The 133,654-nt window shown below is 38.3% G+C and overlaps 3 protein-coding genes across 6 annotated transcripts in view; 1 reads left to right on the top strand and 2 right to left on the bottom strand.

The window, feature by feature from the left end:
- psip1a (PC4 and SFRS1 interacting protein 1a) overlaps positions 1 to 16,223 on the top strand; it is a 261,185-nt gene extending 244,962 nt beyond the window's left edge. For 2 of the 3 annotated variants that reach the window (XM_089132282.1, XM_039694613.2), the window contains 6 exons: positions 5,009 to 5,058; positions 5,196 to 5,266; positions 5,432 to 5,533; positions 5,668 to 5,866; positions 13,385 to 13,481; positions 13,565 to 16,223. In XM_089132282.1, coding sequence (XP_088988408.1) covers positions 5,009 to 5,058; positions 5,196 to 5,266; positions 5,432 to 5,533; positions 5,668 to 5,866; positions 13,385 to 13,481; positions 13,565 to 13,595 — 550 coding nt within the window. In that variant the 3' untranslated portion in view covers positions 13,596 to 16,223. The remainder of the gene's footprint in view (positions 1 to 5,008; positions 5,059 to 5,195; positions 5,267 to 5,431; positions 5,534 to 5,667; positions 5,867 to 13,384; positions 13,482 to 13,564) is intronic. The other variant, XM_039694627.2, reaches the window with a different exon arrangement.
- A 2,046-nt stretch (positions 16,224 to 18,269) lies between these two features.
- Positions 18,270 to 48,417, bottom strand: snapc3 (small nuclear RNA activating complex, polypeptide 3). Its single transcript, XM_039694639.2, has 9 exons — positions 48,029 to 48,417; positions 47,882 to 47,953; positions 43,808 to 43,889; positions 34,542 to 34,646; positions 34,287 to 34,436; positions 34,088 to 34,170; positions 25,236 to 25,394; positions 22,705 to 22,812; positions 18,270 to 18,579 (listed from the first exon to the last, which is right to left on the bottom strand). The coding sequence occupies exons 1-9, from the start codon at positions 48,274 to 48,276 to the stop codon at positions 18,432 to 18,434; spliced, it is 1,155 nt and encodes a 384-aa protein (XP_039550573.1). The 5' UTR covers positions 48,277 to 48,417; the 3' UTR covers positions 18,270 to 18,431.
- Positions 48,418 to 60,348: 11,931 nt separating this feature from the next.
- sugt1 (SGT1 homolog, MIS12 kinetochore complex assembly cochaperone) lies at positions 60,349 to 133,319 on the bottom strand. Of its 2 annotated transcripts, none has more exons than XM_039694657.2 (13): positions 133,178 to 133,319; positions 133,043 to 133,091; positions 128,379 to 128,469; positions 107,779 to 107,848; positions 85,795 to 85,865; positions 73,012 to 73,065; positions 72,852 to 72,880; positions 72,570 to 72,595; positions 72,334 to 72,430; positions 63,740 to 63,847; positions 62,191 to 62,281; positions 61,892 to 62,064; positions 60,349 to 61,025 (listed from the first exon to the last, which is right to left on the bottom strand). In XM_039694657.2, exons 1-13 carry the CDS (start codon positions 133,189 to 133,191, stop codon positions 60,924 to 60,926), a joined length of 975 nt encoding a protein of 324 aa, XP_039550591.2. In that variant the 5' UTR covers positions 133,192 to 133,319; the 3' UTR covers positions 60,349 to 60,923. The 2 variants fall into 2 exon arrangements, with proteins under 2 accessions (XP_039550591.2, XP_088988407.1); XM_089132281.1 differs by having other exon boundaries at positions 72,570 to 72,592.
- Positions 133,320 to 133,654: the final 335 nt, after the last annotated feature.

Raw genomic sequence — 133,654 nt, 5'->3', positions numbered from 1 at the left:
CTGAGATAGTGCATTAATATCCCCAAGGGACCTCCCTGGTTGTTCAGGGAATACCATAGATCGCAAGGAGTTGTCTCTGTAGTCGCAAACAGATTGATCCTCGCCATTCCGAACTGATTCCAAATGATCCTCATCACTTCGGGATGGAGACGACACTCTCCCGGGAGAGGTCCAGTTCGAGACAGCAGGTCTGCTGCTGTGTTTGCTACTCCTGGTATGTATACTGCTCTGAGTGACGAGAGCTTCAGAAATGCCCAAGAAAGTAGTTCCTTTGTCAACTGGAGACATCGCACCGATCTGGTACCGCCTTGGTGATTGATGTGGTACACCGCAGACATTTTGTCTGTTCTCACCAAAACATGTTTGTTCTGCAACAACGGGAGAAAAGCCCTCAAGGAGAGAAGGACTGCCTTGAGTTCCAGCACATTGATGTGCTCCGAGGTTCAAGGGGATTCCCAGTCCCCAAACTGCTCCCCACCCCGTTAGAGAAGCATCTGTCGTTATCACAGATCGCCTTGCCGGGATGTTGCCTAGAGGAACCCCTTTGTGATGACGACGTCCTCGTATTCCAGGGACGTAACATTTGGATACATCTTCGTGTAACCCTTATCTTCACATGCCTTTGTAATTTGCGGTGCAGGTGGAAGTTGTTCAACGTTGAAGTGGACGGGCTCTGAGAAGGCCGAGTGGGACCACAGTCACTGCCGCATCAATCATGCCCAATAATCACTGAAATTGAATTAACTTCATTCTCTTGTTCAGACGAAATGACTGAGCTAGACTGACCAACTGTTCCACCCTCTGGGGTGACAAAGATGCAGTCATCAGTTGGGAATCCAGCGAAATTCCCACAAACACTGTCCGTTGTCTGGGACTTAGATTTTCACAGTTCACCTTGAAACCCAGTGACTGTACATATTGAAGGACCATTTCTGTGTTCTTCAGTACTTGGCTGCGAGAAGGAGCACAAATTATCCAGTCGTCCAGGTATGACAGAATTTTCAAACCTGCACATTAAAGAGGACGAAGGGCTGCAGAAACCACTCTGGTGAAGACCCTTGGAGACAGAGACGGGCCAAATGGAAGGACCCTGAACTGGTAGACCCGATTTTGAAACACAAAGCGAAGAAACGGACAATGATCTTGACAGATGGGTATGTGGAAATATGCATCCTTTAAGTCTATGGATGTGAACCATTCTCCTGGTTCTATGGATTCCAGAATTTGAACTGTAGTCAGCATTTTGAAGGGCAATACTTTTATGAATCGGTTCAGCTGTCTTAAGTCCAGAATGGGTCGAAGTCCCCCGTCTTTCTTTGGTACTAGGAAATACTTCGAATAGAACCCAGTGAGCTGTTTGCTGGTACTTATCTGTACAATTGCTTTTTTCTGTACCAAGACTTTGATTTCGTTGGTCAAAATTTGTGCCTGGACTGGGTCTCTGACTATGGTCATTTGGACCCCTAAAAAAGTAGGAGGGCGCCGCCGGAATTGTATCCTGTCTTGATCGTATCTAGAACCTAAGGATCTGATGTTACTTTCTCCCAACTGTCCGGGGTTTGAAACCCCTGGTAGCACGTCTTTTAAATGACCCTCCCCTGACTGGAGTATGAGACTGGTCAGTCTGGGGGGCCTGGTAAAATGGTCTGGTGCCTCGATCATGGAATTGGTAACACCTCGTTCGCTTTCTGTCATACCCCCAAGTTTCTGAACAAGGAAAGTGTGGGGGCTGAAAGGAATGGGCTGCTCTATGGCCATATTTGGTTGGTCCACCAAATGTCTGCTGAACTGATTCCCTTCTGCGTCTTGCTTGATCAGCAGTGTCCAGCAGAGACTGTGAATCAGTGTGAAATATCCGACCTGGAACCACTGGCATATTAGTCAGGTCCTTCCTAATAGCTTCAGGCAAAGATGTCTGTGCCAACCAGATTTGTCTTCTGGCTAAGATAGCTGAAGACCTAGATGCTCCAATATCCCTAGTAAGCTGTGAGTGTGTGATGAGTGCTGTGTCAATTAAACTCATCATATCATGCTATTCTTTATTAACAACCTTCCTCAAAGCAGCCAGAACTATTGCTAAAGCATTTCCTGATCGAGCTGCTCGGGTAGCTGCATTATACGCTTGGCTCATTAACCGATCAGTCTTTTGGCACTCTTTACCAGGACAACGAGGGTTATCTGTAACCTTATCAGGTCCCAAAGTATTTAAGGCTGCAATCTCGCTCCACTGATGGTATGTTCCCCATACCACTCTCAGGGGGATAATCTAATTTAAAAAACCGCCTGCAACCTGCATTAAACTCGGGTGCAGCCTTTGGATTATTCCAGGCTTTCCTCAGCATCTGGGAATAATCGTCAGCCACAGGAATGGACACAGTGGGCTGTGCAGGGGAAATACTCGTCCATACACCTTGTGTGGGGGTTGGAGCAGTAGCTTCTTCCTGAGCATCAAGGCCCAGGATCCTTGCTGCACTTAAAATGCGTGAAAGAATGTCAGAATGCAGGTTTCCTTCTGAAACTTCGGACCTGGATTCATCGTCCTCATTTTCGCCAATATCCTCCTCACTACCATAAAGGGAATTATTTGCATGCAGTGACACGGCATCCATAGAATCATCCCTCTCTTCCTGATGTGATGTTAACTCATCTCCAGAAGAGGGTGCAATAGGGGCAGTATTTTAGCATGTTTTTTTCAGTACTCTTTAGACCTACAGTGAGGAAAATAAGTATTTGAACACCCTGCTATTTTAAACACCCTCCTACGTTATCCCACTTAGAAATCATGGAAGGGTCTGAAATTGTCATCGTAGGTACATGTCCGCTGTGAGAGGCATACACCTAAAAAGAAAAATCCAGAAATCACTATATGATTTGTTTGTATGATACAAATACTGTAAGTATTTGAACACCTTTCTATCAGCTAGAATTCTGTCCCTCAAAGACCTGTTGTCTTCCTTTAAAATCTCCACCTCCACTCCATTTATTATCCTAAATTAGATGCACCTGTTTGAGGTTGTTAGCTGCATAAAGACTCCTGTCCACCCCATACAATCAGTAAGAATCCAACTACTAACATGGCCAAGACCAAAGAGCTGTCCAAAGACACTAGATACAAAATTGTACACCTCCACAAGGCTGGAAAGGGCTATGGAGAAATTGCCAAGCAGCTTGGTGAAAAAAGGTCCACTGTTGGAGCAATCATTAGAAAATAAAAGAAGCCCTCGGACTGGGGTTCCATGTAAGATCTCACCTCGTGGGGTCTCAATGATCCTAAGAAAGGTGAGAAATTAGCCCAGAACTACATGGGAGGAGCTGGTCAATAACCTGAAAAGAGCTGGGACCACCGTTTCCAAGGTTACTGTTGGTAATACACTAAAACGTTATGGTTTGAAATCATGCATGGCATGAAAGGTTCCCCTGCTTAAACCAGCACATGTCAAGGCCTGTCTGAAGTTTGCCAATGACCATTTGGATGATCCAGAGGCATACTTGTCAACATTTGGTTTTCAAAATTGGTTGGCGAATACAAATAAGGTGTTGCCCCTTTAAGAGCTGTGCGCTCCTTGTTGAACTGTCGGCAGTATTGTATTGTATGTGCCGTGTGTTTCGAACACCCCTTTTTACTGTCTATGCGGACACCCCATGTATGCGGGTATATCATGTTTGATGCTCATTTTTATCTTATTTTGTTTATTGAGTAACGAGTACACTAGATTGATGTTTATTAGTAGTTAGATTTGGGAATAAAGTGCGAGTTGTGAGATGCCTATTCACTTCCGTGAGTCTATCTGGCCCCTCTGCATGCAATAACTTCAGTTGTGTGCTATGCTCTGTGGATTGTGTGAATATAATACATTCAATCAAATATATAGGATATCCCTTCGAGCTGTCCTGGATGAACGTGAATTATTTTTTCCATTCAGTTTGGAATTTGCAGGCATATTTTCTCTTTTCATTCGCCATGGTCTCTTCTTTCTTCCTTTTCCCCTATTATTGTTCAGTCTGAAATGGCGCCCAGTGACGGATGGTTGTTGTCTGGGTGGAAATCGGGAGAAAGGTCGGTCCGGGAGATTTTTGGGAGGGCCTTTGAAATTCGGGAGAAAGTCATGTGGTCAGATGAGACCAAAATAGAACTTTTTGGTCATAATTCCACTAACCGTGTTTGGAGGAAGAAGAATGATGAGTACCATCCCAAGAACACCATCCCTACTGTGAAGCATGGGGGTGGTAGCATCATGCTTTGGGGGAGTTTTTCTGCACATGGGACAGGGCGACTGCACTGTATTAAGGAGAGGATGACCGGGGCCATGTATTGCGAGATTTTGGGGAACAACCTCCTTCCCTCAGTTAGAGAACTGAAGATGGGTCGAGGCTGGGTCTTCCAACATGACAATGACCCGCAGCACACAGCCAGGATAACCAAGGAGTGGCTCAGTAAGAAGCATATCAAGGTTCTGGCGTGGCCTAGCCAGTCTCCAGACCTAAACCCAATAGAGAATCTTTGGAGGGAGCTCAAACTCTGTGTTTCTCAGCGACAGCCAGAAACCTGACTGAGAAGATCTGTGTGGAGGAGTGTGCAAAAATCCCTCCTGCAATATGTTCAAACCTGGTGAAAAACTACAGGAAACGTTTGACCTCTGTAATTGCAAACAAAGGCTGCTGTACCAAATATTAACATTGATTTTATCAGGTGTTCAAAAACTTATTTGCAGCTGTATTATACAAATAAATAGTTAAAAAAAAACATACATTGTGATTTCTGGATTTTTCTTTTTAGATTATGTCTCTCACAGTGGACATGCACCTACGATGACAATTTTCGACCCCTCCATGATCTCTAAGTGGGAGAACTTGCAAAATAGCAAGGTGTTCAAACTTAATTTCCTCACTATATATAATATAACATTTTAACAATTTTTTTTCATGAATTTTAAATACCGAAGCAAAACTGCTCTAGATCTTTATTTAAAAATCATCAGATGGTTGACTGTCTGATTTTTTTCTGCAGGTTAGGAAAAGATGGAAAGAGAGATGATAGAAAAGGAGACAAGAGAAAAGGTAAGACAATAAATGGTGAAATGCTATGCAGTCCTTAAATATACATAATCACCTATTATCTAATATCACCTATTATCTAATATTAATGATACTGTTTAGTACATTTGTATTTTACTTTTTCAATTCTTCAACTAAAGGCGTGTCTGCAGAGTCCAGACTGCATAAGTTGCATGGGGAGATTAAATCATCTTTAAAGATTGATAACCTTGTAAGTACAGACTACAGTTAAGATTTTCATTCTTACATATAGCTTTTAAACCATATTTGTTTAATGACATAAGTTGACATTTGTAGTTCTCACATTTCAAAGAACAATAGCTCATAATCTATTTGAACCTAATGTTTTGTAAATGCACACTCTCTCTTTTCTTAGGATGTGAGGAAATGTGTAGTTGCATTGGATGAGTTGAGTTCACTGCATATTACTACTCAACATCTTCAGAGACACTGTGAACTCATAACTACTCTTAAAAAGGTATGATTAATTTTGTTTTGGTCAGCATTGGACAGTTGTCATGTTTATTAATTACTATTGTACACCACTTGAAACAAAAACTACAAACTTAAAGGTTAACTAAAATGAATCATACCTTTATATTTTCTTTAAAGGTCCGCAGATTCAAAGCCAGCCAGGATGTGATGGACAAAGCCACAATGCTGTATAATAAGTTTAAAAGCATGTTTTTAATGGGAGAAGGCGAGTCAGTGCTCAGTCAAGTGCTCAATAAAAGTCTGACTGAACAGAGACAGTTTGAAGAGGCCAAGAGGGGAGTGCTAAAACACACAGAACAGACCAAAGAGCAGAAAGGTAAATAACTGACTGCTACATGCTTGATTTACAGCTTTCGTTTACATTTCATTAGACTTGATGCAATTGTAATGTAATTGATTTACATCAATTACATTCCATACCAAACTATTACATCAATAATGAAAACAACAACAAAAAGCACAAGTACTAGACTGCATATTAAGGAAAATTCTAATGTAAAGCAGCATTCTGTGGAAATTTGTGCTGTGAAAACAGGGAAAAATACATTTACACTATTAAATAACCAATAATCATTTGTGTGTGTATATATATATATATATATTTGGGGTGTAACGGTTCACAAAATTCAACGTTCGGTTCGATATGATACACTTGTCACGGTTCGGTACGTTTTCGATACAGCAAAAAGAAAGAAATGCCAGAAAAATTTCCTTGATTTAAATTTTTTTATTATTATTAAAACTAACATCATAAAGTATGATTTTTTTTTTTTTTTATTGATTTTTTTTTTACTTTGAGCAATGATGAAGCTATACTTGACTTTTCTTAGGAGCATATAAAACAAAACAGCTCCTTGGACAAAATGAAATGTTATATTGTAATACTTATAAACAATGATTTTTTTATTTCAGATTAACATTTGAGGGAATAAACTGTATCCATAATGTCGAAATAAAACCGACGTAATGTTACTTGAAAGCATTGTAGCCCACTATTCCTGCCAAACTTCCATGGTTAGAGATAGTAGCCGAGTGTTAATAGAGTAAATCCATGGTAAATGTTGCTGATCTGTGGACACTGAATAGTTCATTGATGGCGCAATGTTTCTTCCTGGGTCCATGTCAGCACTGTTTGATCCGTTAATAACAGAGAAATGTGAATGTTTCTCACTAGATCTTGCAGCAATGTTATTACTTCAGTGGCGAATTCATTTTTTTTTTCTCTACTAGATTTCGCTGTGTAGTAACAGTGCAGCTTGATTAAAATCGGCTTGCGTTGCATTTGCCATTGATTGCAATGTTGTGGTCACGTCTCTTATATTATGAGCGTGCTTGCCACACGCAAAGCATCTACATTTGAATTGACGAAATTTTGGTCGGCGGATAGATTAAATAGCATTTGATAGGGCACCTATTATGGAAAATTCACTTTTACATGGTGTTTGAACATAAATGTGTGTTGGCAGTGTGTGAGCAAAACCACCCTAGAATGATAAAAATCCACCCAGTGTTTTTTTTTTTTACAATCTCAATAAATCATAACCACTGTCTCAAAACGAGCTGTTCTAAGATTCAGCGCTTTGTGACGTAGAATTGAGCAAGGGGTTTGATTGACAGTGTGGTTGTGGCATAGACCCCGCCCTCGGTGTTCTGTACACCATCTTCCATTGTTTCAACGACAGCCGGTAATGTCTCTTGGAAACATAATTGTTCTGTTGTGGGATGGGATGTAATAATGACATACATATGCTGCGTTCAAGTCATCTCGTATAGATCGTAATTACGAGTTGAACGCACTTGAATGCCACCACAATGTCATAAATACCAGTGGGGAGCTCGGGATTTTCTGTAAGCCCCGATCTGTACAAGTTGGGGGCGTGTCAGTGAGAAATGTTCATTCAACGTCTGTTGACGGTAAATTTTAATTGAATTTCAATGTTTACTCATTGACATTGTAAGGCTGTTTCATTTATAAAGCAAACTCTCTGCACAAAATTTTATATCTTTGTAATATAAAAATTATACCTAATGATAGAGTTTACATTGGCTTCATAAGCTAATAAAAACATAAAAAGAAAAACACACCTGATGCACATTCTTTGTTCTTCATTTTTTTTATTAGCAGAGTTAACAAACCTTGCTGTATTTTCGTGTTATTTCTTATTTCTGACATCATAGCCACTGAAAACACAGTGGATGTATTGTATTTTGGAAGTTTAAGTGGCACCTTTCCTTGGTATATAAGTTTATGTTTGAGCGAATCATTTTCTGACTGACTGTTTTGTGAACGAGGGTCAATTGAAAGCAGGTCTTGCTTCAAAGTTAATCCTCAAGTGTGGATCGTCGTCTACTGTTTGCGATCCACCGTCAGCTCCAGTAAGTGTATTTAATGATTTTTGAGCAAATAGTCATTTCAGTCGATGTCAGCCAATTCAACAACAAATGTGTCTAAAGTTGTTGTCGTCGTCGTAGGATGTCTGTGTATATAATTTAAACCTTGTTTGTATAGTGTGTAACCACACGTTTATAAATATATATATATATATATATATATATATATATATATATATATATATATATATATATATATATTTTTAAAGATATAGACCTTATTCAGAGCAGCGCCATGACAGGTATGAAAGTGAGGCTGTGAGGGATAGACTTACCATGTTTCCAATGGCATCCGCTGTAAAAAGCAGCTAGATTACTTACAATTTTTTACAGCTTACATTGTCGGGAGTTTTTTTGTCAACTGACATTTCTTTGAAGGATATTTTTCCAGTGTTTCATGAGCAGAACAATCCGAAAACACATTAAATAACAGTACAGCCCATTGAAGAGATGCAAGTCTATCCCTCACAGCCTCGCTTTCATTCAAAGATGGCGCTGGCGTGAATAAGGCGTATTGTATTAAAAACTGCATATATGTTCTTGTTCTGTAAGTGAGCCATCTTCTCACATTTGCCACAGAAGCACCTGTATGACAAGTAAATACGACGCAACAGGTCCCTCGCATAAATGTAATTTCGCTTGTACGTAGCAAACTTTATCACTTTATAGTATGTGTATGTAGTTTAAAAAAATTGCGCCAACGTTAGTGTTTGTGTGTGTCTGTGTGTTGCACATCCATAATTTCAAAGGGGACGCGATTACAACTCTAAGTACATAAATGATAAATGTATCAAATAACCATACCGAGACGTACTGGTCCATTCTCATTTCTGTTTATTCTGTCGTCATCTGGGTCTGATCAGAGACTATTTATATATTCTGATTCAAACATGTGCTGAATGACATACAAAACAGTGTCTCTCTCAGCCATTCTGCTTAGACCAACTGCCATAGATATGCAAGTGCCTCATCCAAAGGCAGGGTGGGGATATGCAGCTCAGAGCCGGCCCGAGGCATAAGCGAACTAAGCGGGGTTATTTTTTATTAGTATTTTTTTTAGATTACTTAAACAAGTGACATAAATCAATGAATGAATGAATATGACTGAATGAATCATTCAAGACAACAAAACTCTGAGCTAATGATCAATATACCTGCCTACAAGTTACAACTGCTGCTGTGTCTGCCAGCGTTTAAGTCATGCGCATAATCCTCTAGACACCTCGCTCGTGCATAGACAATTTGTGCGCAACTGCGCCTAGTCACGGTATCTGTATCAGAGAAAACAGCCGGCAGGGGAACTTAACCTTCAAGGTGTAAGGGTAGCAGTTTAAATAAATAATAAACATAGCAGTTTTTGAACTCTTCTCCACTTTATTATACCACACATCAGACCTCCAAAAACTCACGACACTCCAGCAGCCTACTAAGTGCGCAGTCTGCGCACGACCCATCTACGGCAAGCCCCGAGGGGAAAAATACATTGCATACACACATACAACGAGCGCCAGAACATCATTACCGGTATTATAGTAACAGACTTTGTTGGATTATGTCATGTAATATCTAACAAAGTCTGTTACGATAATAATAATAATAAAGCTTTTGAGGACACTGTATTGAGACAGTTGAGAAATAGTAGGCCAAATATTTTTAGTTTTCAACAATAGGCTTGTTGAAGCCTTGCTCTTATGTTTCTCAGTTTTGTCATAATTTTAGCAAATAATTTCTTTTATATGTTTTGAGACAGTTTTAAGACTGTTAACTTTTTTTATTTAAGTAGGCATCTATTTTTTTTTATTAAGTATTAATTTTGTTGTAGCCTAATACATAACCTAAGTGTATTCATTTATAATGTATCATTATTGCGTGACATTTGTGTCAATAATCGTCAAACACGTGACTCCGCGTAATGGGATGGGCCCCCAAATCAAATTCTGCTTAGGGCCCCCAAAAGGCTCGGGCCGGCTCTGATGCAGCTCATCAGCATTTAAGGTCGTATAGACCAAAACAGCTAATTGTTTGTTTGTTTGTTTGTTTTTTGTTTGTTTGTTTGTTTGTTTTACCTTTATTGTCTGTTCAGATTAACTGGACAGAAATTCATCTTTGATACTGGCTTCAACAACATTCTACAACCACATTAAACACAAACACATTTTTAAATTTTTAAACAGGCCCCAAAAATGTCATTTTCAAATGGTTATAATAAATGAACTGTGGGGTATTTTGAGCTGAAACTTCACAAATACATACTGGGGACACCCAAGACCAATATTAAATCTTGTAAAAAGGGGCATAATAGGTGCCCTTTAATTAGAATTCATCTTTAATTTACATTGTGTACATAATTATTAGGCACGTTGATTTTCTGATCATTTTTTTCCAGGTACATTTTACCAATTCCAAACCACATTTACAGTATATTCAGGTGTGCATCATTTTTAGGCATGTTTTCTTTTAAAATAAGCCAAAAAAATGAGATTTAACCCAGACTGAAAAGTAAAAATGTATTAAATGCCCATGAGAAGGATGCAATACTAATGCAATACTAGAAATTGCAGTAGAAGGCATGACCATTGGACATTGTCTAAAATGCTCATTGGGTCAACAGGGTCATTCAAAATCAAGTGGAGAAGAAAAGTTAACTGCAACCTATGATCATTTGAACCGTTGCACCTCTAATATATATATATATATATATATATATATATATATATATATATGTGTGTGTGTACAGTACATATATGTTGTTTACATTAAAAAAAAAACTTTTGCTCAAAGCAAGCCGATCCATTTTTCCATGTTGATAAGATTTAAAATGGGAAAAAATAATGTGACAAAAAGAAATTAAGGGACATTTAAAATAGATAAAAATGTGTGATGAATCGCGAGTTAACTTTGACATTGTCATTAATTGCAATTAAATAATTTAATCATTTGACATCACTAATAAATATAGTACACACAAATACAGTCATGTAAAAAAGATAGGATACCCCATGAAAACCTTTGTCTTTTTCAACATATGGACATTATATCTTAATTTTAACAATATTGAGAGAACATCGTTAGAGATGATTGTGGAGGAAGCCTGTCTTATTTAAACCTCAGTTTGGTTTGCTCTTGATTGTGGAAGTGAGTGAAATCACCATGGTGAGATCAAAAGAGCTCTCTGAGGCCTTCAGTAAGAAGGTTTTTGATGCATATGAGTCTGGGAAGGATTTTTAAAAAATCTCTTAAATATTCAAAATCAGCCATTCCATTGTCCGTAATTTTTTTTTTACAATTGGAGAACATTTTAACCCTCTGGGCTTCTTCGTCCGAAAATGACCGAAAACGTTTACGTTTCGTATTGTTAAATTTTTTTTTTGCTTCATTGGATGGGGGTGAAACTTGGTGACTTTTGTTGTATTACCTATATGAACACACAAAAATATCAAGGAGATGATTTTGATTTGTTATAGAGCTGTAAAAAAAAAAAAAAAAAGTTACACTTAGCATCCTCCCGGTCAAAAACGGACGACATAGGAAATGAATGGGAAATACGAAAAAAACAGGAAAACTCAGAGAAACCTTTGGTGGTATAAGGCAAGCTACAGATCAGCAACTGTGCAGAAAAAAGTGTACAGCAATGAAGGGGTCACACTCTCTAAAACATCAAGAGTGCAAATAAGACCCCCACACACACACACACACGCACACACATACACACCGATAAACTGGCAAGACTGCAACAGCAAATTTGTAGAATATGCTAAATAAAATCAACACAGAGAGATTCACTGGTAAGACTGCAACAGCAAATTTGAAGAATATGCAAAAATAAATCAATAAAAATACAAAAGAGACTCTCGTTAAAATGCAACGCACACACACAGAGAGAGAAAATTAACTTAATTAGCATTATTTTATCTTTATTTCTGTTTGATCATAATTGCTGATAAAAAAAACAATTTATTGCAAAATGTCTGTATAAAGTGTTTTGAATTATCACTAACCATCCCTTATTTTGTTCAATTTATTGAATTATCAAATACTAAGTAACAAAAATGTATGCACTGTGTTCCCTTTCTAACCAAATGCTATAGTTTGATTGTAATCATAATGCAAAACCTGATACTAATCTAAAAATATTTGTTAAAAAACTAAAGTAGTTGTCTTTTAGAATATATAAATGTATATCTAAATTAAAAAAAAAAAACAAATAAGATAGAGAAATCATGTCTCAAACAACAAAAAGAATAAAAAAAAGCCTTTCTATGTATTTATATAGGAAGCTATAGGCAGCCTACAGGCTGGTACAGGACATTGCACACATCTAACTATTTTTTAAAGCCACTAGATGGTGCTCTTCTTCTTGAACATTTTTTTTTTATTACTGTAAGCTGGCACTCTATATTGATGTGAAATGTTGCATTTATTGGAAAAAAAAATTCACAAAGATATATTGATAATCCATAATATTAAAATCACTTTTTTTTTTATTTGCTTGTGCCTCCCATGTTAGCGATCTCCCTATCAAAAGCATAAATGGTTTGGTAATGTAGTCCAGCGGTTAAATTCAGTTTGTGGCAGGGAAAGGAGCCTCGCACTACAAAAAAAAAAACCCCAAAAAACAATAAGCCTAAATCGGGTATCAAAAAAGAAAAGAGTGAAAAGAAGACTGCAGGAGTATGTGATCCATCCATGACTATTATCATGGATGAATGCACTTTGATGGACTTAAAAAAAAGGGAAAAGTGCTCCAAAAGGCTCTGGGGGGTTAATAAAGTATAAAGTACTATTTAAAATGCTTAAGCTTAAAAAATGGTTAAAATGCTTAACTGCACTTCCGCATTCGTCATTACGTTGTGCGTCAAGGGTTACTCTTTCTTCGTAATTGATGCATAAGGCCATCTGCTGGAAGCTAGTTATTTTAGTCCATAAAGTTTTAATTATGGATATTTTTCTTACACAAACACATCGCTTCTCTTCAGAAGGCCTTTATTTACTTTATATATATATATATACAGTGTATATATATATATATATATATATATATATTTTTTTTTTTTTTTTTTTAACTTGCAAATGGGCGGATTGCATTATTCCTCCATTTAGAAGGGATAATGTGAAATAATGATGACAATTAGTTGTTGTTATAAAATAATGTTTTGACATAATTTGAAAACATACTGTAATATTTGACCGTCATAATGATACAAGGCCTGGAGACTTAACTAACACTATGTGAACGGTACAAAAATATATATGTATTTTAAGTAGACAATTTTTAGACGAAACCACCCACCACCAATCAATCACAACATATTTCTTTGAAGGTTTCTTTGGCTAAAAATGTATACATTTATGCTGCAAAATGTAATTCCAAACATAAATCAAAGTGTGTATATGCAAATTACTTGTTTAGTAAAAAAACACAAATTTGTTTGCATGTGTACAGATATCAAGATGTTGAATGAAGACTTCAACCCTGAAGAAGATGCTGAGACAAAGAGGGAGAAATTTGGAGAGAATATCTTGTCTGTTGTGAAAAACAAGTAACAATATCTTTTCAGATTTTCATTAAGTCCTAAATTATTTGCTTCTAGCAGTCTGACAAAAAAAAAAAATCTTTTTGTAGTGTGACTAATTCTATGGAGGAGTCTGTCTGAAGATGTTTGTTCACTGAAGAGCCACCAGTTGCCAAGTGGAAGATCATGTTCCGTGGGCAAGCCCCCTACAGATCATTATTTTACTTTATTTTTTCAACACTCTGTAAAGACAAAGATGCTTTCCCAGATGGCAGTGATTCTGTTATAACTGTTTTCAGCTAAATGTAATGTATTCTAGAGAGCTCTGTTAGAATTACGGTTAACCAATGCAACTATATGCCATTAAAAAAGAAAAAAGTTACACACAGTATCAAAAGTGCCATTTTATAATAGTAGATGGATACATTAGTGTCAAAATAGATATACATTTCTGTATATACATGTCTATAGTGGATTTGAACTCGGGTCTCCCACACCAAAGGCATGTGTCTAATCCACTATGCCATCACCACCCCACCACAATATATTTGTGATTTTTTTTTTTTTTTTTACATTTAAGTTTTATTGTAGCTTTGTTATGCTGTTGCATCTCTAAAATCATTTATTTTAATACAGGAAAATTAAGTACTCCTACATTTAGACTGCTGTCATAAAAAAAAAATCAGTTTTAGTCTTAATAAAGTAGTTCACTTCAGAAACTCTTCTTTTGACCATTTGATACTGTTTGGTCATTAGCAACCAAAATCTGTTTTTCATAAGCAACTTGGTTAATTTTGTGGCATTTGCTATCTGAATTTCAACAGAGTATCTGTGATTTTTACACATCTGCACCTCAGGTCCATGCTCTGTGACCCCACTACTATGAGTCGTTTGTGCTGTTCCTAAAAGCTTACGATTTTAAATAATATCACTTAAAGTTGACAGTGGCAGGGATATCTAGCAGGGATAACATTTCAGAAACATACTTGTTGTAAAATACTTGTCCTATCACATTACCACGCTCAAAGTCACTTAGCTCTTCAAAACGTCCTATTTTTTCCGCAAATTTTTGTAAATACATGATGCCTTCTGACTGGGGATGTCTCTTTTGCAGAGACCACTCGAAATTATCAAGAGTGCAAAATAACTGTAGAAGGACTTCCATCTCCTCCTTTGTGGGCACATGTGCTTCATTCAATAATCATCACAGAGACCACTTTAAAATTTGTTTATTAGCATATTAACTTGATTCTATTTGAGTATTCACTGGTCTTACAGCAGTTCTGATTATTCTATGTAAAAGTAATATTCTGAATCTGCTTTTAATAGGTACCAGTCCAGCCCTACTGTACATCTTTTTTATGGTTTGTACTTTTATGGTCAATTTTCTTATTTGCAAAACAAATGTATCAACAATCCTCAAAATCAAAAACATACATGAAACAAATCAGTTAAATTTGTAAATGGTAACAATTTAAATACTAAGTAAATAAATAAATAATATGAAAGTAAAGCCATATAAAGCCAGTAAAGTCATATATACTATGACCATTTTTTTTTTTTTTTGTCTCACCACATAGTAACCATATTACTATGGTTTACAGGAATGTACAATGCAATTGTTTTCCCCATTTATCAAAATAGGTCTTCCAGAAGATTTCCAGCATCATTGTGGATACAGAAATGCATCATGCTGGGTAGATGTTTAATTGTAACATCTACCCAGATGTTTAACTGGGTAGATGTTTAATTGTTTAATTGCTACCCAGCAAGATGCATTTCTGTATCCACAATGATTCAGGTTTTTTTGTAACATGATTTAGAGGTAGAGAGTTACCAATAATGTATACACTAGGACAGAACTCATACATCTAAAATATAATCATGCACATCTTTCCAGAAAATAGTGGACTATTGCCATAAGTAAAATAGGTTGTCTCTCTGTTGCATCTGCAACATTCAGGATCATAAAACCTGCTCTAAACAGCCTTGTGTGTTCAGGAGAATCTGTAATTTGTTTTAATTGCACAAGACGTTTTCTAATATCTCTAGAACAGTGGCGGATGTAGAAAGTGGATAATGGGTGGGCAGTAGTGTTCTCATAAATGTTGTGTCACTTTTCTATGATTTATGATGTGATTAATGACCACATGTTGGTACAGGATTGTGTGCCTGGCTGTCACCCCATGACTGATATGTGTCAGTCACGACTGTCGTAGTGTTCTTGTATCAAGTAAACAGTGTTGACAGGCGCCTGTGGCCATTTCTCAATACCAAGTACTTCGGACTTGCGTCCTTGGTAGTTCGGACTTGCCAAGTTCGACTCAGGAGAACGAACTCCCGAGGACACGCGAGGACTCATGTCCGGTTCTTCTGCAAATGGAACAGAGCGTTCTTGATCGCGTCACTCAGCACGCTCAAGCTACTCCAGTTAAATCTTTAATATATACTATAGGCAACATTAAAACGAAATATGTTACAACCCTGCCTCTTTTCATCAACAATAAAATGAAATGTTATAAACACCACTCTGCCTCTTTTCATTTAAAAAAATCTCAAACTTATTAGCCTAATGGCCATGTGCTTCAGGCAACGTGTTGATTATCTTCACTGCATATATTTATAACAAAATGAACATGATGTTTTTGTTTTCATTATAAAAATATGAAACATTATTGATTTTTATTGGTATTTTATTGTACATACAGTGACGACAATGTTAAATATATATATTTACATAAGTATATAAAATAAAATGACACAACCCTTTCTCTTTTTCTTAAATGTCAGTTTTAATGATCAATAATATCTTGCCTAAAAGGTATAGAAGCTACAATGAGAAATAAGGCAATCCGTCTGTAGTACATCAGGATTCACGGGACGTGTTCCCGGTTCCGGCTGATCTAAACTATGCAGCCTAATTTTGAATTAAGGAAGTCTATAGTGTGTTATGTGTATGCTACGCCAAAGAGATGTCTTTTTAGTCTAGATTTGAACTGATAGCGTGTGTCTGTTTCCCGGACAATGTTAGGAAGATTGCTCGAGAGTTTTGGTGTTAAATATAAAAAGGATCTACCGCCAGCAGTCGATTTAGATATTCTAGGTATTATCAACTTTTTCCAGCTAAAATTAGTTTTGATTGATTTTCTTCCGTCGAAATGATCATTTGGTATTAAATTAGGGGCTGCTAAGACCACACCGTTCTCTCTAACAGATTTTAAAGGAGCTGTATGTAAGATTATGGCCAAAACTGGTACTGCAATCACTTTCAAATTAATGTAGAGGGGTGTATCCCCTCCCCCTCCTCCATGACTTAAGGTTGCCAGATAGGCTGCAGGATCCAGCAGGAACGTGACGAGCTGCGGTAACTAGAGTAGAGCTGGTAACCTGGATGCCGCAACACTACTGACTTTGTGATTGGTAGATAGGTGGAGGGTTGAGCATCAGACCAAAAAACAACATGACAACATCAGTTGAGGGCTGCAACTGCACTTTTTAAATGACAATATACTGGCTGGACTACTGTTGTCAGTGATGTAAGTATTTGAAACGAACATGATTTCTTTATGTCTAGTGACATATCAGGGCCATTTTATGATTAATAATTGAAATACATTTCTTACATACAGCTCCTTTAAATGCAAACCTGTGATAAATGCTGATAGCGTTAATATGCGCATTAAGAATTGATTCTATAGTTACATGCATTTAAATATATGTACGCAGGTTTGTAATTCCCTACAAACGATGCCTAAACAATCTACTCGTCTTGCCTGTAAATTTTGATACAGAATTTTATTTTATATTAATCACTTTCACATTAAAATTCACATGTGAAAGAAACTTCACAATGCTTTATCTATAAGGATCCTCCATAGGGAGAGGCTAGTTGGCACTTCAGCACTGCGTTGTCATCGGGTGCAGGCGAAGGTCCTTCGTCAGATCTGGAAAAGGCCTGGGTCCGGTAGGCTGCGGGAAAACCTCGGGACACTAAAATTAGCATATATGCCATTCTTCTTGTGATGTAACGAGTACATCAGGATTTAAGGGAAGTGTTCCCAGTTCCGGCTGACCTAATCTATGCAGCCCAACATTGAATTATAGAACTCGATAATGTATTGTGTTTTTAGCCTAGCTTTGAACTGACAGAGTGTGTCTGCTTCCCAGACAATGGTAGACTGTTCCAAAGTTCCGGTGCTAAATAGGAAAAGCAACAGTCAATTTTGATATTCTAGGTATTATCAACTGGCCGGAATTTTGAGATCGCAATAGACATGAAGGACTATAATGCACTAAGAGTTTGCTCAAGTACTGCAGAACTAAACCATTTAGTGCTTTGTAAGTAATCAGCTATATTTATACAACGTTTAATAGGCAGCCAATGCAGTGTTGATACAACGGGGCTATTATGGTTATAGTTCATGGTTCTGGTAAGAACTCGAGCTGCTGCATTTCGAACCAGCAGTAGTTTGTTTATTAAGCGTGCAGGGCAACCTCCCAGTAGAGCATTACAATAATCTAGCCTTGATGTCATGAACGCATTAACCAATTGTTCCGCATTTTCTGAAATGTTTGGCTACATTTATTTCAGAAGAATTTTGTCTGTAGTGACCAGTGTTTTTGTCAGTAGCTTTCCATTCACATGTGTAGGGTGCTTTGTGTGTGGAAGACCATTTTTGTCCGCCACCACCAAAGACCTTTTTTGACCCAGAAAAAAAACCCTCTAAATGTTAACAAATTTGGCCTGGAAAAAATAAAAAATGCATGTTTCAGTTAAAATGCATTGTGGTAGCTAATGATTTGCAGCATACAAAATTCTTTTTGAAATCAGATTTTATTTTTATTTAGAAAAAAATGTGAAAATACAGAAAATGTCAATACGTTAACAAACAATATAATTTGGCATAATACCACTTAAACAAAACTATTACTGTATAGTCTAAACACTGTATAGTAGAACATACTTTTGGTTTGGGATCAATTAAACGTGCCTGGATCAACATAGGCATAGGCCAGGAAATCTCCTAGTTTGTTCCCTTTATCGTCATAGTGAAACATTCGAAAGCACTGGTCACAAAACAGACAGGGGTCCGTAGGGGCAAGAGCATCACTGGTTGTTATCCACCTGCCAAAGATAAAACAACTTCCTTTCAGTATAAAAAATAAATAAATTAAGATTAATACATTATAGAACTGTTCAGTTTTGAATACTCAAACTCAGAAACCTAGTTTCAACTACCCCCCCAGTCCCAGCTTTATGCAGTTATTAATACAGTTATTAGAGAGAGGAAGAAAGAGAGAGAGAGGAAGAAAGAGAGAGAGAGAGAGAGACGTTGAAATAATGAGACAGAAAAGCATGTGCGTCAATATTATTATTTATTTATTTATTTACTTCGTTTTAATTAATTCGTTCATTATTGTTTTCTATAATTGACAGTAGATAAGCCAATAAATGAAAATAATTATTTATTTGTTATATTATCTGAATAATTACGAAAATCCGTGCAGCAGGACTATTAATTTATTTATATAGCCTATTCAGTTTAGTTTTCTATTTAGCCTATTATAGATAGGACTATACTTTATCTATTAAAACTAAACTGTGTCAATTGATTGTGAAGTTAGACTCGAAAATTGCAGATCAAGCGCATGGGGCTGCATGTCTTCTCTTGTTATGAATTGTATCCTATTTTCCATTAACTACACGCAGAGATATGGAACTCTGTAATTATGCGGTTCAAACTTGCCTGAAACTACTTTAGCCATGCGTTTCCCTGAAAATAATTGCACAACTTTAGAATGTTCTCAACCAATCAGAATCAAGCATTCAACAGCCCTGTAGTATAATGCAATATAGATGACACTGAAACTGTTGTCATATTGACAGAGTATTCAAAGCGCTTGCAAAATGATGACAATGCAGCAACCGCCATTTCAACAATATACAGGTCCTTCTCAAAAAATTAGAATATTGTGATAAAAATCATTATTTTCTGTAATGTACCGATAAACATTAGACTTTCATATATTTTAGATTCATTACACACAACTGAAGTAGTTCAAGCCTTTTATTGTTTTAATATTGATGATTTTGGCAAAAAAGTAAAGAAAAAACTAAAAATCCAAAAAATTAGCATATTTCATCCGACCAATAAAAGAAGTGTTTTTAATACAAAACAAGTCAACCTTCAAATAATTATGTTCAGTTATGCACTCAATATTTGGTCGGGAATCCTTTTGCAGAAATGACCGCTTCAATGTCGTGTGGCATGGAGGCAATCAGCCTGTGGCACTGCTGAGGTGTTTTGGAGGCCCAGGATGCTTCGATAGCGGCTTTAAGCTCATCCAGAGTGTTGGGTCTTGCTTCTCTCAACTTTCTCTTCACAATATCCCACAGATTCTCTATGGGGTTCAGGTCAGGAGAGTTGGCAGGCCAATTGAGCACAGTAATACCATGGTCAGTAAACCATTTACCAGTGGTTTTGGCACTGTGAGCAGGTGCCAGGTCATGCTGAAAAATTAAATCTTCATCTCCATAAAGCTTTTCAGCAGATGGAAGCATGAAGTGCTCCAAAATCTCCTGATAGCTAGCTGCATTAACCCTGCCCTTGATAAAACACAGTGGACCAACACCAGCACCCCAGACCATCACTGACTGTGGGTACTTGACACTGGACTTCAGGCATTTTGGCATTTCCTTCTCCCCAGTCTTCCTCCAGACTCTGGTACCTTGATTTCCGAATGACATGCAACCACTGAGCAACAGTCCAGTGCTGCTTCTCTGTAGCCCAGGTCAGGTGCTTCTGCCGCTGTTTCTGGTTCAAAAGTGGCTTGACCTGGGGAATGCCGGACCTGTAGCCCATTTCCTGCACACGCCTGTGCACGGTGGCTCTGCATGTTTCTACTCCAGACTCAGTCCACTGCTTCCGCAGGTCCCCCAAGGTCTGGAATCGGTCCTTCTCCACAATCCTCCTCAGGGTCCGGTCACCTCTTCTCGTTTTGCAGCGTTTTTTGCCACACTTTTTCCTTCCCACAGACTTCCCACTGAGGTGCCTTGATACAGCACTCTGGGAACAGTTTGAATTTTGGGTTTTCATGAGCTCTATGCCAAAATCATCAGTATTAATACAATAAAAGACCTGAAATATTTCAGTTGGTGTGCAATGAATCTAAAATAGAAACTAGTTTAAAAAGAATCTAATATACAGGGGTTGGACAATGAAACTGAAACACCTGGTTTTACAACACAATAATTTGTTAGACTGGTGAGGGCCTCATTTTGCATCCAAATACAGCACCAATTGACAGATAGAAGTCCTTCACAGTGACCAGAGGGATTATGAGCCGTTCCTCTTCCAGAACAGTGTCCAGGTCACTATATGATGCTGGTGGACTCCAAAACACCTCAATAATATTCAGATCTGGTGACTGTGCAGACCATGGGAGATGTTCAACATCACTTTCATCTTCATCAAACCCTTCTGTCACAAGTCTTGCTGTGTGTGTTGGTGCATGATCATGCTGATACACTGTTTGAGCATCAGGTGCTCATGATCCTCCAGAAGGGTTTGGTAGTCCTCGGCAGTGTCGTGTCCATCAAATACAATCAGAATTGTCATGACATTGGAGCTCAAACCATCACTGATCCACCCATGCCTCACTCTGAAGATTGGCCGCCAGGCATATAGATGTGAAACCTCCAACATTGGCCAGTGTTTCAGTTTCATTGTCCAACCCCTGTATATATATATATATATATATATATAAGGGGTGTAACGGTACATGTATTCGTATTGAACCGTTTCGGTTTGAGGCTTCCGGTTCGGTACGCATACAAACCGAACGATTGCTTGGACCATTTTTCCTGTCGGCAAAATTCGTGCTGACGCGGCCAACACAACGTTGCACAACATCAAATGGCAAGCGTAATGAAAGCAGAACGAAACCGCGCTCCTCGTTATGTGCTTCACGGATCGTTTATCAGTTCGGACCAGCAACATCTGTGCAGCGCGAGCCAATCTCGATCAAGCAACACTGTTACTACACAGCGCTAAGAGATCCAGTAAAGAAAACATTTGAATTCGCCACTGAGGTAATAACATCGCTGCAAGATCTAGTGAGATGCATTCCCATTTCTCCGTTATTAACCGTAGATCTCTATTAGATCAAACAGCGCTGACGTGGAAACCAGGAGAAACATTGTGCCGTGAATGAACTAGTAATACTTTACGTCCACAGACCAGCAACATTCACCATGGATTTAATATAGTAACACAAACTGGAACCAGTTTGGCTGGAATGGTGAAATGCTTTCAAGTACTTCACACATCTTTTTCCAGCACTTCAAAATTCAAATATTATATAAATAAATATATATTTAAATGTTATTTTTAATGTGATGACCAAAACATTATTTGTTCATCCTTCAAAGATGACCCCCATTTATAAACCTGAAAGTTTCAAGATCTAGGAAAACTCACACTTATTGGTAACACTTTACAATAAGGTTCATTAGTTAACATGTACTAAGAATGAACAATACTTCTTCAGCATTTTTTAATCTTAGTTAATATTAATTCCAAAATGTACTAATACGTTATTAAAATCAAAGGTTGTATTAGTTAACATTAGTTAATGCACTGTGAACTAACATGAACACACAATGAACAGCTCTATTTGTATTAACTAACATTAACAAAGATTAATAAACAATGTCACTAATGCATTGCTCATCGTTAGTTCATGTTAGTTAATGCATTTACTAATGTTAACGAATGAACCTTATTGTAAAGTGTTACCCACTTATTTAAAAATATTTTTTCTTTAAAACAAATAGGAAATTTCTCTGGCATTTCTTTCTTTTTGCTGTATCGAAAACGTACAGAACCGTGACTTTAAAACCGAGGTACGTACCGAACCGTGATTGTGTACCGTTACACCCCTAATATATATATATATATATATATATATATATATGTTGTCCAATTTTGAATGAAAGCCTAATTATTATGCGGATCTTTGTCTCTTTCAGGTGAGAATCACCTAATTATACATGATGAGGGCTGGCCTGTTCACGTCCATTTGCATATTGCCTTGGCAAATAATTTTTTTTCACAATATAACCCAATTCACAGTTTTATTAGAATGATTAGACAGGATGATTTTCAGATCATTGTGAAGAAAAAACTCTAGGCCACAACACCCATTAGTCTTTCTGGATGGCCTATAAATTGCGGCAGTTACGGTTTACCTGCTGATATAGAGATGACACACAGAACACTTCCGAGTCACGACTCTATGCTTGTGAGTGATGAGCGGGTAGAGCTTTACGTCTAAACAGTCATCCTGATGGACCAGTCTATCACCATATAAAAGACAGAAACAAATAAAATTAACCACCATTCACACACTATTAAATCCTTGACTATGACTTTCAAAAATCTGTTAACTTTTTACACTTGTAGCAACTCATAATGTAACTAGATGAAAAAAAAAAAGTTTTTCAAGACAAACTTTGATGTTAGCTTGAGAATGCCTGACTAGAAAGTTTGAAGAAGTTTTAAAAGCTCTAAGATTGAAGGTTTTGAGGGCAATACAATCTATCAGAAAAACAGATAGACCAGGGGTATTCAATTAAAGTTCCATTCAATTAAAGAGGTCCAGTATCTATATTTCCTTCCTAGTGGAGGTCCGGACAAAAACGTCAAAATTCCGGTTCACATGGACACACGGAAGCGATCATTTTTTTCTTTATTATGAATTAAGGCCAGACAATATTTTTGTTGAGGTCAATTTGTAGAGAAAGACTAAATGCCTGTGCACGTATATATCCAACTACGCATCACATCCCTACTGCGCATCAAAAGTGCGGCCTCTTTTTGTTCCCTCTAATATGGACGATTAAATTGAAACTCACTTACAACTTGTTGTCTTGAATGCATAAATTAGTTGGGCCATAGAGGGTTTTTTTTTTTTAATTGCTTTGCTGCTCTTGTAGCGCAAATGACGTGAATGGCGCATTTTGTTTGTTTCAACCTTTTTGTTTAAAAAGGTTTCAGATCGTTAAAAAAAAAATCATGAAAAATATGTGAATCTTTTCGATCTGATAACATGCCTTCAATGCAGTTGACTGTTAAATGTTCCGTGTTCCGTGAACGAACAGCGTTGTCGTTCATTGATGAGGTAGAGCTGTCCATTGTGCTGATTTTGTTCGAGAGGTTTTTTATAGACGTCAGGTGTCGTCGTCGTCGGTAGCTTTGGCACCGATTACATGTTAAAGGGATAGTTCACTTCAAATTCAAATTCTGTCATCATATAGGTCTAGGCCTACTCAAGCTCAAGTTGTTTCAAACCTGTATGAATTTCTTTCTTCTGCTGAACACAAAGGAATATATTTTGAAGAATGTCAGTAACCAAACCGTTAACTGGAACCATTGACTTCCATAGTATTTTTTAGTAACTCAATGGGACCAGTTTACTGTTTGGTTACTGACATTCTTCAAAATATATTCCATTGGGTTCAGCAGAAGAAAGACATTCATACATGTTTGAAAGAACTTGAAGGTGAGTATATGATGACAGAAGCTGTCCTTTCGGCTGTCCTTACCTACTCTAAGGGGAGGCTCACATTCACCCAATTTGAAAACCCCTGCTCTAGACTAAACACGTACTACGCAAGTACGCATGTGCACGCCATCTGCGTTCTCACATATTTACGTTTTGGAATTTTCTGCAGAGATGATTTTTTTTTGTAAAAAAAAAAAAAAAAAATTATATATATATATATATATATATATATATATATATATAAATGTATTGTTTTTTCAAGGTTTGCGTTCTCAAGCCACCAGGCACTGATGTTGTGCAAATGAGCACATTGAGGGTTTTCTGTTAGAACAGATCTGTGTAAGCGGCCACTAATTTACAAACTAATCATCTTTGCAAACGAAGTGAATCAATCAAAACTAACTTTAGCTGGACAATAACTTTATTCTAGGGCTGCTGTGAAGTCAAAACAATCTCTTACTATAATTTCCTATTTATCACTGTAAAGCTGCTTTGAACCAATTTATATTGTTAAAAGCGCTATATAAATGAAGGAGACTTGAATTAAGATTTTAAAGTCCCCGTGAAATCAAAATTGAACCTATTTACTTTGTTAGCGCATATTACTAGTCTTGTGGTGAACAATTAATCCGTGCAAGTAAATATATATTTAAAAAATGTTTTACCTTAGTAATCTTTAATCAAAATCTGAAAAGTTACTTCCGGTCTGGAACGGTTTCTTTTTCTGATGACGTAGGTTCCACAGTTTGGGTGGGGAAACGCTTAACCACTCCCCTCAAACCGTTAGTTTACTATGAGCGAGAGATGGAGAGGAGGAGCGCTAGAGTAAAACCCTGCCCTCTGTTCAATATTCCGTTTCACTTGGAAATACGTCACAGCACTGGAGAAAAATCGTTTGCAACTTCCGGTTCACGGGGACTTTAAACATACTGTAAGGGAATACATTTTTTTTTTAATATGACAATGCTTTTGGTGACTTTATAAATGTAATACATGTATTCATAATACATTTAAAACATATATTATTATTAGCTCAATATATTATTGTTTTGAGAAATTGATTATGTGCAGTTACTAAGCTTTGTAATTACATTATGGGTTGCTACAACACCAATTTGCAATTATTTTATAAGTAGAACAAAATCTTTTTGAAACTTTGGAAATAAATGTGTATTAAGTCTTGGAAAAATTAGCATGAAATGAAAATGGGCTGACCTGACATCAGTGAGGATAACAACATGCTCACAATCACCCTGGTGAGTGTATAAATATGGAAACCCAACTTTCATCTTCAGGTCATAGAAAGATGTGTCCTCCATCTTAGCAGTCTTGAAATCTGGAAAGTCTCTGGTTCTGGCCCATTCTTGTGTGGTCCTTCAACAAATACAGACATTTTAAATCTGAATAATCCACAATTAGCTAGATTTTTTTCTTCTTTTTAAAAAAAAATCCATTTAATTGCTATTGACAAAGAGACAGAAAATAACTGGTTATTCGATTAAATAAGACAGGGAAAAAATGAAGTGGTGACTACTACGTATAAAAACAAAATATAGCTGCGAGCAGCGATTACGGGCCCAGGCCAGTTGCACCGCAACCCCGGTGCCTTTAGGTAACGCTGCCTTTGGCCCTTCATCGCTTTATGTTAGGGCTGAACGATTAATTGCATTTACGATAATACGGGATATGATGAAACGCGATTTTGTAATCGCAAGAGCTGCGATTACGCTGGTCACGTGACACGCGAGGGAAAAGCAGTCTGCAAGATCAAGCATCAACTTGCCACACTACGCGGTCTGGCGTTCAGAAAAGAACAGTTTATTTTTAATGTATGTGATATTGTGTTATTTATTCTCTCCCCAACAATCCTGGATCGATTCAGAGCATTTCAGAATCGAGGCTGAGCTTAGTTTTTAAACACAGATGCGTGATGTCGCTGCATGTGCTTTAGAAACGAACCGTATTCTGCTTGCTTCTATTTTCTCGCTCTCTCTCTCGCTCTCTTACTCACTCACACACACACACGACACCGCTCGAACCTTCAGAAACATAGTAACATTATTTCATAAAGTTCGGGGTTGAACCGAATTACAAGGACATTCGCGGGTTTCAGTGAACAGGTTTTGCCGCTTTGCTTGATGTTATAACTTTACTCTTGCAGTGCGCGTTGTCTCCCGCGGGAATTTTCCTTACAAATTCTTCATAGAGGCATTATTTATGTCTTTTGGAATGCAGCTGGCTTAAATATTAAAACTATGAAAATCACTGAGAAGGCTGCTTTCATTTTAAAATACTAACGCGCGCTTTGTGAAGAGCGCTCGTGCATGCAGCTGTGAGCGACTCATTGGTTAAATGTACTTGCATGTCAAAATTCTTTTATGACGTGAAATTAATGTAAACACGGTCAGTTCTTAAACCAACAGGACAAACCACATTTACAATTTCAAAAGAGATATGTGCATTAGTGTGAATGCAGCTTATCATATCTAAACTGAGGGGGAAATCATTCCAGCTCTTGAATGATAAACATTCAGACAGCCTACTTTTAAATACTGAGACCACTCTTTGGTGATTGCTTGTAATTTTTTTGTTTCTCTTTATTTACTAGCTTTTATATTTTGAAGCTATATAATTTTATATTATTTAAAGCCTATTTAAAATTCTTAACATGTAATTGGTTTAATTAAATGTTATTTTTTAAAGTATGTGTTTTACACACATAATTAAAGACATATTTTAAGTGTTATTAAGATTAATTAATAAGAAAAAAAGTAGATCAGATCATGAGCTGCCTAAAGATTCCCATCCCTACTGTACAATGATTTATTGCTCGTCTTTGTCGAGTAATACAGAAGATAAAGAACTTTTTTTTTAAATTGCATATTAAATCGCAATATTGGTTTTTGGAAAAAAAAAAAAATATCGCAATTAGATTATTTTCCATAATCGTTCAGCCCTACTTTATATGTATGTATATATATATATATATATATATATATATATATATATATATATATATATATATGTGTGTGTGTGTGTATAACGATACACGTATTCGTATTGAACCATTCGGTACGAGGCTTTCGGTAAGCATTTTTGAACCGAACGGTTTGTTGGACTATTTTTCCTGCAGACCAAAATTTAGTCATTTCAAATGTAGGCGCGTCACGCGTGGCAGGCGCACTCATAATATAAGAGACACTGGCGTGACCACAACATTGCCCAACATCAAATGGCAAATGTAATGCAAGTAGAATGGAACTGAGCTACTCGTTATTATGTGGTTGACAGACCGTTTATCAGTTTGGATCAATGCAGCGCGAGACGATCTTGATCATCAGCACTGTTACTACACAGTAGGGGTGTAACGGTACACAAAAATCACGGTTCGGTACGTACCTCGGTTTTAAAGTCACGGTTCGCTACGTTTTCGATACAGCAAAAAGAAAGAAATAGCAGAGAAATTTCCTATTTGTTTAAAGAAAAAATATTTTTAAATAAGTGTGAGTTTTCCTAGATCTTGAAACTTTCAGGTTTATAAATGGGGGTCATCTTTGAAGGATGAACAAAGAATGTTTTGGTCATCACATTAAAAATAACATTTAAATATATATTTATTTATATAATATTTGAATTTTGAAGTGCTGGAAAAAGATGTGTGAAGTACTTGAAAGCACCGAACTGATAAACGATCCATGAAGCACATAACGAGTAGCGCAGTTTCGTTCTGCTTTCATTACGCTTGCCATTTGATGTTGCGCAACGTTGTGTTGGCCGCGTCAGCACGAATTTTCCCGGCAGGAAAAATGGTCCAAGCAAGCAAGCGTTCAGTTTGTATGTGTACCGAACCGGAAACCTCGAACCGAAACGGTTCAATACGAATACATGTACTGTTACACCCCTACTACACAGCCAAATCCAGTAAAGAAAACATTTGAATTCGCCACTGAAGTAATAACATCGCTGCGAGATCTAGTCAGAAACATTCACATTTCTCTGTTATTAATGGATCAAACAGCGTTGACGTAGAAAACAGGAAGAAACATTGTGCCATGAAAGAACTATCCAGGTAGGCTACTATAATGCTTTCAAGTAAAATCACGTCGGTTTTATTTTGATATTATGAATACAATTGCTGCCCTCAAATGTTGGTCTGAACTAAAATAAACCTTTGTTTATAAGTACTACAATATTACATTTCATTTTGTCCAAGGACCTGTTTTGTTTTATACTCCTAAGAAAATTCAAGTAACGTTATAGCTCCATCGTTTTAAGAAAAATATAATTAAAAAAATTAAATAAAGGAAATTTCTCTCCCATTTCTTTGTTTTTGCTGTATTGGAAACGTACCGAACCGTATCGAATCGAACCGTGCATTTTGTGAACCGTTACACCTAATATATATATGTATGTAAATGTATATGTATATAAAAAAATTTGCTATGTGGATAAGATTATACAGAGAATTAAAATTAATTTATACAGCTAGACACATAAATTGTACACATAAGTTAACACATAAGTTGCTGTTTTTTTTTTTTAAGTTACAAACCTGTTCACCCGGAGAAAAACTCGATGAAGTGTTACTACAAGACATCCTGTCATAGCATTTTTGGTACATAACGGCAACCGTAGATGCAATACGCACTTGAAAAAGCGAGGCGCTGGAGAGCAAAATTCGTTTGAATGCAAAATACTATTTAACCACTAGATGGGGGTAATTCCTACACAGAGTCCCTTTAAAGTAAGCTCTGTTGGGCTCACATTACTCTCTCATTCGAATCAAACTGTTTTAACATTACCAATGTATTTGAATGCTAAACTATTCTTTATTATAGGCTTTGTACTTCACTCACGTTCCAATATCGACAGAAAAAACATCCACATTCAGACCAAAATAGACAACTTCCTGCTGGGCTGGCTTAAAACTTATAGCATAAAAATTGTTTGGCCCGATGAGGTGTATGTGTGTACCGAGTTTCATATTACATGCAAGTGTGTTTGATTTAAGGACCAAATATTCAGACCAAGTTTATGGACCAAGTTAATTTAATTAACAAACTAATCATAGAAACTGGTTAAATGCCTTTATTTACTAAAACTTATTTTTAAAAAAATTCCTAGACTTAAGGCCAAACCACACAGCAGTGAAATGTTTAATCTAGCCCCCCTCCCCCTACACACACACACAAAGACAGGGACAGACACAGAGATACGGCAAGCCATTTTATCATAACTAACCTGCTCTGTCTAGTCTGTCGTGTCCTCTTTGCTTTGCGATTTTTCTGTGCGTGACAAAATTGATGTGTGATTCTCTAATCTCTATCATTGAGTCTCTAATCTCTAAAAATCTCCAAATGCTCCATGTGAAACTGCTGTCTTTCAACTTTTTAATATTGTGTCTATTGATTTGATTAATATGCGCAAGGGAGATAGAGACAGACAGCGCTCGTGTTGTTTGAAGACGTGAGAGTGCACGTGGGCGGCCGGGGCGCTCTCTCTCTGCTCGTTATGTGCCCTGTCAAGCGCAGCTGTCATTCTATTATTCATCAGTCACCGATAAAAATAGTTTTTGGCGGGACAAAAATTTGCTTTGCTGGCCACCAAAAAGCGGACGATCTGACGGTTTTAGAAGATTAACAACCGAAACAGACCCGGCCTCTATTTGAGACCGGCAAAAAGACGACGACATGCCAACATGTGTCAGACCAACTGCAGCAAGGAGCAACTGAAACATTTCAAGACAAATTTAGGCAAAATGGTGTAAATTATTTATACAGTAACTTATAAAATGATTTAATGGTTTATCACTTTTGACCAATAGGTGGAGTAGTTATGAAATCGATACATTGTGATCAGAGTGAGGAGACAATGAAACATACAAAGTTTGGTGTCAAAACGTGAAGGCATTGTAGAGATAAAGCCTAAATAGTCATTTTGGCAGCATGCCTCAAATTTGATGCTGCGGTATACGAAAACGGTTTCGTCTACCGTCACAAAACCCACAACTTTTAGTCGGCATGGTCTGGAGATGATAAGATTCGATTTTGGTGAAAATCGGACCAACAGTCTAGGAGAAGTTTGAAAAAAAAATTTTTGGAAAAAAGATGGTGGACAGGAAGTTTGACTGATTAAGGCAAACTGGCATCTGTTTTCGGCATAACCCAAGGAATCTATTAAGATCAGTGTCATTACAATAGGCAAGTGTATTCAAAAGTTATTGCATTTTCGCAAATTATAACTTGTGCGAAACCAAAAGGTGAGTAACTTCAGGGCATGCTGCTTATGGCACACACTGAGTTTCACAATGTTACACCAATGCATTTGTTAAGTATAGCATTATATCACAAAATGTATTGAATTCAATGGAAATTTCACGTTTTATGCTATTATAGAGCCACCAAGAGGCTCAGTCCCACCATTTTTTAACGTGTCCTCGGAGTGAGCCAATACATCCATGTACCAAATTTGGTGAAAATATCTCAATTCACTTCATTATAGACATTTATATGATGTTATAGACATTTATATGAAAAAAAAACACATAAAAAATTACTGGCATGTGACTTTGATTGAATTTTACAACCCCTTAATAGCAATTTTTTTGCACTTAGATACAGTACTACCATACAGCCAGCGACCTATGTTTCCAAACTTCCGACGGTGGTTTCGTCTCGATCGGACTAGCAGTTTTGAAGATATCGGCAAATGTTTTTTAAGCGCTAAATTACTGTGCTGCACAAACCATATAAACCGTAAGACGAAACCTAGCATGTTTGGTATTGTTGGACTCGGCAATGATTCAGGAACCTAACGAGATGACTACCGTTAAAATAAGTCAACTACAGTTAGAGTTATAAGTGTTTGAAAATGTAATTTTACCACTAGGTGGCGCTATTTTGAAACCTCTCAGGCTCCTTCAGGGCATTGTACTGATGACCCATACTGAGTTTCGTAACAATTTGATCATGCGTTCAAAAAATACAGCATTTTAACACATAATTCAAAATGGGCGACTGCCAAAATGGCCGATCAGGGAAAATTTGATATCAGTTGACTCGGCATGACGCCCTGAATATAACAAGACCAGTTTTATGATTTTTGGACAAACCGTTCAGAAGTTATGTTCAAAAATAGCCAGCGACCTATGTTTTCAAACTTCCGACAGTGGTTTCGTCTCCATCAGACTAGCAGTTTCGAAGATATCTGCAAATGTTTTTTTAAGCACTAAATCACAACGCTACAGAAACCGTAAGACGAAACCTAGCATGTTTGGTATTGTTGGACTCGGCAAGGATTCAGGAATCCAACGAGATGACTCCTGTGAAAATAAGTCAACCACAGCCAGAGTTATCAGCATTTGACATTTTAATTTTACCACTAGGGGATACTGTTTCGAAACTTCTCAGGCTCCTTCAGGGCATCGTACTGATGACCCATACCGAGTTTCGTAACAATTCGTTCATGCATTAAAAAATACAGCATTTTAGCACATAATTCAAAATGGCCAACAGCCAAAATTGCCTATCTGGGAAAATTGGATATCAGTCGACTTGGCATGACGCCCTGAGTCTAACGAGACCACTTTTATGATTTTTGGACAAACCGCTCAGAAGTTATGAGCAAAAATATCCATTATTCATTTCTCCGGACCAGTAGGTGGTGCTGCATGTAGCCTCAGGTCATGCTTGTGATGACATGTACCAAGTTTGGTCTGAATATAATTAAGCGTTGCGGAGATACAGCCTTACGTCTGTTTTCTCAAGCGTTACGTAAATCCATATGTAAATCTTGACTTTTTGTCAGCATAACTTTTTGTTAGCACTGCCTGGAGATGATCTGGGGCAATTTAGGTGAAAATCAGACAAACTGTCTAGGACAAGTTCGTAAAAGTAAGTTTTTTGGACAATTCAATATAGGGGTCGACCGATGTGTGATTTTCAGGGCCGATGCCGAAACCGATTATTACAGATCAAATAGGCCGATAACCGATATTTTGAACCGATATATATATATCTATATATATATATATATGCGCATGTACTAACTGTAGACGCGGTTTAGTTTCGGTTACATTGGTTACTGAAAATGTCCTCGTTTTTGTCCACATCGTAAACTTTATTTATATAGCAACAAATACATAGGCCTATAAATTAAATAAATAAATAAATGGCGGTAATACCGCATATCGCGCTATTGAGCCACTCAACATTACCGCAAGGGAAATTCCATAACCGTGACAGCCCTATATATATATATTATATTTTAGCCTATGTCTGGTGTAAAACTGTAAATTAATGTCAAAATTAAGTTGACAAATATTTTCTTTAAATGATTTTAAACATATCTTTGAATATGAGAACTGTTATTATTAATAATAATAATAACAAAGTGCAGGGAGCACCCAGCAGCATTCTGTAAACATTTTGTAAAACTTAAAGACTCTATTTTAATGTTTAAATAAAATTTTAGTAATCAAAAAGCATTTCTAATTCATTAAAATCATTAAACGTATTCAATTTATTTACAGTTTAACAAAAATTACATTTTTAGGGCTTTGTGAAAAACCGAACTTTTATTTTGACGGGTAGCCGTGGAGATCTTTGAGTTTCCGTTTGTCTATGATGTGATGATAACTTTTCTCAGTTGAAGCATTAAAAAGCTCATGAAGTGACTAAGCGAGCAACTCTGGAGATGTTGTTTATGCAATCATGTCCTCATATAATTATCCGGATGAGGCTGAAAACAGCGCAAGCGTCACGCGTGCTCCAGTGTGTGTTGTGTGTGTGTGGTAAATGAAATCACGCGTCAGCGCCATTCATTTAGAGACACGCAGGATTAATATTTAAATAGTCTTTTTGCGTTTTGATTTGTACTGACCTGCTTTTTATTAATTCATCAAAGTTGGCAAATTCCGTGATATTCCGCTTTATACAGTAAATTCTGTTTTTATGACTGGAGTCCGCGATTCCGTCTGTTTACTGCATCGCGGAAATCACAGGGCTGTATTATATTGAGGTATTTTGCAACTTCAGTGTATTGCAATGCTTCTTCAGCAAAATCTGCTGCTGCTGCCTTAACTTTGAGAGACAACTGATGCCTTTGAGAGACAACTGATGCGTGATCCGTGAAGCAGCTCCAGTCAGCGAGTGCTCTCGGTCTCGGTGTGAGTGCAAAACTTCAGCTTGCCGCGCTGATTGGCCAGACTCGGGACTATCAACAAATCAGATGTGCGGGGACATAAGTCTAGTCTACAGAGTGGTGAGTTACGACAGAGGTGGCTGCGTTAGAGCCAAAAATAGCGCATTTCAAAATAAAATTATTTTATCGGCAAATCGGATTTGAAAATGGCCGATACCGATAACCATAAAAATGCTTAAAATCGGCGCCGATAATCGGCCAGGCCGATAATCGGCCGACCCCTAATTCAAAATGGCGGCCATTTTAATGACGTCATAGGGTGCAATCTGGATAATTTCAGTAAGTGCATTTTTGGGAGGAAAAAGCTCAGTATGATAATAAGCAAAAAAAGACACCACATATAAAAAAGAAATATAGCCTAAAACAAAAACATTTCAAAAAATGTAAAATGGTAGGTTATATAAAAATAAAACAATAATACATTATTTTGATTAACATATTACTGTCTTAAGTTAACTCAATTATAGTTATAAACGCAAATAATAATTGTCATTATTATTAGCATACATTTTGGCTAGAAGACACTTATCCAAAAAAGGAACAAAAAAATTTGTCAAATGTCATTCATAATACAGGACTGACAATTATAATACAGGGCTAAGATTATAAGTATTTGTTCAAGAATAAAATACAATCCGATATTTATATCGGATTGATATTGGTATTGGCAAATAGCCAGTACTAGGGACATCCCTAGTTTCTGTCTTCCATATCTAGAGCATTTCTCTACAGTCTTTAGTAACTTGTCTTATAAAACTCTTGGATTTAGTGCAATATCAGAATAAAAATCTCCAAATGCTGCATTATATATTAGTATAGTAGGATTAAACAGTATTTAATATAGTATTAACCTACACAGTTCTTACATGCTGATGTCTTGACATTCTGGGAACCGTGTGTCATTGAAGAATGTTCCATTGAAGAAAAAGAAAGCAGACTTGTAGTGATCCTAAGAAAAATAAACATTCACTTTTTAGCTGTATGTTTGTTTTCTTTGCCAATGTCAATTTGGCCCTGTTCAAATGTGGTTTATATTGAGTGACATCTTGTGTGTTTGTTTCTAACCTTGCTGATGAACTGTGGTACCATGTCTGGAGTGTTGCTGAACTCTCCAAACACCTGCAGGTCACTGACGCAGCAAATCGCATCTCTAAGATCACTCAGCCTCTGAGAGCCCAACACATGCAGAGTCTGATATGCCCTCACATACTTAAACTGGAACAAAAATAAACATTCATTCAATGGAGAAGCTTACTGATACTAATTTATATTGTTAAATGAAATTAAACTTATATTTGTGTTTATGTGTTACATGCATACCCGCTGAAACAGAATGGGATACATAATATTAAAGGTCAATATGATTTCTCCTTCAGGAATCAGGTCTCTGGGGTCATCAGGCTTCTTACCCACAGATATCATCTCCTGCATGAAAAAAACATGGATTAAAGTCTGGGACACACCAAGCCGATGGGTCAACCATCGGGCAATGCGGGGCAGTTTTTGATCATTGGTCAGCTTAGTTTTTTCAGTGTGTTCCACACTGTTGGCTCTAGTTAGACGCTGTGGGCTATTTTTTGGCCAATTCTGCATGTCGAATCGGTGGCGGAGCCTGTCCGTAAGAGAGAGGTCACTTCAGTTGGCTGGCCAGACTTAATCATCGCTTTTGTCCAATTCCATTGACTTGACTTGGACAAAACTAAGATAAAACCTGTTTGAAAGCATCTTTTACAGCGATTTTTGTGTGAGCATATCAGTGAACAACCCAGATCACTCGGTGAGTTTCATGTATTTGTAAACTAAAGGTTAATGCGTTTTATGAAGGATTGTTCTAGTGCACCTATGCAACCATTGTGGAGGTGGGGGGAGCCACCACAGAAACCGAAAATTCTCGGGCCAGTAGCATGTGTCCAAATTTCAATCTTAACCGTTCTATTTAATCAAAAACGATCTTAAAACAGGGCTTTAAGTGTAAAACACCGAATTTGTCCTTTAATGTATAACCCTCTGGGGTCGACAAAGGTGCCGGAGCGGTTTAATTGATTTTTCACATCGCAGCAAAATAGACTTGCTCCATTTATGGTCATACAGACTTAAGAAATAAACTGTCTACTATTTTATGGGTCCACTTACAATCGAAACAAAACGTGCTGTTGTAAAATAAAGAAAATAAACAGGGTATGCTTTCTGCCTCTCCATTTCTGTGAACTTTTTTTCTGGAGTACTCTTAAGTCTCTAAGCTTACAACTCAGCAAATACTATTCACCCAGGCATGAACCATACATCTTTATAATCATTTAAGCATGTACTTTTAAAGGTGCAGTGTGTGATTTTAGCGACATCTAGCAGTTCGGTTGTGAGTTTGCACCAAGGGCTCAGCTGTACAAATCACAAACGTAACCAGAACATTTCTCCCCACATAGCAATAACCATAATACAGTGAGGGAGAAGAACCACATGAAACTCACGTCTAGAAGATTTATGCGTGTGTCTTTGTGCGCACGTGTGTGTGTGTGTGTGTGTAGGCTACTCATCTCAGACAGCGCGCAAATAATTGAGGTCTCTTTCAAGTCTTGCACTTGAATGGCCAAATTCACACAAAAAGTATGTCAACATGTCCGCCTTGATCCCGTCTTGATAGTATCCTAGCAGACATAGTCTGTTATGCCTTAAGTGAAGTTATATGCTCAAGATACACTCACAGTATCATGTAAACCTACTATATCAGCTCTGAATTGAATAATTAGATTTTATATACACTGTTAAATGTTTCTGTTAATGTACAACTCGTTTCTGTTATTTAACAGCAAAATCGAAAAATCAAGCAATGTCGGATAGAGTAAGATGGTCTGGTAACCTATGTTTGGAGATAAATGCCGATATGCAATTTAATTCTCATTATATATAAAAAAGTTATTTATCTGTAGAGAAGATAGCAATTTAATTTAGTTTTTTTTTAGGTTGTTCTTTCTGGACATGATGTAAATATCTTTCTTGTACTGTCTATGGTAAATATCCGTATGCCAGGCAGCAGCCTGGCAGGCACTATTATGTGTATATGCGCCACTATTTGAAATAACATGTTCATACAGTATTTTTTGGAGAGAGCGTAGAAGAAGGCATTTGAACCTGCAATGAACACGGAGATCCATGTCTGTCGGAAAATCGCGGTGGTTACATCGACCAAAATAACAATAATCCAGTGAGTGAGTTGCTCGATATTGCTCTGTGCAGCGCCGGTTCAAGTTAGTAAACCAGCCAGTAAAAGTGGAGTATGGAGCGCTACAGGTCACGGCACGTGGAGAAATGGCAAGTGGGACAGATGAGGGATGAGGGAGGGAGGGATGAGGGAGGATGCGCCAGCGTCGTATAAGTCTATGCAGACTGATCTCGTCAAGTAGCGTGTGTATGACACGCCAATTCGTATTTCCATTTTTGGCGTGCTATCAAGACGCATAATCGCTTTTCAGCGTGTTTATGAATGCCGTTGACTTAATGTTATATAAATATATGACTTACCTCAACCCCGTCCCTAAACCTAACCGTCACTGGGGTTAATGGCATTTACTTACCATCCTAGGGAAAAAAAAAAAGATCGCTCCCCAGATGTAGATCTACATTTTGCTTCGTTTCGCATGGACATTTGACGGCGTGTACAGACACGCGGAATCACTCGGACGTTAATGGCGTAGACATACACGCGGATAGCTCAAAATGCGTAGAGATAACACGCCACTTAACTCGAAAGTGGCGTGTATGTTTACGCAAAAGTCATGATGTTATGTTGGTCTATGGTTTGGTATAAGTCCAGTGTGTGGGAACATTTTGGATTTCATGTTATGATATTTTAATATAATGCTACAGTGCACTTTATGTTTAGATAAGAGCTTCAGTCATATGTTTCTAAATCGTGCACTTTAATTTCAAGTGAAAAAAAGTACCCTCACTCTCTGGGAATAGAAGCATTGTTGATACTGTTTTTGTGTTGAGGAGGTTGAATGTATGTTTCACTTTGTTTATGGCCTTTGCTATTGCTATAGCCTAATTATAGGCAATGAGGTTTCATGTATATTGACTTAGGCTATTCATAAAAGAGAGTGTTTTAAGAGTTCCTCTCTTTTTCTTTTAAAAGATAGAATTTGGCAGTTGATAAATGCAAGTTAAAGTCCCTGTAAAGGCAATTCTACAAAAAAGTTCTAAACGCATTATAAATGTTACATATGTATTGCTAAAACATATTACAAAGACTGTGAACTGTGAAGTACTGAAATGTGGAGTTAGACCGTTAAACAGTTTTTCACCATTGCAATTTTACGGATTTTTTTGGGCGGGGCTAAAACAGGGCTCGATGACGCACTGGAGCCCATGAGCTCCTGGACAAGCCCCTATTTGATGACGCATTTTGCTGATCTCATCTCTCCCCTAACAATAGAGCACATTCGCCACTCAATCGCGAGTGACTGTCAGTCCTATTAGTTACTACAACCTACAGTTTTCTAGCTAGCTATTTGACACAGAAATGCATAGGCTATTAACTGTTACCTGGATGCGATCATGTACAAAACAGATTAAATTCCCTAAAAACGATCACATCAAGAAGAGGTTTTTAGAGAGCCAACCTTGTTGAAGAGCTGAGGATCACCGCCAACACCCGCCTCTGTAGTGATCGTTTTACACTGGATCGTTTTATGAACTTTCCTCAGAGACAACTGGGATTCACTGATTATTCACTGATAATCCGCTGTTACTGGTGAACGGGGCCGAAACGGCTATCTCTCGCCTCCAAAAGCTAATTAGCTAATATCACCGTCGACAGCTTTCCCATGAGTGGGCGTGGTTTCCACGCAGCCAGCGAACACGCCCCCAAGCGTTTGAGAGCAGAGATAACTGCTCATTTTTTCATGATTTTGATAGCTTATTTTATGTACTTGCCGGCTTTTTTTATCATTCAAATTTGGCTGGATGGCTAATAACACATTTTTCTGTGGTGTCACAAACTCAGAACACATACTTAATTTTGACTTTACAGGGACTTTAATTTCTTTGTGTAAATAAGATTTGTGTGATAAAAATGCACAAGTTCTTATAGAGATAGTGATACACATTCTCCTTTATTTGCCAAATAAACGAAAAGCATGTCAATGTCTTCTCTTTTGCTGTATCAAAATCTCACCTAGTTTTCCTCTGAGATAGTCCCAAAATGTGCTTAAACTCAAGTCAAATTCAGTTTGTGCATTTTTTTTAATACTGTATCCTAAAGTGTGGATAATTAATCTATATATCACATGCTGAAGTATATTTCTGGAGTGTTAAAGATTAAAAGAAAAAAATAATAAGAACCGTACAGAACCGAAAACCGTGACCCTAAAACCGTGATACAAACCGAACCGTCGGTTTTGTGAACCTTGCCACCCCTAATATATATATATATATATGGGTATTGACACAAATTTCACAATTCGATTCACAAGCTTGCAATTCGATTCGATTTCGATTCTGATTCGATTCAATATTGATTATTTTGGATATCAGTTACAATAAAAGGTAAATTTTCTCAAGGAAATCAAATCTCTTACCTAATGCTGTAAACTAATGAGAGTCTAGTTGTAGCCTACTAGACTTCGTTAGCCTAATATGAAGGTAATAATTAACTGTTTTGTAGCTATACAAACACTTAAATTACACTTTTATTTATTTTTATAATAAGAAGATTATATGAAATATAAACATTTAAATGGTGGATGTCATAAAAACTTGCCATTTATTTAAATACGCATTAAATATTGAAGAACATTAAGATTATAATGCATAGGGCGAAAATTGAATACAGCTCTTCAGTGTCCGCCGCATTAAAGTTAAAAGCACCAAGACTGTGTATTATACAGTATCTATGAAATAGTTTGTTAAGCCTTTTCTTTTAACAGTTTTAAATTTCAGTTAAGCTACTGAAGAACAATGAAGAACAATTATAGTGCGCCGACTCTAATGTTGTGAGCTAACAGACACTCAGTAGAAAGTGATTAAGTTACAGCAATAAAAGTCTAGCAAGATAGAAACCATCATAGACCTTTAACTACGGATCAATTATAATAATAACATTGAATCATCTTGGAAAGAGTTTCACGATAGTATACACGATAACGTAGGTCACCTATTTTGGTTTCAGAACGGCGAATTTGCCGAAAGGTGAATGATTTTCGTGTATGCTGCATATTGATAGCGGTTTCCTGATGCCCGCAAATTAGTTCAAACTCACGGAATCAAGAGTGCGCATGCGAGACAGAAGATAATGTGCTCCAAACCGTCCGTGTTGCGCGCGCGAGGCATGGTAGAGCGGCGAGGGAGAGAGACAGCGTGTGTGCCTCATCAAGCGAATGTAAGAAGCGCATGTAGCATGTAAACAATCCCTGTGACGTAATCAGACCAACTAATCGATAATGACATTCGTTGACAACGATTTTCATAATCGATTATAATTGATTTTATCGATTAGTTGTTGCAGCCCTAATGGAGACCATTTCATTATACTTCTTTAAAATTTCTTTCTGGTTTAAGCCAGCGGTGAATCTGTTTACGTACCAACATGACATCATGACTTTTGCGTGAACATACACGTCACTTGACTCAAAATTATCTCTACGCATTTTGAGCTGTCCGCGTGTATGTCTACGCCATTACCGTCCGCGTCATTCCGCGTGTCTGTACAAGACGTCAAATCTCCAGTCATAAATGCCATTAACCCCAGTGATGGTTAAGTTTAGGGATGGGGTTGAGGTAAGTCATATCTTTTTCTTTCCTAGGATGGTAAGGGAACAGTCATAAATGCCATTAACCCCAGTGACGGTTAGGTTTAGGGACGGGGTTGAGGTAAGTCATATATTTATATAACGTTAAGTCAACGGCATTCATAAACATGCTGAAAAGCGATTATGCGTCTTGATAGCACGCCAAAAAAGGAAATACGAATTGGCGTGTCATACACACGCTACTTCATGAGATCAGTCTGTACGTACTCTCCTCACGCAGCGAGCGACTCATTTCATTTCATTTCATTCATTGACTCATTCTTTAACTATATTAAATGATAAAAAACCGACTAAATCACAGTGAAAACATTAAAATCTAAATGCACAGCGCACCCGGACTAGTCTAATCTACAAGACTAACGTTACATCACGTAGTAGTGTATGTGTACACTCTGTGTGTTTGTGTGTGGAGATATACTGTATTAAATACTTTTTTGCAACCTCCTTTTCCAAGATAACAGATCTGAGTCTTTCCCTATAATGCCTGATGAGTTTGGAGAACACCTGACAAGAGATCAGAGACCATTTCGCCATACAGAATCTCTCCAGATCCTTTAGATTCACAAGTTCAGGTTGGTGCTTCTTCTCTTCAGTTCAGACCACTTATCAGGTCAGGACACTGGGACGGTCAAGGCAGAAGCTTCATTTTGTGCTCAGTTACCCATTTTTGTGTTGATTTTGATGTTTGTTTTCGACCGTTGTCCTGATGGAAGATCCAACCACGGCCCATTATGAGATTTCTAGCAGAAGGCCTCTGGTTTAGATTTTTTTATCCTTTTGTATTTGATAGAATCCATAATACCATGTATCTGAACAAGATGTCCAGGACCTCCAGCAAATAAATAGGCCCACAACATATAAGATCCAGCAGTATATTTAACCGTAGGCATGGGGTACTCTTCTTCCCTGTTTGCACCAAACACATCTGCTGGGTTTGCTGTGTTACGGTTTGTTTTGGATTTGTTCTGCGGAACGTAACAGCTGCCAAAAAGCCTTTTTTTTCCCCGTTTTATCTGACCATAGAATCCGGTCCCTTTTGAAGATCCAGTCGTGTCTGACCACTGAATATGCTAGAGTTTGTTTTTGGAGGTGCGAGGAGGATTTTTCTTGAAACCCTCCCAAACAACATGTGGGGATGTAGGGGTTGTTTGATCATTTTATTTTTAGGTTTTCTGACTTCCAAGACTCAACTAATCTCTGCAATTCTCCATCTGTGATCCTTGAAGAGTCTTTGGCTACTCAAACTTTCACCCTCACCGTCCATTAAGGCAATATAGACACACGTCCTCTTCCTGGCAGATTCGTAACATCTTTAGTTGATTATAACTTCTTAATTGTTGCCCTGATGGTCAAAATGGGGATTTTCAGTTCTTTAGCTATTTTCTTACAGCCACTTTGTAATTTGTGAAGCTCAACAATCTTTTGCTGCACATCTTATACGGTAGGGAGCGGTAAAACTCCTAAGCGGTTAGCAGCCGGTAACAAGAAGTAGACGAATGAGAACGTCCTTGTCTCAGTTCTCGCGCATGCGCCCATAAGGAAGTAATGGAATAGTGGAATAAAGTCGTTATTTATGTTTTTTTTTCGCACAAAAAGTAGTCTCGTCGCTTGATAAACTTATAATTAAGCCGCTGTAGGCACATGGAATATTTAAACCTTTTCTTTAATGACTTTATGGGCCGTCAAGAGCCAGTCCCTTAGGCAGTCTATGTAGGACTGATCGAGCTCTCAGATTCAATCAAAAATATCTTTATTTGTGTTCCGAAGATGAACGAATGGGGGTGAGTAATTAATACATTTTTGGGTGAACTAACCCTTTAAAGCCTAGTTTATTAACATTTTTTTGTGGATGGATGGGATGGATTGTATTGTGTAGAATTGGTTTAAAGTTAGAGTTGGAAACATCTCGAAAAGAAAATTCTTTTTCCATATAAAGTATTATTTTTAAAGTAGGCATTTGCATTTTATCATACATATTTCAAAGTTAAGGATTCATTATTTTGATATGTGCATTGCATTAGCTTGCATTGTATAACAGTTGATTAGTTTATTTTTGACAAAACATACTATATATTTAACATATGAGCAGAAACTGGCTTACTAAAGCTTATTTGATGTCTATTTTATAGTAAAAACTTCATAATTTATTTCATCTGTAACAGTAGGCTATGCATCTGTGCGTTCGTTCGTTCACACAACCAGACACCTGATTCATATTTAAACAGTCTTTTTGATTTTACAGATCCGTATAGAACAAATCTCATTAGTCTATATAGTCTTACTAATGTAGGAGCGAGAGTGAATGAACGCACAGCGTGTCTGTGCGCGCATTTAATATTTAAACAGTCTGTGTGCAGTTTACAGACACTATTCAATAACGTGATTAGAACAAAGCACTATTGAAAAAAATGACTTACTACATCAGCTGAATCCGTGAATTGAAACAAGTAACTGAGGTAACTTTTCCAGGCTTATTATGACAGTATTATTATTCCTCACATCGCAAACGGCAAGACGAGGAAAAGGTTAGATTTGTGATAAACTGGATGTTTTATCGAGCTAATGTGGGCGTTTTCATGGCTTGCCTCAACATTAGCGTTTGAATATCGCGCGTTCTCAGGGGGCATGGTCACATTACGCCATCCGCTATAATTAGGTGAAAGGAAAAAGACTGACATCTCTCTCTTTTCATACAGATTTCACCAACTGAGAATACTTGAAGAGTTCAGATGCAAAAGCCTCTAAGTGCCATTTGAAATTTTCTTCTAATATGATCATTTTTATCAAGCTTGTATATTTAAGTTCAGTAATTTCACTTAAATGGCAATGAAGATTACCTATTAATTGTCATTTAAGTGAAATTAAATATACAACTTAAATATACAAGCTTGATAAAAATGGTCATTTTAGAAGAAAATTTCAAATGGCATTTAGAGGCTTTTGCATCTGAACTCTTCACTTGCTTTTTTAGATAAATTACTTCATTTAAAAGAAGAGAATTTCAGCTTCATAAAGAGAAATCTTTCGTGTCTCTGTGACAACTGAGTTACAGTTCATTTTTCGGATGCGTTTCAGAAAGATTTTTGTGGAGACAGAGGTAAACAGGTGAAAACACACGAAAAAGCACCCTGTTTATTTTATTTATTTTACAAAACCACAAGGTTTTGATGTTAACAGGAGTGTACACAAAAAAGAAGACCCCCTACAGTTTATAATCATGTATTGATTTTATTTATATGACCATTAATGATTATTTTAAGCCTATGTTGCAGCTAATGTATGTGAAAAAAAACCCCCAGCATAACGCAGCGGCGCGTTACTTGACCTCAGGGGGTTAACTTGTGTGTGTGTTCAGGAAGTTGCAGTGACGGAACCGACTGTCGGGTGCGGATATCTAAATTAGAGAAAATCATAGTTTGGGTAGGTGGATGATTTATTTTTAACAGCAGATTCGGGTGAAGTGTCCACACATCTCTTATCCACAGTTCTAGCCCTTCCCTTCTTTAAATGCAGAATAAATAATACTGCCACCTGCTGGTATGGGAAGGTTATGTCTTCTCACGCAGGAGTCAAGCGTACATGCTAATTGGCCATCGATGTAGTCTGTGAGGTTGTGTTCAAGCACAACTTTTTAGCCCTGACACAAGCAATCCGAGTCAACGCCACTGTCGGCTTTTATCCACACTAGTACTTTTATCGGTTTGGTGTGTCCCTAACTTAAAAGAGTGCAAATGTCATATTCAGATGGTGTTTGTAAAGGATTACTCACACTGAACATACCATTTCATTGGCATAGACTTCATGTCGGTCAACAGAGTCTCTGGTCAGTGTTTCTTTATAATCTTGTCTTCTCTTGCGTAATCTGAAGAAACAGCACAGTAGATATTTCCAAAAAGTTTAATAAAATCAAATAAAATTCAGCAGTAGACAGTTTGAACTTCAGATTTATTTGGGCTATAAATCTGCAGTGCGCTTTTGTAAACATGCAAATAATATATGTCATTCTTCATGATCTTTATTCCGCCGGGAAAATAGCAACAGCGCCGGGACCCGCCCACAAAGTTACTTGCGGCATGCGCTTTGACACTTGCGTTTCAGATCGTTAAAATAGGGCCCGATAAATGTATACATTTAAAAGAAAAAAAAGTTACAGCTTTTGTAGCAAGTGCACTGTCTGAAAATGACTCGTTTTGGAATGTGCCGATTTATGACATCACAGAAAGAACGCCTCTGCAGAAGACGACTACTTCATCGTGACTTTTGCCATGCCCACTGGAGAGGTGAGATGAGTGATAAAGGATCACTGGACTAAAACTCTAAAACTACTGGACTCTGGCCAGTTGATAAGACCTAGAATATCAAAATTGACTGCTGGGGGTAGATCCTTTTCCAATTTAGCACAAAAACACTGGAACAGTCTTCCTAACATTGTTCGGGAAGAAGACACACTCTGTCAGTTAAAATCTAGACTAAAAACACATCTCTTTAACCAGGCATACTCATAGAAAATTATACGTTCCTATTATTCAAATCAGTTAAATCAGGGGTCGGCTCGCGAGCCATATATGGCTCTTTTTAAATTTTATATGGCTCCAGGGCTGGACTGAAAGAAAAAAAAAAAAAACGGCCCAGGCATTTTGGCCCAGACTGGCCCACTACATATGAACATAAACACAACTGAACTGTGTACGCCCTTGAATACGTATACCAACTAGAGGTCGACCGATTCATCGGATTTGCCGATTAATCGGCACCGATAGTTGATTGGTGGAACTATCGTTATCGGCAAAAATCCGCACCGATAGTTATTTCCTGGTTTCGTCCGTTGCTGGGGCGGCTGAGAAGTGCGCGCTGTCATTCATTACACAGTACGAGAGAGCTGAGAAGGGTCTGCTGGCATCATGCAGTACAAGAGCGGCCTCTAGAGGTGTCATTAAAACTATCAACTGATGCCTCATGTTGTTTATTTCGACACGTGACACTGCGCGCTGCACTAAGAGCGCGCATTGTGTGGAGAGTGGAGATCGCTGACATCTGATGCGCGTGCTAAAGCACGGACAGCGAAAAGGTACAGGGAATTTTGTCATATCATTATAAACGGATGAATTTGTTGACTAAATGCTGCATTAGTAGAGAAAGAACCGCACAACAGTATGTTTGTTTGCCTTCGAGAGTGGCTGAGAGGACGCACATTAGTAGTACCTCAAGCGGTTAAAACACTGACACAAAAATACACCTAAGTCCGACCCGAATGTTTAATGTCACAAATTGTTACCATCTATTTGCATTAGTTTATATCCAGCTGGTCACTTTGATGCATTCATTATGCAGCGACGTTGCATATAAGCTAGAGACGTATGGTAGCAAACTGATATGTTCATACAGCCGACAAAAACAAACGAATCAGAGAAGCATTCGATTTCGGTTCTTTTTTCACCATCACTTTAATACATATTTATTTTTATTAAATATTCTTTAAGTTCTATAAAATACAGGGCTCCAGACTGCGACCAAATAGTCGCATTTTGCGACCAAAATTTGAGAGTGTGCGACTGAATTTTACATCCAGTCGCACATGTGCGACCAGTAAATTTGCCACACGTTAAACGCATGGTAAGCGTGGAAGGGAAGCGTCAATGAATCCGTGACAAGAATAGCGCGATTAAACGTCTGTGGGAACATGCGAGAGACGGAGTGAGACGGAGACAAATATCACAACCTGATGTGCGTCTGAGCAATAAGCGATCTATCGACACGTTACCTAGCAGCGAATACAAACAAAGTGAAAGTGAAACTAAAATACGCAACTCATATAGGCTATGCTTCACGGACCGTTGGCGTTTTTATTAGGTTGGACCGATAATAGACAGAGCAGAGCATAGTGGAGCCCCCCGAACCACCGACAGTAATAAAGCCCTGAACTTGCCAGTCGCTGGTTAACACATTAATAACATTAACTAAGGTTAATAACTGCTGTTCATTGTTTGTTTATTAACATACTACATTTTTAAATTAAGGTTTTATTTGTTAACCATACTTAAAACTCTATGAACTAACGTGAATGATCAAGGTGAAATTGTATTGCTCAAATATTAATGCTGTAAACATTTATATTGCATAATGCACATAGTTCATGTAAACTAGCTAATAAATCTTTGTTAACAAATTGGACTTGCAACATGTTATAGCTAAAGAAACACACATTTAACATATTTTAATGTTTAAATTATTTTCAGATGGCAAATTTTGTTATTATTTGAAACGTCTTTTTTATTCATTAGGTTGGCTTGAAAAAGAACAGTTAAACAGTTACATTTGGAATTTGTTATTTAGAGTATTATTTTTTGTTTGTTTGAAAGAATGCCTTTTATGCCAGTTTTTTGTATTTTTATAATAAAGTTTAGCACTGTTTTACTTGGAGTGTTATGTTTGTTTTTATCCAGTATCAATTTTAAAAACTATCGGTTGATTAATCGGTTATCGGCAAGTACAGCCCAGCCTAGCTATCGTTATCGGTAAAATCCAATATCGGTCGACCTCTAATACCAACAACTCCTATTAAAACCACCAACGGCATCTAATGAGTGAGATGAAATAACTACTAAGTTTAAAATAGAATTCTCCAATTGCATTGGCAATACCAGTCTTTCTCACAAGATGTTTATATAGTATTGGTCAGCGCACCTTTGTCCCTCTAGGGGCGTTCGGGGGCATGTTCCCCCGCAAGAAAATTTTGTAAAGAAATTAATTAAGTAAAGTAAAATTAATTAAGTAAAATTAAGTAAAGAAACAAAATTATCTTACCAGCGCTGTTGCCACTCTCTTATTGATGTCTTTGATTTGGAAATTAGCTGATGATCAACTAAATGCAGCTCATATCTGTTGCTTTTGGTGGCGTGCAATCCATTAAATCTGCATATAACGCGGGAGTTTAAGATCGGATTTATATCCGTTTTGCAAAAACACATTTATGTGGCCAGGTGTAAATGGAATCAGTACTTATTATCCGGATAACTTATCTGGATACAGATCGCATTTTAATACCAGGTGTAAATTGGTTTCAACAACCAGATTGCGTTTACACCTAGTAAAGATCCGAACACAATGCAAGCCAGACTACCTCCAGATGTGGTCAGGCAGATCCGATCACAATCCGATCACAACGCATTTACACCTTGCATTAACATGCGTTTTTTATTATCCGGATAACTTATCTGGATACAGATCGCATTTTAATACCAGGTGTAAATGGGGTCTTAGTTACTTAAAATATATACATAGAGCTAGCCTGACTTAGGCAATAGTCCAACATTTTTCTGGCGTTTTTATAAAATAAGCTATCACAAGTAACTTAGCAGGCACGTAATTTACTACTGTTTTGTAATTTCATGGTTTACTAATTTACGTTGCATAAGTTAGTAGGTTTTTTTTTTTTTTTTTTTTGTAAATTGTTTATTTTCAATGCTTATGTCTACATACAAACGTAGCCAAGGCTACGTTCTTTCTTTAAAATAAAAACCCGTGGCGTCATTATGTTTACACTATTGGTTCACGCGTGTCACACTGGCTTGTACGTTCGCTTCGTGACAGTGTACAGTCAAAATCGTTTATTGCTGTTTCTGTGTCAGTAAACTAAACGGTCAACTTCACGTTGTTTCTCTTAGTAGGATAAAAACTAAAATTAAGAGTCATTATGAAAAAAAAAATCGGATCGGAGGTCCGCGTCAACTGAAGAATGATTTTGTGAAATAATTTGCATATGACAGCGCACTGCTTTTCTATTGCCATAAGTTATGTTATTTTAAACAAACAACTAATATTTACTACGGTCTGAGACCGGATACTTTCACTTACTTCAGAGTGGATAGATGAGGATCTGATGGCACATTGTCAGCGTCTTCATGTCCACTTCGCAGGGAATCAACACTGAGAAGACAGTAAGTTACCGTTATGTCATAAAATAAATACAACTGAAATAAATACTAATCCCTCTATTATTACCTGCAGATGATTTTGAGTTCCTCCAATGTCTTGGGCTCAATGCCCATCTCTTCAATGAACTCCACATCCTCAATCTCTGGGGCTGAGTTACAGTATGAATAAACCTCCGGATTTAACACATCCAGCCATAAATCTCTAAACGTGCCAATATGAAACTCGTTTGAGTTTACGTTAATGAATTCATAAGCAGGCACGTTTTCAAGTAGCTTTTCTTCGCGCATCAAACTAACGTTACTTCTGTCCGCCATAACAAGCTATTTATCGACATCGCAAAGAACCATGCAATGAACCTTCGTCTGTGGATCTGTTTGTAGTGTAGATCTGACTGCGGCTGCGGCAGTTGCTTCTTCTTCATGGAATTTTCTGCTTCTTCTTCTTCTTCTTCTTCTTCTTCTAATAGCTTTTTATGGCAGTTGGCAAACCAACTTTCGGTGCATTACCGCCACCAACTGGACTGGAGTGTGGAGCACTGATAAGCGAGTGTAATTTAACATAAAAAAAAAAATTATAATAACTTTAACTCAATTGACTCAAATTCTCCCGTCTATTCCTATTGCTTTTACAAATTTTATAATAGCACTAAATATCTTATCTTGATCTTTATGTACTTTCAAAATGCTTTCCATATTAAAATATTCAAGACCCAATTTCCTTACTTTCTTCATAAATTCTAACCTTTCTGTTAAATATTTTTCACATTTAATTAAAACATGTTCAATTGTTTCATCCTGATCACAATAATTACATTTACCCGTTTTATGTTTTCTTATTTTAAACAAAGAATGATTTAATCTAGTGTGTCCTATTCGAATGCGAGAAATAATAGTATCTTCTCTTCTATTCCTAAACACTCTTCTTCCATTTCTTACTTCATTCTGTATTCTATATATGTCTTCCCTTGTTACCACTGTTCCATGCTTCTTGCCATTTATTGTTAATAAATTCTTTACTTTTACCTTTAACCTCTTTTTTACTCAAATTCAATTTAATATTTATATCAATGAATTTTACAGCTTGCTTAGCTAATGGGCTCTATGCACGGCGTTATTTCCGGTGAAGGATTAAGGATGCCCGATAACTTCCGCCGATAGAGTCCAATGCAATACCGAGAATTTATATTGAATTGTATACTCCATGGTTATACTAATGAAACGTTAGTCACAAAAACAGATAAAACAGACACCCCTCGTTGTGTTTATGCTTCTTTTTAAAATTATATTAAATAAACATAACTATATATAAAATTACATCTAAACGTATGTACGTTTCGTTTCAAAGACGGGAGGACAGTAAATATTGAAGACTCTGCCATAATCCCGTTTTCTCCGGTTTTCCTCCGCTTTAATCGACACAACCGGAAATGGACGAGCATCCTTACGTCAAATGCGGAACTTATGCGTGCATTTAGCCCATTTATCCGAACAACAAAGATATCTTGTACAAAAAAAGTCAATCTTTAATCAGACATGGTACGACAATGGAATTCTTAATGTTAATCAGTTGCTTAATGAACAAGGTTTACTTTTAACATATCCTGAATTTCTCAATAAATTCATGATTCCTGTGAGGCCAAAAGAATATGCTATTGTTTTAGATGCAATCCCTGGCAGAGTAATTTCACTTTTACGAAATCCTGGATTATGCCCTATAGATCGTCAAATCAGTTCTTGTTTTGACACAATATTTATTGGGGATATTAATATAGTAATAGATAAATGCAGTAACAAATATATTAGAAATACTTTAAAAACAAACTTTTTGCCTTGCTCAACAGGTTTTTGGTCATCTAAATTTGAAAATATTAATTGGAAAAGAGTTTGGTCTATAACTAGTAAGTTTTGTATTAATAATAAAATTAGAGAGGTTTCATATAAAATTGTACACAGAATTTACCCTGTCAAGGAATTACTTTCTGAACGTTTCCATTTGAATATTGAAAACTTGTGCGAATTTTGTGGCAATGCCAATGAATCTGTAACTCATCTTTTTTTTAATTGTATTTATTCAAAAATGTTTTGGTTGGATGTTTCAAATTTCATTTCTAAGTTGTTTGAAACATGTCTACGAATTGAGCTTTTTGATGTTGTATTTTTTTTTTTTGTACAGGACAATATTGACTCCAAAAGTAATGTAGTGTAATGTAATGTAAATAAGTAATGTATAAATAAAATAAATAATGTAAAAGTAATGTAAAAGTAAAGTAAAAAATGGGCTAAAGCTAAGCCAAGCTTTGTACACTTTATGAAAGAGATTAAACTATATGGTAATTCATTAGATAAAATTAAGAACAAAAAAGCAAGAAAGACCTATGAAGTATTTTGTAACTTTAAATTATTGTAACTTTACCCCTGGCATGATTTTTTCTCCTTTTTTTTATTTTTTTATTTTCTATTTGTTGTGAGCTGTATTGTCATGTAAATCTCTTTGTATATTCTATGTTGCAATAAAAAAAAAAAAAAAAAAAAATAGCCCATTTATCCACCACTTCATTAGCCTCCACTCCCGCATGTGCCCATAGATATCATTCCAGTGGACGCAAGTTGCAACTAAAACAGTAGGAGGCAATACAGGGAGGCAAGGAAGAAACTGTGGCCGCAGATTGAACAGGCTCGCCGGGATGGAAAGCGTGCTTATTTCCGCGGGCCGCACGGATTCATTGAGGGTCGACAAATTGGTTAAGCAAAGGAAGGTTTGATCTACTTGCACTAAATGTAGATGGAGTGTGTTAAACGGTCAAGGGACTTTTTTGTATTACAAACCAGCGTTAATAAGCTTGAAGTAAGTTCTTACTGTTTTGTTTAAGCTTTGAAGCAAGTTCTTACTTTTTTTTCTGTTTACAGTTTTTAGTTATTCTCAGTATCTTGAGCAATGTTCAATTGTTCAGTTTCATTTGCTTCACTAAACGTGAGGGGTCTAAAGGATTTGGTCAAACGAAAGGCACTATTTTTATTTTGTAAAGGGAGAAAACCACAATGTCTATTACTACAAGAAACTCATTCTTCCCAAGAAGATGTGAAGTTTTGGTCTAACCAATGGGGTGATCGAATACTGTTTAGTCATGGGACCAACAAGTCTGCTGGTGTTGCAGTTTGTTTTAATAGGTTTCCAGGGGACATAATTGCAAACAGGACAGATAATCAAGGGCATTGGCTGATGGTGGTCTTAAAAATTGATGGCTATTTTTTCATTTTAGCTAACATATATGGTTATAGAACCATTGCTCAAAATAAACAGATGCTTGAAGATATCACTAATACTCTATCAGAGCTCAAAATTATTTATCCAACAGACTTTATTTTAATGGGGGGTGACTGGAATATGTCACCTGATGAATGGAAAGATAGATGGCCCACTAAATTTGACAGTCACCACTTTAATCATACAATTGGGGATTTTATGAATAATAACCACCTGATAGATATTTGGAGAAGTTTAAATTCAGGAGTTAAGCAATACTCCTGGTTTAAACCTAATAACACCTGTAAATCCAGAATTGACTACTGGCTCGTTGATCAGTCGCTTAATGAATTTGTCTCAGACATCTTGATTTCCAAAGCCCCATTAACGGATCATTGTATTGTAGAAATTAAATTAAATCCAGTTGATAAAATAAGTAAAAAGAAAGGCTACTGGAAATTTAATTCCAGTCTGTTGAGAAATAAAGATTATTGTACAAGGATAAAAGAACTAATAAGTGAAACTGAAAACAATGAGACAATTGATAGTTTTTGCAATAAATGGGAATTTGTAAAATATAGAATTCGTGAATGTTCTATTAGGGTTAGCAAGGAGATGACCAGGGAGAAAAGAAGAGAGGAAGTGAATCTGTTTCAGGAAATCAGTAAATACTGTGATAAGACAGAATTAAACGATGAAGAAAGAAGCAAATTATTGCTATTGCAAGGTAAATTAGATGACATGTTTAGCAAAAGAGCTCAAGGTGCGTTTGTGAGATCACGAGCAAAGTGGATCGAGGAAGGAGAAAAGAATACCTCGTATTTCAGTAATTTAGAGAAGAGAAGACAGGAAAATAAGGCAATATCAAGTTTATTGATAAATGGAGTAGAGTGCAAGGACAATAAAACCATTGAAAATACAGTTTTTGCATTTTATAATAATCTTTATGCCTCTGCATATTCACAATTAGATTCGTCAAAATTTTTAAATGAAATAAAAGACTTTATACCCAAAATTGATGTTTCGTCTAAATATTTTTGTGAGTCTGATTTAAAAATAGAAGAATTGGATGATGTGAGCTTGAAATTGAAATTGAATAAATCACCGGGTACTGACGGGCTCACTGCCGAGTTTTATCGATTTTTTTGGAAAGAAATCAGGCATTTATTATTTATGGCAATTCAAGAATGCATATTGAAGAACGATTTAATGACAAGCATGAAACAAGGCCTAATAATACTTATTCCTAAACAGGGCAAAGATAAAAGATTATTAGATAATTTAAGACCAATTACACTCCTTAACATTGATTATAAGTTGTTATCAGGAATTATTGCAGCTAGGATGAAAAAATGCCTACCACAAATAATAAGCGAAACTCAGTCTGGCTTTCTGGCTGGACGATCTATCCATAATAACATACGATTGGTACTAGACTTGATCGAGTACAGTCATTTATTTGTAGAAAATGGTTTTATTGTGTTTTTAGATTTTTACAAAGCTTTTGATTCAGTTGAACACCCCTTTATTTTAGAAACTTTAAAGCATTTTGGTTTTGGACTTAAATTCTCTAATTTAATTAGTCTACTATACAATGATATTAACAGCTGTGTATCTCTGGAGCATGGCACATGCTCACGATTTGCAGTTAAGAGGGGAATTAGACAAGGCTGCAACTGTTCTCCTTTATTATTTAAATTGGTTGCTGAACTATTGTCTATTAGGATTAAAATGAACCATTCTGATGGCTTTAACATCCTGGGAAAGCACATCATAATAAGTCAATTTGACGACTCTTTTTCTAAAAGATATAAGGCAAATTTCCAGAGCGCTTGATTCAGTCAGTCAGTTCTCAAAGGCATCAGGTGTTAAATTGAACACTAATAAATGTGAAATCTTAGCTTTACATGACCAACCTGCTCGCTTAATTGATAACATACAGGTTAAATCAGAAGTCAAATATTTGGGCATTATGATCACCAGAAATAAAGATATAAGGGAAAAAGAAAACATTCTTAAAAATATTGATAAATGTAAAGTAATATTGGATTCGTGGCGGCAAAGGGATCTAACAATTTTTGGCAGGGGTCTTCTAGCCAAGATGGAGAGTATATCAAGAGCCATTTACCCTGCCTTTTCTCTAGAAATTTCAAATAACATGATTAAATTAATAAATAAGATAAATTTCAATTTTATTTGGAAGAGTAAATGCCATTATATCCGCAAAAATGACATGATTAAGAGTATCGAAGAGGGTGGCATAAATGCCATAGATTTTTCTGTGATGAATGGTGTACTAAAACTAAAATGGTTAAATTGTTTTTTGTGTCATAATGATTCCTTTTGGTTTAGCATCCCAAATGCAATTTTTCAAAAAATGGGGGGAATTGATTTTATTTTGCGGTGTGACTATGATCTAAGCAAACTCCCTGTAAAATTATCTGATTTCCATCAGCAAGTTCTTTTGTACTGGAACCTAATCTTTAAACACAATTTTACTCCACATAATACACCTCTGTGGAACAACAGGTATATTCTGTGTAATAGAAAATCCTTGTTTTTAGGAACTTGGATGGAAAAAGGAATATGGGCTTTAACACATTTGTTGGATAATTTTGGTGATTTGTTGAATCATAGAGATTTTTGTGATAAATTCAATTTCCAGTGCCCAATGAGAGAGTATAATAAAGTGTTAAAGGCCATCCCAGCACCCCTGAAAATGATGATTAAACAGTTTGTGATGTACTCGAACTCTCATTCAGAAATGAGACCTCTTTGTATTGAAGGAGTTATGTTAAAGAGTAAACAGTTTACAAATAAGTTTATTAGAAATGTGTTATCCAAACATTATTTCCCTGGTCAACTGAAAAGAAAATATGTTCTAAAAGATTTCAGTGATGAAGAGGCAAAAAGGATACGTAGGCGGTATTTATCATACCCAATCTTTCCTAAGGCAAAAGAAGTGACATTTAAAATATTGAATGACATTTATCCATCTAATTCCTTTTTACATGAAAGATTCAATTGGGAAAACAATTCGTGTGGATTTTGTGAGAAGGAAATTGAGACTGTTGAACATATTTTCTTTCAATGCGAAGTTGTACAAGAATTTTGGCTTGCATTTCAGAGTTGGATACAAGCCAAGGAGATTTCGTTTCTCCCTTTGAATGTAAGCTCAATTAAAGTTGGAGTGCTTTTGAATGATAAAAACTTAGATTTTTTGATAAACAATCTGATTGTTTTGGGTAAACACTTCATTCACAGATGTAAATTTGTAAAGATCAAACCCCATTTCAATGGTTGGAAGAATGACTTGAAGTTATTTGTAAAATCTCTTCTTTGGATGACGGACTCAAAAGCCCTGAAATTTCTCTCTGTTTTGGAAATGTTTAGGTTATTGGAATAAGACCCTCACCCTTTTTTTTTTTTTTTATTATTAATTTTTTTTTTCTCTCTCTTCTATGTATTTTTTCTTCTCTAAGTGATGTATCAGCACGAATGTAACTGTATGATTGTTGATCTATGCCTTAATTGTTTGTACTTGAATTCTATATGGCAATAAAAAAAAAAAAAAAAAAAAAAAAAAATTAGGAGGCAATGGCGCAATGCTACCCAGCAACAGCTCAGTAATGGCGCCCGCTTACTTCCGGTAGTTTCACCGGATTCGTCTATAGATGATGGCTGCCTGCGCCTTATTAGAATACATCAACCAATAAATCGCCTTTACTCTTCACTTCATTCTAGTCTATTCTTAAAACACAGCGTCATCATCGACCCCACAAACTTTCGGTAAGTTTGAATATTAACTTGATGGATGTATAATTTAGCTTTTTGTGTTTGATTAAACTCTATATTCGCCTAAAGGACTGGCGATCCCAACCCGGTATCACGACAAGACGTGAAATAATCACGTTGGTCCACTTTGGAAAACGTGTAGATGTCACGGTTTAACCCCTTCAAACGTGAAACTTACACGTTTGCGTTAACACATTCCAATGGAGAGATACCCGGATGTTAACCTATTTTAAAAGTATAACATTACAAATGCAGCGAACACACTAATGTCTCCTAATCTGTAAGCACTAAGGTGCTAACGGCACTGAAGTTACAGGAGTTTCTTCCCGTTGCTAAGCAACGGTAGGTCGAGTATTTTAAAGGTTATGGTTAACACGGTTAACGTGGTTTAACATCGATGTAATTCGTTGTTTTAGCGAACCTTTTGCTTAAACGAGGAGCTGGGGGACGCCGGAAAAATAGACGTTTTACTCATTTGGCTACTTCATTAAAACGTGACATTTTTACGTTTTTTTCGGCGTGGATCAAGGCAAAATGGCAAATGAATCCTTTTCACCTTGAAAATAATACTTTTTTGCATTTTAATTAATAGAACATTTCTCAGTGATCGTCAATAAAACAAAATTCAATTTTTTCTCGGTTTAATGAAAACCAATAGGTCGTTATGGCAAAGCGTGTAGAATAGGTCAAACGTGTAAGTTTCACGTTTGAGGGGGTTAAACCGTGACATCTACACGTTTTCCAAAGTGGACCAACGTGATTATTTCACGTCTTGTCGTGATACCGGGTTGCATGTCCGGTAGAAATATTTAAATTTTGCTGCGCATCGATGTAAGTTTATCATTTAAACGCGTTTTTAAACATTGTGGTTTGGATACAAATTATTTCAAACCGCTCAGGCACAGTGAGCAGCGGGAGAGAATTCATTTTGTAAATGCTGGTTTTGAGACCATGGTGAACTTGAGACGGTTTTGCACAGCGCACTTGAATCCGACTCTGAGGTCTCAAAGTGACAGACGCTGTTAATAAAGATGCTGTCGCCATGTGTGTCTCTGTGTTGTGCTTTCTCGCGGGATAGCTGTTTTGGACGGTGCTGGGTGGTGGTGGGTGTCGTCACTCCAGTCCACACCATATCTATGGGAATGACCCACGGCGTCATGTGGTGTGGCGCCCTCACTCCCTCAGCGCCTTCGACCAGGTGAAGCACTCAGCGAGACGCTGATTTATATCTCTCGTGAAGATCAATAGTGAAGGCTTCGCTAGGTGGGTGTCGAATGGGGTCCACTTCAGCTTCTCGTGGTTGCCGACGCGAGTCCGGGAGGGAGGCAGGACAAGCCCTTCCCTGGCTGTGGTGAATTGGAGTGGGACAGATACCGCAGGGGACCTAATGGCTGGAGCTGAAATTAGTTAGGTTTACGGTTTTAGTGTGGCTGGACATTGAAGATCCGCCCAAAACAGTCATAGAGTGGGAGCTCCATGCATTGGTTCTGCAGGTATCTGGGACAAGAGTGGAAAGATGTTGAGTCGAAGTTGAGATGGGCAGTACCAACCTTGGTGTCAACCAAAAGTCTGCACAGCTCCTCTTCTGCCGTGCACATCTAAAACCTTGTTTTGACTTTCTCCTGTTATAATTTATTGGTAAATCATTAATGACAATAATTAATATACAGAGATTAGTCATGGCGGCGGCGGCGTGTGCAGCTGGTGGGGGCTCGGCTTGTCCCCGTACAAAACCTGCAATCTATAAAACAGATAATGGGAAGGTGATAGTGGAGGATGAATTGTTAAACTTCATCGTGGTTAATGTATATCAGTCAGATGCTTTGCTGGGTAATGTTAAGGTCCCAAAAGATGCATTGTTGTGTCGGGATATGAACTGTAAGAATGTACAACATTGTAAGGATTTATGTTCCTTGTATGAAGCTATTGTGGAGTCCATTGGTATCTCGTGTTGGCCATTATATAAACCCAGGTCAAAAGTGTGCAATGCTAAGCCAGGATGGAAGGATCATGTAGAAGAGCTTCGTGAAGAGGCCCGTAATGCTTTTAAAGAATGGGCTGGAGCTTTTTTTTTTTTTTTTTTTTAAACAGTGGTTTAAATAAAAAAAATGGGCCTTTGTTTTTAAATTAATTGAATTACATTTAAACATTTTGCAAGGATTAAAAAAAAAACCTGTAAACTATATAGGGAGCCGCACATTACTATAACATTAAAGGTACACAACAGAGCCTAGACGTGAAGCCTAAATTCAGATGCTATTTATTTTTTAGATATAATAATCAACACCCAACACATTGAATGAAAACATGTAAACTGAACCTAAGGCAGTTTTTGCATTACCTTATGTTTTTAATTTGTTATTGAAATATAATAATCGACATGTTGCTGTCATTTTCATGAAAGATATTTTAAACATACATTAAATAATCAAAATTAACAGGTTAAGTATATAATATAGGCTAATATAGTAAATGATGACAGGATTTTCATGTTTGGGTGAACTATCCCTTTAACGGTCAGCTAATTTAATAGAAAACAATGCAATATTCATGTTTCAAATCACCCGATTTGAAAAAATAAGTAACACATGCTACAGATGCCACATTAGAAAACACATGTACATCACCTAAATTATGTTCATATTGTTTGTAATAGTATGTGTTATCAAAAGAATAAAGTTAGGAAACTGCCATGAAGTTTTGTGCTAGAACAGTTTGCTGCCAATACAGTAAACATTCTCACTGTGCCATATGACTGAATCTATACTGCAGTTGACCTTTATTAGGGTGAGTTACAGTAATGTCTTTACCATGGTAATCTGGTGTGCTGTAATGTAAAATCCTGTTTAGTGACATCTGTCTCCCTTCTTCTGATGCATTTTTTTACACTGTGTTTGTGTAGGCATAGATAGCTAGAGACAGACAGGAAGTAGGCATAGATAGAAACAGACAGGCAGCTTTTTATAGATATATAGAGTCCTTCGAAGTGAAGAAGGTGGTGGTGGCCATAGATAGACAGACAGCTTAAAGAGATACTCCACTTTTTTTGGAAATAGGCTCATTTTACAACTCCCCCAAAGTTAAACAGTTAAGTTTTACCGTTTTCGAATGTATTCAGACGATTTTCTGATATTTAGAAGAATATCAGTAACCAGACAGTTTCTGGTCTCATTGACTTCCATAGTATTTTTTTCCCTACCATCTATTAGACACTAGTAGGCCTGTGTAATTAGGATATGGTAACGCTTCCTTTTAAAGTACAGTAGCATACTTACAGTGTACTTAAAGTCTAGGTTTTTGGGGTAGGTTCAGGGTTAGTACTAGTTATTACCCAGTAATTGTAGTTACTAAAATAAGTACATAGTATTTACATGGGTAACTGGACTGTAAAAGGAAGCGTTGCCGTAATTGTTACTAAGAAATATTCTTATCTTACAAGTTAAAACTGCTTTTTTACTAGTCTTATGTTATGACTAGTCAGAATGGCCACTGTAGAGTTGAATTCTAAATCTTACAAGTAAATTAAAATCTTACTAGTAACATCTGGAATAAACACTACTATCTCAAAAATAGTTACCAGTATCTATTTAATAAGTACCACATGGCTCTGATAAGTACTAGTAGCTAATTATTAAGTACTAGAATCTATTGAATAAGTACAAGTTTCTAATAACTTATGAATAAGTACTAGTATCTATTTAATAGGTACACATTTCTAATGACTTAGAACTAGTATCTGTTTAATAGGTACAAGTATCTAATGACTTAGTACTAGTATTTATTGAATATGGTCTTGTATCTAGTAATAGGTACTAGTACCTAATGCATAACTACTAGTATCTAATATATATGTATTAGTCACAATTGGGATACATACTAGACAGAACTGCATAGTTGATATCTGAATGACAGATCCCCATAGAAGTCAAAACCCATCTAATGAATAAGTACTATTTAATGAATATGTACTAGTACCAATTTTATATGCACTAGAATCTAAAGAATAAGTACTAGTAAAACTAATGAATAAGCACTAGTATCTTTAAAAAGGTACTAGTACCTGAAGAATAAGCACTAGTATCTAAAGAATAGGCACTAGTACCTAAATAATAAGCACTAGTTGCTAATGAATAAGTACTAGTACTTAATGGAATAAATAAAAAATAAGTACTCGTAACATGAAAATAGAGACTCGTAGGATTAAATGATTAAATGTTAAAACTGTTTGCCATAATATTGCCCATAAATGTGCACTGGAGGAAGATTCTTTTCAGAACTACGAACACAAATAAAAAGTGTTTAAAAAACTGATGTGCAAGACAGACAGTTTAGTTTGAATGACTAATTAACTACATAACCTGATAACAAATATTTAATGTTATCCGTGTTATATTTCATCTGCAACAACATAAACTTTTATTGGCCATTAACTTTTAAATGCATAATGCAAAAATATGAGGAGATGCTACTTCTGGTCTGGCCTGTCAACATGCTACTTCTTTTCTCTTCAATATGGTAGGAAATTAACTGTGACAAGATGGTTGACAGGCCAGTTTACAGTGACAGGATGCACATTATTATACAACAAAGCATCGGTTTTAAAGATGCAATTTTATGAAGTAATGGTATGTCCCAAATCTTGTCTTATACCTAAACCCTTATACCCTAAAAGTATTTACTCTTTTTGTGAAGAAAAACTTGTGTGTGTAGCACGAATTGGTACAATGCAGCCTGTAAGCTTTAAAGTTGTTGTTCTCCCTTATGGATAGTTCACCCAAAATTGAAAACTCGAACAACATGGAGACTAATTAATGACAAAGACTAAGACTTTCATTCATCTTCGGAACGCAAATGAAGATTTCAAATGGAGACTTTTTATTGAAATTGAGAACTTTCTGTCCCTCCAATGACAGCTGCACAACAACTACTTTGAAGCTTCAAAAAGTTCATAAAGAGATTGTTAAACTACTTAACCATTTGAATTGAGCGATTCAGTTCACATTTTCTGAAGAGACACGATCGCTTTATATGATGAAGGGATTGAATTTAGAATTTTATACTCATAAACATTGATCAACAATCAGCAAACAAACAATTTCATCCAAACCTGCTTGACAAGCGAGAACAAACTTCATTGGTTTAATATTGAGCATCATCAGATACCGGCTTATACATTTTTGCATGTCACACCTATGTCTGTCTTTCTTAATTAATTGTTAATAAAATGTCAGTTACAGTGCAGTTTCAGCCTCTTTGTGTAGAAGGGAAACTTTCAATTTCTTTAAAATATGCAAGAATTCATTCGAGGATGGACAAACATTGATATCGAAGAGACCAAAGGCACCCAATCAGAGAACAAGAAAATTTTATTTACAGCATGTTGAAATCATATTTAGGAAACCATGAAATACATTAAAAAAAAGAGATCAACATTAATTGAGGCACACATGTTTCACAGATGGAGAGCTAACATAACCTAAGATATTCAGAGTGGCTAAAGAGCTTTTTATTAAAAGCTACTCAACAGTTTCTTTAAATGTGGGAATTTTAGAAAAATGTCTGATGCTATTAAAAAAAAAAAAGTATTGGGATAGTTTGGTTCCTAATTTTTAGACCTCCAAGTTTTATTTTGAAGAAGTTAATCTCATTTTAAACTATGTTTTAGCCCAGGGCTGCGTTTCTCAAGCACATTGTGAGCTAAGTTGATCATGAGACCATTGGTGGCAATGTTTCAATGATTTTCTTAGGCTTACAATGCTTTTGGGAAACAGCCCAGGACTCGGGACTCTTCTGGGTCTAACAAAGGAGAAAGCATGAAGTGTGAAGGCAAAAAGAATCGAATGAAAAAAGGACATTAGGACAAAAGCATAAAGGACATTAGGACAACTGGTGATGGTAGTGTGCAAGATGCCATCCACTGCTTTTAATACTTCTTCCACTCTACATCCTCAGGTGGGTTCATCTCTACTTTCCGTTTACCAACATCTATCCAATTGGTACTGAGGACTGTACCTCCTGATTCCATCTGTGGGAGAGTATTGAAAATGTACAACTTTACTAAAGTTGTATGACATCAGAAGGGATTGAAATGAGGATGAATGTGTGCAATGTTTGTTGCATGAAAGACAGCAGCTCAGATTTCAGTAGACCACCATTCTATAAAGTCTTGACAAATAGAATCTTGTTAATTGAGCAGAATAGAATTTGACCATTAAATAGATTTTAAATTTTCCCACAGAGAGTTACTAAACTGCAGAGACACAGAGACTAAAATATGTTTGCCGTTTTCTAAATAATGTTTATCAAATCTCAATTCAGCCTTGGTGGTTCTTTTCTAGTTAACTGTTCTAAACTGCACACAAATTATACCATTTTAAAAATGTGTGCATACGACATGAGAATAGTGCTGGGCGGTACACCGGTTCATACCAAATACCGGTGTTTATTTTTGTTATGATAGGAATTTTTTATATACCGCAATACTCGTGTATGTGACCTAAACAACTTTGGGAATGCTTTGTGTACAGCCGTTACCGGGAAAACCGTTATTTCTGCTGCTCCTAAAGCGCCTCCTGCTAGCACCTCTTGTGGGGCCTTGCTAACCTGTATTAATACTAGTGTGGATGTTTTTCTACAATATTCACTCGGTAAAGTGTGACAGAATGCCCTATTTTAAGTCAGTCTACTGCAAATTTCCAGCCTCAATCAGTAGAAAATGTGGTTATCACCCAGTCATGCTTGAAAAAAAGAATACCATCATATACCGTAAAACCGTTACAATTTTGAAAAATACAGTGATATAAACATTTGGTCATACCACCAAGCACTATGTGAGAACATCAACAGAGAAATCAAAATCTATGCATACTTGGGCAGCCTTGAAATACTTACAAAGGACTTGTTCATTGCCCGCTTGACCTCATCCGTGCCGTCTGAGTAGATCTGCTGGAAGAGCTTGTTGAGAGCAGCATCCCCCTCCACCTTCTCGCTCTTTTCCTCCTCTTTTATTTCTCCGACCAACTTGTCCCAGTTGCGCGTGTAGTGGGAGGATGATGGGTACTGGTCTAATAAATTTAGATGGAAATATCAAAAACTTAATAATAATAATAATAAAATAATAATAACCTAGTTTAACCCACTTTGGCATTAACTTAAAATGCTGGCTTTATTCTGTGCTTTTCAATACTGACTGGGAGTAAAGTGCTTCACGTTAGAAACTGTGCCTTCTCCTTGCAGTTTCTCCCACTGTGTGGCTGCAGTCTTCTTCATCTTAATCTCTATCTGAGGAAAGAAGAGGGGGAAACATAGGAAGATGATTACAGCTTAAGTGCCTTCGCACAGAATACATGCTTCAGAAGAACAGCAGGAATTGCAAGAACCATGGCAATCAATTAGGGTGGGTTTAATGGAAATGACCAATCTTAGCTTAATTACAAAACATTTGTGGTTCCTGATAAGGACACGCAATAGAAACAAGAGCTCTGGTGGTGACATTTGTAGGGATGTGAATAGTTAAAGAATAATGTTTTTTGATCCTCAATTCCAGTTCTGTAGAGCTTCCATGAATTACTTTGAAAAGAATTGCAATTTCATTATCAAACAACAATTTAAATGATTCATATAAAACAAAACAAAAAAAATATATTTTATTTGTTATAAATTACTGCTAACAAAATTCAGTGTTTATACTCCTGTTTCCAAATACGAGGTGAGACAGGAAAAACTCCTATAGCTCTTCATCACTGTGGGAAAGATCCAATAATACAGTGTGACAAAATGTTAAGCTGGACAAATCAGGAAATGGCTATAAGCAAGTGTAATTGTTGAAATTCTTATTTTTACAATCTTGACAATAATTAAGACATTTAAATTAACTGAAGATGTTAGTAAATGACCTGGAAGAGGACGTATAACAATAATGTCCAAACAAAGAGTGTGGAAGGTCATTCAGGTAGCCAAACAATCTGTTCATATATGGAGAAGTGCAGACTGCAGTCTCCACAACTCCACAAAAAACAGTGTTACATGAACCCCATACACCTACAGATTGCCAGGTGTTACTGAAACCTTTAGTGGGACTGAGTTTTATGGTAAGATAAGAACAAAGTTTTTTGGAAACAAACACCAGAGGTGTTTCAATATCATTAATCAAATTATATCAGATATTTTTTTCAGATATAAGAGCCTTGCAGCCAAAAAGGAAAAACGAGCAAGTAGTTCAGTCACAAGTAGTTTAACTTCTTGTTAAAATTACCCAATCCTCTTCAGTAATTGCAAAACTGTAATTCACACTAGCTTAAATTTCACTCTCAAAGGAGAGAGAAAAAAAAAACAGAATCGACTCAAGTCTGTTACTATTGCACTTTGCAATTAGCAACTGAGGCTTTGAATGTTTGTAAAAGAAATATGGATTGTAAAGTAGTTTAACACACAAGAGGACAAATCCTCAAAATGACTTAAAACACCTGAAAATGTCTTGGTGTAGTAACCGTGGTATAAGAAATAGAATTAACCCTAGATCATTGAATTACTGAAAAATAATGCTTACTTGAAGTGCATTACCACCAGAGTGTGCATTACTTTTAAATCATTAAACAGCCCGTAGTCAATATTTTCTTACATCGTTAATTTAGATCAGTGTTCAATTAATAAAATAAAATAAAAAAAATACTAGTATGAAGAAAGTTAGTTTAAAAATAAAGAACATTCAGCTAGACAAGCATATACATTAAGGCTGACCTTGGTTGAAAGGATCCTGTATGTGCTCTGCTGTGTGACAATTGGATGTAGAAGATAGACATTTAGGGAGTAATTTTCTCCAGATGGAAGCTTTACCACAGCTTTCAGCTAAGACAAAAAAAGAGAACAGACTCATTAGATTTTAATTTTGGTAGACGGAACTCAAGCTAGTCTGATGTGTCATTATTTTTGATCTTGGCACACTTTGGGCCCCTAAGTACCAACTGAGCATTGTTTCAATGCCACAGCCTAACAGAGTTTAGATGCTGAAAATGTCGATTTCTTTTTTTTTAGAAACTTTAATCGAGGACAGTAAGAATGCAAGGGGGCTTTAGATACTGCTTTGAATGTGACTAGCTTAGTGAACTCTGTACATTGTTTGGTTCCGGCTGAACAGCCCTTGCAGCAGGGCAACTGGGTAACTATCAGACGCTGTAGTAAGCGGATAAAACACTGCACTTCCATTCCAATTACCATAACAAATAGATTCTCCCCACTCAGTTAAACACCCTCTGAGAATCCTGTTGAATGTGCCCTATTATTATTGTTATTGCCAATTCTATAACACGGAACGTGAAAATAGAGACACCAGCCACCATCACAGATAAAACGCTGTCAAAATAGTTCCAGTTCAATAGCTACTTGGAACCAATAAATAATTCTGTATTATAAATTTAAGGCCAGACAAGTAATTTGTTGAGGTCAATTTGTAAAGAAAGACTACAAGCTTGGGCAGATATATACTTAAACGTGCGTACCTATGACTTAACACGTAATATCCATGTGCACGCCGTCAGTGTTTTCACAAGTTTGCGTTTTTAAAGCTTGTGTAGAGAAAATAATAATAATAATAATAATAATATATATATATATATATATATATATATATATATATATATATATTAGGGATGGGACGATAACCGGTTTCACGATAAACCGTGATAAAATGTACTGACGGTTAGTATTATCGTTTAAAATTTAATTATCATTAAAACCGTGTTTGATTATCGCGATTTTAATAACTCACTGAATCCTGTCGGCCAGTCTGACGCAGGCGCGCAGCACGCAATATTTTTTTTTAATTACTATTCGAGAAGTGACGTGCTCAGGAGATTTTTCAGCCTTTTAAAAGGACCAAATCTGAGGTGTGGTCATATTTTGGGTTTTACAAAAGTCCTGAGGGAAGCTTGATTGAGGATGGTCACCCTGTCTGCCGAACAAAAAGTCACTGCAATAGAAACACTTCAAATCTGCCGAGTCGTCTTGTGTGATCATCACCCGAACGCAAGGCAAGTTAACTTTGACCTTAATACCAAAACTACGTCTGGGAAACAATTGGGCACGAAATGTTGTTTTGAGTTGAAACATTTTATGTCACTCACTTGAAATAGACGTGAAGCTTCCGCGAAGAAAAGTTCGGAGCAAGTGGATTTGAGCTAAAGACGAACGAACAACTTCAAACAAGACTGTTATTAAGAGTGATATTTTAAGGAATAGTAAAGTATAGATACATCACGTATTAAACCGATTTTATTTTTACCACATAATTACGGGGACATATTGAATTGATAATGAGATTAGCTAATGTTTTAAATCTTACGTATTTATGAATTCATTTTGTAAAACAATCGTCCAGACAAGATATATCACACCAATATTATCAAACTCTGTAAGAAATAAATCAACTCTGATTTCATTTTTGCAAAACAATCAAAAACCGGAGACCCAAGACGGCAAGTTGTATTTAAATGAAACAAGAGCGCGCGTCCGTTGTGATATGGATGTGCGCTGTGTAATAATGTGTTGCTATTGACGACGGCCATTATAAAGAAGCAAATGCCATAGAATAGAATCTTGCTTAAAAAAACTGCATAGAGAGGCGTGTTTTATTTGTTATTTGTTGATTTTCAATTATAAAACTTGTTGAAATGTTTCAGTGTGAGCATCAGTTCTTTTTGAGCACTTTCATAAATTTTTAACAAAACCGTGATAATATTGATAATCACGATTATTTTGGACACTATAATCGTGATATGAAATTTTCGTACCGTCCCATCCCTAATATATATACATACAGTATATATATATATATATATACTGTATATATATATACTGTATATTAGGGGTGGAGCCGAATCCGAATACGTTATTCGGAAAGGTACAAATAATGTGTTTTTTACGAATACTTATTCCGAACAAATACTTAAAAAAATATTTGTATTCGGGAACAAGAAATAATTTATATCAAAAAGCTGCGTTCCTCACGAGACGCGAGTTGAGTGACTTGAGTCAGTGCGCGAGTTGAGTGAGTGACGTTCAGGAAGAGGTGACTGACACAGGCTGCTCCACACAGCAACAGAGAGGGCTCGGCTGAGCGAAAAAAACACTTAACTGCATCACTATTTTTGTTTAATAGATGTTTGTACCTTAACTATGTTCCGGTGGCAGTTTATAACTTTCGGGAAGCGGAGTTTGATCGGGAGTATATTCCATTATTGACGTCTGCAGACGGGTGCTTTCATGTTCGCTCTGTTTACGTAGCTCTGTTAGCTTGGTAACGGTAATTATTTGTTTCATGGCTTGATTGAATTCCAATGTAGAATGCGGTCTGTTATTATAACAGGCCGCTGCTTATACGTATAACACACCGTTGCTATGAAAAACAGAGCGTTGCCATGGATTCTAAACGTAGAGACAGAACGGACTATTTTTCTTTTTTTAGCGGGAGCGATACAATCGTTTTTTAAATCAATAAACTCCTTTTTATATCCATATTTTGAGTCAAATTATTGATTTATTTGGTAGGTAGCCATGTAATAAGCGGGGTAATGTAGAGCGAGGCGTAGTTATAGCGAAAACCCTTCAGGCTTCGCGTCGGGCTCATAATCAACCTCCTCACTATAAATTATCCATATAACTTATTCTGTCTGCACAGCGTCCTCCACCGTGGTGTTGGGGTTCATAATGTTCACAATTGTATTTTATTAGTTGTTGGTTTAACCATGGTTCATGAGGTAATGGCTGACTGTTATTTTCTTTTCAATGACTTTTCTTGTTACATGTTCATTGGTGGATTTATAGAAAAAATCAACCAATATTGCATATCCATAATTATTATAATGGATATAATTAAAGAATCCATACACTATAAAGTAGGCCTATTTTTAAAGATTTTTATGCCTATTTTGAATTTTACTCGAATACAAATACAAATACAAATACTTTTCCTCCCTGAACAAATACAAATACAAATACAAATAGCGGCTGCTTTGCACACCCCTACTGTATATATATATATATATATATATATGATTATATAGCTTTCACCTTGGAACCTATTTCAAGATTTGCGTTCTCGAGCCCCCAGGCACTGTTGTTGTGCGAATGAGCAGGCTGGAGCGCGTTAAGGGTTTTCTGTTATGGCGCTTTTCCATTACCAGTACCAGCTCGACTCGGCTCGCTTTTCGTTTTCCATTGCAGACATTACCGCCACAAATATCTTCGGCCATCAAACAAAGGAAAGTCTGCACCTCCTCGTTTGACAACGGTGCATTCTTCCGAGTTGCCATAATAATAGTAGTAAGTTTAGTGACTCGACCTCTATTAATAACTAATGATCTTGGCAACGGAAGTGAATCGATCAAAACTAATTTTAGTTCGACAATAACTTTATTCTACAGCTGCTGTAAAGCAAAAACAATCTCTTATGCTTTAATTTCCTATTATCACTGTGAAGCTGCTTTGAAACAGTCCATTTTGTTAAAAGCGCTATATAAATGAAGGTGACTTGACTTAAAAGGTTAGTTCACCCAAAAATGATAATTCTGTCAGTATTTACTCACCCTCATGTTTTTCCAACCCCGTAAGACATTCGATTATCTTCGGAACACAAATTAAGATATTTTTGATTAAATCTGAGAGCTGGATCACTCCTGCATACTAGTCCATAGGCTTCTTGAGGGATAGAAACTTGCCGGCCTCGAAAAATCATTAAAGACATCGTTAAAATAGTCCAAGTGACTTCAGTGGCTCAATCTTAACTTCATCAAACGACAAGAAAACTTTGTGCGCAAAAACAAACAAAAATAACGACTTTATTTCAACTATTCACTTCCTTCTCTATGGGCCTCTAGTCAGTTAACGTAGCGTGATAGCAAAGAGCTACGTCACACGTAGGCTCACTATTGGCCGAGGCTGGTGTGATGCGTGTGACGTACAATAACAGAAGCTTACGCTGTTAAACTAGTAACCTGACTTGAGGCAGAGAAAGAAGTAAATGAATAGTTGAAATAAAGTCGTTTTTGTTGTTTTTTGCGCACAAAAAGTGTTCTCGTCGTTTCATAAATTTAAGATTGAGCCACTGTCGTCACTTGGACTATTTTAACTATGTCTTTAATAACTTTGAGGCCAGCAAGTTTCTATCCCTCAATAAGCCTATGGACTAGTATGCAGGAGTGATCTAGCTCTCAGATTTCATCAAAAATATCTTAATTTGTGTTCCTAAGATGAACGAAGGTCTTATGAGGTTGGAGCAACATGAAGGTGAGTAATTACTGACAGAATTTTCATTTTTGGGTGAACTAAACAAAGAGGAGACAATTTGGTTTTCCTTTATTATCTAAGTGAGGAATAAGATGGATAGGATAACTGATGATTAATGGATAATTGCTGTTATTTTCTTGCTCTCATTCAGGGAATTTGGACATTCAGGTCTCATTCACAAATTTGGAATGTGGACTTGTTATTGTGTTCTACTGTACTGAAAATTCATTATCAATTGTTATTGAATGTGAAATGCCCAGTTGTCTCTTTCTTGAGTGAGCGTTCCAGAGAAAAATCCTACTGCCAGCCAAGTGGCTACCTAATTCATTAAAAATTAAAATGTTTTATACATACAGTAGGTGGACAACCAGAATGACACATACTGCCGTGGCAATTGCCGCGTCAAATCCATCGCGGCAAAAATAAACCAGCCGTATTTCAAAGTCATTCGCGAAATGACCACCAGGTGGCACAAAGGGACATTTAGCAAAAGCAAAACGTAATTATGTAAAAGTAGCCTACATTTTAAACAAAGCAAACTTTTATAGCAGAACATTTTGTGAATCAAAAGTTAAAATATGCCTCGCTATCTCGCAGGCAGTGAAAATAAATTGGGTGCTTTCAATGACGCTATTGAGGAATGAGAAGATTGAAGAGCACGCACACACACGCACCCACGCACACACACACACACACACACACACACACACACACAGCTGAACAACCGAACTTCTGGGCATTTCTCAGTGAGAAAAGTTGTGGTCGAGTGGTAGAACTTAGGTTTCAATCATTTTGATAACACTGATTCAAATCCAGAATAAACATATTTATAAAATTACCATGCATTTCCATTTTACACTAAAGAACAAATCTCTTCCCAACAGATTGACTGAATTTGCATCTTCAAAAGCAGTTGTGTTCAAAAAAAATTTGAAAATAAAACTTAATGGGGTTCCATGTAGAATTAAAAAAACAAACAAAGCAAGGTCCAATTTGACGGTGGGGGATTTCCCCTCCACAGTAATCAATGCTATAATTACCCCAAATAGACAATATCAAATATGTTTATATATTTATACATGCATACAAATATGCAACACGCATGTTTAATCAATGAATAATAAAATCTGAACCAGCACTTCTGCTCCTGTATTGAGATATCATACAGCACATTTGAGTTTCAATGCCTTAATACATTGATTCACAGCTTTTGAAAATGTCACAAAGTGTTTTGAGGTGGTTTTGAACGAAATATTAAAGATTATAATTGAGTATTTTGACACTCCACGCCGAGTGTGTAGGCCTATTCTAAAAATCTGGTTTTATTCTGGCACAGTAGCGGAGTGGCAATCGGGAGAGTTGGGAGTTTCCCCAGTGGGCCCAAGCGAGGGGAAGAAAACATTTTTTTTTACATTTTCTATAACTGAGCATATATTTGAACTAAGTGCCTGTCTTTATAGCAAAAAGATCCCCGTTACGCAATAGCTACAGTGGCGTAGGTCGTAGGGTTTGAGGTGCTTGAAAGCAGCTTTTGATGCGCTCGACGAGAGTTCGAACCCGCCTTTTGCTGAACTCACTCTTCTCCCTTTTCCCAACACATATGTAAAGTAGGGATGGGCATTCGATTAAATTTTCTTAGTCGATCGTCGGAAGAATTAACGATCGACTATCGATTAATCATTAATATTTTTATATTCAAATTTATTATATTTCACTTTTTATAAATTAAAAATGCAATGAAAATAGAACAATAAAGCGTGTTTTTCCTCGATTAGATCTTTATTACAAGATTATCAACTTGTGGCAGTTAAACTTGGCGTTTCGGTTAGGCTAAATTTGAAGATATGTGCGGCGGTGCTCTAACGCAACTGAACCTGCAGCTGCGAGTTGGCCCTCATGAGACCCTCGTTTGTTTCAAAATAATAAATAATAATAGAAATAACTTAACCAAAAACATAATAACATTTAGATCTGACAGGTTGTCAACATGTAACTCAATCAAGGCACGAGAAAGGGTGAGAGAGATTAGCCTACCTGACAATCAGTTGGGCTAGGCTACTTTAAGCTTCATAAAAAATAACTCGCATACTGTACAACTTCTGCTCCAGTCTACTGATTTTTGTTTAGAAAGATAAGCATGTTGATGACATGATCTGGGGTCAGACGCGACCGCAACCTGCATGGTGACCGTCAAGCCTTGTTAACAATTTCGCCTGGCACTTCAGCGCGTGAGCGCGAGTCTCTGCAGACTGCGCACGCACCTCCCCAAACGGACGAGGTGTTTATATTTATACTCATTTTTGCTGCGCACACCTTCACGCTCGTGCGGACGCGCCGAGTGTAAACAAATGCTTCAGTCCAGCCACTGAAAACACCGCTCTGATGAGGGGACTGACGTTGCCGGGATGCACCTCAGCGCTAACATGACCAGCCCAGGGAACACGTTCACTTTCCACTCACACTACGCAACGCAGCAGCATTAGCTTAATGATAATCGATAACAAATTAATGTGATCTACGAAATTCTTAATGATCAATAAGCGATCGTCGATTAATCATGCCCATCCCTAATGTAAAGATATGGGCCCAAGCCCTGAAAGGGCCCTTAACATGCTCGAAAACTCTTGAAACTTTGCACACGGGTCAGAACCCGTGGCCATCAGGGCCGGGCTGAATATGGAACGGGGTCCAAAAACTTCATAAATCAAACACGCTTGGATGTAAAAATATGAAACTCAGTACACATAGACATCATCGGTTCATATCGGTTCACACTCTTACTTTTTAGCCCAGCCCAATAGGAAGTTGGCTATTTAGGGTTGTTTGTAAAATGCATGCAATGGAATTTAAAGTACTCCTCCTAGAGCACTGATCCAAATTCGACGAAACTCATGTCAGCGTGAAGTCAAGACATTGAGGATGAAAAATTGCCGGGGGATTTTTGATATCTCGAACGGTTTGGCTGTGGCAAGGAAACAAAATTATGGCAAGAAACGTGAAACAGGAAGTGTGTTATAACTTCATACATTGAATGATCTTGATGAAACTTCAGCGGTGTGTTCGCTGTAAGAGGACGATCACATGGATATGACTATTGTGAGTCAAAGTTATAGCGCCACCAACTGGCAGCAGGAAGTGTGTCACTTTCTAAATGCTTTAAAAATTCTTAATGATCAATAATCGATCGTCGATTAATCATGCCCATCCCTAATGTAAAGATATGGGCCCAAGCCCTGAAAGTAGGGCTGCAACTAACGATTATTTTGATAATCGATTAATCGGACGATTATTTTTTCGATTAATCCGATAAATTTATTTCATTTTTTGTTCATTATAACTAAATAAAACTAAATAAGCCTTTTCTTTTAACAGTTTTAAATTTCAGTTAGGCTACTGTGCACGTGAAGAACAATTATAGTGCGCCGAGTCTAATCTAGTGTCATCAGGGCCGGGCTGAATATGGAATGGGGTCCAAAAACTTCATAAATCAAACACGCTTGGATGTAAGAATATGAAACTCAGTACACATATAGACCTCATCGGTTCATATCGGTTCACACTCTTACTTTTTAGCCCAGCCCAATAGGAAGTCGGCTATTTAGGGTTGTTTGTAAAATGCATGCAATGGAATTTAAAGTACTCTTCCTAGAGCACTGATCCAAATTCGATGAAACTCACGTCAGCGTGAAGTCAATTTTTTGAAAAAGTTTTCATTATTTATTCAATTTAATATCAGTATTGTGATTAATTAATTAATTTTACTATGTTTCACTTGAATTAATCTGCTACCAGCTTTCAGTCGCCCTGAATGAGCCGCGGCGCGGCTGCAGATTACACAATAAATGGACACTTTTCAAAGTCTGTGATTGTAGTGCCTCTTAGCGGCAAAGGGCAGAAAATACACCCCAAATTAGTCACATTCTAGTTGTCTACCTACTGTATATATTTGTTGGCCTCTTTTCAACATTTAGAACTTTAAAGTAGGCTCATCTCTGTCAGTGCTATTAAAATGATGAATACATTAGTGACATGAAGAAAAGCATGAACATTACCTCTCTATCACAAAAGTTGACAGTAACATCCTCCTTCTTGGCATCTTTTACCATGATGATCACTGCAACATGAGACTCTGTCTGGTACCAGTCATGTCTGAAGTGGAGTAGGTACTTATCAAATGCGCCATGATATTTGTACATCTCTTGGACACATATTGGATCATAATTTGTTTAACAAAAAAATATGAACAGGTTGTTTAAAACAAAACAATAAGTATCAACACCACACTTACTTGACAGAAAGGGTTGAAGATTGCTGCTGTTTAAACAGTCAATTGTTTGTGCATTCCAGTTGAAACAAAAGAGAAAATGACAACAGAGAAGGGAAAATCATTGTTCATTAAAAAAGTGTTTACAGACTTCTCTCATCTCTCCTCTCCAAGGACTACATTTAATAAAATACAACAAACAACGAATACATGTAAGTTGATGAAAATCAAGCAAGAAAAAGGCAGTTCTAGAAAATTGTTTTTTAATGCGAGCTCACTTAAGGAAAAGACAACAAACACGCTTACCAAATCTGAAGTTTTGTTTGGAACGTGTGCTGAAAATTCAGAGAAAAAGATATTTTAGGTATTAGTTCAAGCAATAAACAAAAAATAATAATTTCATATTGACTAATGTAGAACATTTATTTGACTCATGGGTGGAAAGGCCTGGTGAAGTTATACATACTTGCCAATTTCTTCTCACAGAGCTGGATCCATGTTTGAAAACCTTGTATAGAGCCTTTGTAAGACAAATACATGTCAAAATGCAGTATTTTACAAGCAAAATTAATGAAGATCACTCCAAACAAACTAAAATTCAACAATATCAGATTCTTTTTCAGTTTATAAATGGACACAGCAAACATACATCTCCCATTTAAAGGTGTCATGTGTAAGAATTGAGGTTAAAATATCCAAAAAATTAGCCACACGCATAAAAAATGAGAAGGGCGAAGAAGTAATAAAACAAATTACAAGTTATAGACCATTTCACAAGATGTAAACAACACTGGTCCAGAAGCACTTCCTGTTTCAGTTTTTTAACACTACATAAAAGCTGGGATAAAATACAACCAACAGAACATTTAAAACTGAATCAAAAAGTTAAACAAACATCTTTAAGATGTTTTCTTTACATGTGAAATAAAGAAAACAGTTACAAACTGAAACAGGAAGTGCTTCTGGACCAGTGTTGTTTACATCTTGTGAAATGGGCTATAGTGCTGCAGAGTTATCAACCTGAATTAGCATGCTAAATTACTAGTCACCACCAGACAGGTGTCATAATACCAATTTCGGCCATGGGAGGCGGAATGCGGGCAACATAACCACCAGCCGAACTGCAATACACGAATAACTCGCACGGCTTGTGGGCATACTTGAACCTGATCTCAATTGTGTGGAAAGTACAGCCCACTCCTACATTTCAGTTCAGGGAAGAGTTAAAAAAATGATTGGTCAATTTTATGTATGAGGATGAGGAATACATTTTGGTAAGTTTAAGCATACTGCATATTTCAACAGTGTTCGTGTCTTTTTACAATTAGCTAGTAGAGATGATTGGTTCATGTGTGCTAGGGATCTGTCGTGTTACATTTACAAGCGCCAAATAGGTTTTTATTGTTTGAATTGCATGATAAAATTGACAGAATCTGAGAGATTTTTTTTATATCATAACTAGCCTGCTCTGTCTAGTCTGTCAGTCTCCGTGTCCTCTTTGCTTTGCGATTTTTCTGTGCGTGACAAAATTGATGTGTGGCGTGAGAGCGTGTGAAAAGTGTCAATTGTGTGCGTCTCACAGTGAATTCGTGAGAGTTGGCAGCTCTGAATGGCACTAGCTTGGTCAACATCAGCGATTGCTGTCTGTCAAATTAATGTAATTCAAACTAACAATAAAAATGTAATATGAACAAAACGAATACCCTAAAACTTCAAATAATAGCCCAGGCTTTTATTTCCCCAAATCGTCTAACTGCACCGGCTTGTATTTGAGAAAGGTGTCTATGAGACTGGCCTTTATAATTTATGTTGAGATGCTGTTCATTGAATCTCTAAAAATGCTCCACGATAGTATAAACTTGAAAGACTGCAGTCAACAGGCACGTAAAAGAGACAGGCGTCTATTTGGGACTTGGCTATTATTTACGGTATGAACATAGCTTGAAGAGGTCATATTTAAAAATCACTTGACATCAACCAACGTTCCTGTGGAGTCAAAATGTCCTCTATTGGGAGTAGGCTCGGCTTCGGCTATGGCTCGGGCAGGGGTACCCAACCCTGCTCCTGCCGATCGACTGTCCTGCACAGTTAATCTCCTACCCTAATTAAACACACCTGCCTTTAAATTACAAGTGACCCTGGAGAGAGACATTAATTGGTTGCTTCAGGTGTGTTTGATTAGGGTTGAAGATAAACTGTAGCCGTTTCTCAATAGACGAATCCGACGAGCGTTCTGTGTAGGCTGCCATCTTGTGGCGACGCCATTACTGAGCTGTTACACCGGCATAGACATATGCACCGGTATGTAAACAAACCTCGGTGATAACGCGAACGCACCCTCGATGACAGCTACAGCCAGGCAGAATGACTTGTTGGGTTGATGATGTTAGACAGTGGCCTCCAGTCACAGATGAAGGTACAAACGATCTTACAGATTATTTATGAAAATAGCTTGGCAAGCTAGCTAGGCTAACGTTTGCAAACGAGGAAACTATAAAAAGATCTGTCCATTTGGCAACAATAAATAAATAAATGAAATCAAATAAACAAATTAATGTTTTTCATTTGTGTCCATTATTTAACTCATTTTCACATTGCAATGGGCAAGGGTAAGGTAACGTTACAGCTAGAAAGTATACATAATATCGACCAATTAGTGTTTCTAAACCATGGAAAGAGGTCAATATAACAGCGGGAGAACAATTATGTCACATAACGTTATATTTAGCTCAGGAAAGCCATTTAATGACCATAGCATGTTAATTGAATAGAAAAAATAGCAAGAGAGAAGATTTTGCTGATCACTATATCACATATTTATTATATTTTTTACTTATGTCATTAAATAATTGTTATTATACGCGAATGTCCGCGTCTTGTACTTGCCCAGGAAATCTGTGTAAACCGTACGGCTCCAGACAGGGGCAGTCAACCCGGGGTATTCACAATGTTTTCTCTTCAAAATTGAAATTTTACTGCCACCATAGAAACAATTTATAACGAAAACTGTTTACCCACTCGACATTATACAAGGGCTAACGTTATAACGTTAGTGACAGTCGTAAATCGCGGGCTGTTTATTCCAGTGGACGCAAGTTGCAACTAAAACAATAGGAGGCAATGGCGCAACGCTACCCAGCAATAGCTCAGTAATGGCGCCCGCTTACTTCCGGTAGTTCGCCAGATTCGTCTATATGCGTTCTTGTCTGTACTTGTGTTCTTGTGGACTTGTGGTAAAACGTCATCAGTCGCTGCCAAAGTACTGTTCCAATTCAAAGTTCACATAGCCAAGTCCACTTCAAATCCCCGGATGTGTTCTTGATCCGCCCCGTTTACCGAGGATGCATCGAGAGGTGACTTGTGCGGACTTGAGATAGCCAGGTATACCAGAATGCATCTCGCACCAACCAGCAAGCGTCAATGGGAGAGGAGAAAATCCGCGAAATATCAAAATACTACTGTTATTGTGTAATGAAATGTAATTTTAAGAGTGTTTCAGGCGAGAATGTGGTTGTTTAAATGTCAAATCTGTAGTTTATTTCTAAAGACAGCACCTATTTGAAAAATGCATCTGACGTTTTTGGAGTTCTGATCTCCATGCTTTCACCGGCGCCCAGCGCTCTTCAACCCCGACTGGAACAGCTTTTCCTCGGCAAGTGCTTCTGAAGTTTGCCGCTGGCTCTGATGTCTCTGGTCTAGTCTATTGGATAAACTTGACGTATAATTCGTCTTGTGTATAAGTCTATCTTTGGTCTCATTAAACTATAGTTTGTTTTATGGCAAAATAATCGTTTTTTGAAGTTTCATAACTTTAAATATTTTAGGCTATTTAACTTTAACAACATTTTTTTTACATTATCCTCACTATATGAACAATAAAATAAATTTGACTCAACCCGGTATGACTCAACCTCAATATGTTTGATATTTTTAAAATGAAAACAAAAAGATCATGTTCAATTTGTTAATATATGCAGAAGAGAATCGCGTTGCCTGTACCACATTAGCCATTAGGCTAATTAATATGTTGATTTTTTTTTTTAAATGAAAAGAGGCAGAGTGGTTTTTTATAAAATATTTAGTTTTGTGGCACCACCAAGAGGCAAAATCGCTCAATTTTTTTCATGTGTCCTCAGAATAAGCCCATGCATGTGTGTGCCAAATTTGGTGAAAATCTCAATTCGCTTCGGAGTTAGAAATTTATATGAAAAAACACGTAAAAAAGACTGATACGTGACTTTGATTGAATTTTACTACCCCTTACTATCAATATTTTTGCATTTGGGCAGTAGCGTTTAGCTATCAACCCATGTTTCCAATTTTTTGACTGTGGTTTCGTCTCAATCGGACTAGCGGTTTCAAAAATCTCGCCAATTGTTTTTTCCATGCTAAATCACTACGCTACACAAACCATAAGACGAAACCCAGCATGTTTGGTATCGTTGGACTCGGCAACGATTCAGGAACTCAACGAGATGACTCCTGTGAAAATAAGTCAACCACAGCCAGAGTTATAAGCATTTGAAAAATTTATTTTACCACTAGGTGGCGCTATTTCGAAACTTCTCAGGCTCCTTCAGGGCATCGTACTGATAACCCATACAGAGTTTCGTAACAATTCGTTCATGGGTTCAAAAAATACAGCACTTTAGCACATAATTCAAAATGGCTGACAGCCAAAATGGCCAATCTGGGAAAATTGGATATCAGTCGAGACTCGGCATGACGCCCTGAATTTAACAAAACCACTTTTATTATTTTTGGACAAACCATTCAGAAGTTATGAGCAAAAATAGCCATTTTTCATATCTCCGGACCAGTAGGTGGCGCTGCACCGAAACGCTGCATGTTGCCTCAGGTCATGCTTGTGATGACGTACCAAGTTCGGTCTGAATACGATTACGAAAAGCGTTGAGGAGATACAGCCTTACGTGTGTTTTTGCAAGCGCTATGTAAAATTAGTGCGTTTTTCGAAAACCGTTAAGCGAATCGACTTGAATTACATAACTTTTTGTCAGCACTGCCTGGAGATGATCTGGTGCGATTTTGGTAAAAATTGGACAAACCGTCTAGGACGAGTTCGCAAAAGTAGGTTTTTTTTGGCAATTCAAAATGGTGGCCATTTTTAATGACGGAAAATGAGCTCAGGAATCAGAGGAAAAAAGAATTTTGTTAGTCCTGAAGCCCCGTTCACACCGCCAGTGACACGCAGCGACTAAGCGACAAGATCCCATTCATTTCAATGGAGCGCTGGCGACATCCGGCGACACGAGCGACAGTGACCGTTGGCGACAGAATGTGGGCGTGTCAAGCTACAAGAGACAAGCGACAAAAGTTGAGAATTTTCAACTTTATGCAAATGAGAAGCAATTTTCGCGAGCGACAATCAATAGGAAATAAGACTTTCAGTGGAGCTCACGTCACCGTCTCCAGTGCAGGCAAGACAAAAAGAAAGTTTAACGACGATTTCACTGTTTTATATGATTTGACTGTAACCACATACATGGATAATAAAATGATTCATAGAAAAGAAACTGTCGACAGTCTCAGTGAGTTTAATTCATACATTTAACGTTATAGTTCGAGTGATGTAATTTTATGATGCACGTTTAGCACTGTTGCAGTTCATTTTACAATTTCCCCTGCATTACGTTGACTATTAGGGACAAGAAAATTGTTTATTTGTCAAATTCGAATGACGTTTTTATAATTTGTGACAGTACGAGTAAGTTCAATTTGTTCATTGATCGATCGTTGATCTAGTAAATGATTTAATCCACTGAACACAGCTGTGGTGATATAAAAACACTCTCCCAACAGCATATGGTTTCTTTTTAGCCTTAAAGGGGTGATGAACTGAGAAATCAAATTTTCCTTGAGCTTTTGATATCTAAGAGGTTATCATATTATAAGAATATCCTGTAAGTTTCAGAACTGAAAACATCCTTGTTAGTCCAATAAAAGCTTTTATTTACACCAGCCTCTGAAAACGTCTCGTTTTGAAAAGTGGGAAACTATGACGTCGAAGGGGTTAAAACACCACCCCCGCAGAAGAAGATCAACACCTACTTTAACACGGCCGGTTTAGCCCCGCCCACAGATTCGCGCATTACACGCATAGCTAAGTAGCCTACATGCCTAGCTCGTGATGACAAACCGGATCGATCGAATCGATCGAATCCTCTGGATTCCAATAGGACTTCATGGATAAACTTTATTTTTAATGACGTTCCAGCTGATCCAGCTGAAAACATCGTCGTCTGTTCGCTTCATTTCACTGAGGATTGGATTTGCAGACCGATTAAGAGTAAAGAACGTGCTGTGCCGTCTATATTGGATCTGACAGGAATTGTGCAACACACGGACTCTTGGTTGAACATGTATGGGTGAATCCGGTTGCTATTTGACAACATTGGACGTTTTCCTCCACATACACCGACGGGTAAGTTAAACTAATTATAATATGCAAAACTGTTATCCACTCACAGCAGTGGGCGTTTATTTCCAAGTCTTCAGTGCGACACGCCCATAAAAACCGACTGTTTTTCAGGAAGGCTCACAACTTGGGTACAAAATAGCCTATTACTTATTCATTTTGATGTTTTTGAATGCAAAAACCAAGCGAACGTCTTAAGTTGACCTCAGACAACAATATAATAACATTTTAAAAGCCAGTTCATGACCCCTTTAAATGTAATTTATTCCCAGTCAAATTAAAATTATATCTCACTTGTGATATTGTATAGATATGGCCAGACGTGCAGCCTACCAATAACATCAGAGTGACAGCACTACAAATGCCCACAAGCGACATCACAGTACAGAGACTAGCGACACACAGCGACAAAATTGCTGGCGGTGGGACCGGGGCTTTACGGTTCAAAAGTTATTAGAATAATAAAAGTAAAATTTTGGACAGGTGGCGGCACTAGAGGGAATGAGTTAGAGACACCAAAATTGGTGTATTTAATGTTGGGACTGTCCTCTATCAGAATGTTAAAAAATATAAAAAAAATCAACTTTCCCGCAAACGGTTCTATGGGCTGCCATAGACGCCCAGTAAGACCATAGACGCCCAGTAAGAAAAAGAAGAAGAATAATAAAGAACGGGAAAAGACACAATAGGTGCCTCCGCACCTTCGGTGCTTGGCCCCTAATAATAGTAAGAACGGGAACAGATACAATAGGTGTCTCCGCAGGGCCGGCCCTGACCAATTTGCTGCCCTAGGCAAGATTTTACCTGGCGCCCCATGCATTACAGCATATTTCACCCCAACATTTGTGTTGGTGATTATTTAGTCATATATATATATATATACGAGGCGCTGTGGAAAGAGTATTTTTGTAAAAATAAAGCACACAAGCTCCAGTATTCGCCGACCTCTTGTCTCCTTCCATCACCCTCACTGAACCTGAGCTTCAACTTTATCACAGTCTTTAATGTGAATTTTACATGAAACATAGCTACTTTTAATAAACCTGTAGCCTATAAATATCGTTATTAATTTATTTATTAATTTAAAAAAATGCCATATATCCCAACTGTATAGTAAAACATTAAATAATAAAAGTGATAGAATGCGTCTAAAAAGACTGACATGTTTGTTACAAATCGCACTGTCTGGGGGCTCTGAAGAACTCGGAACTATTGTTAGCATTAAGTTATAAGGTAAAAATAACTGCCATTAAATTATAGCATCTTAATATTATGCAATTAGATAAACTGTTCATTCATTACATCACTTTACCTCTGTCTTTATCCTCTTGTATCCTCTTCTTTTTGGCACTGTATATCTATCGCAGCAGACTATAATGTTAATTCAAATGTGTCATGAAAATTCGGCCATCCGTCACAATGAGGAAACTTTCTCCGTGTCTAGATGGCTGCCAGGCCAGTTTTTAAGGGAGTGCTTGAGTGTAAGCGCTCTCAAACGAAAGCAATGTTCTCTACATTGGATGCGGCGAGCGGCGACGCTAATCAACAAATTAACAACAGTAAATTGATCGCGCGCGCTCTGTTTCTGGCGCACTTCAAGCACTCGCTGGGCGGGAGGAGATCTATGGGGGAGATTGATGCACCGGACCGGAGTTGGGGGATTTAATTAAGTTTTTGTGGAGTTGTTTTGCTTTATTTTGTAGTATTTCGAATTAATGGTTTTAAAATAGTATTAGTAAAAAACAAACAAAAAAAAAAACACTCGTTCACTCATTTTGGCGCCCCTTGAGTGGTAGCGCCTTTAGCATTTGCCTATACTACCTATGCCAAGGGCCGGCCCTGTGTCTCCGCACCTTTGGTGCTTGGCCTCTAATAACACTACTGACTAATATTTCACCAACAGAGTAAATGCAAACACCAGCATGTAGCCGATTCTAAAGATTTTACTTGTCAATGTTTACATAAATACTAATCCTAATTCTTAGTATACTATTGGTAGCACATGCTAATGGACTAATAGACAAACTGTTTGACGCTATCACTTCTAATATTAGTCAGAAGTTTGTGACTGCTGTGATGGATTTTTAAATTTTTGTTTTTGGCCAAACTATCACTGGCTGAGTTTTTTTACGTTAACACGTGAGGCAGCGCACAGCACAGAGAGAACACGTAGCACAGAGAGTGCGACACTTCAGATGTGCGTTTAAAACAGACAGCTATAAAGTAATTCATTTGTTGACTAGATGCTGCATCAGTAGAGAAAGAACAGTAGTTTGCCGTCGAGGCTGTGAGGACTAACATTAACTCAGTCAAGCGGTTTAAACAATGTGACAAAAACACAAACAGACCTGACCCAAATTTTTATAGCGCAATTGTTACCATCTATTTAAATTATTTTACGTCCGGCTGGTCACTTTTATGCATTCATTAGGCGACGAAGTTGCTTATTTAATACTAGTGACGTGATTGCTTTCTCAACATTGATATGTTCATGCAGCCGACACAAAACAAATCCGAAACGCGTTTGATTTAAGATATTTTTAATCACTGCAATACATCTTGTTATTTTGATTAGATAATCAAGTGTCCTAAAATAGAAGCAAATAAAGTGAGAGACTATAGACTATATTACGTATACGTAATCCAGGTCTTTATTAAATTTTAATGGCCATCTCTAAGCAATTTATAAGAACAGACTCTTTGGAATTATATGAAATGGTAACACTTTACAATAAGATACCATTTTTAGCATTAAAGGGTTAGTTCACCCAAAAATGAAAATTCTGTCATCGTTTACTCACCCTCAAGTTGTTCCAAACCTCTATGTATTTATTTGTTTTGCTGTACACAAAGGAAGATATTTGGAAGAATGTTTTAATCAAACAGATATCAGTGATTCTTGGGAATTTGGATAAAACAGGTTTTAATTTTGAAAATAAAAAGTTAGTGAAATGACAAAATCTGAAGGTATATCATTATAAAGCAAGGTCTTGGCTGTTCAGCAATGCACCGGTGCAACCTCCTCATTTTGTATTTTTTTTCATAAAATAGGCGTTTCTCCAGTTATCACTTTGTTTTTGTCAACACCGTCAGACAAAATAAATAGCAAATTATTTTTTATTTGTTTGGTCTAATATGTATTTAGAGTTTTTAAATCATTATCTGGCATTCTTGGTACACATATATGCTGTTAAATGTTGAATATTCACTTTTGTTCATTTTTTATACTGTTTTGCGTGTACTCCTTTAAAAGATATAACATCATACAACATTTACTTTAAGCCTAAATAGAAAAATTAATGTTGTTTTATTTAACAAACATATTTTTGTATTAAAAGAGACTATTACTTTAATAACTCAACAGCACTGAAGAATCATATTTCAAGTATATTCATTTAAAACCAATAAAACTCCCTCTGACGGTGGTGACTTTAGAACTGACGGTGGTGACATTAATCTGACGGTGGTGACTGTGGCCTCTTTACAACATACAATTCCACAATGTATACCACTCAAGTCAATCAATTCTTGCTTAACAACTTCATTTAACTCTTTGGTCCAAAAAATAACAATCTTGAGCACTGTGATACATTTTTTTTCCTTTTATGAGGTATTCCTCATTTAACTCTGCCTCACTGTGTATTTTCTCTCTCAGCTTTTTTTGGTATTCCCTGTCTCTTCTCCTTCTCTCCTCTACAGATAGCTGCTGCCTAGCCATAACTTTCTAAAATACATAAAGTCAAAGTTGAGTATAATGACTATGAAATTGGGGGTAATTACAGCGAATGTTAGATTTGTTTAAATGATGTCATGCCATTTTCATTTGGCTTTAGTCATTGGAGATGCATAGCCTGGAATGGATAGTGCATACTATGTGCTGTGTAGGTAGGCAGTAGCTGCACTATGTGCATCCCAAATGACATAAGCCAAATGAACATGGCATAATAGTGAATTGAGAGAGAGGGAAGGCACACCTTATCCCCTATTGGACGATAGGCTGATGGTATAATTCATAAATATGTACACTGAACAAAATTATATGCAACACTTGTTTTTGCCCCCATTTTTCATGAGTTGAACTCAAAGATCTGCTTTTCCATGTACACAAAAAGCCTATTTCTCTCAAAAATTGTTCAAAAAATCTGTCTAAATATCAAGCATAGTGTTAGTTCTGGCAGGACACGTTAGTCAAGCTCGCATCAGCCGACTATTAGCTGATCCACCTCCCCCTATAGGAATATCACGCCTATCACTGTACACATATATAAGCTCCTTCAGTATTATCAGCAGCTATCACGTTTCTCAGGAGCTCATTACCCTCCTCCCTCCCCAGCTCCACTCGTCAGTCAGGACTTGACATTCTGATTCCCCAAGAATCTGAATAAATTCTCGAATTATATTGTACTTTAAATTTTGAAATAATCTGCAAAACATTCATGTTGGTTCTGTTCTGTTTACCCCAAGGGGGTTATTGCTGCTCCTATCCATGCTAGGCTTTAACAAATTTTTAGTGTGGGCAAAAATCTAAATGAACGTCATGAAACACAATTTAATCGCATCAAACGTGTTCAGATTAGAACTGCTGTATTCCTGCAGCTGAACCACAGCCGTGAGGATATCAGGAAACATCCTCACTCTCACTCGCGCTAATAGTAGCATGCAGTGTAAGCCTGAATGGAAGAAATATGGGGGGAATTAAATAAATAAAAATATTAAAGAGGTGAATGGAACATTACAGGATAATATATTGGTATTTATTGTGATCAACAATTATATTCTAGCGTCTGTTATAGACCATTTGGGGGGTTTTGTCACCACCGTCACACGGTATGTCACCACCGTCAGATAGAAAACCTGACGGTGGTGACGTCTGACGGTGGTGACAAAACCTACTCTTTCACATGATATGCATGAGTTGTTCACATTATAGCCATCTTGTTTCCCCTCTGTTGCTAGCTACTTCAGACCTCTTCTTAAAAAGTATACAATTATGTCATAATCTAATCTAATATTTTCTATACAAAAGAGACGGTGTTGACATGTTATGGTTGTGACAGTAGCAGTGCCCAAATATATGAACAAGTTTAAGAGAAAATAGCAAAATTACGGGAGCTTGAGTGATCTTGAAGCATGCTGTAAAGCTGAAGGTTTGAAAATGGGGTATGGAGGAATGTAGTTGACCTTGTAGTTGCCTGATTTTATTGCTTTTTATAAATATCTGACGGTGGTGACGAATATGTGGGACACATTTTGAACAACCACAAAATAATAGTAAATATTGTTCAAAACTCACTGTTTGTAGTTTTTACTACATATTACAATGTACTCTTTTGTGTGGTAAATATATTATTCAATTCAATTATTCCTTTTTGTTTTTTTAATCAACTTGAAATGATTATCTCCTATCCGAGGACAGCTGATTTTGTAGGCAATGGGCCAGCATATAATCATTAAAATAATAAAAATGAAAAATAAATCTATAAAATAACCTTACATATGTGCAAAGGACCCCCTGATTATAAACTTGATTCTTTTCATTCATGAAAATGTTATTAATTTCCAACAGAATTAGCACTTTTTTTAGTGGGACATGTTTTTGCCAAAGTTTCAAGAATCAGTGATATGTATTTTATCCTACTATGGTAGTCAATGGGGAATGAGATTTGATTAAAACATTCTTCCAATTATCTTCCTTTGTGTACAACAGAACAAATAAACACATAGAGGTTTGGAACAACTTGAGGGTGAGTAAATGATGAAAGAATTTTAATTTTTGGGAGAACTAACCCTTTAACTAAGGTTAATACAAGTTGTAGAAGAATTATTCATTGTTAGTTTGTTAATTTCAACATTTACTAATGCATTTGAAATGGAGTTTTAATTCTTATTTGATCTGTTATTATTACCTTAGTTATTAATGTACTATGAATGAACTAACATGAATGATAAAGGTACAATTGTATTGTTCATATTAATACATGCAGTAAAAATGTATATTGCATAAAAAAAAATGGTTAAATTATCGGCATGTCCGGTCAAACCTAACTATCGGTAAAATCCACATCGGTCGACCTCTAGTAATAAGTGGACCAGTAAATATTGTAGCAGCCACAATGGTTGAAGAAAGTGATAGTAAAACACTATGGGCCAGATTTACTAACAGCTTGCGCAATTGAGCCAACTCAAACCCTCTTTTGGCGTTAAACTACTGTCAGGATTTATGCTGTGAGAAATTAGAGTTGAAAAGGCATTGACAGTTATTTTTGCAGCAGACCTTATTGCATATGCATTTGTAGGAGTCTCCCTTTCAGATGCAACATTTATGGGACGGTTTAAACAGATCATGCAACATGATTCACATGATTTAAGGTTTGAGATGGTAATTTTACTGGCATTTGCACCATTATTTACCACCCAAAATCATCAAATATTCTTTTATAGGATTGAAGTCTCATGCTAATTTGCCCAGTGTTATTAATCTGGCCCCAAGGCTTGAAAATATACTTGAAGGAAAATTAAAGAACAAACTTGTGCGACATTTAGAACAAAATTAGTCCAAAACAATGTTTTTTTTCAGGAGTTTTAAACAGCTTTCCAAAGCAAACTACAGAAAGGTTTTATTTTTTATCTTGTTATTGCGTGGATGGAGCACAGCACATATTTACATGGATGTTGTGTTAAATATTTAGATTGAAAATATCATATCACCCAGTCTTACCCATAACCACAATAGAGTAATTATGAATCATAAAATGCAACAACACCTTTAAACTGTACACTTAAAAGCCCAGACATAAACTCATTGACACTCACAATCAAGCTCTTTTCCAGCTGTGAGGGCCTTAAGAGCAGTAATGAAGTTATGTAGATGATACTCTGCAATTCTTCAAAAAAAAAAAAAAAAGAATAACACATTAGGCATTAAACACATTAGGCCTGTTATTTACAGTTAATTTTATGGAATGGCATGCAGTAAACATCCTGACAGATATCACTGAATTAGCTGTCCTGAAATCACACATCTCTCTTTGCCAGCAAACAAAAAATTGTCCGCTCTGTTCTGATTGTGTAAATATCAGATAATATGTAAATATACTCTTTTTGACCTTAAAGGCATAGTATGTACTTTTTGCAGGTAGAGGTCACTTTTTCAGAACAACAATAGAGGCGAAACAAAATAAAATCATGGGAGTTGTCATCTTCACAGCCGAAGGAAAGCAATCTGACACAAGTCAGGCAGAAATCATGTTCATTGGTGAGCTAATGTATTAAAGTTATCAATGTTACTCTGGTAAGACGCAGTACGTTTAAAGTTTAACAACCACCTCCTTTGTCCCTGAACACGTATTATTCCTTTTAAATTCACATTTTATTTAATTCTAATGAAACAGCAGCAAATGCTGAATTACTACTCAAACAGGTCACTTTATCTGACAAATTAAAATCTTGGGGTAACGCAGCTCTGTTTTACTTTGTCAAAGCAATCATACTAAAATACTTTGAGTGTGTTGAAAGTTGTCATAACATAACTATTAACATTAGCTTGGTACAAACATGTTACTCACGGTAAATAAAAAAAAATAAATAAAAAGATTCAAACAATAAGACTAACCATGTTGAGCTATATAACGATTCATTCTCTTGCGAGAGGTTCTCTCGTACTGCGTAATATCTTCCGCTAGGGGAAAACCTCTTTTCCTCGATAAATTGAGGCCAAAAAATTCAAACGCATTGCGGCAGCATGCAGACACTGCAGCAGTTTATCGAGAGCGGCCTTTTGGTGACGGCCTAATGGGGGTGCTTTGCGCCCATTGCGTCATACTCCTGCAGAAACGGGCATGGCCTAGCCCTATAAATTATAGCTTGATGGGCTGATATCACAGATTTTTCATCTCTTCAGCGAAGAGCACACATTGCTGGATCCTGAGTGAGAAGCCACGTCGTCGAAAAAGCCTTCTGCAGGATGAGCCATTCTACTGAAGCTGCTGGCCTGCACCTCGCCACCTTCAGTCGCTGTTCCTGCTACGCTATCCGGCATCCATATCCTTTTACACTCTGCTCACTGTATGTTCGCCCCCGCGACTCACCTTTCTAAATGAGCTGTGTCTTTTTAAAGATGCCATCCTCATGTGGCTTGTGCCGAGCCCCACTCAGCGACCCATGTCATCTGCGGGAGAGGATCATGCAGCACTCGCGTTCGCTGACAAGCTATTGTCTGTGGTGACTGAGGACTCACCTGGCTTTCTTCTCCGAGTCTGCAACACCACCCGCTGCAGTACCACGCCGTAAAAAGCGCTGTACTCAGCAGGTCCCTGAGCCTCCTCAAGTTCACGATAGTTCGCCCGCCAGCTTCGCCAGCTTCCCTCGGCTCACTCACTGACTGTCAACAGCCGCCGTCGATTCCGTCATCAATGACGACGAGCCCGTTGGATCTGCACTGCAGAGGAGGCCAGCTGTTCTCTTCTGGCATCTTACAGTGAGGACTAGGCAAGCTCTGTGTACCCTGAGTTCTCTCGTTGTCGCCAAGAGACACCTTTGGCTGACGCTGTCGGAGATGCCGGAAGCGGAGCACTCTGCGTTCTGTGCTCTGTCATCTGTTTTGCTTTTCGTTTCGTTCAGTGATCGCGCTAAGGGCCTAGCTGCTTCAAAACAGACCCTATCCAGATGGATATCATAGCACTGGCATACACTACAAAGGGACTTGAGTGTCCTTTAGGTGTTAGAGCACACTCCACTAGAGGCATGGCCTCATCGTGGGTGTGGTCTAGCAGGATTTCTTTGCAAGATATCTGTATGGCGGGAGGCTGGGCCTCCCCGGCTACATTCATAAGGTTTTATAACCTAGAAGTACCTGCCTTACAGGGCAAATTGATGTCGGTTTAATAGTCAAGTACCACCTGCTCTGTCACGTCGGCGCAGAGTACTGCACTCGCTTGAGCACCGCTCAACGGGCTAAGAGGTTTTTTTTTCCCCAAGGAAAATAATGCCCATACTGTCACTAGGTACAGGCCAAAGTTTTCCCTTCACCCTTGACTGTGTATGACACTGTTATAATGAATAGCCTTCCTGTGGCTAAACTATTGGAGAATTATGCTGCAAGCCTCTCTTCTCGAACTAGGCCACGCTTCGGGCGGGAGCATGACGCAATGGGCACAAAACACCCCCCATCGGGCCGTCACCATAGGGCCGCTCTCGATAGGCTGCTGCAGTTGCCGCAGGACAGCCAATAGCCACGCTAAGCCGCCTTGCCTATGTCTGCATGCTGCCGCAACGCGTTTTACAATAATTCAAAATTAAGGATAATTTTTTGGCTTAAATACATAGAGGAAAAGAGGTTTTCGCCTAGCGTAAGATATTACACAGTACTGACTCCCTCTCTAGAGAGAACCGAGGTTACGTTAGCAACCGAGTACATTTCAGTCATTAAACATATCCAAACAGTTGCATATTAAAACGTCTTTAGTGTTTCCATGGTTTCTAGAGAAACCAAAGTTATAGCAGAAATAATGTCACTGACAGGCGAGGTAGTGATACAGGCCGGTACACTGGTTAAAATAGCTGATTTCTCTGGATTTAAACATTGTTGAAACTTTTGATTTAACATACACAAGTCTATATATATATATATATATATATATATATATATTGTATGTTTACTTGTAACATTCTTTAAGTTGTTTTTTATATATTTTAATTAAAAAACAAATCGTACATACTATGCCTTAAGTAGAGTTGTTCAGATTCCGATAACAGTATTGGAAATGCCGCCGATAACAATAAAAAATTCTGGAATCGGTATCGGCGAGCACTTCTGTCCGCATACCGATCCGATACCATTTTATTAAACAATGTCTAACGATTCTGAAGAGAAAACGCAAAAGTTGCCTCATCACTTTATATTCTGCGTTTAGACGAGCGTTTTAGGTGTGAAATCCACGTGCAGATGGTGACACAAAAGTCTGTGAAATTCAATGTATGCACTCCAGGCAGAGCGCATACTACAACAACACCAAGCCCGCGTGCCTGCGTACAACCTTCAATGTCAAGCAGACCTTCGCGTTTTTACTATTTACACAGGAATGCGGCGGTGGAGTGTTTTAAAGATTTCCACTCTGGAGGGTGGTTTCACTTTTTTGCGTTTTTAAGTCCCAAAAACGCCATCGCGTGTAAACGAAAGGCACATCTGATAAAATATTTTTACGTTTTCTCCTGTGAGCGTTCTCATGTAAACAGGGCCTCAAATGAAGAGAAATGTTTTCAAAAGACAGCCAACGAACAATAAATGAAGAGTTCAGATGCAAAAGCCTCTAAGTGGCATTTGAAATTTTCTTCTAAAATGATCATTTTTATCAAGCTTGTATATTTAAGTTCAGTAATTTCACTTAAATGGCAATGAAGATTACCTATTAATTGCCATTTAAGTGAAATTACTGAACTTAAATATACAAGCTTGATAAAAATGACCATTCTAGAAGAAAATTTCAAATGGCATTTAGAGGCTTTTGCATCTGAACTCTTCAAATATAACCAAAAACATAAAAGTTATTGAGTTTATTATTCTGGATGACCAGCCGCAGTCAAAACTGAAATGTGTTTTATTTAACAAAATTGTTTATTGATCTTCAGTTATAGAGATTATTTTCTTATATTGTTCATATAATCTTTTTAGATTGATGGATTTATTTGTTGCACTTTTTTATATATATCGTTATTTTGTAAATCTAAAATACCTTTTTTAGTTTACTGTATTAGATGTGTAGGTGCATTTTAGTTCTTTTTGTTCTTAAGATAAACTTTGCTATGAAATGTAATTCAGATAATAAAAATACTCTAGATCGCTCCATGTATTTGTTCATGTTTAATTTAGGGATAAGTTTGAAGCACACCATAATAATTCTTTCCATTCATACAGTGCTAGAATGAATTGCAGCTGAATAGATACTATACACACCCAGGAATCGGATCGGTACTCAGTATCGGAATCGGGAAGAGAAAAAGGGTATCGGAACATCTCTAGCCTTAAGAGTGCGAGTTGATATCCCAAAAGTGAGCATGGTCTGCTTTTGACTCAGAAAGCCTGGATTTAACACAGATTTAACCCTCAGACGGTCTTCGGTCATTTATGACCGGAAAATTTTCTGTTTTGAATTTCTAAAAATCACAGCTTCATCGGAATGTTATGAAACTTGGTGACTTTTATGGCATTAGGTATGTGAATACAAAAAAAAAATTGAGGTCATGATCAGGGCATATAAGTGGTCGTAAAAAAATAGTCACACTAACGGTCTTCGGTCAAAAATGACCGACCCATAGGAAATGAATGGGAAATTGACGAAAAAAAATTCTCAGAATTTTGGTATGTACAATCAACAAATCGGCCACAATTCTAAAAAAAAAAAAAGTACACCACAGGAAAGGGGTGACACTCTACAAAATCTAGAGTGCAAAACAGACACCCACACACACATACAAACACACTTTTATACACATACACGCCAATAAATTGATTACAAAAAGTATATTTTGAATTTTTAAAAATCACAGCTTCTTCGGAATGTTACGAAACTTGGTGACTTTTATGGCATTATGTATGTGAACACACAAAAAAATTGATGTCATGATCTGAGCATGCTAAGTGTTTTTTAAAAAAAAAAAAAATAGTCACACTTATGATCTTTGGTCAAAAATGACCCCCATTAGCCTGACTTAGTCATACTCATATTCTGGTCAGAATATGAGTCTGATACCGCTCTGTAAGGCTTTGATTATGAGGCGTGTCTTAACCGAACCAGGAAAAAAAAACCTTTGCACTCAATTGGATAGTCGGACAGACCTACAACCAAGGCATAAAAAAAAAAAAAAGTTTGGTTCCGGTTGGTTCAGTTGAGGTCATGGGTCGGTAGGGATTTTTTTTTTTTTTTTTTTCCAGTGGCAGCAAGGGATGGGTAGGAAATTATTCCGGGCTCGACATTCAAGGGATAGTTCACAAAATTATTTTTTGATATGTTTTAGCTTACCTCAATGGCATCCAAGATGTAGGGGTTTTTGTTTCCGCAGTATTTTCAATTTTGATATTTTTGGGTCAAACCTAAAAATATCAAAATTGAAACTACTGTGGAAACAAAGACACCTACATCTTGGATGCCCTTGAGGTAAGCTAAAACATATCAAAAATTAATTTCAAAGTGAACTATCCCCTTAAGCCTTTTCATGTGCTTGTCCTCCAGACAAGTAAGTAAATCTGTCAATCACTTGTCTGAGTAAAAAAGTTGCTTGTCCGGATTTTTTAAATGTATTTATTTTTTATTCTGAAGCAATATTCTCATCAGTGTTCAATCAGCTTTGATATTTAAAAAGGCATATTGTAATATCTGCACCTTTAAGGGCATCCCCTCCCCTAATATTATTAAATGCCCTATAGTGTCTTATTATTCTTAATAATTGAATTTATTGATCAAATTTAGGAATTTAAAATGAAAGATGAAGCATACTGTTACCCTAGGTAGGGCTAATCAAATTAAATCATTTACACTGAAAAATTACAATTTCATAAAATAATGTTATGAAATTGATTTAAATGTGCAAATAAGAAATATTGGAAAGAATTATAGGCTACTTATAAACATAACACTAAACTGCCAATAGGTGGCGGCAGGCGGCCGTATAAATGAGTGAGTTATTGATTCATTAATTCAAACGATTCGTTCAAATGGTTGATTCATTCAAGAATGAGACAGATGTTTATGAATGGGTCATTGAATCTTTGACTCAACAGATTCGTTCAAAATGCTGAATCATTCAGTCATGAAAACAGGATGAGTTCCTGTGAGATGCGTCGTGGTTCTGCTGTGACTTTTCTTTGGAACTATTTTCGCTGCTGAAATGGAACAAAAACACCCAATATTGCTTATAAAAAGTAAGTGACTTAATCTTAACTGTTTATTGAACTGTTGTAGGAAATCAATGTCACTTTTTTAATCGTGATGGTATTCAGGAAAAATAATTTAGGCTGCTTAACATATGTTAAAATATAAAAACTCCACATTTAGATTTTTTATAGGCAGTATGTTGTTAACTGTGTGTGTGTGCGCTCCGTTCATGTGTGTAGATTTCTCTGCGCAAGGGTCAACAGCGCAACCTTACCATCAGTAATACAGTAGGCCTACATTTATTTTCCACAATCGATCGCAACTTGCAATAAATGTAATAAAATCAGAATCATTCTCTCGGTTTAGTGATTCCCTAGTTATTTTTTTTTTTGTTTGTTATTGATGTTCTAATCAGTCTACTTGTCCGTTAGGGCGAGTAAAATTCTCTTTTACTTGTCCTTCAAAAAAGTTAGAGGGGCTCTGGAGATACAAACCGCGGCAGGTTAGAGTGTTTTGGATTGCATAAAATAATAAAAGAAACGAACAAATACATGGCGAAAGAAGTGGTAGACAGCAGAAGATGGGATTGGGATCATGATATTTTTGGATGATTTTTAATAAAACTAGGCGGATGGAGGTATTAGTATGTGGTGTGTGCATGCCTATGAATGCATGTATTTGTATGTGTGCGAATATGAATAAAAGTATCCTAAATGACAAAAAAAAGACTTGTATAATATGTATTATAGTTCAGTTTGACGAACGATATCTGCCTCGTTTGTTGCTGGAGGACAAGATGCATCTTGCATCGCGTGCTATAAAAAAAACGGAGCTGTACAAAAACATAAATTTATAGTTCGCCTCAAAGTTTTTTATTTGTGTATTTATTTAATTTTTATTATTCCTTCCCCAAGCTCATAAAATAAATTTGGGTCGCACATAAATTGACAGGGTCGGTCGGAAACCGGAAACAAACAAAAAAATTTTTTACGCCCAATCAGAGCAACGCAGTAAGTCAAATACTTTGCATAGCATAGCTGTCAATTACAGAACTTACTTATTTTAGAAGTAAAATAACGAGTGTTGCTTCTTTCACTTGGTCCTTCATGAGTGCGACCAAAGGAGAAACCACAACGGCTTTTCATTACGTCCCATCTTCTTAACTTAGCGACCGTCAGAGCCAGCTGATAAGTTACACTTTTGCCGAATGTCTTTCCGATCGACAAATGCCTTGATTGCAGTTTTCTGTTTGTCTATTAAAATTAATGCGCTGTCGATTAATTTTAAAAACAGATGCGACAGCAGTATCTATACATCTCAATTCTCCAGCTGCAGTCATCTCTGAGGGAAACCAGTTAATGTTAGCGCTCTTTGATAACGCGATGATCACGTCCCTGCAGATCATCTGTCCATCATCGTATAAAGCCCGCTCTGGCAATCTGATTGGCCCGAACTTTTTTTGCGTGATCATAATTACTCCTCAATGGAGCGAGTCCAGACAGAACTTCCCGACTAAAAAATGTTGTGGGCGGTGTTCGGGCTGGCATTCAGGCTAGACCACCATAGGAAATGAGTGGGAAATTGACAAAAACACAAAAATTCCCCAATTTTTATTTATTTATTTATTTTTTTACAAATTTTTTAATAAGAAATCGTTTTTGAGATTCAAATATATATTCGAATCCACCAAAAAAAAAAAAAAAGTAAATGTGTTCATAAGAGAACACATGTGTCCATAGATGAACTGCACATGCCATCTAGTGGTTACACAATGATTCCAAGCATTTTCTCTACTGTATACTGTAACCAGATTAGGGTGACCACCCGTCCCGCGTAGCGCGTGCGCGCACAGCGTTTGAAGCCCAATTCATGCGTCCCGCAAATTGAGACCGTGTCACGCATAATCAATGCTTGCTAAAAAAAAAAAAATAAAAATAAAAAGTCGCTCAGTCTATATCCTCGAGACCCAGGCAGCCAAACGTTGTGCCTGAGCACGTATTGTTTTACTGCCTGTCCTGATGAACCTGTGAACGCGTTCATTCTGGTGTCTGTGAACGCACGCTCTCTCAGTTTAACTTCATTCAATGGGGTGGCAGATTTCTATACAGCCTTCCAGGCGAAAACCCGGCTAAAACTCACTGTAAACAGGGCTTAATATGTAGCGAAAAAAACACCCAATCTGGCAACACAAGCCACCGCGGCTGCCGTCGACAAAGGCGTCGTATGATAATTTAAACGGATTTTATAACGAGGTCGGTGAAGATGGGAAAAATCTTACATTTCTGTGCAAACTTTGAACTGAACTAGTTCATTTTAAAATGTGTGAACTGAACTTTGAACTAGTTCAGAAAGTGAGAACTTCCCCAAGACTGGTTGCCACTCCCACGTGACCTGCTGACTAGGTTGATGTCAACTTTTTTATTGTTGTCATGACAGCGCAGCTTCTCGTTCCGTGAACCTCTGGAGTTGTAAGTTTAGACTTTTTTTTTCGACTTTTTTAAAAACTGTTCCTGTGGTGTTGAGCAACTATAATTCCTGTTAATCCTATAATTTTATATTTTTATTTAATTAAAGTGAATTAATTGTAATGGAAAATAAATAAAATTAAATAGCTAAAGTAAATCGTAAGTGGAAGTGCATCTGTAAATTCATTGAATGTTCAAAATATTCATTTTATTTAGAAAAAAATACACATTGGTTGGCCTATTCATGAGCATATATCAGCAATTACACATGTTTAGGGAATAGGGCATTATTAATTTATGTGCTTTTTTTTTTTTTTTGAACAATTATTCATGTACAAACAGTAAGGCAATAGTAACAATTCTAGATATGGGTAAACCACTATCAGAGTCTGCCCGTGGGGTGGGGGCACCGCCGCGCCAAGCAATGTCCCACATTGTCCCTCTGAAAAATACCCCTTGTCCCCCCTTGGGCTTATTAGCAGGTGGTCACCCTAAACCAGATGGAGCTAATTTTCTTCAAAATATATTATTTCTGAAGGCCTAGACTCTATATACTATACTATACCCTATAAACTAAAATACTGCATTAATAATATTTTTTTTAACATTTATACAATATTTATGGTCTATTTTGCCATGGGGGAAAAAAATATGTATAAAATATATGAATTTTAAGTTAATAAATTCAATCAAATTGTCTCAAAATACTAAATTACAAAGAATAAATATTATAGAACAAAAATAAATTTCATTGGTTTTACTGGGATGGAGGAAATTTCATTTTTAGGTGTCCGGTCACTTCTGACCGGGAAGGCTCAGGATGTGACTCCAAAACGAAGACTGTCTGAGGGCTAAAGGGGTTATATAATGGTACATGCACTTTTACAAGTTGATTGTACTGAAATGTGTGTTGGCAGTGCCTGTACACAAACATCATATAATTATAAAAATCTATCCAGTGTTTTTGTTTTAATCTGCTTATATTATTTTTATAAGGAGATTATTTTTTTAATCTCCTTATATTGTTTTAATCTCTTATATATTTTTCCCAGTCTCAAATCGAGATGTTCAACCTTGTGACAGTAGTTTTTCTATTAAGAATGCATTTGAACCCTTTTTTGCTTATAATGTACAGCATAGCCTACATTGATACATTCACTATATTTGTTTTCATAGGCTTTACATTACACATTGTTTGGTTTGGAGGAAAGCACTGGGTTGGATGTAGGGATGGGTATCGTTAAGGTTTTATCGGTATTACTACTCTTACCGATACCGCTTATCGATCCGGTACTTTAACTGTATTCTTATCGGTTCTTTTGGTGTTTTTTTTTTTTTAAGAATTAAGAACATAATTAAACTCTGTATTTTGAAATGTAAAATAGAAAAAGCAAAACGAAGAAAAATATATTTTTGTTATGCAGCAATGTGCAGGCTTTTTTGTTTATAAAAAAAGGACACATAAGAAAAAAAAACAAGTACAAACACAAGAATAAAATCAATCAAAGATACAAATTATATACAAAAGTGCTTTAATTTCAGGAAGGTGTACTAACATATCTTTTCAGGTAATTGTTTCTGTCTGAAAAGAAACCTAATTTAGTAATCAAATATAAAATAGCACTAGTTTATCATAGATAGATTAATGCTTATTAAATCTAAAGTTACTTATTCAAAAGCTGTGAGTGATTTTCTCTGCCTTTCTCTGCCTTTTGTTGTTTGATTTGCATTAATGGCTGAATCGTCAGCAAGTTTAGGCTATTAGACTGCTGCCCCTTTAAGACCGAGACCAAATCTAATCGGTAACCGGTAACTGAAGCACCATCAATCCCTATTATTTACGTCCATTTAAGACATAATTGTGTTTAAGTGAATAAACTGTGTTTAAGCGAATCTCAGAGCTGGTCATTTTGACATTTGTATGTATATTTGATAGTTAAGGAGGACACACGAAGCCCAAAGTATAGGCTACTTTTCTTGTCTCGTTGCAGTCCGTTTCGGAGCGCGCACCGCCTTGTGAACAGGCTCTTTCGCAGGCTTTTGTGTTTTTAATAGCCATTTTTGATCTTGCAACAGTAGAAGACAGCATTTTGCAACAATCGCCGATTGTGCTGACGGTACGTTTGGGTTTTAGGAAGAACTGACAGCGCTCCGCAGTGCTGTGAAGTAAAGGAAGTTAAGCTGGACAGATCATGCGTCTTGTTTTTTAACGGTTTTATCTCAAATATCTTCTTTATATAATCTTTGGAAGCCGAAATACAAAATATATTAGAATATCCCACATCTAAAGTGTAACCACGTTGAATGTTTAGTTCTGTCCTCATTGTCACTCATTAAGCAGGGCTGTCGTGTTGCGCGTGCTGTGGCTTTGCGTGAGAGATCGCTCTCTCATCTCTCTCTCCCTTCTGAACTGCGAATTTCAAATTTGCATCACAGACAAATGGTTTAAATAAAATATAGTTTATATATAGAAAAGGCTGGCGATATAAACATGTTCAAGATAACGTCTGTATAGGAATGATAAATAATTTCTCCAGTACCGACAGCAGAACCGATAACGTCCGAGCTTATCGATACAGCGGTCTTTCAAAATTCAGCACCGGGGCCCGTTTAATACCGGGTTTCGGTACCCATCCCTAGTTGGATGTGGAATAATATTGTATTAATATTATTTATTGTAATAATATTCAAAAGCAGACCATGCTCACTTTCGGGATATCAACTCGCACTCTTAAAGCATAGCATGTGCGATTTGTTTTTTAATTAAAATATATATATTAAAAATAAGAAAGTAAAATTAATTCAAAATATTTTTCTCCTCTGATTCACGATTATCAAAAATAATGTAGTAAAGTGTAGGCGTGCAGGGGATGATTAGAGGCTGTTGAATAGCCTGATGGCTTGAAAGTAAAAACTGTTCTTAAATCTGGTAATTTGTTGTTTACTGCCACTAAATGTTACAATTTTATGTATTTTTTTTTCTAGAAGATGCTCTGATAGGGCTTTCCTATAGATCTGCGATGACCATTCAAGACCCTGCTAAGGATCTTGCTGCAGCATGATTTGCAAAGTAATAATGATGATTAAATGGGTCATGAATTACATTTTTCTTTGTATTTTGTATTCCTCCCTCTATGTCTTCTGTAATTAAGAGGAAGTACAAACCGAATTCCATAAAAGTTGTGACACTGTACAAATTGTGAATAAAAACAGAATGCAATGATGTGGAAGTTTCAAATTTCAATATTATATTTAGAATACAACATAGATGACATCTCAAATGTTTAAACTGAGAAAATGCATAATTTTAAGGGAAACATAAGTTGATTTTAAATTTCATGGCATCAACACATCTCAAAAAAGTTGGGACAAGGCCATTTTTACCACTGTGTGGCATCCCCTCTTCTTTTAATAACAGTCTGCAAACGTCTGGGGACTGAGGAGACAAGTTGCTCAAGTTTAGGAATAGGAATGTTGTCCCATTCTTGTCTAATAAAGGCTTCTAGCTGCTCAACTGTCTTAGGTCTTCTTTGTTGCATCTTCCTCTTTATGATGCGCCAAATGTTTTCTATGGGTGAAAGATCTGGACTGCAGGCTGGCCATTTCAGTACCCGGATCCTTCTTCTACGCAGCCATGATGTTGTAATTGATGCAGTATGTGGTTTGGCATTGTTGGAAAATACAAGGTCTTCCCTGAAAGAGACGATGTCTGGATGGGAGCATATGTTGTTCTAGAACTTGGATATACCTTTCAGCATTGATGGTGCCTTTCCAGATGTGTAAGCTGCCCATGCCACACGCACTCATGCAACCCCATATCATCAGAGATGCAGGCTTCTGAACGGAGCGCTGATAACAACTTGGGTTGTCCTTGTCGTCTTTATTCCGGATGACATGGCATCCCAGTTTTCCAAAAAGAACTTAAAATTTTGATTCGTCTGACCACAGAACAGTTTTCCACTTTGCTAGAGTCCACTTTAAATGAGCCTTGGCCCAGAGAAAACGCCTGTGCTTCTGGTTCCCGTTTAGATATGGCTTCTTTTTTGACCTATAGAGTTTTAGCCGGCAACGGTGAATGGCACGGTGGATTGTGTTCACTGATAATGTTTTCTGGAAGTATTCTTGAGCCCATGTTGTGATTTCCATTAAAGTAGCATTCCTGTGTGTGATGCAGTGCCGTCTAAGGGCCCGAAGATCACGGGCATTCAGTATGGTTTTCCGGCCTTGACCCTTACGCACAGAGATTGTTCCAGATTCTCTGAATCTTTGGATGATATTATTGCACTGTAGATGATGATAACTTCAAACTCTTTGCAATTTTTCTCTGAGAAACTCAAATTTTTTGCCTCAGCATTGGGGGAATTGGTGATCCTCTGCCCATCTTGACTTCTGAGAGACACTGCCACTCTGAGAGGCTCTTTTTATACCCAATCATGTTGCCAATTGACCTAATAAGTTGCAAATTGGTCCTCCAGCTATTCCTTATATGTACATTTAACTTTTCTGGCCTCTTATTGCTACCTGTCCCAACTTTTTTGGAATTTGTAGCTCTCATGAAATCCAAAAGGAGCCAATATTTGGCATGGCAATTCAAAATGTCTCACTTTCAACATTTGATATGTCATTTATATTCTATTGTGAATAAAATATAAGTTTATGAGATTTCTAAATTATTCCATTCTTTTTTTACTCACAATTTGTACAGTGTCCCAACTTTTTTGGAATCGGGTTTGTACAAAATTAGTTGTTTTGGCATATTAAAGTCCTTTATGTTGTGTTGGGTATTAAGTGTTGATGGAAAAGGCGGACAATTTGTAAAGCAAGCATTTTTTTTTTGGGGGGGGGGGGGGGGGGGGGTTAGACTGAACGTGTTTTTTCTTGGCAAAAGCAGAGTAATTGAAATCTTGTGTAATTGAAATCATGAAGATCTGGACACGTCCAGTGACTGTGGTGAATAGTGCTGCTGGCAACAAGGGAAAGACCTTGTGACAGCCTGGAGAGACAGCTGACACGAGGAAAGAGACCCCAATGGGGCTATTAAGGGTTAGCTCCCTTGTCGGCAGTATCCAGCTCCGTGTTTACAGGATGCTGGAGACACCTGCCCTAGGCTTTTGAGAAATTAAAGAGGAAAATACTCCTAGAATCTGCGAGAGTGGGGGCGGAAGATCACTCAATGTTGGAGAACATGGTTACCGACTCAGGTATGGAAACGGGTATGAGTATGGAGAGTAAGACTACTCTGATTGAATTCCAAGTTTGTGTCTGTGGCTGGAGCAAGGCAACAACAGTCAGGGGTTTGAAGATTCATCAAGGGAAAATGAAATGCTTGAGGGAGAAGGGACGAGGGCCTCACATTGATCAGTATTTCTTACGAAGTCAGTCAAGCCAGTCGAATGAAATCCAGCAACAGGAAGTAAACTACAGCTCGCAGGATATCAGCATCCCTGTCATAGAGAAGAGGAGGGCTTGCACAGTTAGTGATGAATATATTGATAGTTGTGAACCCGGTCAGACTAACCAGCATAAGAGAGAAATGGGCATAGGCCTGGAGTTAGATGGCCAAGAGCTTGTGAGAAAACTGCATGGGACATGGTAAACACATATATGCTTTGCATTGGAAAGACTAACTGGTACAGTTGAAAAGAAGCTGGATAAATTTGGACACATCATTTACGCATATGGAAGGTGAGAGGTTTGGTGTGGAAAAAAGGAAGCAAAAAAGTACAAACTACTCCTGGAGTGTCTAGATGGCAGCAGGTTTAGAGAAAGGAGAAAGATAAGGAATCAATGGAAAAGAGCAGAACAAAGTCAGAAGGAGGGACTCAATCTTGTACAAAGGGCCATAAAAGTTAAGGTGGCAGCATTACGCCGAGCTGAGCGCCTACGTAAACGCTACAAAAAGAAGGAACGTGCAAGGGCTAATTTTTAAAAGACTCAAATTCGTAAAAAATATTCACCAGTGAGAAGAATGGCATTTTAAAAGCATCTAGGGTTGACAGGTGCAAAAAGGCATGAGCCTATATCAATTCCATCAGACATCCCACCTATCAATCCACCATAATACCAAATGGAGGTCTGTGCACCTAAGTGGAAAGAGGTAGAGCAGGTTGTGAGAAAGGCAAGGGCTCCAGGGCCTTAAGGAGTTCCATACAGAGTGTACAAGAATGCTTCAGGAGTTCTACAAATTCTGTGGAAATTGATAAAAGTGGCATGGGAAAAAGAGGTTTACCTAGGGCATAGTGCAGAGCAGGTGGAGTCGTTATACCTAAAAAAAGATCCTACAAGCAGTCAGTCAGTTGCATCCTATTTCACTATTAAACGTTGAACGTAAGATTTTCTTCAGCATTATTGCCCAGAGAGTGTCCACCTACCTATTAAAGAATGGCTTCATTGACACTTCAGTTCAAAAAGCGGGCATTCCAGGATTCTCAGGATGCTTAGAACACGATGTTATCTGGCCACGAATTAAATCAGCTAAAAAGGAGAGGAAGGAGCTCCATGTGACATTCCTGGATTTGGCTAATGCATATGGTTCAGTGCCACATGAGCTTCTCTTGCTCTCATGAGCATTTGATTTTTTCAGAGTACCAATGTCAATAACAAATTTAGTGAAAGCCTATTTTGGAGATTTGCAATTTAGTTTCTCAACTCCAGAATTCAGCATTACATGGCAATGACCTTAGAAGAGTCACACAACAAATGTGAAAGGGAGGCAGCACCTGTGTTAAAAACTAGTAGAAAGTGGACAACAAAGAAATCCGTGGTAGAGGCAAAGGCTGCCCTTCAAATAGTGGATATCGTGGGACAGGTACAGCATGGAAGAAGGGGTTTTGGGCTCAGTTTAGCTCCTCCAAAATGGTACAAGGCAGGCCCAGCTCAAAGGAGGAAGATGGTAGTCAACGAGGTGCAAAAGCAGGAGGAGGGGATGAGGTGTATAAAGGCCATTTCCCAGGCCAAGCAGAGAGAATAGATGAGATGGGAGAGTCTGGAACAACGCAAGATGGTCTGACAAGACCTTTGGTCGATGGAAGAGAGTAGGATCAGTTTCCTTATCAGGTCAACATATGATGATCTCCCATCTCCACAAAACCTAAACCTCTGGGTAGGAAAGGATCCCACTTGTCCTTTGTGTTCATCACCTGCAACATTAAAGCACATTTTGACAGGATGTAAGGTGGCTCAATTTACTTGGTGCCATGACTTTGCTTTAGCATTAGAAGGCAAGCGTAACAAGACCAATAAGTTACCACCTGTTCTAACAAAACAGTACACACAGAAGACAATATTCCTCCACCCAGGCGAACAACCACCAAGAAAAGGTGTTTAAAACCAATTCTCGCCCAGGACAACTGGAAGTTGCTAGGGACTGGAAAATGCTGGCTGATCTTGAACAACAGCTTATTTTTCCACCTGAGATTGCCACCACTAACCTACGACCAGATGTTGTTTTGTGGTCTGGATCAGCACGCATTGTTCAACTAACAGAGTTAACAGTGCCATGGGAGGATGCTGTAGATGAGGTATTTGAGAGGAAGAAACTGCGATATGCTCATCTGGATGCTAAAGCAGAACAGCGAGGATGGAGAGTCCAGGTTTATCCAGTGGAAGTGGGTTGTCGAGGATTTGTGGCACACTCTACAACCCTGTTACAGATGACAGATTCAGTGGCCAAGAGTTGTGTGTGTTGCAGAGTAAATAATTTTTCGGAAACAGCAGAGAGGAGCAGCAACTGGCTGTGGTTGAGACAGAAAGATTCTAGCTGGCTATGTACAGGCCGCCACGGTATGGTTTCGTGGAATTCTTAAAAAACTTGAATAGTCTTTTGGTTTATTTGTATAGCTTGCATAGTAATTTCAGTTATTACGTTCCTGTGTATATTGCATGAATGAGGGTTGGTGTTGTGGGCAGATATAGTGTTTTGCGGTAGGTAGTATGCCATGCGGAACCGTTTCCACTGAACCTAATTTAACAAAGACAGTGGGGCTCGACAGACTTAGTCAAACGGGTTGGTGCGTTTGGTTGGATTGTGAGATTGTGGTTAGGTCACATGTGAACTATGAGGAAGGAGCAACCTCAGCAGCAGGATGGATGTAAAGGTCAGTATGCTGGGCTGAGTTGAGTGGGGGGACTCTGGGACACCAGAGTCACTGTCAAGCCCTCTTGAGGTGTTGTGGGCTAGTCAACAAAACACTGAGGACAGGAGGTTCCCACTTGAAGACCCTAGAGATGTCCCCAACTCCGCTCAATCTAGACGGTTTTTGTGCTGGTCCACAGGGGAGACCACACTGTAGTTGCAGCCATTGTGTGTGCTGACGCACCAAGTACACTGCAGACGTTAACGCCGGACAGAAAGAGATTCACATCACCATATGGAAAGAACCGTAAATGGATGGAGAAGCATAGTTTACTGTAAAGCTACATCTTAGTTGGTGCTTATCTTGGCGAAAGCCGAGTACAAATCAGCATGAATCTTACTCTTGTGTAATGGAAATCTTTCTGTCTGTAGGGCCGTGGAACTAGGGGTGGGAATCTTTGGTCACCTCACGATCCGATTCCGATTCTGGGAGTCACGATCCGATTCCAGAACGATTCTTTATATACTTTCCCCCCTTATTAATTCATTAGTTTATATAATTAAGTAGGTCTACTTTTTAAAACAGTTCTATGTTAAGAATTTTAAACTAATATAACTTCAAAACATAAAAGCAAGTAGGAAATAATAAAGAGGAGCATAGAAACATATAACAAACAACAAACAAAAAGTGCTTTCAGTAGCCTATAGATTATCTGAACGTTGTCCATTCAAGAACTGTGAGTAAATTTTCTACGACATTTTCTTTTTAAGAATTTACAAGAATTTTCTTTTACTATGACAACATAGACTGCGGGAGATCTATTAAGCTGCATTCATGCACTCATCTCTTTCGAAATATAAGAAATAATGTGGTTTGTCTTGTCCGTTTAATCCCTTAATACATAACTGGCTGTGTTTACGTTAATTTTGCACAAGTACATTAAACCACGGAGACGCACAGCCGCATGCGCGAGCAGTCTACACAAACAAAACGCGCGGGAGTATTTGAAATTGAAAGTAGTCTTCCGTTAGTGAGGTTCATATTTTAAATATACAAGTCCACTCCATTCCAAACTACATAAATGATGACTTCGTAGAGCATTCGTAAGGAAAAAATACCGACCGGCGAAATAGCACACTTCAAGTGTAACATCAAACAAAGTGCGCGTGCAATGAAGCCTGTGAATGTCCTCGTAATTCGCTTCAATCTTTCCGAACTTTATGAAAGATTAGGTTCCAGTGGTGTATGTAGGCCTATGTGAGGAATTGGAAGCAAGCAGAATACGGGTGTTTCTAAAGCAAACTCAGCGTCATCGCAACATCTGATTAAATACTAAACTCAGAATTGATCTAGAATCGTTGGAGAGAGAATCGCAATGCATCAATGGATCGATTTTTTCTTTCACCCCTACGTGGAACAGGGCAGTGTGATTTTTTTTTTCCAACAAACTCTGAATTGTTATATTGATTGTCACTATTGGTTGGCCCCTTTTCATAATTTTCAACTTTGGTCTAAAATAAATACTCTTTACCTTTCAGCTCAACTTTACTGTGTGGCCACATACTCCGTTTTGCAAATAAGATTACCCTCTATATTAATGATTCGACCAAGAATGGATGGAGGTTGAAGCAGGCTTCACTCAATACACTTGGAATTATTTTAAGAGTGCTGGCCTAATAATTAGAGTACATATATGGAAGAAAGAGACCGCACTTTGCATAGATTTTTTTTTTTTTTTTGCATAGACAGTTTATTTTACACAAACGCGTTTCAGCGCGTGCCTTCTTCAGTGTGCAAAGAGTCATACTTTACCCAATCTTATATACCCACACCAGTTGACACACCCATAATGACATCAACCAATAATTTTAAAATGATGCATATGTTACCAATGTTTCAATGGGTCCATTAATGAAAGACAAAGACACATATTTAGATATAACATATAATACAATACTAGTAATATATTTACAGGAAACAGCTTAGAGACAGGTCCTCATTCAATCCATTGGGAATACATGCGTTTAAATTAAAAATGTACCAAGCCTCCCTTTGAAGGAGGCGGTTCTCACGGTCTCCCCCTCTTGAAGACCGACCAACACACTCCAGACCCATAAATTTAATCATATTGGCATTATGTCCCTCAGAGTTAAAATGTCTAGCAACTGATGATTTCTCATCATAGTTATGCTCAAAAATCCGGGCCCACAAGGACATGTCAGTAAATAAACAATAAAGGTGGAAAGACATGTAATTCTGCCCTTAACTTTATAAGTTCTGCCTGTTTTTGGATGTGTAAACATATTGTCTGTCAGCATAAAATTACTTGCTGCACAGCTCAAACACTTAAAATTACCATGAGGAATTTTGAAGGGGAAAGACTACTGGGGATGCGCAGGAAGGTACGAGCGCACTAATCGATCTCTCAGGCTAGGTGCTCGTTTATAGTAAGTACGCGGTAGATCTTGGAACGTGTGTCCTATGTGAAGGTCGCTACTTAGAATGTGTCAATGACGTTGCACGATGTTCTTTAAACTATTCGAGATATGGCCATAGGTCGATACAAGGGCAGGGCTCCAGACTGCGACCAAATGGTCGCATTTTGCGATCAAAATTTGAGAGTGTGCGACTGAATTTTACATCCAGTCGCACATGTGCGACCAGTAAATTTGCCACACGTTAAACGCATGGTAAAGCGTGGAAGGGGGGCGTCAATGAATCCGTGACAAGAATAGCGCGCGTAAACGTCTGTGGGAAGGAGACGGAGACAAATATTACAACCTGATGTGCGTCTGAGCAATCAGCGATCTATCGACTCGTTAGTCGTTACCTAGCAGCGAATGTAAACAAAATGAAAGTGGAACGAAAATATGCCACTCATAGCTATGATTAGGACTGTGGAGCAGCAGCAGCGATCCGAACCATTGACAAAATAAAGCCCCGAACTTGCCAGTCGCGGGTCGATCTTGCTCACGCAACACTGTTACTAGATCCAGTAAAGAAATCCATTGAATTCGCCTCAGAATTAATAACATCAACACCACGAGATCCAGTGAGAAACTCTCCGATTCGGCGCAGAGTTCTGTTATAAACCATATCAAATCAAGCAGCGCTGACGTGGAAACCAGGAGAAACACTTGACGTTAGCCTTTCAGTCCACAAATCAGCCTATCAGAACCATGCATTTAGGCTAATGTAGTAAGTTAATTCGAACCATAAATATGATAATGTGTAAGAAATAATCAAATGCTTACAAGTAGCCTACTACACATCTTTTCCCAGCACTTCAATAATATCATATTTGTATTTTTTATGTGAGATTACCAACACATTTTTTGTTCATCCTTTAAAGATTGTCCTAAAACGAAAAATTAAGATGTTGGAAAACTCTTATTTAAACACAAAAAATAACAATAGGCTACCATTGTAAACAGGATGTTTATTGGCTATTTTCACTCCATAATCCATATACATATTTCACTACTTTTATTAATTAATATTAAGACATTATAAATGATAGTAACTAAAGTTAATTTCATCTACACCCTAAATTAAGCTTAGTGATTTATTGTCAGCCTCCGTGCTACCACATTTTTATTTTATTTTTTTGTAGAACTCGCTGTGAGTTCTCATTTGAGGTGATGCTGCCCTCAACTTTGAGTCTGGAGCCCTGTGAACTTAAAATAAAACAGCATATCATAATGTCAAGTCTATTTATTATTAAAGAATTTGTCAGTATTACAGTTATTTTGGGGGAAATTTGAATAATTGCATTGCAAGCTGATTTAAGGTGTGCCCCTAAATTTTCTGCTTGCGCTCCTAAAATTTTCAGTCAGGGGCAACAGCGCTCCTAGTAAAAAAAGTTAGTCTGGAGTCCTGAAGGGTAACTGGAGTGTTATTTGATTTTACCTGATCAGTACGTTTGGTCATCAAGTCAGCGCGCTGTAAACTGTGCGTGCGTTCTACACAATCATGTACTAAATTGTGTGTATAACCCCTATCGATAAATCTTTGACACAGCTCCCCCACTTGTCGCTCAAAATCCTTATCATTACTACAAATGCGGCGCACTCACAGCAATTGACTATAAGGTAGACTAAGTTTAAGAGAAGGTGGATGAAAACTCTGGTAGTGTAAAAAAGAGTTACAATCCGTATCTTTTCGATAAATTTCAGTGTGTATCGTGTTGTCTAACTTTTTCACTAGAACATCCAGAAAAGGCAGAGTCTTGCAATCATAGGTTAGTGTAAATTTAATCGAGGGCGATCTAGAATTTACATAATCATGGAAAACACTCAGTTCGTCTTCCGGGCCCGACCATACAAAGAATATGTCGTCTATATATCTATACCACACTTTCAGATACTGATTAAAAGGATTAGAATTGTAGATAAAATCCTGTTCAAATTTGCCCATAAAGAGATTGGCATAATTAGGCGCCATGGGCAAACCCATGGCAGTGCCTTGATTTTGTAGAAAAAAAATTATTTTGAAACATAAAATTATTTTTTGCAAGAACTTCATTAGCCAATGACAACAAAAACTCAGTATGTGGAACTCGATTTATCGGCAAGTTATACTCTAGGGACGCTAGCCCTGCATCATGTGGGATATTAGTATACAAGCTGGTCATATCCATAGAGCACAATAGATCAGTTGTGCAAATCTCCCCAATACATGACAATTTCATCAGAAAGTCAGTAGTATCTTTTAGAAAAATTGATTGTACGGATTGATTCCCAGAAACAATTGGACGGCCAGGCGGATCATCCAACCTTTTATGAATTTTGGGCGACGTATAAAACACTGGTCTCAATGGGTTAGTTTGTAACAGAAACCCGTATTCTTTTTCATTAATTATTGCGTTGAGATACAGCCCTCTTCAATATAGTTATCATCTCTTCACTAAACTTCATAGTGAGAACACATTGTAAGCGAGCATAAAAGTTAACGTCACCAAGTTGTCTCTCTATTTCTTGTACATAAGCAGACCTGCCCTGAACAACAATGGAGCCTCCCTTGTCTGCAGGTTTAATAATTATATCATCATCAGCCATCAATGTATGTAATGCTTCTTTCTTGGAAGACAACAAATTATGTCTAATAAAATAGTCATTGGGCTTAAAGCAGGAAAAGACGTCTATGCAAAGTGCGGCCTCTTTCTTCCATATATGATTCGACCAAGAACAATAAGGTAACCTGTGCTACAGCTCTCTTGTGCCACCTCTGACTTATAATGGTCTCACTGTTACAACACTACATTTGAAAAGTATTCCAGTATTGCAGAATTCCCAGAACACACAGCATTTCAATGACTTATTAATGATGCAGAGGCATATAAATACAAAGGTTTGTGTTTTATGTGAGAAAACAATATTGTGAACTTACCCGGTTCTTAAGAAGGCAAGTGCAAGAGCTGGCTGCAGCTGCTGGGCTTTCTTGGAATCATCAATTGCTTCTAAATGACAAAGAGAGTTACATTTCGACTAAAAAAAATGCAATCTATCCACAGTCTTTTGTACGATATTGTATGATGAAGTTCTTTAAAAAAAAGACAACAAGCTTTTGGACAAGTATAATTGTGGTTCTATTTGAAAGAAGACATGTGGTGGTCAGTTGTTATCAATTCATAATTTATAACAAACCGTAAACAGGGTATCTGCTGGTTAGCCTGCAGAATTAAATTTAAGACCAATTTTATAGTTACATTTGCAAAGAGAACACATTTCCATCCTTAAAACACATTGTCTGACATAGAGACTGTACACTGCATACCATTAACCTGATCAATGAGTTTCTAATTACATGATCCAAGTTTGGCTCAATTTGTTGTGATTAATCTATTTTCCCTGTATAATGCTTCCTCAGTATGTTAGATTTTGTGATCCATTGTGCCATCAAAGTGCCAGCTTTTCCTTCAGCTTCTGTGCTTGGACATCAGTGATTTTCTTACCATTTTGCTGATCAGGGTGCATTCTATATCTAGACCCATCTAATGACAGCAGCTCCATAGAGATAGGGACATTAGCCGCGTTTCCACTGCCGGGCCAGGGCCGGGCCGTGCTAGTGCGTGCCAGGGCCAGTCGCGTTTCCACTGTCACTTCCGGGGCTTGATCGGGGCTTCCTCAGGGCCAACGGCCAGGATTTCTGGCCCGTCGAATACCTTGGGCCAGAGCGGGCCAGCTCGTGCTAGAGGCGTGCTCAAGGTAAAAGGCGGAGTTTATCGGTGTTATGGAACGTTATGATCTGAAGCAAGATGCACATTTCACTTTTTTATTTGGGGTGTCCATGTTTAAAATTGCACAACCGAGTGAAACCTTTTTGCTCGGTTAAGTGGCGTCAATACATATTTGCACAAAACTTTTGCGTTTTTTTTTCTGAATGTCAATAAAAAAATATTGTGAAATGACAGCGTTTCCATTAACGATGTTATGCGACTAAAACATCTTTTTTTTTCTTTCGCGATAAGTTCCAAAAATAATGGCAACGGACGTTGGTAGTCTATCACAGCCACCGCACTAGACATTATTAGCCTATTTATGGACGTGTGTGTTATCCAAGCATTAATGGCAGGGAAAGAGACAGAGTTATCCCTCATTTCTGCTCCGCGGTCTTGATTGTGGCATTTCTTTGAGGTTTTGTCTAGTAGGCTATTCCTTGTATCTTTTATAAATTTTAAAAAAGAACTCTGCCCTCGTATTATGTCCAAACGGTCTACTTTTGTGTTCATTCGTTTCCCCTTATTTAATCCGTTGGCCTAATTGCAAAATGAAAAATGAACGTTTGTTGTATTTTGTAAAACGCAAAGTTGAACACCAAAATGTTCATTTGAACTGTAGGTCTATGCCAAATGCTGTGCAAAAAATATATAGGCTATATATATAGGCTACATATCGACGAATTCAGATATTTGTTTGATTTTTTTGCCCCTTTAAACATTTAAAATATTTGACAAATTAATATGAAAAAAATATATATTTTAGCCTACTGGTTTTCTGAGGCCAAATTAGAACCTGGAAATGATATTTTCCCCGCAGTGCTGAATGAGAAGAGCCGTAACCACAGCCTACAGAAATTGGATTTATAGGTGATTTATAGGCTACAATAGGCTAAATGTGCCTGATAATAAAATAATATAAAATAACGAGGCATTAATTGTTTATTAATAAACTATTGTTTTCTAAATCATTTTCCGCTAAAAACATCTCTATCTCCGGATGCACATTTAGAGAGAAATTAATTAGCTACATAATTACATAGTCAGAAGATATTGGCTTTCGATTCGAATTTGTTCGTTTTAAATTGGACATTTAAAGCTTTAATCTACAAAGGATATAAACCCCTGTAGATTAAAGCTTTAAATGTCCAATTTAAAACGAACAAATTCGAATGCGGTCACTGTTTCAGTTCTCGCGCTTCAGTTCACGGATCATGAAGCGCGCCTGATTGTTAAAGCACAATGTTTTCTTGTTATTGTGAGTTTACGCAAATACATGTATTTGCGAATAAGGTATTATTATTTTCTGTATGACCAGAAATTAAAGAGTATTTCAAGTTGTTTCCACTGAAAGAGCTGCAGTGAAACACACACTGGATATGCGTCAAAAATATTGTGTTTATTTGTGCTTTGTTTTGTTTTTTGGATAAAGGCGTCTTCTACATATGCAGACTAATAAAATGTTACAATAATGATTATTATTATTATTATTATATGAGGACAGAGGTTTTGCGAAATGGACGCGTTTCCAATGTGCTTATTTTCAATTGGCAATTTCAGTTTGAAGGGTGATGGAAATGCGGCTTTAACTGCTCCGTACTTACTGCGTTTTATTTCTATAATTAATTTAGTTTCAAATGGGGTCCAACCAGTTATTAAAGGTGTTAAAAATTAACTTAAGGGCCTCGGTTAACGGTTAATGAAAAACTTGAAAACGTGCAGCCCTACTTTTTATATCGCGCAAAAAAAAAAAATCAAATCGCTGCTTGAAATGGAGAATCGCCTGTACTGGTCTGTCGAGGATACCAAAGCTCTTCTGAGCATTTGGGCAGAAGAAAGGGTAACGTTACGACGTCAATTTGACGCCGTGTGAAGAAACCGTCCCTCACCGTCCCTCTTTTAGTGGCGACTCGCGAGACAATCGGGACACTATTGCAGCCACGGCAGGTGAGTTAATATACATGCTATCTTACTAATTTAAAAAATAAATTAATTCATAATACCCGCTGAAATGGGTTGGGTTGTATGACGTTTGATCCAGAAAGGCGTGTTAGAGGCGGGGTTTGGGGCAGCGCTGTGGGGCTACTGGCCCGGCAGTGGAAACACAAGTCTGGTGCTTGAGGCCCGAGGCCACTAGCTCGGCTCGCTGTTAGCTCTGGCCCAGCCCTATCCCGGCAGTGGAAATGCGGCTATTGAGGAGCCAAATACAGAGGTTGACAATCAGATATCAGTCAACAAGTGGTCAGTCGTCTCCTGCATATTCTTCTTTTATTTATGGAGAACCCCCTTCTCCATAGCCTGCCAATGGGACAGGAGAAGCAGTTTCTTGCAAAAGCCCATAGCTCATTATAGCGCTGCCCCCAACACTGTGCAAGAATAGATCTAGCCTAGTCTGAGGGTTGGTACGAGAGGATCAGGGATGGAAATTAACTTTTTTGTCCACCGGATTTCAAAATCTACCAGCCAGTCAATGTTTTTACCAGCCACTTTCTTGTTTAACCGACAATGTGTAACTGCATTGGAAAATTAATACTACAAGATCTACAATACTTAACCAGTTTATTTAATCTCAAGTCTCAATGAAATACTGACATTTCTCTTTATCTCTTATACACACACACAAACCATTAACTGATATACATTTTGTTAAATTAATAGGGCAGATTAATTAAAAAATGGAAAATGTATTAAATGTGTAGAATACTTTCCAAGCCATAGCATTATAAATTCAGAAAGTGTGATTTATAATTAAAAAAGAAATAAAACATAAGATTATCTTTTAAAATCGATTGAACACGGAGCAGTTTTTCCTGTGAGTGAGACTGGAAAACCCGTAGTGGATGAAAGCGGAGTGATTGCAGACTTAGAGTGCAGAGAGGAAAGTGCTTTGGCTCCAGTCCTGGCTTTGCGTCCACGCCGTTAGGAGCTCAACATCTGTCTAGCATGGACATTCACTCTAGATAAGAGGATATTTTAACTAATTTGCGGTAAAACTAGTTGATCACGAGTGGCTAAACTGGTGGATCTATAGATACTCATCTTTATTATCATCGCATTAGTTAGCTGTTTCTAAGTGAGACTTTCACCTTCACTTTCACATCTGTCCTGTAATCTTATTCATTTAAGACACATTATTGTATTATCTAAATATTTTCACAATGACACCTTACTATGACTAGCCTTTACGTCAGTATGGAAATGATATAGCCTACAATGTAGACTGCCTTGCGCTAGTGATACCGTACAACATACAGAACAACGATAGCACTGACAAAAGTTACTTTACTAACTTGCATTAATCTGGGAACCTGATAACTGATCTTAGCAATGAAATGGTAAAAAAAAAAATAACGAAAACAAAGCTATTATTCATTTTACATAGATGTCATAACCTATATTTTACCTGACAAATTAAATTACTGCAAGTTATAATAGTTCTCTTACGAGAGGTTCTCTCGTATTGCGTAAGCTAGCTTACGCTACGGGAAAGATTCATCTTTGCTGAGAAGTTGAAGCCAAAAAATTATTCCATAATTTTGTAATCATTGTCAACGCAGTCTCTTCTGAGGCAGACCATGAGCGGGCTAGCTAGCGGCTCATTGGTTCGCTCAGAGAGAATGCACGAACCTATGGGAGAGCGGCGCTGAGTCCGCGGCCAATGAGCGGACGGCGCTCGCTTACTGCGTCACAGCCCGCCAAAAGGGGCGTGGCTACAGTGTATAAAGGTCGCTCTCCCAGCTCGTTCGTTGATTCTTTTTCATTCAGCGAGCTACACGCATCCGCTGTCCTGGGAAGAAGCCGCCGTCGTTGAGAAGGCACCGTCTAGCGAGCTCCGGAGTCTGAGGAAGCCGGCCGTCTGCCACCTTCAGCCGCCCAGCAAGCTAGCGCCATCCGACGCGTATCCTTTTACTATTCCATTTCAAAAGAGCACGAGCGTCTTTTTAAAGATGCCTCGTAATTCCTGCGGCTCATGCCGCTCTCCGCTCGAGGATGGAGACCGCCACCCCATCTGCGCTCTCTGTCTCGGAGTGGAGCACGCAGAACTCGCCCTCGCCAACGGAGGATGCGACCACTGCGAGGACCTGCCGCTGTCAACCCTGCGGGCTCGACTACAGGCGGTCAAAACCGCTCCAGCGCCGCCTCTCACTTCGCCGCGGAAGAAAAAACGCCGCTCCCAGAGGCCGCCGGAGCCCCCTGCGGATCCATGTGGGCCGCCGCCGCCGCCCACCGACCGCTTTCCCTCTCCGCCCCTGCCGGACTTACAGTTGCCGCCGAGTGGCCGCTCTGTCGCCTCCGATGACACCGCGGATGAGAAGGACTCTTGTTCGCTGCACGCTTCGGACAGCGAGGATTGGTCGTCGATCGGCTCATCGACGAGAGAGTCTGCGGGGACCCGCGCCGGCATCGAAGAGGAACTCACGCGCCTCCTTTCACAGGCCGTTAGCCGCCTGGGTCTCGAGTGGTCTCCTCCCCCTGAGCAACCACCGAACCGCATGGATGGGAAGTTCCTGCACCGGCGTCCGGCCCCCGCCTGCAGCCGGGCTGCACCTTTCCTGCCTGAGCTTCACAGCGAGCTCACGAAATCCTGGAATGCTCCTCTCTCGGCTCGTAATCGCTCTGATGTGTCCGCTTCGCTGCGCTCAGTGGACGGAGCCGCCGAGAAGGGTTATACTGCCATGCCGCCCGTCGAGGACTCGGTCGCCGCTCATCTCTGCCCGCCCTCTACTAGATGGCGGTCTTCTCATACGCTTCCCTCTAAAGCGTGCAGAGCGACCTCTAACTTCCATGCCCGCGCCTATTCCGCCGCCGGTCAGGCCGCTTCAGCGCTGCATTCGATGTCTGTCCTCCAGGTGCTCCAGAGCGACATCTTGTGCGAAATGGCGAGCAGCGGGAGGCAACCGCCCGTCCTTTCGGATCTGAGAAGCGCTACGGATCTTTCCCTTCGCGCCACTAAAGCCGCCGCACAAGCTCTAGGGAGATGCATGGCCGCCCTCTGTGTCGCCGAGAGACACTTATGGCTCACGCTTACCGACATGGGAGAGTCAGAACGTGCCGCGTTCCTCAACGCGCCTATTTCTCCTACCGGGCTCTTCGGATCTGCCGTCACGGGCATCGTTGACCGCTTCTCCGAGGTACAAAAAGCGACTCAGGCCATGAACTTGTTCCTGCCCCGCCGCTCGAGCTCTTCGACGGGCCGCTCTCACGAGCCGCCTGCCAGAACCCCACAGCAGCGCCCGCCTCAGCAAGCTCAGCAGCCCCAGCGTAGACAGGGCGGCCGCCCTCGCTCTCGCTCAGACAGCCGCCGCAGACAGCCTCCTCCCCGGGGGCCTCGACCCAAGATCGCGCTGAAGCCCGATCAACAGAAGTCTGCCTAGCACAGCTGAGAAAAAGACGGTTTTCTCCCGCTGCGGCCGGACCACCGTCAAAGCTTCGCCCACTGTTAGTCCCCGTCTCACCGCTGACTACAGTAGTGTTTACCGCCACAAACAAGCCGGTTTCCCTGCCCGCTTGCGAGCGACTAAAAGCCGTTTTCACGGCTACCCAGAGAGTTCACAAAAAGAGCATAAAAGCCTCAAGTGTAAAAAATGTGCCCACAACCATGTGCTCACGTACACACACAAGCACTTTATGCCCAGGGTCTCTCGCAGAGCCCATTCTCACGGAGCGTGCACTATCCGCTCCAGTAGCAGAGAACATAAGCACGCCCACGAGCCCGTGCGCGTGTCCCCCCTCTGCCCGCTCTGTCTCACGGCCCATAAACTCCTCTCTGAGTGTAAGTCCCGTTGCCTTCCACATTATAAGCGTGCCCACACCCAGTGTCCAGCCCGCGATGTGCAGCAATCAGGGCGAAATCGCCATTCAACCACTAGCCGCATGCTACGAAGCGTGGGAAGCCATCCCCGGCATCTCCCCGTGGGTTTTAAGCATAATAAAGAATGGGTATCGATTACAGTTTCGTCGCCGCCCGCCACGCTCGCGCGTGCGGCTCGAATCCACTGTCAGCCCGGCTGCCATGAACACGCTTCGCTTAGAAATAGCCAAGCTACTGCAGAAGGGCGCTATAGAGAGAGTCCCGCCATCTATGACCGAGTCGGGGTTTTACGGCCGTTATTTTCTGGTTCCCAAGAAAGACGGCGGCCTCAGGCCGATCTTAGATCTCAGGGCTTTGAACAAAGCGCTCATGAAGAGACCGTTCAAAATGCTCACAGTCAGGAAACTCCTCGCGCACGTCCGCCAGGGGGACTGGTTCATCTCTCTAGACCTGAAAGACGCCTATTTTCAGATCCAGATAAACCCTCATCACAGGCCATTCCTACGTTTCGCCTTCGAGGGCCAAGTTTACCAGTATGCCGTTCTCCCGTTCGGCCTATCCTTAGCACCCCGTACGTTCACGAAGTGCATGGATACAGCGCTCGCCCCCCTGCGAAGTCAGGGGCTGCGCATACTGAATTATCTGGACGACTGGCTGATTCTAGCAGATTCCCAGACGGAGCTGCTGTCGCACCGCACAGTTCTCCTCAACCATCTGGAGGCGCTGGGACTCTCTGTCAACTGGACAAAGAGCTCTCTCCAGCCCAGTCAAACTATTTCGTTCCTTGGAATAGATTTGAACTCTATCACGATGACGGCTCGCTTATCCACACTGTGCGCGCGCCGTGTTCAGCGCCTAGCCGCCTCGTTTCAGATGGGTACCCATACATCCCTGAAATCGCTTCAGAGGATGCTGGGTCATATGGCTTCAGCCTCCGCTGTGCTACAGCTGGGTCTTCTGCACATGCGCCCCCTTCAACTCTGGTTAAAGAGCCGCGTATCCCACCACGAGTGGACGACGGGCCGCCAGATGATCAGGATTACTCAGACATGTATCACTGCACTGCAGCCATGGGCAGTAAGCGAGTGGTTTCAGAGGGGCGTTACCATGGGAACCTTCTCTCGCCGGAAAGTTCTCTCGACAGACGCATCCAACTCGGGTTGGGGAGCGGTTTGCGAGGGCTCACCGGCCGCCGGCCAGTGGTCGAGCCACGAGAGTTCCTTACACATAAACTGTCTGGAAATGATTGCGGTCGAGAACGCGCTGCTGTGCTTCCTCCCGCGCATAAACGGTCACCACGTCCTGATTCGCTCCGACAATATGGCATGGTGGTATCATACATCAACCGTCAGGGCGGCGTCAGATCCAAGAATCTCTTTCATCTGACACGCCGCATCCTATTGTGGTCCCAGAGTCACCTGCTATCGCTCAGAGCGACGCACGTGCCGGGCCATCTGAACGACGGTCCAGACAGGCTGTCCAGGAACCTGGTCTCCCCCGGAGAATGGTCCCTGCACACTCAAACAGTCCAAACACTGTGGCGCCTATTCGGCAGAGCGGAGATAGATCTTTTCGCGTCAGAAGAGAACGCTCACTGCCCAATATTCTTTTCAAAGAGCGAGGACGCGCTAGCCCAGGATTGGCCCCGCCGCCCGCTCTATGCTTTTCCCCCGATTTCTCTGCTACCGCAGGTCATTCAGAGAATCAGGGACTCACGCCACTCGGTGCTCCTCATAGCCCCGCGCTGGGAGAATCAGATTTGGTTCCCGGAGCTAACGCGGCTGTCACTGACAGCCCCGTGGCCCATTCCAATCAGAGCAGATCTCCTCACTCAAGCCCGCGGCTCGATCTGGCATCCCCATCCACAGCGCTGGGCGCTTCATGCATGGGTGACCAACGACTACGCGTCGAATTGCCAGAAGGGGTTCTGAACACGATCAAACACGCCAGAGCGGATTCTACCAGAAAGCTCTATGCTGCAAAATGGTCTGTGTTCTCCAAATGGTGCACCGACAAGAATTTGGACCCACGGACGTGCGAGGTTTCGTCTTTGCTAGTGTTCCTTCAGGAGATGCTGGATAAGGGCAGGTCCCCATCCACTCTTAAGGTTTACGTGGCAGCCGTCGCGGCGTTCGTTGAACCCCGGCGCGCCCAGTCTCTGGGCAAAGACGAGCTAATCATCCGCTTCCTCAGGGGAGCCAGAAGGATGAACCCCCCTCGCCCCCCTACGGTGCCGGTCTGGGATCTTTCTATAGTTCTAGAAGCTCTGAAAGCCCCACCGTTTGAACCACTTGAGTCCGTGGAGCTAAAATACCTCTCGTTAAAAACCGTTCTTCTGACGGCTCTCGCCTCAGTAAAGCGTGTGGGGGACATTCACGCGCTGTCTTCGAGCGCCGCGTGCCTAGAGTTTGGACCGAATGACTCCATAGTCATTCTAAAACCTAGACACGGTTATGTTCCAAAAGCGATTGGTACCCCTTTCAGGGCGCAAGTGATCTCTCTATCGGCGCTGCCTGCATCCGATAGCGAACGTGACGCTGACCGCCTCTGCCCGGTTCGGGCTATCAGAGTGTACACTACACGCGTTGCCGCGTTCAGACGCTCGGAGCAGCTGTTTGTGTCGTTCGGTGGCCGCACCAAGGGACTAGCCGCCTCGAAACAGACCCTATCCAGGTGGATAGTAGACGCGATTGCCTCTGCTTATGCCGCTAAAGACCTGCCTTGCCCTCTGGGCATCAGGGCTCATTCCACCAGAGGCATGGCCTCATCGTGGGCATGGTCCTGCGGGATTTCCATCCACGACATTTGTGTGGCTGCGGGATGGGCCTCCCCCTCCACTTTTGTCAGATTTTATAACTTGGAAGTTCCAGCCTTACCGGCTAAAATTCTGGCGGTCTAGTACTCACAGCCCTCCTATAGAAGCCGCACTATCGGGAGTTCCATCACAACCGGCTCACCCCTTGTGTCCCCCTATGTGCTTATGCATTAGCCTACACATCACGGCCCGCCTTCGCCGGCCGCCTTGGGCGTTTTTGCACTAGATGATAACGGCCGCTATGCTGGCCGCCGTATTATCTTCATCCACTTATAGATTCCCCCGGTGTTTCCCCTGGGATGCTTAGTGGTTACTTAGCGCGCACGGCGTTGACCAGGTGTTCCCGTAGCGTAAGCTAGCTTACGCAATACTAGGGTTGCAACGGTATGAGATTTTCACGGTATGATAATCGTCTCAGAAAATATCACGGTTTCACGGTTTCACGGTATACGATATTAAAACTATCATTATTATAATCAGCATCAGCTACAATGGCCCTTAAATGAATAAAAACAGATATTGTTTTTGGTTGAACATGGTTTATTGTAACAAAGGTTTTTTCAATAGAGTCTTTATGAAATGTATATTTATTTCCTCAGAAATTCTGGGTTGTCTGAAATAACTGATCTGGATTCTGTGATTGAATACAAAATGTATTTTTGAGAATGCAGTCAGATAAAATGTAACAACTTTAGTTTGTCTACACAAGAGAAGTTTAATAAATTAAAACATGGACAAAAAAACTATACACAATAGTAATATATTTTAATCATAGGCTAAACCAAACTTTTTTTTTCCAGGTTGTAGGGGAGAGCGGGGCACAACCTAACGCTTTTTGCTTTTGGCTCAATTAATTAAAAAATAATTAGGTTAGATTAATACTTTTTTTTACACAAGCAACATGCACATCTCTGCTACAAATGAACACTTAAAGTTTTTTTCTAGGACCTACCATTTTCGTACAGTTGGACTGAAAGTGACAGAAGTGCAAATGTTACAACTTACCCCATATGCGGGGTTAATTGTAACAGAGAGAGGGGTTAGTTGTAACACTTGTGTGTAACACACATAATTCAGTACTATTTTATTTGTATAGTTTGATATTGTTTGTGCATCTGTATATCCATACATATCCCTCATCCAATCATCCTTCTTATGGATCAATATCATGGATAGAGACATAGAAAAGGGCTGCATAGTTTTGCAATAAATAATAATAAATACAATTATAAATATTGTAATTGCAATTAAATTAGATTTGTGTGTGGCAGCTGCATGATGTACAATTATTATTATTAATAATAATAATAACAGTAATGATAATACAAATTAGCTTAAAATAAAAATTTAAAGGGTTTATTGCATTAATAACAGGCCATATTTTTAATAAATAAACAAGTTATCATTCATAGAACACTAAATTTTAAACATTTTAAATCCCAACATTGTTTGTGAACGTCTAACAAAGTTAAATGTATACTCAAACCTGAAAAGTTGGGTGGCTCCGTTTTCATTTGATTACCATTGTACACTTGGAGGCTTAGTTGTACCACTCTGTTAGAATTAACCCCGCTGTGTATTACATATTTTAAACCTAGCTAACAGTCGCTAGGAATTGCTGACATGTTTCAAAACGGTGCTATGTTTGAGCCAACAAGACGGTGATTAAGGCAATATAAAGTTAGATTTGGAAACGTATACACCCAACTCAGAAACCGAAAAAAACCTATGATGAAAAAAATTACTTTCATGGTGTCAAAACACTCTTTGTCCAGTATCTTCACGAAATATAATCAAAACTTTCCGCAAATTCGCGGGAGACCGTCTTCTGGCAGCAAGAGAAAAATAGCGGAAAGACAGCCTGCTTGATCCTGACGAACTGTAAACGGTCCGTGTTACATTTAACCCCGCGTTAACACCTACTGAACACCTATGAGTTTCACTCAGTGTATTTGATGATTATTCTTTAAAAAAAATAATTATAAAGTGCACATTAAGTGTTCTCTGTCTAGATATGTTCATGTGTTCACGTCTTCGTAGTGGCTGAGACAGCTTTAAAAATCCATGAGCGTCATGCGTACTTGAGTACTAGATCTACTAGACGAAACGGCGCTGCTCATTCAGAGACACGCTGAAGGGGCTTGCACACCAGTCTTTTTGCGTTGTATATTCACAGACACGCACATCGCGATTTGATTTAGGCTACTGCATAGCTATATTTTGCTTTATTTATCCATCTATATTTTTAAATCGCACATTTTACGTGGCATCTGTTTTGTAACGCAAAAAGACGCATGCGTGCGTCTTTTTGACAGACCGGGATTCCCTCAGCATGACAGAAATAATATGGCCTTAAGTTATGAATAACCTTTATCTTCATGGAGGGATGGTGTTCCTAAATATGGGAGAACATGTTCGACGTGTTTACTCCTTTTGCAGCCACTCTTCGTCCACATATCTTGCAAACGGGATATCCATCTTCAAGGACAACATCACGATCGTTTTTCGGATATAAGTTACAAAATATTCCCATACTGCAGATTTTATTTTTATTTTTTGGCGGGAGATAGAGATTCGCAGCCTCTGTCTCGGACATTTTCAGCGCTGTACGGATATGGAGTAAGCAGTCAAGCTGAAAGAAGTTGCATGCGGCAGTGCAGGTGAATTCTTTTTTTTTTTTTTTTTTTACCGCGGATAAGCAAATGTGCACGATATGATAATCGTACATGTCAATATCGCGATAAACCGTCATACCGGTATACCGTTACAACCCTACGCAATACGAGAGAACCTCTCGTAAGAGAACGAATCGGTTACCTAACGTAACCTCGGTTCTCTCTAGATGAGGGAACGAGTATTGCGTTCCCGGCCGTGCTTGCGCCACTAGCGTTTCGCTTCATGCTACAGAATCAACGAACGAGCTGGGAGAGCGACCTTTATACACTGTAGCCACGCCCCTTTTGGCGGGCTGTGACGCAGTAAGCGAGCGCCGTCCGCTCATTGGCCGCGGACTCAGCGCCGCTCTCCCATAGGTTCGTGCATTCTCTCTGAGCGAACCAATGAGCCGCTAGCTAGCCCGCTCATGGTCTGCCTCAGAAGAGACTGCGTTGACAATGATTACAAAATTATGGAATAATTTTTTGGCTTCAACTTCTCAGCAAAGATGAATCTTTCCCGTAGCGTAAGCTAGCTTACGCAATACTCGTTCCCTCATCTAGAGAGAACCGAGGTTACGTTAGGTAACCGATTCGTTTTCTAAAATACCCTCATCACTTGTAACACTCATAGACGTGGAGACAAGGTCGATCTGGAAGCCATGTTAATCTTGGACTACATTGGCCACCGTAGGAGTTAAAACGAAATCGGAATTGAGAGGAACAGAAACTAATATTCAATGGATGGTCATATAGCCTTTTCCCGCTAGATGGCGCTAAAAATCACACAGTGTAGCCAGGGCTCCAGACTGCGACCAAATAGTCGCATTTTGCGACCAAAATTTGAGAGTGTGCGACTGAATTTTACATCCAGTCGCACATGTGCGACCGGTAAATTTGCAACACGTTAAACGCATGGTAAAGCGTGGAAGGGACGCGTCAATGAATCCTTGACAAGAATAGCGCGAATAAACGTCTGTGGGAAGGAGACGGAGACAAATATCACAACCTGCAATGTGCGTCTGAGCAATCAGCGATATCGACACGTTACCTAGCAGCGAATACAAACAAAATGAAAGTGGAACCAAAATACGCAACTCACGGACGGACCGTTAGCGTTTTTATTAGGTTGGACATAATAGACAGCTGTCAGAGCAGCGCATAGTGGAGCCCCCCGAACCACTGACAGTAATAACTTTAGCCCCGTACTTGCCAGTCGCGGGCCGATCTCGATCACGCCACACTGTTACTAGCAGATCCAGTGAATAAATCCATTGAATTCACCTCAGAATTAATAACATCATCGCTACGAGATCCAGTGAGAAACATTCCGATTCGGCGCAGAGTTCTGTTATAAACCACAGATATCAGATCAAACAGCGCTGACGTGGAAACCAGGAGAAAGACTTACAGAAGGCTTTCAGTCCACAAATCAGCAACATTCACCATGAATTTAGGCTAATGTAGTAAGTTAACTCTAACCATTTATATGATGTCAAATGCTTACAACGTAGCCTACACAACTTTGTCCTGCTCTTCAAAGCGATAATATCATATATAATGTTAAATGTTTTATTTTTTGTATTTTTTTTGTGATGATCAACACATTTTTTGTTCATTCTTCAAAGATTGTCCTAAAACGAAAAATTTTAAGATGTTGGAAAACTCTTATTTAAACATTAAAATTATTATTATTATTATTATTATTATTTAAAAAAAACAAAAAAACATTGTAAACAGTAAGATGTTTATTGGCTATTTTCACTCCAAGTCCTTATATACATACATGTTTTCTCTCCTTTTGTTTTTAATTAATATTAAGACATTATAAGTGATAATAACTAAATTAATCTAAGTGATTTATTGTCAGCCCCAGTGCTACCAGTTTTTTTTTTTTTTTTTTTTTTTGTATAACTCGAGTTCTGATTTGAGGTGGTGCTGCCTCCAAATTTGAATCTGGAGCCCTGTGAACTTAAAATAAAACAGCATATCATAATGTTAAGTCTATTTATTATTAAAGAATTTGTCAGTATTACAGTTATGTTGGGGGAAATTTGAATAATTGCATTGCGAGCTGATTTAAGGTGTGCCCCTAAATTTTCTGCTTGCGCTCCTAAAATTTTCAGTCAGGGGCAACAGCACTTCTAGTAAAAAAAGTTAGTCTGGAGCCCTGGTAGCTTTAAGGAGATGGATGAGGGTAGTGGTGTAACTCCTGAGGCTGTGAAAGAGCTTCGCATGGCCACGGATTTGGCTTTGAGGGCCACCAAACATACCGCATGGGCGGTAGGCCGCTCCATGGCAGGTGCGGTTGCTGCGGAACGCCACTTATGGCTTAACCTCACTGAAATCCGCGATAAGGAGAAGGTTTTTCTCCTTGACACCTCTATCTCACAGTCAGGGCTGTTTGGAGAGGCGGTCAACACAGTGGAATCCGCCGTTCCCTCCCCTGCCCAAAGACTTAGAGAATGTCCTTCTAATAGAGCTGAGTTCTCTTCCAGGAGAAGGGACCCAGCGCATTCCCCACCTTCTACGATTTGGCTACACTCTCCAAAACTACGTAAAACTTTTCATTACATTCTTATTAGTAAAACTTCAATAGTCCAAAATATTCAAACTGATTAAAAATGCAACCTATAATATTCAACAGGCGGTTTTAGTTAAATTTATTTCGCTTTGCAAATTCGAAAAGATAAAGGCACAAAAGCTGTTTTGGTTTCATTCATTAAATTCATTGTTACTTCCCTGTGTAGCTTTACATGTTATCAGCTTTTTCTACCATGAACGGGATTATAATCAGTTTCCACTCAATATCGCATCATACTCAGGGATTCCCTTCCGTCGGGACAAAGCGCTTTACGTAGCTTAATGGACGAATTAAGTAATATAGAAGACCAGTGATATAGAAGACCAAACTCGCACCTTATTGAGGAAGTATGCCTACATGCAATCAAGTCAAGTCAAATTTTATTTATAGAGCACAAGTTTAACACAACCGTAGTTGATCCAAAGTGCTTTCCAGTACAATTAAATAATTCAATCAAATAAAAGAAATAAAGTAAAAAAAAGAGATAAAAGCAAGTAGCAAAATCATTTGGTGTATCTACGTATACAACCCGTAGAACACCGACTAGTTTAAAAATAAATAAAAGTAAAAATAGGTTTTTAAACTGGATTTAAAAGCAACCAAAGATGGAGAGGTCCTGATGGTTAAAGGCAGACTGTTCCAGAGCTTTGGCGCTACAACAGAGAGAGCTCTATCACCTCTTGATTTAAAAACAATCCAAATAATAATAGGCTGTATTTTGTAAGGCATATAGGTTTATTTTCTTTTTGTTGCATTATTTAGGCTTTTTTCAAAGGCGTAAAGTGTACAAATAAAAACGAAAAACATATTAAGAAAACACAATCTATTGAGTCAGCATGATAAAGCCGTTAAAAGGGCTGCTCACGTCTTTTGTGCGCTCAAGTTCGATTTCAAATATAGGCGCGCGGTCACGTGTGCGGGCTCATAATGGAGCAACTCGGTCGCCTCCCTCCACAGTCTTTTCTTCTTTGTTTTACAATGCAGCCAGACAAAAGATTTTGATTTCTTGGACATTTTGTCGACTAAAGCCAAAACAAGCTGCGTTCTAACTGAATGAATAAAGCATTCCTTACCGAGCGTGAAGCAGCAGCGCAGCCGGCCACAGGTGTGGTTCCCGAGTGTTCTATGTGAGCTGTTACAAAATAGCCTAAATTAAGGCATTTAAAGATGGGGATAAAACATAGGCTAATTATATTTAGAATACTTTAATAAATTACTGCTTATAAAGGAATAAATATTAAAAAAAAAAAGAAAAAAAGAAAAAAGTAACTGGTCGTCCAATAAGAATGTCAGTCGACCAAGACGGCATTGACTGATTAGTCGACTAAACGACTAAAGTTGACTGCCCTTCTAACAGTCTCTAAAGTAACATTGGTAGACCTATAGGCTTAAACGTTTCTAACTTCAATAGCAAACTTCAACTTATTTGTATAAATTGCACATTATGCCTTACACCTACATGAACACTTTACAGCTGGTTTTATGGAGTTATTTTCTTCAAATGCTATTGAAGTTAGAAAAGTGTTTACCAATGTCGTATGTAACTTTAATATGTACAGTCGTATGTACAGTCCCTAAATGTGTGAATGTCCGATGTCAAGCCAACTTTATGCCAGTATCACTGAGAAACGCTGAGCATTAAACTTGGCGAATTCATATTGTGAGTCCTTCTGCTTGCCTGCGAGTTTGGTCTTTCATATCAGTGTATATCACTGTACATTTACATTATCGTAAATGAGTTTTTAAAAACCCCCTATCATGGATTTTTGAAAATGACTGTTCATATGGTGTGGAATATAGCTCTAAGGGAAAGAAAACATCCTGCAAATATTTATATCTGAAAGTGCACCGTATATAAAGTTATTGTCTTCCAAAAGTGAGAGTCGACTCTGAGTCAATGAAGTGAATTGTTTTTGAAACGAGTCATTAGCTGGTTCGTCGTGACGTAGATGCATATTGGCCACGCCCAGTTACTGCGCGCGCAGACGGAAGTGTAAACTTGAAGTCTACATATTCAAATACTTCATCATAGCCATAGATATCTATGATCATAGCATCATGTCGAGAAGACGCTGTGTTCTACAATGCAAAGATAGTTCAGCCACTTTGTTTTCATTTACCAGGGACGAGCATGTGAAGAATCGGTGGTTAGAGTTCATATTTGCAATGATACCACAACAGTATAGCCCGATTGTGTTCTCATTATTTTAATTACGAATCGTTCAAAAACATAAATGAATTCAAATGTGGATTCGCAAGCGGTTGTTCCTGAAGGAGGGCTCAGTAACTTACTTACACAGTGTATATGGATCAGCTTCCTCCTATGAATCACAACCTGTAAATATTATTAATAATTGTTGCTTTTATGGGTTTTGAACAGTTTTGTAGCGGTGGGCGCGAGGAGGGAAGGCGCAATAAGTATGTGTGCGTGTAAGTTACGCTCAGCGCAGCTTCTAGGTCTCCAATGTCAATTTTTTTTTTTTTAAATATGTGAAATGTTTGTCGCTGTTATTGGAGTTGCCATAAAGAATAGAGCGTCTTTTAGTACTGCAGTGCTTTATCAATATGTTTATGCGTGATGCTAACAAACAATAACTGACTGGGTCTGTCATCTGACCAATCACCGCCGATTAGCATCACGCAAAGGAGTAGTTTGGAAAAATGGGTCGTTGTACGAATCATTTGGGAGTCGGTGAGCAAATCAGTTAAAAATAAATGCATATTATAAGACAAATAAAGTGTTTATCCTTGCATGCATGTTAAACTGTTTTTGGGAACTCCTAAAACAAAAATAGGAACATTTCAAATGCTATGATAGGGGCTCTTTAAGAAAGAATGGCTTGCTTTAACTGCTCTTGTCTTCAACAAAACGCGCCTGCACCCCTTGCTGATGAAGTTGACTAACAGCAGATGTAGATTATGCTCTGTAATCTACTGCTATTCCTGCAGTTCCTGGATGTCAACGTTGAATTTACTGTCGAATCTGAACCTCTGAATTTGTGGAAGCGAATTTGCAAAACGAAACAAAATGGACTGAAAATCACCTGTTGAATATTATAGGTTGTATTTTTAATGAGTTTGAATATTTGGGAAGTGATATATATAAAGGTGAATATGGATTATTGAATTTTTAGTAATGAAAACATGTTTGAAATGTTTTGAATTTACATATTCACAGCTTCAATATTCAACTATGCTTAATTTCAGCCCATAAAATGTAAGCCCTAAAAATACAATGCATTAAAATACAAGCAGGATTATTGCAATGCATGCATTTTTCAAGTAGTGCAATTAAACAGGCTTTTTGTTTCAAAAACATTTGCCATTATTTTACTTCCATATGCCACGCTTGGTACATACCTAGGCCTAATCAGCAATACTAGGCTATTTAAGCAAATATTTTAGAAATAATACTACATTTCACATGACAATATTATATTGACAAATGAGTGCTTAAAGGGGTGGTTCGGGATTTTGGACATCGGGCCTCATTTCAAAGTGAGCCTTAGTGTTATTTATCAGTAAAGACATTTTTTTTTTTAAATAATCCAGTCGTCCCAGCTGCTTAGTTGGCCGGTGCTAGGCTACCGCGAATCATTGGTATCTGTATTAGCATGCCATTAAAACAGTTTTTACCACTCCACAGTTCACCAAAAGCACATCAATTATAACGCCAGACTATCGATGTAAATGTCTGTTGAGGGAATAATGTTAGAAATCAAACTACCCTTTCATCGCATTGCAATAGTTATACTTTGTTCCCTCTATCTATTAGCATAGTCTACAGCAGCGGCGGAGTGATATGTTACCTAGGCAACCGAGAGAGCTGGTCCACATGACAATCAATCACGCAAGTGTATTTACCTGCCGCTGATACTCGTCATCACTACAGAAACAGAGTTTATTTCAATAAATAATATTGAAAACGTTCAATAAATAATAGTGTAACTAACGTTATACCGTCAGTTACACTATTGTGTCACTCTCCACAATGCCTTGAACTGTAACGTTATCTCTACTAACGTTAGTTACACTATAGTGTCACTCTCCACAATGCATTGAACTGTAACGTTATCTCCACTAACATTGTCAGTGTCGATCTATCAGTTATGAAAGAGTAGCTTCATTAGCTGGAGGTTAGAGTAGACTAACAAAAGTTATTACCTGTTCATCTGTAGCTGTTGGTGCATCGGGAAAGACGGCTGGATCTGCATTCAAACTCAGTGACTTGTTGTCGTTTCTATCACTTTGTACAAAGTCATCCGATCTAAAATGATTGCTACAAATTCGGGCCTTTAGTAGTGTCTCTGTCGGTAGGGCTGTCGCGGTTATGGAATTTCCCTTGTGGTAATGTTGAGTGGCTCAATAGCGCGATATGCAGTATTACCGCCATTTATTTATTTAATTAATTTATATGTTTTTGTTGCTATATAAATAATGTTTACAATGTGGACAAAAACGAGGACATTTTCAGTAATCAATGTAACCGAAACTAAACAGCGTCTACAGTATATGTGCATTGAAAGACTTTCACTCAGCGCGCATATTGTTATGACAACGGACTTTGAGCGAGTCATTGAACCGTTCATTCAACGAACACGTTTAAAAAAGCTGATTCAACAAGATGTTATTTATTTTTAACTTTGAGATTCAACTTTTCAAGGCTCAGCTGAGCAGCAATGCGTCGCATAGGCAATGCTGAAGCTGATGCTTCACTTATTAGAGACCCATTGATTCAATGCGTGACTCACTGATTTTATTTCGGCTTCCTTGTGCTGTGGGATGCTGACCAGAGCTGCTGCTGACGCGCATTTATGGGAAAATACCCGTGAAGAGAACGTTAAAATGATGATGCGACAACTTTTTCGCTTCCCTTTGACACAACAAGCTTTTCACTATTTCAAAGACAGACGCAGGTAATTGCACGCGCAGCGCGTGACGCGCTCTGCCGATCTCTTTCATTCACTGTCTGTGTGAAGCCTGTAGGCTACACATCACCACGATAAACAGTCTTGTTATCGTTATGAACTTGTTTAACATTCAATACACATGCATTAAGTTCAAAACAAGAAGGGTATAGCCTTATAAAAAAAACGTGAATATCGCGGTTGCTGCGGTTACGTGCTATCCTCTGCGGTTGACTTGTCAGAAGCGCGGTACTACAATATTGCGGTTACCGCGACAGCCCTATCTGTCGGTGTATCTATATCCAAGCCAGCAGCAAGAAGCCACAGTTTGTTCCTTTCTCGATCTCTTATTGGAAATTTGTGGAAACTTTTTGTTGACCATTTTTTGGGTTTATTTGTACAATTTCTAAAAATACAGTGAAAAACCATGTTGAATATTCTTTAAATTCTGATTGAATGTTTCAAAATCGAGGCTACTACTAGCTAACTTGACGTTCCGACTGTAACGTAGTGCGATTCTGTTGTGTTTACTTTCCGGCGCAACTCTACTCCCGGAGCAAAGTAAAATTCCGCCACTGCTGAGAAACTAGTTCCTGTAAATGTAATGCGATCATTGAAATATATTTTGATATGTCAAACTACATTGAGTAGTTTGATTTCTAACATTATTCTATCAACAGACATTTACATCGATTGTCTGGTGTTATAATTGATGTGCTTTTGGTGAACTGTGGAGTGGTTAAAACTGTTTTAATGGCATGCTAAAACAGATACCAATGATTCGCGCTAGCCTAGCACCGGCCAACTAAGCAACTGGGACGACTGGATTTTTTTTTTTTTTTTTAAATGTCTTTACTGATAAATAACACTAAGGCTCACTTTGAAATGAGGCCCGATGTCCAAAATCCCGAACCACACCTTTAATTCAGCGGAATTGTTTTCTGGAGTCTTTCAATAGCATGCAAGTAAAAAAAAATAGACAAGTAAAGGAGTGCTTACTAGTGTACTCTTTCAATTGTATATAGGCATAAGCCCGCTGACAGAGCCATTCAGCATTTTCAGCTTTCTCTCCCAATGCCTCATTTAGCTCCTATAAGACAAGACAGAGAAATTATATAAACAAACACATTGACCCACATTTATGATGAACAATGCAAAAAATTAAGGGGATAAACTTATCGGTCACCCCAGAAAACACTCTTATAGTAAAAACACACAACTTGGGTGAAAGTACAGAATTACTTCTTGAATATTGTGCAATGTAAAACTTGAGCAAATAAAAGATGCATCAAACTTTTGGGTCCTTCACACTTAAGCGATTAAGTGACACAAATGTATGTCGTAATTGAAAATACGCTCTTGATTTGAAACAATAGGCTAGATCCCTATGGAGCTATTGACTCCAGGCATGATCAATCACATCAAGACAGAGCAACAGCGTTATCCTTGTTGCTTCTTCACAATGAAACAGGCCATCTGATTAGATGTGAGTTTACCTGAGCTGTTGCTGTTGCACAAAAGTGAGAGTGGTGGCACTGTTTTGAAAACCTTTGTTAACTCCAAAGAAAAGTATTCCAGTCAGCATATCACCCTGTAGCCCAAGACTGGTTGCCCACTGAAGCTAAGCAGGGCTGAGCCTGGTCAGTACCCGTATGGGAGACCTCCTGCGAAAACCAGGTTGCTGCTGGAAGAGGTGTTGGTGAGATCATCAGGGGGTGCTTACCCTGTGTGTGTCCTAACGATCCAGTATAGTGACGGGGACTCATACTGTCAAAGTGCACTGTCCCTTGGATGAGAAGTAAAACCAATGTCCTGACTCTCTGTGGCCATTAAAAATCCCAGAATGTCTTTCGAGTTGAGTTGGAGTATAACTCTGACATCCTGGCCAAATTTGCCCATTGGCCTCTGTCCATCATGGCCTCCTAATCAATTGTTTTCAATACGCCATTAGCGCTCCATTTTTCAAAACCATTTTTCGATTAATACATATATTAATGCTCTGTAGTCACCCAGAAGATCCCCCAAGCTAAATAATAACCATTCGACCCAGCAAGACGACATTTGTGCTCAGCAAATGCTGTCTTATTGGCATATATATATATATATATATATATATATATATATATATATATATATATAAAAATCGAAAAATTGTTTTGAAAAATGGAGCGCAAATGCTGTCATACTGGCTTGAATGGTTATTATTTAGCTTGGAAGGATCTTCTGGGTGAAGAGCATTAATTGAGACTTGAATGTCTTATTTCTCTCAGACTATTGAAAACAATCAAGGAAATCCCAGACATTTGTTTCAAACTATAAATTGACTGCTTAAAGTTGATGCTGCCACCATCTTGCCAGATTCTCAACAGCTATGTGATTCTTTTCTTCGTTTTTTGTTAACTCTAAAATTGATAGTGTTCACAAACAAATTTCTGTTGCATCTGCTCCCACCGTCTTCCTTCTCTATCCATCTGGGTATACTGGTATTTCTCTCACTAATTTCCTACATTTTAATTCTGAGGCTCTCAAAAGGGAGGTAATCAAGAATGAAATTACCACTTGCTTGCTTGATCCTATTCCCACAAGATTATTTAAATCTTACTTCGATGTTTTGAGCCCTTCTGTCCTCAGTATTATAAATGACTCATTGCAGATGGGGGATGTCGCAGCACCATTAAAGATGGCTGCTGTGACTCCTGTACCAAAAAAAGAAAATACTGCCCTGGACGATTTTACTAATTTTCAACCTCTCTCTAATCTTCCGTTTGTGGCAAAAAATACTTGAGTGTGTTGTTGTCTCTCATTTGTGTAACCATCTTGCAATTAATAACCTTTTTGAACCTCTTCAGTCAGGTTTTCATACATTTCGCAGTACTGAAACTCAAACATGCGATTGGAAACTTTGGTCAAAGTTATCAATGATTTGTCGATGGTTTCTGACTCTGGTGCAATTTCCATTTTCATCCTTCCTGATTTAAGAGCAGCTTTTGAAACTGTTGATCATAGTATATTACTCATCCAGCTTGAACAATATTTCGGGGACAACTTTGAAGTGGTTTAAATCCTATTTCACTGACCGTTCTCAGTTCGTTCCCATGGGCGGTGGTTTTAGGTCTGACATTAGCTCTGTTCTCACAGGTGTTCCCCAGGGCACAGTCTTGGGCCCTCTGCTCTTTAAAGGGATAGTTCACTTTGAAATTCATTTTTGGTAGGTTTTAGCTTACCTCAAGGGCATCCAAGATGTAGGTGTCAATGTTTACGCAGTAGTTTCAATTTTGATATTTTTAGGTCAAACCTTTCTTTTCTGTCAGTCATATAATGCAGATCTGGTCACCACCTCAAAGAGCATGCACTGAGAAGTCCAAATTAAACACGATTTAAAGACTCGTAAATTTAAGTACACACTGACGGCCAAAGACACGAAACGAGCAGTTTGTGTGATAAAACGAACAGTATTTATATCGTTTTAACCTCTTTAGGGACCCACGAAATCCGCTTTATTTTTCCCAAATTACCCTTTACTGTTATTTTAGACGTAAAAAGAGTGCAATTTTAAAGTTAATGATTAAAATGTACAAAAATAGGAATGACCTTGAATTTATTGAGGTAAAAGACATTTACTCAGTAGCCTTTTCAGGACAAATACTGCATGATGCAACATAACACTGCACTCTTCAAGTAACAACAAAATATGTTTGTGGGCTTTAAACTGTCCAGTAAAATAAATTCTATTAGTTTATCCAAGTTAAATAAAAATAAAAAGTCACACTCTGTCTCTCTGTCGCCCAGTGTCTAGTCTGCATTTTCAGCAGACATGTCTTCGGTTCCACAGTATTTTCAATTTTGATATGTTTAGGTCAAACCCTTCTTGTCTGTCTGTCAGTCATATAATGGAAGTTTATGGGGTCTACCCTGGGTTCACCTCAAAGAGCATGCACAAAGAAGTCCAAATTAAACATGATTTAATGACTCGTAAATGTACACATTAATGGCCTAAGACACAAAATGAGCGGATTGTGTGAGAAAACGAACAGTATATCGTTTTTACCTCTTGTAACCACAGTCATGTCCAAGTACTCTGTGGGCGAGGGCGCTTCTATCTGCGCAAATGCGCCGGAAAGCGCTGGAAGTGATCTTTCGCGTGTTTACCTCACTCATTGTTTGCACAGAGATTTCAGAAGTGTTATCCTTCAGTGTGAAGATCTAAACATATTTAGATATACAGGAAATTGCAATGGAAGACGATTTCGATGTATCAACAGACAACGTTGAATTATTTTTTGCAACCGCCCAAGAGATCACTTCCAGCGCGTTCCGGCACTTGCGCAGACCAAAGTGCCCGCAGCTTCAGATCACTTGGACGTGGCTGTGGTTACAAGAGGAAGGGCCCTATGGTTTCCGCGATCACAGAATTGGCATATTAACGCGGAATCTAGTGTTGATGCAGAATTTTGTGGAATTTTACATATTTGGTTTGAAATTCTGTTTTTGTGTGGGAGAAGAACATCAGAATACGTACCAAAAGTTGCTCCAGGTCGCGCTTCGCTGTCTCTGTGCACGATTAAAATTTGTCTTGGCACAGCTACTAAAAGATTTACAACTGTCAGTCAGTTTGCTCATGTGACATCTACATCGTCAAGCTCAGTTTGAGCTTGCACAGAACGCTTGGCTATCAGGAAGTGAGTGCCCATGTTGAGCTTCAACTCTCTCCGTTGAAATCAACGGGGTCGCAGTGTCCATTTCTTTTACTGTTTATGCGTAAATCCCATCACTAAAGCTTGAAGAGTCGGCAAATTAGTGCCTGCTGAAAAATTAAGCTTTAAACAAGTTATTCCCATCATGTTGAAAAACACTGTAATCAGAATAATTTCTGTTAAGCTTGTGTATTTTTTTTTAGTTAGCTTTTAAGTTAAGCAATACCTCATGTGGGGTTTTATATAATGGCCACAAGGAGGTGATCTGGGCATATGTTTTCCTTGATTGGTTTTCCCTGAAGAGATCGTTGTTATTGAAAACGAAAGTAAAAGAGTGAGGAACATTTGTTGCGTTTTTCCGCGAAATGAGAGTTGCCTTTGTTACAACAATCATCACAATGATTTATCTCATCCACACGCGACCCACCCTCAATTAACGTTATTTGGAATGTTGTTGTTTTGTTTGGCCTTTCCGCGGATTACCAATTTTAATAGAGCGGTTTTGAATAGATTTTCTGAAAAGATACGAATGCAATAATGAACAGATTTTAGATTAGGCTTTTAATCACGTTATAAATATCAGTGAACATAAACAGAAGCTCAACCGAAACCTGTTTGATGTGCGAGAACAAACCTCATTGTCTCTTGCGGAAGCTCAAAGTTTTGACCAGTCTGACAATTTGTGCTAGCGCTACCCTCAGACTTTGTTTGCTCCCACAGTAGGTAGCAGCACAGTTCGACAGCGAAAAAAAAGCTACCCAACAGATTATACTAGCAGAATCATATTCGTGTGGTTTAAGGCTTCTTCATTAAAGTCCATACCAACCCATAGCCTTCAGCTTCAGAAGGAAAATGGTTAACCTAACCTTAAAACAATCCGTTTAACAGCCAAGTTGCCCATCGTGAGAGAGATGTTTGAATCCTAAGTCCGTTAACTGTAAAAATAGCTGATAGTGAAAAAGCGCCTACCTCAAGGGCCCTCTCTGGATCCTCGTCTATGAAACTGTCAGAGAAACGCCTGCAATGTAATTTCACACTATTATACGTTATACATGTGTGTGTAGGTATTAAACTCATTTGTTAAAAAGGTCTTAAATAACTCACCCGCTGGTTGCCATGGGTCCGCTCTCAGTATTTTCCTTCTGAAGCTGTAGAAAGTTCTGGAGGAAACGGAGACGCTAAAGGAAGTAAACATGTGGGCCTGTAAATCATAGATATGTAAATGTTGAATTCACATTTGACCACTGCAGACGTGTTAACGAATCCGCCATCTTGGAACGGTCAAAAACACTTCAGATGCCCTCACTGTAAATCAACGAGTTTTTAGATTGCACAACAGTGTGCAGCCTCTGCTTGTAAAAACTGCCGGGATAAAACTTTTCACATGTGGGGATGTGTTGGTTTATTTTTTTAATGAAGGGCTATATTAACTCAATATTACACGTTTTTAAACTATGCTAACTTTTAAATGTCTTGTTAGCTAATGCTTTCATCTTGTATTAAATCCTATGAAAATCATCTGCTGAAGTCTACTGTAGTTATTATAGATATTCATGATACTTGCATGACTATGCTTGCAAA

This window comes from Pimephales promelas, chromosome 6 (assembly GCF_988280905.1).
Source record: "Pimephales promelas chromosome 6, fPimPro1.hap1.1, whole genome shotgun sequence".
Taxonomy (NCBI): Eukaryota; Metazoa; Chordata; class Actinopteri; order Cypriniformes; family Leuciscidae; genus Pimephales; species Pimephales promelas.
This window is presented reverse-complemented; position numbering and strand designations above follow the sequence as displayed.

What these genes read in the sequence shown, in the direction of transcription:
- sugt1 (XM_039694657.2), bottom strand. An exon ending in CTTGCCTTCTTAAGAACCGG is followed by an intron (nt 85,866 to 107,778) that starts GTAAGTTCACAA and finishes TTTTTTTTGAAG; the next exon opens with AATTGCAGAGTATCATCTAC. An exon ending in TCAACTTTTGTGATAGAGAG is followed by an intron (nt 63,848 to 72,333) that starts GTAATGTTCATG and finishes TTTTTGTCTTAG; the next exon opens with CTGAAAGCTGTGGTAAAGCT.
- snapc3 (XM_039694639.2), bottom strand. Translation starts at nt 48,276, where the DNA reads ATGGCGGACAGAAGTAACGTTAGTTTGATGCGCGAAGAAAAGCTACTT. An exon ending in TACCACAGTTCATCAGCAAG is followed by an intron (nt 34,171 to 34,286) that starts GTTAGAAACAAA and finishes TATTTTTCTTAG; the next exon opens with GATCACTACAAGTCTGCTTT. An exon ending in GAATGTCAAGACATCAGCAT is followed by an intron (nt 25,395 to 34,087) that starts GTAAGAACTGTG and finishes TATTTGTTGAAG; the next exon opens with GACCACACAAGAATGGGCCA.